This window comes from Pleurodeles waltl, chromosome 3_1 (assembly GCF_031143425.1).
Source record: "Pleurodeles waltl isolate 20211129_DDA chromosome 3_1, aPleWal1.hap1.20221129, whole genome shotgun sequence".
NCBI classification, from domain to species: domain Eukaryota; kingdom Metazoa; phylum Chordata; class Amphibia; order Caudata; family Salamandridae; genus Pleurodeles; species Pleurodeles waltl.
In genome coordinates this window covers 1,196,808,744-1,196,952,922 of record NC_090440.1, presented here as the reverse complement: position 1 = coordinate 1,196,952,922, position 144,179 = coordinate 1,196,808,744, and positions in this window count along the sequence as shown.

Here is a 144,179-nt window from a genome sequence, read left to right as displayed (position 1 = left end):
GGACTAGGGCTTCCGGGTACTCTTGCGTGTGAATGTTATCTGTTCCATGTCTTCTTCTTCTGATGTGTGTGTTGCCTGGTGTATCCTTGTTGTTGTTGGTTGTGAAGGGGCAACACACACCTCAGTGTTAGAAGACATGGAGGCAGACATCCCGGGGGCTGATCCCTGTAGAGTAATGAAGGGCGGTACTGCATCAAGGAGGGCCTGCTGGTTTTTCAGAATGGCAGCCACATCCCGATGGTAGGCAGCCAGGTCGGCCCTGAGGGGTTCTATGTTGCATTCGTGCACACGTTGACTGGCTTGCAGTTGGAGTTGTTGTGTCAACTGGATGACAGCTGTGCAGATTTCCTTCTGTGTTTTTAAAAGTTCCTCCAAGAGCGATGTTCTGGCTTGCATTGCAGCTGCCTGATCAGCAGTTGACAACATGCACGAACGCACCCCCTCAAGGCTGGCTGCCATAGTTTGCATCCCCACCCGAACCTCCTTGGCCAGCTCCCGCTGGACCCCAACGACTGTTCTTTCGAAGCTGGTGCCAGTGTCATCAGAGTCCTCAGCTGTGTTGGAGCTGGCAGGTCTTACAATTGGGTTGGCGGGTGGTTCTACTGTGGTGGCTGCTTCTTCTGTGCTCCTCCTTGTGACTGAAGGTGGGGTTTGGAGGCTTTCAAGGACCATGTCAATGGTCTCTTGTGGGAGGTTGATGGTCTCGTCATCCATGTCATCAGGGAACTCATGGACAGGCAGATCGGCAGGAGATCCGTGTTCCTCTGCAATGAAACAGGGTACAATTAGTGTGTCTGTGTTGTGACAATTTTGCACTAAGATACAAGCCTTTGGATGCCTTAACTTTGTACTCTGTGTTTGTCTTGGTATCTGCTGTCCGTCATAGGGCATTGTTGTAGGCCTATGGCCCACCTGTGTGTCACATGTCTGATATGGAGCTATCAGACATGTCTGCCAGGTCGCCTCTAGGTGTTGCTTTGTAATTATTTAGGAATAGGTGAGTTTTTGTCCTACTCCTCCCTCTGTGTTTCACTATTGTTATGGAGGGACATTTTGTTGGGTGGGCTCTCATTATCCTACATGTGATTCTTGGCTTTCTAGGCAGCAGGATAGCTAATGGTGTGGGGGACTAAGTTTGACCCACTTGTAAATAACTCTGTCACCCAGATATTCAATTTAGCTCAGACAGACTAGCAGTGCCTCTGGTCTCCCACATCAAAGGAATGTTTAGACATCCGAGCGCATGACATCTTTGGAACTTCTCAGGGAAGTGGTGGTCACTCAGATCCTACACAATTCGATCTTTTCCGGTATGTTCCCATACACAAATGACAAAGACAGTATTTGTTTAATATGAAGTTTCATTGTACAACTGAGTTGTAGAAATTTAGGTGTGAGCCCCAATAACCCAAACAATACACACTGTTAGAATTGAAATAGTCCGCAGGAGAGTAATACATTAGTACACAGCTATCATGGTGCCTAACAGTTTCTACTCTCCCTCTGCTTTTTCTATGTATAGCACAGCATGTTAAGTTTGGAGCTTGCCTGTCTGAATCACAGGGGAGACATCATCCCTCATATCAGAGGAATGGGCTGGGATCTGGATGTGCATCAGCAGCAAGGCAGGCAGCATCTAGCTGTGATTTTCTGTTTGGAAACTCCCCCATGCGTGTCTTGGGACGAGGAAGTGAATTTAAAAGACATATGTCAGGGTGATGACAAAGTTTCCCTACGCAGGAATGCCAAACCTTAACCCCTACCACAACTATCAGCAATGTACCAGACGGTATCCTTGACTGGGGCACAGAGTGAATATGTTCTGGCAAACTCCAGTGCAGAAGTAGGCAAAACAGTGTGATTTGACTAATTGACAACACCTTAGGACTGACTATTTGATACATTAACTGATAGGAAGGGCAATGAGATTAATTTAGTGCAAAGTGCTCTGAGGCTCTTAGATGTGAGCAAATGAGTATAAGTACATTCAGGGTAAGATGCACAAAGGCCTCCAGCCTGAGGCTAATGCGCAATGTATACGTTTCACTTGCCACACTACACTTTGACTGACTGTGGGTGTTGTGACTGCCCTGCCAGCACACTTGCCTCTCAGGCCCTGCCCCATACACTTTTTATTCACATTGCATGATCTGTACATGTTACGTGGCATTACCTATGCATGTCAATGTTAGGATGTGGTATGGATGTAAACATTGTTGATGTTTGAATATGATGGGGTATCATGTGTGTCTTACTGGATTGGCCTGTTTATCGTTTGAATGTCCTATTTGTTTGTCAGACTGTGCAGATGTGTTTCAGTGACCAGTTGCCTGTGTCCCCTCCTCAATGTTGTTGTCTGAGCAGTATGACATTAGTGATGTATCCTTGTTAGCCAGGCACATGAGGGACCCTGACGTATGCAGCATGTGTGTGTCGTTGGTGCTGTGTGGCTCCTATTGCTGTTTCCTTAGGCTTATGTATGTGTCAGTTATGGACATTCGGCATTTGAGTGTACTTGTACCTTTGTCTTATTTCTAGGAGTAGTTGCGGATGTCATCCTCACCCCCTAATTTAGGTATGTATGTTCCAGGGTGGGGTTCCTGCCATTTGGTACTATAGCTGCACAGAGATGAGAGGTGTTATTGTCAACTGTTGTGGCAGTTACGTTGCAGTTGTTGTATTTGCTACTGCATTACAGGTAGGGACCTAGTTGATGTAGAATAGATTTTGCAATACAAGTGCCTGGATGTGGATTTGAGGTAGTGTCCTTCCCACCTGTCACTGCTTTCCCTTGGCTCTCTTGTTGTAATTACAGGATGTCCCCGTGGGACTGTTGTTGTTGCTGTATTTTGTCGTGCCCCAGCTTCGGTCAGTACTGGGCATGCCCCCCTGCCGTGCCCCTTTCCCCATGCCACTTCATATATGTGCTAAGTTACATGCATTGTGTAGTAGGTATCCCCCCCCGCTTACAGTCCCCATTATTGCATTTTAATTCCCCATGCGACTTACCCTGCATGTGCGTTGTGTCGTGGTAGTCTGCGCTGTCCAGTCCTTGAATCCCTGTGACGATCTCCTCCAGGATGACGGCTGCGACCATCTCCTCTATGTGGTCCAGGGCCTCCTGTTGTGCTGGACTCCCCCCTCCAGTCTGCATTGCTGCCTTCCTGTTCCTGGCCATTTTCATTTTGGTCCTACGTTTGCAGTCATGCCAGCGTTTCTTCCACTCGGTGACTGTCCGGCGTTCTTCAGCCACACTGTTAATCTTGTCCACAATTTGTTTCCAGATGGCCTCTCTCCTACTGAGTGGCAATTTTGAGGAGATGAAAAGTTGGTGCTGGTGTTCCGTCACCTCTTTCACCAGGATTTCCTGCTCCTCTGCACTGAAGCGACACTTTTTTTTTTTTTTAAATGTCCTGGTTCCTGTATGGATCCTCCTGGCTGGTTCCTGGTCTGCTCTCATCCTCCTGGGGTCTGTTGGGGCATCTAGGATCCATTTTGGCTCTCCTCTGCTGACAGGGCAGTTTTCGCGCGAAAATTAAACGCAATAGCGTGAAAAAAAACGGCGTTTTCACGATTGCGCTGTCGTAAATCGACCCCCAGTGATGTGCGTCGCATTTACGTTGGTTTCCTTTACGACAGACGGACGCTGTGTGCGTCACAAAATAATGACTCCCACCTGTTGCTTACGCCACCGTACGTCAAAGTATAAATTTGACGCCCGCATGGCGCATCAAAATGGCGATAGACGGTGCAAATTTTTTTGCCGCAAAACTGCATTAGCGCAATTTTGCGTCAAAAAGTATAAATATGGCCCCTGGTCCGAGCCACACAAGTCACCCCATCTTGGATTCCCCTAGGTCTCTAGTTTTCAGAAATGCACAGGTTTGGTAGGTTTCCCTAGGTGGCGGCTGAGCTACAGGCCAAAATCTACAGGTAGGCACTTTGCAAAAAACACCTCTGTTTTCCTTCAAAAATTTGGCTGTGTCCACGTTGCGCTTTGGGGCGTTTACTGTCGCGGGCGCTAGGCCTACCCACACAAGTGAGGTATCATTTTCATCGGGAGACGTCGGGGAACGCTGGGTGGAAGGAAATTTGTTGCTCCTCTCAGATTCCAGAACTTTCTGCCACAGAAATGTGAGGAACATGTGTTTTTCTAGCCAAATTTTGAGCTTTGAAAAGGATTCTGGGTAACAAAACCTGGTCCGAGCCACACAAGTCACCCCATCTTGGATTCCCCTAGGTCTCTAGTTTTCAGAAATGCACAGGTTTGGTAGGCTTCCCTAGGTGGCGGCTGAGCTACAGGCCAAAATCTACAGGTAGGCACTTTGCAAAAAACAACTCTGTTTTCCTTCAAAAATTTGGCTGTGTCCACGTTGCGCTTTGGGGCGTTTCTTGTCGCCGGCGCTAGGCCTACCCACACAAGTGAGGTATCATTTTTATCGGGAGACGTGGGGGAACGCTGGGTGGAAGGAAATTTGTGGCTCCTCTCAGATTCCAGAACTTTCTGCCACAGAAATGTGAGGAACATGTGTTTTTTTAGCCAAATTTTGAGGTTTGCAAAGGATTCTGGGTAACAGAACCTGGTCCGAGCCACACAAGTCACCCCATCTTGGATTCCCCTAGGTCTCTAGTTTTCAGAAATGCACAGGTTTGGTAGGTTTCCCTAGGTGGCAGCTGAGCTACAGGCCAAAATCTACAGGTAGGCACTTTGCAAAAAACACCTCAGTTTTCCTTAAAAAATTTGGCTGTGTCCACGTTGCGCTTTGGGGCGTTTCCTGTCGCGGGCGCTAGGCCTACCCACACAAGTGAGGTATCATTTTTATCGGGAGACGTGGGGGAACGCTGGGTGGAAGGAAATGTGTGGCTCCTCTCAGACTCCAGAACTTTCTGCCACAGAAATGTGAGGAACATGTGTTTTTTTAGCCAAATTTTGAGGTTTGCAAAGGATTCTGGGTAACAGAACCTGGTCCGAGCCACACAAGTCACCCCATCTTGGATTCCCCTAGGTCTCTAGTTTTCAGAAATGTACAGGTTTGGTAGGTTTCCCTAGGTGGTGGCTGAGCTACAGGCCAAAATCTACAGGTAGGCACTTTGCAAAAAACACCTGTGTTTTCCTTCAAAAATTTGGCTGTGTCCACGTTGCGCTTTGGGGCGTTTCCTGTTGCGGGTGCTAGGCCTACCCACACAAGTGAGGTATCATTTTTATCGGGAGACTTGGGGGAACGCTGGGTGGAAGGAAATGTGTGGCTCCTCTCAGACTCCAGAACTTTCTGCCACAGAAATGTGAGGAACATGTGTTTTTTTAGCCAAATTTTGAGGTTTGCAAAGGATTCTGGGTAACAGAACCTGGTCCGAGCCACACAAGTCACCCCATCTTGGATTCCCCTAGGTCTCTAGTTTTCAGAAATGCACAGGTTTGGTAGGTTTCCCTAGGTGGCAGCTGAGCTACAGGCCAAAATCTACAGGTAGTCACTTTGCAAAAAACACCTCTGTTTTCCTTAAAAAATTTGGCTGTGTCCACGTTGCGCTTTGGGGCGTTTCCTGTCGCGGGCGCTAGGCCTACCCACACAAGTGAGGTATAATTTTTATCGGGAGACGTGGGAAAACGCTGGGTGGAAGAAATTGTGTGGCTCCTCTCAGATTCCAGAACTTTCTGCCACAGAAATGTGAGGAACATGTGTTTTTTTAGCCAAATTTTGAGGTTTGCAAAGGATTCTGGGTAACAGAACCTGGTCCGAGCCACACAAGTCACCCCATCTTGGATTCCCCTAGGTCTCTAGTTTTCAGAAATGCACAGGTTTGGTAGGTTTCCCTAGGTGGCGGCTGAGCTACAGGCCAAAATCTACAGGTAGGCACTTTGCAAAAAACATCTCTGTTTTCCTTCAAAAATTTGGCTGTGTCCACGTTGCGCTTTGGGGCGTTTCCTGTCGCGGGCGCTAGGCCTACCCACACAAGTGAGGTATCATTTTTATCGGGAGACGTGGGGGAACGCTGGGTGGGAGGAAATTTGTGGCTCCTCTCAGATTCCAGAACTTTCTGCCACAGAAATGTGAGGATCATGTGTTTTTTTAGCCAAATTTTGAGGTTTGCAAAGGATTCTGGGTAACAGAACCTGGTCCGAGCCACACAAGTCACCCCATCTTGGATTCCCCTAGGTCTCTAGTTTTCAGAAATGCACAGGTTTGGTAGGTTTCCCTAGGTGGCGGCTGAGCTACAGGCCAAAATCTACAGCTAGGCACTTTGCAAAAAACACCTCTGTTTTCCTTCAAAAATTTGGCTGTGTCCACGTTGCGCTTTGGGGAGTTTCCTGTCGCGGGCGATAGGCCTACCCACACAAGTGAGGTATCATTTTTATCGGGAGACGTGGGGGAACGCTGGGTGGAAGGAAATTTGTGGCTCCTCTCAGATTCCAGAACGTTCTGCCACAGAAATGTGAGGAACATGTGTTTTTTTAGCCAAATTTTGAGGTTTGCAAAGGATTCTGGGTAACAGAACCTGGTCCGAGCCACACAAGTCACCCCATCTTGGATTCCCCTAGGTCTCTAGTTTTCAGAGATGCACAGGTTTGGTAGGTTTCCCTAGGTGGCAGCTGAGCTACAGGCCAAAATCTACAGGTAGTCACTTTGCAAAAAACACTTCTGTTTTCCTTAAAAAATTTGGCTGTGTCCACGTTGCGCTTTGGGGCGTTTCCTGTCGCGGGCGCTAGGCCTACCCACACAAGTGAGGTATAATTTTTATCGGGAGACGTGGGGAAACGCTGGGTGGAAGAAATTGTGTGGCTCCTCTCAGATTCCAGAACTTTCTGCCACAGAAATGTGAGGAACATGTGTTTTTTTAGCCAAATTTTGAGGTTTGCAAAGGATTCTGGGTAACAGAACCTGGTCCGAGCCACACAAGTCACCCCATCTTGGATTCCCCTAGGTCTCTAGTTTTCAGAAATGCACAGGTTTGGTAGGTTTCCCTAGGTGGCGGCTGAGCTACAGGCCAAAATCTACAGGTAGGCACTTTGCAAAAAACACCTCTGTTTTCCTTCAAAAATTTGGCTGTGTCCACGTTGCGCTTTGGGGCGTTTCCTGTCGCGGGCGCTAGGCCTACCCACACAAGTGAGGTATCATTTTTATCGGGAGACGTGGGGGAACGCTGGGTGGGAGGAAATTTGTGGCTCCTCTCAGATTCCAGAACTTTCTGCCACAGAAATGTGAGGATCATGTGTTTTTTTAGCCAAATTTTGAGGTTTGCAAAGGATTCTGGGTAACAGAACCTGGTCCGAGCCACACAAGTCACCCCATCTTGGATTCCCCTAGGTCTCTAGTTTTCAGAAATGCACAGGTTTGGTAGGTTTCCCTAGGTGGCGGCTGAGCTACAGGCCAAAATCTACAGCTAGGCACTTTGCAAAAAACACCTCTGTTTTCCTTCAAAAATTTGGCTGTGTCCACGTTGCGCTTTGGGGAGTTTCCTGTCGCGGGCGATAGGCCTACCCACACAAGTGAGGTATCATTTTTATCGGGAGACGTGGGGGAACGCTGGGTGGAAGGAAATTTGTGGCTCCTCTCAGATTCCAGAACTTTCTGCCACAGAAATGTGAGGAACATGTGTTTTTTTAGCCAAATTTTGAGGTTTGCAAAGGATTCTGGGTAACAGAACCTGGTCCGAGCCACACAAGTCACCCCATCTTGGATTCCCCTAGGTCTCTAGTTTTCAGAAATGCACAGGTTTGGTAGGTTTCCCTAGGTGGCGGCTGAGCTACATGCCAAAATCTACAGGTAGTTACTTTGCAAAAATCACCTCTGTTTTCCTTCAAAAATTTGGCTGTGTCCACGTTGCGCTTTGGGGCGTTTCTTGTCGCGGGCGCTAGGCCTACCCACACAAGTGAGGTATCATTTTTATCGGGAGACGTGGGGGAACGCTGGGTGGAAGGAAATGTGTGGCTCCTCTCAGATTCCAGAACTTTCTGCCACAGAAATGTGAGGAACATGTGTTTTTTTAGCCAAATTTTGAGGTTTGCAAAGGATTCTGGGTAACAGAACCTGGTCCGAGCCACACAAGTCACCCCATCTTGGATTCCCCTAGGTCTCTAGTTTTCAGAAATGCACAGGTTTGGTAGGTTTCCCTAGGTTGCGGCTGAGCTACAGGCCAAAATCTACAGGTAGTCACTTTGCAAAAAACACCTCTGTTTTCCTTCAAAAATTTGGCTGTGTCCACGTTGCGCTTTGAGGCGTTTCCTGTCGCGGGCGCTAGGCCTACCCACACAAGTGAGGTATCATTTTTATCGGGAGACGTGGGGAAACGCTGGGTGGAAGAAATTTTGTGGCTCCTCTCAGATTCCAGAACTTTCTGCCACAGAAATGTGAGGAACATGTGTTTTTTTAGCCAAATTTTGAGGTTTGCAAAGGATTCTGGGTAACAGAACCTGGTCCGAGCCACACAAGTCACCCCATCTTGGATTCCCCTAGGTCTCTAGTTTTCAGAAATGCACAGGTTTGGTAGGTTTCCCTAGGTGGTGGCTGAGCTACAGGCCAAAATCTACAGGTAGGCACTTTGCAAAAAACACCTGTGTTTTCCTTCAAAAATTTGGCTGTGTCCACGTTGCGCTTTGGGGCGTTTCCTGTTGCGGGTGCTAGGCCTACCCACACAAGTGAGGTATCATTTTTATCGGGAGACTTGGGGGAACGCTGGGTGGAAGGAAATGTGTGGCTCCTCTCAGACTCCAGAACTTTCTGCCACAGAAATGTGAGGAACATGTGTTTTTTTAGCCAAATTTTGAGGTTTGCAAAGGATTCTGGGTAACAGAACCTGGTCCGAGCCACACAAGTCACCCCATCTTGGATTCCCCTAGGTCTCTAGTTTTCAGAAATGCACAGGTTTGGTAGGTTTCCCTAGGTGGCAGCTGAGCTACAGGCCAAAATCTACAGGTAGTCACTTTGCAAAAAACACCTCTGTTTTCCTTAAAAAATTTGGCTGTGTCCACGTTGCGCTTTGGGGCGTTTCCTGTCGCGGGCGCTAGGCCTACCCACACAAGTGAGGTATAATTTTTATCGGGAGACGTGGGGAAACGCTGGGTGGAAGAAATTGTGTGGCTCCTCTCAGATTCCAGAACTTTCTGCCACAGAAATGTGAGGAACATGTGTTTCTTTAGCCAAATTTTGAGGTTTGCAAAGGATTCTGGGTAACAGAACCTGGTCCGAGCCACACAAGTCACCCCATCTTGGATTCCCCTAGGTCTCTAGTTTTCAGAAATGCACAGGTTTGGTAGGTTTCCCTAGGTGGCGGCTGAGCTACAGGCCAAAATCTACAGGTAGGCACTTTGCAAAAAACACCTCTGTTTTCCTTCAAAAATTTGGCTGTGTCCACGTTGCGCTTTGGGGCGTTTCCTGTCGCGGGCGCTAGGCCTACCCACACAAGTGAGGTATCATTTTTATCGGGAGACGTGGGGGAACGCTGGGTGGGAGGAAATTTGTGGCTCCTCTCAGATTCCAGAACTTTCTGCCACAGAAATGTGAGGATCATGTGTTTTTTTAGCCAAATTTTGAGGTTTGCAAAGGATTCTGGGTAACAGAACCTGGTCCGAGCCACACAAGTCACCCCATCTTGGATTCCCCTAGGTCTCTAGTTTTCAGAAATGCACAGGTTTGGTAGGTTTCCCTAGGTGGCGGCTGAGCTACAGGCCAAAATCTACAGCTAGGCACTTTGCAAAAAACACCTCTGTTTTCCTTCAAAAATTTGGCTGTGTCCACGTTGCGCTTTGGGGAGTTTCCTGTCGCGGGCGATAGGCCTACCCACACAAGTGAGGTATCATTTTTATCGGGAGACGTGGGGGAACGCTGGGTGGAAGGAAATTTGTGGCTCCTCTCAGATTCCAGAACTTTCTGCCACAGAAATTTGAGGAACATGTGTTTTTTTAGCCAAATTTTGAGGTTTGCAAAGGATTCTGGGTAACAGAACCTGGTCCGAGCCACACAAGTCACCCCATCTTGGATTCCCCTAGGTCTCTAGTTTTCAGAAATGCACAGGTTTGGTAGATTTCCCTAGGTGGCGGCTGAGCTACAGGCCAAAATCTACAGGTAGTTACTTTGCAAAAATCACCTCTGTTTTCCTTCAAAAATTTGGCTGTGTCCACGTTGCGCTTTGGGGCGTTTCTTGTCGCGGGCGCTAGGCCTACCCACACAAGTGAGGTATCATTTTTATCGGGAGACGTGGGGGAACGCTGGGTGGAAGGAAATGTGTGGCTCCTCTCAGATTCCAGAACTTTCTGCCACAGAAATGTGAGGAACATGTGTTTTTTTAGCCAAATTTTGAGGTTTGCAAAGGATTCTGGGTAACAGAACCTGGTCCGAGCCACACAAGTCACCCCATCTTGGATTCCCCTAGGTCTCTAGTTTTCAGAAATGCACAGGTTTGGTAGGTTTCCCTAGGTGGCGGCTGAGCTACAGAACAAAATCTACAGGTAGTCACTTTGCAAAAAACACCTCTGTTTTCCTTAAAAAATTTGGCTGTGTCCACGTTGCGCTTTTGGGCGTTTCCTGTCGCGGGCGCTAGGCCTACCCACACAAGTGAGGTATCATTTTTTTCGGGAGACGTGGGGGAACGCTGGGTGGAAGGAATTTTGTGGCTCCTCTCAGATTACAGAACTTTCTGCCACAGAAATATGAGGAACATGTGTTTTTTAAGCCAAATTTTGAGGTTTGCAAAGGATTCTGGGTAACAGAATCTGGTCCGAGCCACACAAGTCACCCCATCTTGGATTCCCCTAGGTCTCTAGTTTTCAGAAATGCACAGGTTTGGAAGGTTTCCCTAGGTGGCGGCTGAGCTACAGGCCAAAATCTACAGGTAGGCACTTTGCAAAAAACACCTCTGTTTTCCTTCAAAAATTTGGCTGTGTCCACGTTGCGCTTTGGGGCGTTTCCTGTCGCGGGCGCTAAGCCTACCCACGCAAGTGAGGTATCATTTTTATCGGGAGACGTGGGGGAACGCTGGGTGGAAGGAAATTTGTGGCTCCTCTCAGATTCCAGAACTTTCTGCCACAGAAATGTGAGGAACATGTGTTTTTTTAGCCAAATTTTGAGGTTTGCAAAGGAACCTGGGTAACAGAACCTATTCTGAGCCACACAAGTCACCCCATCTTAGATTCCCCTAGGTCTCTAGTTTTCAGAAATGCACCGGTTTGGTTGGTTTCCCTAGGTGGCTGCTGAGCTACAGGCCAAAATCTACAGGTAGGCACTTTTCAAAAAACACCTCTGTTTTCCTTCAAAAATTTGGCTGTGTCCACGTTGCGCTTTGGGGCGTTTCCTGTCGCGGGCGCTAGGCCTACCCACACAAGTGAGGTATCATTTTTATCGGGAGACGTGGGGGAACGCTGGGTGGAAGGGAATTTGTGGCTCCTCTCAGATTCCATAACTTTCTGCCACAGAAATGTGAGGAACATGTGCTTTTTTAGCCAAATTTTGAGGTTTGCAAAGGATTCTGGGTAACAGAACCTGGTCCGAGCAACACAAGTCACCCCATCTTGGATTCCCCTAGGTCTCTAGTTTTCAGAAATGCACAGGTTTGGTAGGCTTCCCTAGGTGGCGGCTGAGCTACAGGCCAAAATCTACAGGTAGGCACTTTGCAAAAAACACCTCTGTTTTCCTTCAAAAATTTGGCTGTGTCCACGTTGCGCTTTGGGGCGTTTCTTGTCGCGGGCGCTAGGCCTACCCACACAAGTGAGGTATCATTTTTATCGGGAGACGTGGGGGAACGCTGGGTGGAAGGAAATTTGTGGCTCCTCTCAGATTCCAGAACTTTCTGCCACAGAAATGTGAGGATCATGTGTTTTTTTAGCCAAATTTTGAGGTTTGCAAAGGATTCTGGGTAACAGAACCTGGTCCGAGCCACACAAGTCACCCCATTTTGGATTCCCCTAGGTCTCTAGTTTTCAGAAATGCACAGGTTTGGTAGGTTTCCCTAGGTGGCGGCTGAGCTACAGGCCAAAATCTACAGGTAGGCACTTTGCAAAAAACACCTCCGTTTTCCTTCAAAAATTTGGCTGTGTCCACGTTGCGCTTTGGGGCGTTTCCTGTCGCGAGCGCTAGGCCTACCCACACAAGTGAGGTATCATTTTTATCGGGAGACGTGGGGGAACGCTGGGTGGAAGGAAATGTGTGGCTCCTCTCAGACTCCAGAACTTTCTGCCACAGAAATGTGAGGAACAGGTGTTTTTTTAGCCAAATTTTGAGGTTTGCAAAGGATTCTGGGTAACAGAACCTGGTCCGAGCCACACAAGTCACCCCATCTTGGATTTCCCTAGGTCTCTAGTTTTCAGAAATGCACAGGTTTTGTAGGTTTCCCTAGGTGGCGGCTGAGCTACAGGCCAAAATCTACAGGTAGTTACTTTGCAAAAATCACCTCTGTTTTCCTTCAAAAATTTGGCTGTGTCCACGTTGCGCTTTGGGGCGTTTCCTGTCGCGGGCGCTAGGCCTACCCACACAAGTGAGGTATCATTTTTATCGGGAGACGTGGGGGAACGCTGGGTGGAAGGAAATGTGTGGCTCCTCTCAGATTCCAGAACTTTCTGCCACAGAAATGTGAGGAACATGTGTTTTTTTAGCCAAATTTTGAGGTTTGCAAAGGATTCTGTGTAACAGAACCTGGTCCGAGCCACACAAGTCACCCCATCTTGGATTCCCCTAGGTCTCTAGTTTTCAGAAATGCACAGGTTTGGTAGGTTTCCCTAGGTGGCGGCTGAGCTACAGGCCAAAATCTACAGGTAGGCACTTTGCAAAAAACACCTCTGTTTTCCTTCAAAAATTTGGCTGTGTCCACGTTGCGCTTTTGGGCGTTTCCTGTCGCGGGCGCTAGGCCTACCCACACAAGTGAGGTATCATTTGTATCGGGAGACGTGGGGGAACGCTGGGTGGAAGGAATTTTGTGGCTTCTCTCAGATTCCAGAACTTTCTGCCACAGAAATATGAGGAACATGTGTTTTTTAAGCCAAATTTTGAGGTTTGCAAAGGATTCTGGGTAACAGAACCTGGTCCGAGCCACACAAGTCACCCCATCTTGGATTCCCCTAGGTCTCTAGTTTTCAGAAATGCACAGGTTTGGTAGGTTTCCCTAGGTGGCGGCTGAGCTACAGGCCAAAATCTACAGGTAGGCACTTTGCAAAAAACACCTCTGTTTTCCTTCAAAAATTTGGCTGTGTCCACGTTGCGCTTTGGGGCGTTTCCTGTCGCGGGCGCTAGGCCTACCCACACAAGTGAGGTATCATTTTTATCGGGAGACGTGGGGGAACGCTGGGTGGAAGGGAATTTGTGGCTCCTCTCAGATTCCATAACTTTCTGCCACAGAAATGTGAGGAACATATGTTTTTTTAGCCAAATTTTGAGGTTTGCAAAGGATTCTGGGTAACAGAACCTGGTCCGAGCCACACAAGTCACCCCATCCTGGATTCCCCTAGGTCTCTAGTTTTCAGAAATGCACAGGTTGGGTAGGTTTCCCTAGGTGGCGGCTGAGCTAGAGGCCAAAATCTACAGGTAGTCACTTTGCTAAAAACAGCTCTGTTTTCTGTGATGTGTCCACGTTGTGTTTTGGGGCATATCGTGTCGCGGGCGCTAGGCCTACCCACACAAGTGAGGTATCATTTTTATCGGGAGACTTGGGGGAACATAGAATAGCAAAGCAAGTGTTATTGCCCCTTGTCTTTCTCTACATTTTTCCCTTCCAAATGTAAGACAGTGTGTAAAAAAGACGTCTATTTGAGAAATGCACTGTACTTCACATGCTAGTATGGGCACCCCGGAATTCAGAGATGTGCAAATAACCACTGCTTCTCAACACCTTATCTTGTGCCCATTTTGGAAATACAAAGGTTTTCTTGATAGCTATTTTTTGCTCTTTATATTTCAGCAAATGAATCGATGTATACCCGGCACAGAATGAAAACCCACTGCAGGGTGCAGGTCATTTAATGGCTCTGGGTACCTAGAGTTCTTGATGAACCTACAAGCCCTATATATCCCCGCAACCAGAAGGGTCCAGCAGACGTAACAGTATATTGCTTTCGAAAATCTGACATTGCAAGAAAAATTGATGTTTTTTTCACCTCAATTTCAATATTTTTCTTTTTCAGTTGTTATTTTCTGTAGGAAACCCTTGTAGGATCTACACAAATTACCCCTTGCTGAATTCAGAATTTTGTCTACTTTTCAGAAATCTTGCGGTTTCTGGGATCCAGCGTTGGTTTCTTGCCCATTTCTGTCACTGACTGGAAGGAGGCTGAAAGCACAAAAAATCGTAAAAATGGGGTATGTCCCAGTAAAATGCCAAAATTGTGTTGAAAAATTGGGTTTTCTGATTCAAGTCTGCCTGTTCCTGAAAGCTGGGAAGCTGGTGATTTTAGCACCGCACACCCTTTGTTGATGCCCTTTTCAGGGGAAAAACCACAAGCCTTCTTCTGCAGCCCATTTTTCCAATTTTTTTTTAAAAAAACGAAATTTTCACTGTTTTTTGGTTAATTTCTTGGCCTCCTTCTGGGGAACCCACAAAGTCTGAGTACCTCTAGAATCCCTAGGATGTTGGAAAAAAAGGACGCTAATTTGGCGTGGGTAGCTTATGTGAACAAAAAGTTATGAGGGCCTAAGAGCGAACTGCTCTAATAGCCAAAAAAAGGCTCGGCACAGGAGGGGGAAAAGGCCTGGCAGCGAAGGGGTTAATCATATTGTAATACAAGCAAGAAATTGCTCCTGTTGAATGACAGGAACGAGGTCACTTTAAAATGATACTATACATACTGTGTGATGATGTCATTTTAAATTATATTATATATATCAAAATATCGAGATAGATATCTCATATAAGTACGGAATGTTACGGGTTATACAATCAACCATTAATAGATTTTGAATTCTCAGGAGTAAATTATGCACTTGCCACTTTATCTTGATCAATTTTGATATTCAATATACAAAATGGAGATCTGAAATCTATGTACACATTTTAATTAATAGATTGTATATTGAAGAAATTGCGAATGCAAGTTGCAATATAATAATGGGATATTTATTTAGATATGCTGGTACTTATATGTTTCTTATTAAGTAATATTTTGATAATAACAATGTGTATGTCATGGTTGATATATTTATTACAATGTGACTATTGGCAAGTAGGAGTCAAACATGAGATATGATGGTTACTAATAGGATGACATATACGTTACAAGATGGCCGCTCAAGTGTTCTGCACCATGTAGTAGCAAACATAAATGAGGGACTACTATGGTATTTGAGGAGGTTTTGTGTGTGGTGGAAATGTCCAGTAGAGGGCGTTAGCCTAAACGCGTAGACATTTCAGCTTTGTTCAGAAGTAGCACTGAATTTGAACCTTATCTGGAATAAATAGATGAGCATCAATGAATGGGAGGATTGTTCTTCTTCTTTTCATGCATTGGCAGCTACGAAATTCTTTCATGGTGCAGCCGTATGATGAGCAAAATCTCATCTTGGTGGAAGATATATATATATATATATATATATATATATATATATATATATATAAATAACCAAGAATTTTCACTGCACTCCACGAAGTCTCAATGATGTGTATTTAATTTAAGTAACAACCACCAACGCGTTTCAACTCCCCATGGTGTCTTGTTCACAGTGAATGAGTCCCTTTTGCTTTTTATACTCAATATCACTACATCATGCACAATGCATTCTGGATATCGTAGTTTACATTCATTACACATCAAATTAAAATTAGTGATTTTCTAAATTTAAAATTAACAATCCCATTTCAAACACATAGGGGCTCATTCTGAGCCGGCGGGCACCGCCCGCCGGGCGGAAACTGCCGAAAGACCGCACCGCGGTCAATAGACCGCGGGGGTCATTTTGACTTTCCCGTTGGGCCAGCGGGCGATCGCCAGAAGATAGCCCGCTGGCCCAGCGGGAAAGCCCCTGCAAAGAGGAAGCCGGCTCCGAATGGAGCCGGCGGAGTTGCAGGGGTGCGACGGGTGCAGTAGCACCCGTCGCGATTTTCACTGTCTGTATAGCAGACAGTGAAAATCTTTGTGGGGCCCTGTTAGGGGGCCCCTGCACTGCCCATGCCAGTGGCATGGGCAGTGCAGGGGCCCCCAGGGGCTCCACGACACCCGTTCCCGCCATCCTGTTCCTGGCGGGTTTTACCGCCAGGAACAGGGTGGCGGGAAGGGGGTCGGAATCCCCATGGCGGCGCTGGAGGATTCTCTCGCCCAGGGGAAATCCGGCGGGAAACCGCCGGATCCCCTTTTCTGACCGAGGCTTTACCGCCACGGTCAGAATGGGCCCTGAAGCACCGCCAGCCTGTTGGCGGTGCTTCCGTTGCCCGTTGCTCTGGCGGTTTAGGACCGCCAGGGTCAGAATGAGGGCCATAGTCTTATTCACTTTTGTGTTTCAACATTCTTCCAATCCTTTCTAATAATTTCACACTATTTGTATTTGCTTTTTTCTTTTTCCTTATCACTACTTCTACTGCACATATTACACTATTTCTCCTTTGACATTTGTTTCATTTGTCTCTTTTATGTACGGTATTGCTTCAATTTTGTGAAGTCATACTAGTCTGATGACTGCATTAATTTTTGGATTTTTAAAAAGTTTATTGCATTCATTCATTTTGATGTTTCTCTTTTATTGTATTTTATTCTATCAATTCCACCACAAATGTCAATAAAATCCTTTTTTCTCCAACTCAATGACTATCATTATTTGACTAGAATACCATATAATGTAATAGTGTTGATAAATGACCACCCTACATGCTATCCTTACCATCATTACCATATATCTTATCATGTTCCAAATTATAAATGTACATGTAATTCCTCATCCATGTTCAGCCCATACGGCATTTTGGTACGGAGCTGGATGATGTATCTACTCTCCATTTGTCATAGCTTTCGAATTCTATCACCCCCTCTCTCACTCTTTTTCATCTGCGCTATTCCCATAAATCTTAATGATCTCCAGTCATTGGTATGTGATCTTGCAAAGTGTTTCACCATTGTATAGCTCATGTCTTGGTTTGTGATGGCTCTAGTGTGTTCCAAGATCCTTTTCTTGAGCGGACATATTGTGCTGCCAATATATCTCAAACCACATTCACACTCAAGCATGTATACTACATATTGGCTATCACAAGTGATTCTCTGTAAAATGTGTATATCCTTACCTCTATAGTCCATGTATGTTTTCGTATTCCTTGCAATCTGACATACTTTACATTTATTACATTTATAGAAGCCAATTGCCTCGTTCTTCAACCAATTTCTTGTTATTGGTCCCACATAGTGGCTTTTCACGAGTATGTCTTTCAGTGAGCGTGACTTTCTATATGATATTTGTGGTTTGCAGCCTTTTCTCTTTGCCAAGTCTTGATCACTTCTCAATATTTTCCAATGTTTTCTAAATATTGATTCTATATCCTTGATTTCCTTACTATAAGTGAGAATTAGACGAGGACACACTTCCTCCTTGTCACTTCCTCTCTTTACACCTTTATCTATCAGTGTTTCCTGTTGAGATATCTTTTTAGCTCTCCTCTCACTAGAGTCAATATTTGCTCCTAAATACCCACGGCGCATAAATCGTTTTCGCACCTTACTGAATTGTTTCTCCATTTCTTTGTCATTGGAGCAGTTTCATCTCATTCTTAAAAATTCACCAAATGGAATGCTCTTTAACAATGGTTTTGGATGAAAACTGCTTCCATGTAAAATACTATTAGTAGATGTTGCTTTCCTAAATACAGTTTTATTGATTTGGTCATTCTCTATATAAACTCTGATATCTAGGAAATCAATGTGTTTGTCATTGATGTCAAAAGTAAAACTCAAACCACTTTCATTTTCATTCAAAATTTTGAAATATACATCAAATTCTTCCTTGGTACCGTTCCAAATCAAAAACAAGTCATCAATATAACGTAGCCATAAAACTACTTTATCCAGATGATCAGAATATCCATCCTGCCATGCTATTTCCCTATCCCACCAACCCAAGGTTAAGTTGGCATAACTTGGAGAGAAAGAAATACCCATGGCAGTTCCTCACACTTGCTTGTAGATATTTTTGTCAAAAACAAAGATATTATTGCTCAAACATAGCTTCACCATCTCCACAAGCGTTTCCGAATGGCTTTTTTCTTCAGTTTTTCTTTGTCGTAAGAAGAACTTCAATGCATTTAACCCTACTTCATGTCTAATTGATGTGTACAAAGATACTGCATCCACTGTCACTAGCTTATAACCCGCTTGCCATTGAATGCCATCTATCATTCGCAAGAAATCTCCTGTATCCTTAATATAGGAACTAAGAGAAGAAACCAGTGGAGCAATATAATAATCAACATATTTTGATATATTTTCAAACAAAGATCCACATCCAGAAATAATAGGTCTTGCTGGAGGCTTCTTTAGTGTTTTGTGGATCTTTGGAAGAAAATATATAGTAGACAAAATCGGATGACTTGGATTTAGATATTTAAATTCCTCTTCATTAATCTATGATTCATTCCGCCATTTTTCCAAATTTCTTGTAATCAACTCCTGTATTTGAATAGTAGGATCATTTCTAAATTTTTCATAGCTCTCTTTGTCATTCATTTGTCTCATTGCCTCTATGACATAGTCATTTCGATTGAGAATCACAATATTCCCTCCCTTGTCTGCAGGTTTAACAATAATATTTTCATTGTCCACAAGTTGTTGTAAAGCTTTCTGTTCAGTCATGGTTATATTTTCACCTCTTTTGGTGGATTTGGCATATTCTAATTTCTCCAAGTCATTAATAACCATTTCATAAAATAGATCTACTTTATTTCCTGGAGTTAAAATGGGACAGAATTTTGAGGCTGGTTTGAAATGGCTATTTTCATGAATATTTGTCGAGATTCCCATTGTTTCTAATATCTGATTGGATGTTATCTCATCATCTTCCAAATTATTCATTAAGTCGTAACAGACTTTCATATCTTCTATTTGATCAATTACTAAACCCACATCTTTCTGTGTATTTTGTATGTCTATAGATGGTGGTTGATGTTTGCTAAAATATTTTCCTAACTTGGGGCCAGATGTAGCAAACGATTGCGACTCACAAACGGGCCGAATCGCAATTTGCGACAGTGCAAAATCGGAAATGGGATGCAAAAGCCCATTTCCGACTCGCAAAAAGCGATGGGACCCGTTTGCGAGTCGCATCCGGTGCGACCCCATTTTGCGACCCGCAAATTGCAAGTCGCAATTTGCGAGTCGCAACCCATATGCAATTGCAAATCGCAAATTGCGACTAGTTGCAAAAAGCCCAGTTTGCATGTCCCATTTACCACTAACTCAGAAAAGGTGGTAACCATTACCAAAGTATAAAAGGGGACCCAGAAGGCATCTGGGTTACTCAAGGTGGCGGAGATATACCTGATAGCAGTGAGGAGGAGAGTCTACGCAGCCCAGCAGAGGAGGAGGGGCCACAGACAGGAGAAGATATATAGAACCAGGCAGACGCTTTTTCAGCAAACTGAAGAGGAGATCTATGACAAATACCGCCTTAGCAGCGCAGCCATTCTAGAATTAATAGATTTACTGAAACCACAGCTAGAACACAAGACTCTGCGTGGCTGCGCCATCCCTACGCATGTGCAAGTACTATGCGCACTGCACCTCTTGGCATCAGGGAGCTATCAGGGAGTCATTGCCGTGGCAAGTGGGGTATCCCAAAGTGCAGTGTCAAGGTTCCTCAGGGCATTCCTAGATGCCTTAGTCACGCACATGTCTCACTTCATATACTTACCAAGGAATGAGGCAGAAATTAACAGCACCAAGCTGGACTTTTACCGCATTGCCCACTTTCCTCATGTCATAGGGTGTGTAGATGGGACACACATTCAAATATGCCCCCCTGCTAATCTGGAACACATTTTCCGCAACAGGAAGTGTACCCACTCACTCAACATACAGGTTGTTTGTGATGCCCATTATGTCATCACAGACATCGTAGCTAAGTTTCCTGGCAGTACCCATGACTCATACATTTTTAGGCATAGTGGGATACATCAACGCCTGGAACGTGGGGAATTTGGAGACGGTTACCTCCTAGGTAGAGCCACAGACACTTGCAGACATACACACAGGTCACTGTGCACGACTATCTGGACTTCCTAACAGTGTACTTTTGTGCCCAACAGGTGACAGTGCATATGCTCTCAGGCCTTGGATCATGACTCCGTTTTTAACACCCAGAACTGAATCAGAGAGGCAATACAACAGTGCGCATAAGAGGACCAGGAACCTGATCGAGCGCACCTTCGGACTGCTGAAGGCAAGATTCAGATGCCTCCACCGCAGTGGAGGTGCCCTCCAATACACCCCCATTACCGCTTTCAAAATTGTGGTCGCATGCGCCATCCTCCACAACATAGCCACCCGACGTGGGCTACCTCTCACCCCTGCAGACCCAGATCCTGATGATGAAGAGCAAGAACAACCACATCGCCATCATGGGGATAGGAGTCTAGCTAATCAAGGCAGACTGAGACGGGACCACATTGCAACGCAATATTTTGGACGGTATGTGTCAACTCCCACCATACTCACCTATTAACCAAAAACTCCATTTGTTAAGTGGAACAAAAATAACTGTTTTATTAATGTCATGAAGAAACTATATACAAGTTGAAATTGTCCATGGGCAGGAAAATGCCAACCAGTCATGTGGCACATTAACGCCATGTGCCACATTAATCTGTCCTGGCTGTTATCTATGATCTCCTGCCCCTCCTGCCAGCCTGGCTGGTCCCTGCTGCGTCCATGGTGCTGTGCCTACCACTCCTCAGCACCCTACTGTCAGTGGCAGAGACACTGCTCACTGTTGAGCCCTCCTCACTGTCTTGGGGTGTTTCCCCGGTGGCCCTCGACATCTCCCGTGTCTCCATAAGTTCAACTATGTGGGTGAGACGTCCCAGGCCCCTGGCAACATCCCCAGCAAAATGGCCCATCTCTATTTGCAGGCCAACTGTCCTCCTCGACAGGCCTGTTGTATTGATGGCTAGCCTGCCGATCGATGTGGCCATCCAGTCCAGTCTTAGCATTATCTGGCGATCTCTGCGCCGGCCAGCCTCTGCCTGGCCCAGCAGTCCGGCCGCCAGTTCCCTGATGGCAAGGGCAATGTCCCCAGTGTTCTGGCACATCTGGTCCATGCGTCTGTTGAGGTGCTGCATGCTTGCATGGTTGTGTCTAACAAAGCGGTGCAGCACACCACTAATCCTGCCCAATGTCCTGTTCTGCAGGTGCTGAACCCGCAGCAGATGTGCCTCACTGCTGGTTGGAGGAAGTATCCCGGATCCAGATGGTCTTGCCCTGCGCCGCCTGCGCAGCGGTGGCTGCCCTGTGCTCACACCTGTATCCTCCCTGCCTGTTGCTGGGGCAGCTCCTGGCGTGATTGTTGCAGCAGGCGTTACCACTGCAGGAATGCTGCTGACTGTGCAGGTGGGGGTGCTGGCGGGTCCTGGGGTGTCCTCCTGGGCCTGGGTGGTTGGGGTGTTGGGGGTGTCTTGCTGGAGACCTGTGGGACATGTGGAACACACTGTCAGTGTCTAGTATCTATTGCACAATTCCTAATAAACATTTGCCTTTGAACTGCCTCTTTGACTACATTTCCCATAATGCATCATTCTGGCTTTTTCTACCCTGAAATGGAGCTAATTTGGTTGTGCATGCACCTGTGTACATGGTGGGTGGGGTATGACATTGATAGGGGTACAGGCTTATCACATGGTACTCACCGGTTGATGTGCTGGGCTCTGAGGTGTCCAGGTCCCCAAATCCACACACTGCCTCCTGCTCAAATGTTTCCTCAACCCTTTCTTCCAGGGGTGTGGGTGGTGGCACAGATGATGGTCCCCCTCCAGTGCCTCTCATCTCCCGGAGCCTTTCTGCCACCCTCTCCTTGGTCCGGGAGCGGAGGTCATACCACCGCTTCTTTATGTCCACTATTGTCCTGTGGCTCACACCCAGGGAATTAATTTTTTCTTGCATGTCCTGCCAGAGTTTCTTTTTGGTTGCCTCAGGAACAGTGAGGGCTGCTCTCCCAAAGAGCTCATCATGGTGCTGACAGCATTCCTCAGTCAGCACCTCCAGCTCCCTCTCAGAAAATTTGATTTTTCTTTTTCGTGGGGTTCCCTCCATGGCTGTTGCTGCTTGTTCAGTGTGAAGACTGGCAGTTATAAAAGGGTGTGGTCCTGCCTCCTCCCAGGTGTATTTGTTAACTTCCTGGCTGTGATGTCATCATCATGTGCCAGGAAGTGTTTCCAGAGTGTTCTGGTATGCTTTCTGGAGTTTTCTGCTGTACCTGCAAGCAATTTTGAAGGTAATCGCAATTTGCGACACCCACTCGCTAATTGCGAGTTCGTTTTTTGCACACTCGCAAACAGCGACCTCGCAAACTGCGGACTCGCACACAGCGTTGCGAGTCCGGCTGCGAGTCGCAAAATCGGATCGCTTTTTTTTCTGACATTCCAATTTGCGACTTGCATTTTGCGAGTCGCATCAACTCGCAAAATGCGAGTCGCAATTTTTTTTTTTGCTACATCTGGCCCTTGATTTTTCTAATGAACTTATTCATGTCTATTTTGGTCTCAACCCTATCAAAATGATGTTCAGTGCAAAAGGATAAGCCCTTATTTAATACATTCCCTTCTTCCTTTGCTTATATGTGATCAGATACATTTATCACCAATTTCTCTTCTTCAATCTTTTCCACACCCTCTATTGTTTCTAGTTCATCACGATGGAATTTCCTTTGTTTCCGCATTTCTATTTCAGATTCTTATTTATTGAGTCTATCTTCCATTTTTTCCTATATCTACTGAGTTCTTCCTGATTACTCATACTCTTGACTTTTTCCTCCAATATCTGTGCTTCCTTTGTCGCTTCTGCCACATCCATTTTGGCATATTTAATCAGAATTAACATCATATTTTGTGAGCAAGTCATATTATTTTCTCCCCATTCTGATAGTAGCTCAGGTTTCATATCTAAATGATTGGGAAGTGTAAAAATCCGCAATCTTCTTGGCACCCTGCCAACCTCTATATATTTTTCAAGAGCTAATATTTCCCAACTTTTGTTTATCGCCTTCCGATATTGCTTCTCCAGTTGGAAAAATGCATCTTGTATAGGCGTGACATTATCTGTTAATTTCACAGAATCCTCTGATATCTGAGCTCCTCGCACCGTTGAAAATAATGTTTCAGCTTGGAGAGCACGTTTTGCTACTCTCTCTTCCATTTTCCTTATTGTCCCACTATACACAACAGAGTAAAGGGACAAGAGAGAAGACGAGAGAAGAAAGGGGAGAAAGGAAAAAAGAAAGAGGAAGAAAGAAAAACAGAAGAAAAGAAACACATACACAGTGGGATGCTAAAAGGTTTTTTGAACTCATCAAGTTGTTACAATATGTCTTGTTTTTTCACACACATATCCTCGTGGCCTATATTTGTCAGGCTGCATGATATCCTTATAGAAGCATTGCATATTTCTTCACGTGTGGGCTTTGAACTTTGGGAAATGCGATAGTATTTGTTAGCAGCAAAGGCTTTTACCTGGAAAAACTCACTGTGTGTACTGGCATCCTCCGACTCCACACAGGCGGTGTTCAGTTTCCAGTCAATTGCCGTCAGCTGTTCGGTTCACCAGTTTTCTTTTTCTCTCCTTTCACCTCCGGATAGGAAATTACTCGCGTGTATTTAGTAATTGATCAAATAGAAGATATGAAAGTCTGTTACGACTTAATGAATAATTTGGAAGATGATGAGATGACATCCAATCAGATATTAGAAACAATGGGAATCTCAACAAATATTCATGAACATAGCCATTTCAAACCAGCCTCAAAATTCTGTCCCATTTTAACTCCAAGAAATAAAGTAGATCTATTTTATGAAATGGTTATTAATGACTTGGAGAAATTAGAATATGCCAAATCCACCAAAAGAGGTGAAAATGTAACCATGACTGAACGGAAAGCTTTACAACAACTTGCGGACAATGAAAATATTATCATAAAACCTGCAGACAAGGGAGGGAATATTGTGATTCTCTTCTCCACTGGTTCTGGAGGGGGCTTAGTGCCCAGAGTTCTTCATCCTGCCAAGGACTGGGGTAGTGGATGCTCTTCTCCACTGGTTCTGGAGAGGGCATGGTGACCAGAGTGCTGCACATGCTGGGTGGCAGGTCCCATTCTCTCACATGGGTGTGTATGCTATGAGATTGTCTGGGTACAGGTAGCATGATACTCCATGGAGTCAGAGACACACTCCACCCTGCTGCGACGTTGCCTGCCAATTGCTGGTACTAACAGTGCTGGTTGTGGTGCCTCTTGTACGCTGTGCAGGGTCCAGGATGTCTCCTGCAGCCTTGGATGGCTGTCCACTGGGAATGTTGTCCATGTCGGCTGTGGTGGCACTGTCTGTGCATGTCGAGGGGCTGTTGGCAGTGGCTGCGGCGGTGTCTGAGGCAGGGATGCTGCCGGTGGTGCGTGTCAGCACCTGTGGAGGGAGACAGCATGACGTCTCCTGCAGCCTCGGACGGCTGTCCACCGAGGATGATGCTGGGGACTGTGGCTGAGGCAGCAGACGTGCAGGTGGCAGTGCAGGTGGTTGGGCAGGTGGCGCTGCAGCTGGCGGGGCTGGTGGCGGTGCAGGTGGCGGGGCAGGTGGCGGTGGAGTTGGTGGTGTCCACCGCCGTACAGGTTGCTGCTCTGTTTGCCAGAAGGGGTGACACCAGTCCCTAAGCCGGGGGACCCCATGCCCTGTGCTGACTTTCCTTTAGCCTTTTGTCCCTTCCCCACCTTGGAAGTCGCTGCTGGGACCTTCGCATTGTCCCCTTTTGTATTGGAGGAGGCCTTGCTGGGTGGTTGGTGCGGCTTTTCCCTACGGCATGTGGGTACCTTCTTCACCTTGGCAGGTGGCGGAATGGGCTGATCCTTGGCCTGGCTAGGTGGCACACTGGCAGCCCTGATGGGTGCCGCCTTCGATGTTCCCAGACTTGCAGGGACCACAGTGCTGTAGGATTTGGTGGCTGGGGTGCTGGGCTGGGATCTGGACATCCTGACCCTAGGGGAAGGACGGAGGGGAGGTGTAGGGAAGAGGTCAATGTTAGCCAGGAAACGTTTTTAGACTGGGATGGGAAGATGGAAGGGGTTTGGGAGTGGAGGAAGAGGTAGTGTTTGTAGGAGGTGTACGTCTGCTGAATTTGGGTGAAGGTGCATGGGCTGGAGGCTGTTGTGAGGTGGATGGCTGTTGAGTGGGTGTGTGTCTACGTTTGTGTACTTTGGGAGGAGGGCTCACAGACACACTGGGAGAGGACACAGGGGACGTGTGCATGGTAGTGGAGGTGGTGATTGCACGTGAGTGGTGTGTGGTGATGGGCGTGCTGGTGATGGAGGTAGTGGCTGAGAATGTAGTGCATGCAGGTGTAAGTGTAGACGAGACTGGAAGGGAGGAGGAGGACGTGGAAGAGGGGGACACAGTGGAGGCAGTGGATGTTGGTGTGTCTGCATGGGAATGGTGCTTGTGTGAGTACATGTGAGATGTGTGGTGCTTAGGTGTGCCATATCCACTCTTTTGTGGTGATGAGTGTGCATGCTGGTCTGATGGTGTGCTTGGGATAGGCTGAGGTAGACTGGTTTGGGTCTGGGTAGTGGAATTTGGAGGGGGGAGGCTGGACACAGGGACAATGGCTGCCATCAGTGCTGAGGCCAGAACCTGAAATGCTCTCTGTTGGGCTGCCACGCCAGAATGAATGCCCTCCAGGAATGCATTTGTTTGTTGCAAATGCCTTGGGACACCCTGGATGGTATTCAAAATGGTTGAATGCCCAATAGTGAAGGATCTCAGGAGGTCAATAGCCTCCTCACTGAGGGCAGCAGGGCTGACTGGGACAGGTGCCTGGGGTGAAGGAGATACCCACCCTCCTGGGTGAGCGGGCACGGGAACCCGCTGAGGGGCTGCTGGGTGGGCGGTGCTGGTAGGGGGGGTGGCGGCTGTACCTGTTGATGCAGTGCCCGCCACCACAAGGGAGCTTCCATCAGAGGAGGAGTCACTGTCGCTGATTTCTCCTCCTGTCCCAGTCATGGAGCTCCCTTCGCCCTCCGTCCCACTGGTGCCTTCAGACTCTGTAAATTCACCCTCCAGGCCCATGTGGGTTGCAGCTCCCTCCTGCTCCTGTGCCAATGCTCCTCCGCCAGATGATGCTAATGCACGCAAGGACAGGGTGACAAAACAAAATGGGGGGGAGACAGAAGAGACACATGGTCAATGTCTGCAACACCACTACCTTTGGCGGACACAACACACAGGGAGCAGCCCTATGCACTAGCCCATGCACTAACAGTTTAGGGGAAAAGCATATGCCCATGGGGGACTCTGCCTAGACCCATTTGATGCACAGCTGGAACCCACCGGAGCCTGACTAGGTGTAGAGGGCCACTGCCACTTTTGGGGTTGCAGAGGCACTGAGCCTGCAAAACAATGGATCTACCTTGGCGCGTCTGCCCTGGCCTAGGAAAACCCACAGCCCACTTCCCCCACCTAGAAGCCTCATTAAGCACGCAGAGTCAGCTGAAAGAGACTGTACTCACCCCCCCTGTGGCTGCTGTGATGCCCTCAAGCGCCCATCCATCTCAGGATATGCCACCCCCAGGATCCGGTACATCAGGGGGTCATGGTGCGATGGGCACCCCTTCCACGTTGGGAGGCCATCCCCAGCTGGGCCTCCGCCGTCTTCTTGCTCCAGCAGCGCAGGTCCTCCTATCTTTTGTGGCAGTGAGTGCTCCGTCTATGGTAGACCCCCAGGGTCCGCACTTCCTTGGCGATGGCACAACAAATCCCCTTCTTCTGGTGGGCGCTGACCTAAAGGAATAGTGAAGTAAGAATGGATGTTACTCCCCCGTCCAGTTCTTCTTACTCATTGTCCACAAACCTCACACCCTGGCCCAGAAAAACATACACTCACCATCCTCACATGCTGGCCTCTGCCCACCCCTGTCTCTTCCATCCACGACACTCCATACATTCATGTGTCATGCATCATGCTCACAGTGTACACACCTGTTTGTCTGGAGGACCATAGAGTAGCGTGTACTGGGGGAGGACCCCATCCACCAGTTTCTCCAACTCCTCCGCATTGAAGGCAGGGGCACTTTCCCCAGACACTGTTGCCATTGTCGATTTCGGAATCAGGTCACAGCAGCACTTGCAGTATAGGTCCTCTCCTGTTGAAGGTCAGGTATCAAGTGAGTGAAAAGATAGAAAATGACGGTCACGTACCGTCACCGTCGGCGTACATCGTCATTGACTCCTGGAACCCATAGGGCCCAATGATAACCAATGCTGAATTGCGCTGCGGTCTTCGACCGCCTACCGCGACGCTGCACACCAGTGCAGATACCTCATTTCCCCTTGTCCCTCCTTACAGGTCAGGCAGCCACCATTTCAGGGGGGCACATGGCAGGGCAACTAACTGCGTCACAGCACTTTTGGCCAGGAATACGGACAGACAACCCCACACACCGATTACATCATTATTGTTCTAAACAGCCTTGTGAAACCTATGTGGTTCAAGACCCTCAGCTCACCCTTCTCCTCCATAGGGCACTTCAGCTGGGGCAGGTGATGAGATGGCGTCATCCTCCGGTATACAGACCCCTGGTGGACCTGTCGACAATGGAAGACAGACACATCATTATCACCTACAGACTTGATCGTGCCACAATCCATGAACTGTGTGCCCAGTTGGAGCCAGACCCGATGCCAGCTATCCGCCATCCCACAGGAATCCCCCCTCGAGTGCAGGTCCTGTCAGTACTCCATTTCCTGGTCAGTGGGTCCTTTCAAACAACAGTGGCCATGGCTTCAGGGATGTCACAGGCAATGTTCTCTAACGTGTTGCCCAGATTGTTGTCTGCCCTGCTGACACACATGCGCAGCTACATTGTTTTCCCTCAGGTGGAGGATTTGCCTACAGTGAAAGGTGACTTCTATGCCCTGGGACATATCCCCAACATCATTGGTGCCATTGATGGTACACATGTGGCATTTGTCCCCCCACACAGGAATGAACAGGTGTACAGAAACCGCAAAAGCTACCATTCTATGAATGTGCAGATGGGGTGTTTGGCAGACCAGTACATCTCCCATGGGAATACCAAGTATCCTGGATCAGTGCATGACGCTTACATTTTGAGGAATAGCATCATCCCTTATGTGATGGGGAAACTCCAGAGGCACCGGGTGTGGCTAATAGGTGAGCCGAAGGTCCCAATACAGATGACATAGGCGTCTTGGCATGGGAGAGTCCCTAAGGGTTGGAGGATGTCTAACAGTTATCCCTCGATATTTGCAGGTGACTCTGGTTACCCCAACCTGTCATGTCTACTGACCCCAGTGAGGAATGCTACAATGAGGCACATGGGCGAACTAGGAGGATAATAGAGCGCACCTTCGGACTCCTGAAGGCCAGATTCCGGTGCCTCCATCTGACAGGTGGCTCCCTATACTACTCACCGAAGAAGGTGTGCCATATCATCGTAGCATGCTGTATGTTGCACAAGCTGGCTTTGCGATGCCAGGTGCCTTTTCTGCATGAGGATGGGCCTGATGATGGCCTTGTGGCAGCTGTGGAGCCTGTAGACAGTGAAGAAGAGGATGCAGAAGAAGAAGATATAGACAACCGAGACAACATCATCGTGCAATAATTCCAGTTAGACACAGGTAAGAGAATGGCACTGCTTCTCTCATATCATACTACTGTAGGACATTGCATAAATCTGCCTTTTTTCCTCTGTGTATGGACTCTGACATGTCACTTTGGCTTTCCATTTCACAGATTTGGGTCCCACTTTGTGCCTTCTGCTATGTTTATTGCTGCCCAACAACTGTCTAATATTGGTATGTGAACATGAACATTGACATTGCTATATTTCTGAGAGGTTGCAATGTACACATTTGTGAAAGTACAGACTGACTCCACATTGATTTGTGATTCAATGGTGTTTATTTCTGTGAAAATAAGTGGAGGGGGCTGTGCAATGGGCTGGGGTGATGGTGGAGGAATGTCTGTGGTACAGTCCAGTCTCTTGCTCTCACAGGTGCATTGTCCAAGGGGGCATAGGAAGTGGAGTAATGGCAGTTCAAAGTTGTCAGGGTGACAAAGTGGAACAAAAGGGTGACAATCAGGAGAGTGTTATTTCCTGGTGGGGGTCTTGGCAATGTTCTCTGTCTTGTTCCTGGATCTCAGGGACCGTTTACGGGGTGGTTCTACTTTTGCAGGAGGTAGGGTGCTGGTGGCCTGTTGGTCCTGTGGCGGGCGGGACCTCCTATCCACTAGCGCCGGGAGCGGTGGAGGGCTGTTCATCGTTCAGGCTAGTGTTAGGGGCCCTTTTGTGTGCCACTGTGTCCCTCATAGTGTTGGCCAGATCTGCCAGCACCCCTGCAATGATGACCAGGGTGTTGTTGATGGACTTCAAGTCCTCCCTGATCTCCAGGTAGTGTTCCTCCTGCAGCCGCTGGGTCTCCTGAAACTTGGCCAGTACCGTGCCCATGGCCTCCTGGGAATGATGGTATGCTCCCATGATGTTGGAGAGTGCCTCGTGGAGAGTGGATTCCCTGGGTCTGTCCTCCCCCTGTCGCACAACAGTCCTCCCAGTTTCCCTGTTATCCTGTGCCTCTGTCCCCTGAACCATGTGCCCACTGCCAATGACCCCAGGTCCCTGATTGTCTTGGGTTGGTGGGTTTGCCTGGGATCCCTGTAGTGGTGGACTGTAGGAGGCTGACCTGGCTCATAGTGGGTGCCTACTGGTACTTACACCTTGTGCCAGGTCCAGTTATCCCTTATTAGTAGATTAGAAGTGTTCTAGCAGCTTAGGCTGACAGAGGTAGCTATAGCAGAGCAGCTTAGGCTGAACTAGGAGGCATGCAAAGCTCCTACCATACCACTTATATCATATAGCACTATATCATAAGAAAAAGGAATACTCAGAGTTACTAAAAATAAAGGTACTTTATTTTAGTGACAATATGCCAAAAGTATCTCAGAGGATATACACCCTTAGGAGGTAAGTAATATACACAGAATGTACACACAAACCAAAATCAGGTAAGTAAACATTTAGAAAAGTAGTGCAAACACAGTAGAACACAATAGAATGCAATAGGAGACAATAGGCCTAGGGCAACACAAACCATATACTCCAAAAGTGGAATGTGAACCACGAATGGACCCCAGGCCTAGTGTAGTGTGTAGAGGGTCACCGGGGGTATAAGAAAACACTAAGGGGCATATTTATACTCTGTTTGCACCGAATGTGCGTACAAATTTTTGAAGCACAATCGGCGCAAACCCTGTCCCATATTTATACTTTGACGTCCGACCCCGCAGGCGTCAAAATTCCACCATGTGCGTCATTTTTTGGAAGGGGGAACCAGCCTTGCGTTAATTATATGCAAGGTAGGCGTTCCCTTCCAAAAAATGACTTTAAGGCCTGTGCCCCATATTTATACTCTGATGTCATTTTGACGCACAGGAGGGGGTGGGCCTTAAAAAACGACGCACAGCCTGATGGGTGCCGTTTTTTAACGCCTGGGTCAGGGCAGGCGTTAAGGGACCTGTGGGCTCGGAAGGAGCCCAGAGGTGCCCTCCCCTGCCCCCAGGGACACCCCCTGCCACCCTTGCCCACCCCAGGAGGACACCCAAGGATGGAGGGACCCATCCCAGGGAAGTAAAGGTAAGTTCGGGTAAGTATTTTTTTCAGATTTTTTTTGTGGCATAGGGCGGCCTGATTTGGGCCCCCCTACATGCCACTATGCCCAATGACCATGCCCAGGGGACATAAGTCCCCTGGGCATGGCAATTGGGCAAGGGGGCATGACTCCTGTCTTTGCTAAGACAGGAGTCATGTCAATGGAGGTTGGGCGTCAAAACAAATGGCGCAAATCCTGTTTGAGGCCTGAATTTTGCCTCAGACCTGACTTGCCCCATTTTTTGACGCACAACCCCCATTTTCCCATACGCCGGCGCTGCCTGGTGTGAGTCATTTCTTTTTACGCACACCAGTCCGCAGCGCCGGCTAACGTCATTCCATAAGTAAGGCGCCCGCATGGCGCGTTGGAATGGCGTTAGCCGGCGGTAAACTTTTTGACGCACAACTGAGTTGGCGCAGTTGTGCGTCAAAAAGTATAAATATGGGCCTAAGGCTGTCCAAGATACCCCACCCCAAGACCCTGAAAAGTAGGAGTAAAGTTACCCTACTACTCCAGAAAGACAGTAAACTTGAGAGAGGGGATTCTGCAAAGACAACAACTGACTACAAAGCACTGAAGACGGATTCCTGGACCTGAGGACCTGCAAAGGAAGGGGACCAAGCCCAAGAGTCACGCAAGTGTCGAGGGAGGGCAGGAGCCCACTAAACCCCAGATGAAGGTGCAAAAGGCTGCCTCTGGGTGGAAGAAGCCAAAGATTCTGCAACAACAGAAGATGCCAGGAATTTCTCCTTTGGTCAGAAGATGTCCCACGGCGTGCTGGAGGATGCAGAGTGGTTTTCATGGAGAAAGACCGCAAACAAGCCTTGCTAGCTGCAAGAGTTGTAGTTTAGGATTGTGGATGCTGCCCGGGCCCAGGAAGGACCAGAAGGTCGCCCCTTGAAGGAGGAGAAAGAGGGGGCACTCAGCAACACAGAAAGCCCATGCAAAAGCAGGCAGCACTCACAGAAGCACCTGAACAGGTGTTCAGAAGATCTGAGCACAGCAGTTGTCTCAGCACAACAAAAGGGAGTCCCACGAAGTGGACCCAAACTCAGCGAGTTGGGCAATGCAGGATGGAGTGCTGGGGACCTGGGCTGTGCTGTGCACGAAGGAAGTCTTGCAAAAGTGCACAGAAGCCCTAGCAGCCGCAGTTCATGCAGTACAAAGGATTACTGTCTGACGTGGGGAGGCAAGGACTTACTTCCACCAAATTTGGACAGAAGGGCCACTGGACTGTCGGGGACACTTGGATCCAGCTCCTGTGTTCCAGGGACCACGCTCGTCAAGATGAGAGGGGACCCAGAGGACCGGTGATGCAGAAGTTTGGTGCCTGCGTTAGCAGGAGGAAAATTCCGTCGATCCACAGGAGATTTCTTCTTGGCTTCCTGTGCAGGGTGGGCTTCCAGTGCAGGGTGAAGGCAGGCAGCCCTCAGAGCATGCACCGCCACGAAACAGTTGAGAAAGCCGGCAGGAGGAGATGCTACAATGTTGCTGGTAGTCTTCCTGCTACTTTGTTGCAGTTTTGCAGGCGTCCTGGAGCAGTCAGCGGTAGATCCTTGGCAGAAGTTGAAGAGAGCAGTGCAGAGGAACTCTGGTGAGCTTTTGCATTCGCTATCTGAAGAGAAACCCACAGGAGAGACCCTAACTAGCCCTTAGAGGAGGATTGGTTACCTGACAAGGTAAGAGCCTATCAGGAAGGGTCTTTGATGTCACCTGCTGGTACTGGCCACTCAGAGGTCTCCATTATGCCCTCACTCCTCTGCATTCAAGATGGCTGAGGTCTGGGACACACTGGAGGAGCTCTGGGCACCACCCCTGGGGTGGTGATGGACAGGGGAGTGGTCACTTCCCTTTCCTTTGTCCAGTTTCGCACCAGGGCAGAGGCTGGGGCTCCCTGAACCGGTGTAGACTGGTTTATGCAAGGAGGGCACCATCTGTGCCCTTCAAAGCATTTCCAGAGGCTGGGGTAGGCTACTCCTCCCCAGCCCTTAACACCTATTTCCAAAGGGAGAGGGTGTAACACCCTCTCTCAGAGGAAATCCTTTGTTCTGCTTTGCTGGGACTGGGCTGCCCAGACCCCAGTAGGGCAGAAACCTGTCTGAGGGTTGGCAGCAGCGGTAGCTGCTGAGAAAACCCCAGAGAGCTAGTTTGGCAGAACCCAGGGTCCATGCTGGAGCCCCGGGGATTCATGGAATTGTCCCCCCAATACCAGAATGGTATTGGGGTGACAATTCCATGATCCTAGACATGTTACATGGCCATGTTCGAAGTTACCATTGTGTAGCTACACATATGTATTGACCTATATGTAGTTCACACGTGTAATGGTGTCCCGCACTCACAAAGTCTGTTGAATTTGCCCTGAACAATGTGGGGGCACCTTGGCTAGTGCCAGGGTGCCCTCACACTTAGTAACTTTGCACCTAACCTTTACTAAGTGAGGGTTAGACATATAGGTGACTTGTAAGTAACTTAAGTGCAGTGTAAAATGGCTGTGAAATAACGTGGACGTTATTTCACTCAGGCTGCAGTGGCAGTCCTGTGTAAGAATTGTCTGAGCTCCCTATGGGTGGCAAAAAAAATGCTGCAGCCCATAGAGATCTCCTGGAACCCCAATACCCTGGGTACCTAAGTACCATATACTAGGGAATTATAAGGGTGTTCCAGTGTGCCAATCATAATTGGTAAAATTAGTCACTAGCCTGCAGTGACAATTTTAAAAGCAGAGAGATAAACACTGAGGTTCTGGATAGCAGAGCCTCAGTGATACAGTTAGGCGCCACACAGGGAACACATACAGGGCACACTTCATGAGCACTGGGGTCCTGGCTAGCAGGATCCCATTGACACAGGCACAAACAAACATACACACAAGTAAAAATGGGGGTAACATGCCAGGCAAAATGGTACTTTCCTACATGGACACACTGCTGGTTGACGTGTCCTGGGGACAGATGGATGGGCCCGCGGGGTGGGTGCTGTGCTGGTGTTTTCTTAGGGGTGAGGGTCTGTGGTGGATTGTGACTGGTGCAGGGGAGTCGACTGTCCAGAGGTCCCTGATGGTCCGGGCTGGTCATCTTGATCCAGGCGTGCAGACATGCTGTCATCACTGTGCTACTTCAAGGCCCTCAGGATGCAGTATTGCCAAGACTTGCTCCTCCCATGTTGTGGGAGAGGAGATGGGGGTCTACCGCCAGTCCTCTGTACTGCTATCTGGTGTCTGGATACCACAAAATGCACCTTCCCCTGTAGGTCGTTCCACCTCTTCCTGATGCCATCCCTTGTTCTTGGATGCTGTCCCACTGCGTTGACCCTGCCGACGATTCTCCGCCATAGCTCTATCTTCCTAGCAAAGGAGGTGTGCTGCACCTGTGATCCGAAAAGCTGTGGCTCTACCCGGATGATTTCCTTCACCATTACCCTGAGCTCCTCCTCAGAACACCTGGGGTGTCTTTTAAGTGCCATGATGTGGTGTGGGTAATGTGTGAGGTGATGTTTGTTGTGCTGTGTGATGTTTTGTGTTGGGGTGTGTTGTTTGAGGTGCGTGGATGTTGTATGAGTGATGGTGTTGTGTGCCTGTTCATGCTGGTGTTCTGTTTGCTATTCTCTCTCTCAGCTTCTTAAAAAAAAATCATTGTAAGGGGTTGTGGGTAATGTGGGTGTGTGTTTTATAGTGGTGTGAGTGTGTGGGTGTGGTGTGTGTATGTGTATCAGGTGTGTTTATTTTGAATTGTCCAATGTAGTTGTGGTTTGTAAGTGTGTGTGTATTTTGAGTGAGGTGGTATGTATCACCAATGGATTACCGCGGTTGAATGACTGCCACGTTGATTTGTGGGTCGTGATAGTGTGGGCGTATTCCTGTTGGCGTGACAGTGTGGGTTTTGGTATTGCCAGTTTATCACTGACCTTTGGTGTGGCGGACTTGTGTGGGTGTCTGTATTGTGGTGGATTACGGGATGTGGGTCGTAATACCTGTAGCGGATTCCCGTCGTGGCCACAGTATGTTGGCGGCCTTCAAAACTGCGGTAAGCGGGATTTACCACCAGGGTTGTAATGAGGGCCTTAGTTATGCTATTGTGGTACCCCCTGCAGTGGACAGCAGTAAGGGGGCTAGTTGGAGTGGAGTAAGGCAGGTGGAAGGGAGGTAGAAGTAGAGGGGCAGAAGGGGAGTTATGGGGCTACAGCGGCCATGGGGGAGGAGAGGGTAAGAAACGGGGCAAGAGGAAAGGGAAGGAAGAAGGAGGCAGAGAGGGAGGATTAGTGGAGGAAAAGGAGGGAGGATGAGAGGTGGGATGAGCAGGAGTGGAAGGAAGGCAGGTGCCCACAAGGGCTAGGCTGAGGCCACAAGGTCAAGGAAGGCCAGCAGTAAAGTGTGCAGTCCATGTGTCATGGATCATGAACATCTAGGGCCCACCGCCCTGGAAGAAGGGTGTCCAAGTAAGAAGAAAGCTCTCTGCTTTGTCCTGCAGGTTGTAGATTACCTCCTTCTACAAGGTTGTCTGGTACATGGCAGAAATCCATTCAATGTGGGAGTGGGATAATGGGTGTGCACCAGGGGCAGAGGACGCAGTTCTTTGCCGTTGTGAGTGCCATGTGAAGTAGGCAGCTTTCACATTGCAAGATGTCCCGGGAGTTTAAAAAGTCATGCAACAGAGCCGGAGTACAATGTAGAGGCGTATTGACTAGAAGGGTCTCACTGAGGCCGATATTTATACTTTTAGCGCAAAATTATATTTTGTAAAGATGCAAATGAGGTGCTAAAAAAGGATATAAATACGGGCCTGAGAGTGGCACCAACGACCTCCTAGAAGGATCAGTCCAGGGGCAGTCATAAAGTATATGAACCAGGTCACGCTATCGACATCACAGCACCAGCAGTCTGCATGAGGTAGCAGGCCCGCTGCCCACATTTTATTCCGGGGCCCAGTGCCTCCATAAGCTCCACCCAGTCTTCCCATTCAATTTCCGTCTGGAGCCTTGCTTGCCTTTGATGAGAAGAATTTTCAGTAGGTGCAAAGAGAAGAGATGGCAACTCAGAAGTCTATAGAAGCCATACATCCCACCCGGGAACGACCCCACACCCAGAAGTAGGAAACCACAGGGGAGGTCTGAAGATACTAGGGCCCTGTGCCGAAGTAGGAAGTGAGGCAATGCTGCATCTAGAGATACCGCAGGGACTGATGGGATGGCAGGGCAAATTCCTCAAGAAGTATTGCAAAGGATTTGTGGGCACTGTGTTCAAACACTTGTTGGAGAGTGTGAATTCCTGCTTTACACCACACAACCCAGCTCATAGCTTTGCCACCAAAGTGGAGGCTGGAGTTATGCCACAGAGGCGGGTGTTCATGAAGATGAGGGTCCACCTCAAAGTGGCGGTGAGCTCTCTGCAATTATTTTGACATCTCGTAGAGCATCAGATTCTTGGGGTCCAGGGTAGGAGAAGCTCTAATTTATAAGGGGTATAGCCCCTCCTGGGAATTCAACGGGGTTCGTTCTACCATTACCCACAGTGGTGGGTCTGACGTCCTGAGATGCATGTGGGCAAGTTGAGCCTAGTACAGGGCCAGAGCATAATGTTCAACTGAAGGAAAACTTAGGCCACCACATGAGAGGTAGACCATGTGTCAGAGTGTAAAAATATGTGGACCATCATTTCTCCCATTCTGAAATTATCCTTGGTTTTATGTCCTCTAATAACTGTTATTTTCTAACATGCTTGTTCAAATAGAAACTTGTTCACAGAAATATGTATTTCTGTTGATCTTATTACATGAGGCAAGCAGGTGCAGAACGTGGGTTTGCGCTCATTCGGGAAAACATTTCCAGCCCTTGACTAATGAATGTAAGGAGTGGGGCACAGGGAAGGCTGCCTTGTATGTGGAATAAATAATAGGGGTTCTGGACCTTGAAGACTAAGAACAATAATTAGTTGTAAGCAATGAATATTCTGCCATGATGTTTAATTGTGGAATTTGAGCTTTTAAGTTTCTGGTAAAAGTGGAATTGCAGCTGGATGAGCACAATTATTCTGCCCTTTCAATGCATTATAACGTTACAATCCAACCATCAATCAATCAACTTTTTAGAGCGCACTTCTCACCTGTAGGCTCTCAAGGTGCTGTGGGGTATGTCCTGAGGGTTCAGTCAAAGAGCCAGGTCTTGAGGTCCCTCCTGAATTGAGGTAGCGATGGTGACTGTCTGAGGTGGAGAAGTAAAGTGTTCCAACATTTTGCAGAAAGGTAGATGAATGACCTCTCTCCAGTCAAATACTTCTTTATGCGGGTTACAGTGGCAAGCTAATGCTGGGAGGAGTTGAGAGGTCTGACAAGGTAGTCAAAGGTGATGCAGCAGTTCGGTCCAAGGTTGTGGATGGCCCTGTATGCATGTACGAGGACCTTGAAGTTGATCATCTTCTCAATGGGGAACCAGTGGAGATCTCTCTGGTGTCCTGTGATGTGTTCTCGATGGGAGACGTTCAGGACGAGTCTGATGGAGGTGTTCTCGATTTGTTGTAGTTCGCCCAGGTTCTTCTTGGTGGTTCCAGGATACATGGCATTGCCATAGTCAAGTCTGCTTGTGATCAGGGTGTGTGTCACGGTTTTACGGAAGTCACTTGGGATCTATCGGAAGATCATCCGTAGTAGTCTGAGGGTGTGGAAATAGGTGGAGGCGACGGAGTTAACCTATCTTGTCATGTTTGGCGCTGAGTCTAGGATGACTCAGAGGTTATATGTATGATCTGCATGGGTGCGTGGGGCTGCTAAGTGTTGAGGGTCACTACCTACTTGAGGATGCACTACCTCATGTATAAAAGAGTGGTTTAAATACAGTGTGCTCACACATTGGCAGATAGTCCCTGCCTTTAAGTCTCAGCTGAAATCAGAGCAATACATTTTGCTCTGTGTTTTTTATGCCACAACCATGTCCTGACTGTTTATTCTGTTACAGATAAATTACATTTTCTTAAATGCTGTTGCAACCAGGGATGCACTGTTTGGAAACCCAATGGAATTTTGTGCCACAAGGATGTGGGGAATTCCATCAGTTTCAGTAGCGTGCCTGCTTGATCTGACTGGTTTTTAGCAGCTTAGACAAGGGAGCTCCCAGAGAAGAAGCTCAGACACTAGATGTCATCAGCTGCATCCGAAAGATGATGTGGTTACACCACACAGTCACATGTGGCCATTGTGGGCAAGGTAAGGCACCAGGGTTGGGTCCGTGGTGCATGAAGGAAGCTGGGCTCCACTTTCAAATATTGTTGGGTCCATATTTATACATTTTTAGCGCCGCTTTTGCGCTGTTTTTTTACTCAAAAGCGGCGCAAACTTGCAAAATACAATTGTATTTTGTAAGTTTGCGTCATTTTTTCATCAAGAAGCGGCGCAAACGTGGCGCTAAAAAGGTTTAAATATGGGCCTTGGTTTGTTGGATCAAACTAATTTAACAGAAGAGATGGAGGGTTAGAGACCCCATCTGAGGAGGGTTAGAGTCATAATCTTGAATAGGGTTAAAGTCTCTATTCTTATCCCGGGAGGGGACTGGGTTCCTCAGAGGAAAGTTGTTTTTTTCCAGTTGAGGAGGTTGGCTCCTCCATGCGCAAACCAAATGTAGGCTCCTTTGAAACTGCAGAATAAAGTAATTTTTGGTACATTGCAATGGGTTGTCTATGTGAAATGTTTTGTTATATGTTTAGGTGTTGTAACAAAAACAAGCGGTTTGACTCTGGCCATTAAGAAATGGTTAAAAAGTCATTGGTTATAACAGTACTGATATGGATACTCTTCAACATGCAATTTTGTGCCTGCTACCTTGCTGTCACTCCTTCTCACTGCTTTCCCTGAGCTCTCAGCCTGGTTTTGTGTGAGCCTGATGCCTGCCTGTCCCTTCTCACTGCTTTCCCCAGACTCTTAACCTCTTTGTGTGCTTGACTACTGCCTGTTACAAATGATTCACTGCTTTCCCCAGGCTCTCAGCCCAGTTGTGTGCATGCCTGCTGCCCGACATTCTTGCATGAATGATTGACTGCTTTCCCTGGGCTCTCAGCCCTGTTGTGTGCATGCCTGCTGCCTGCCTTTCTGTTATGATTGATTCACTGAATTCCCCAAGCTCTCAGTTCCATTGTGTGCATCCCTGCTGCCTGCCTTTCTATTTTGAATGATTCACTGCTTTACTCAGGCTCACAGCCCCATAGTGTGCATGCCTGCTAGCTGCCTCTCACTCCACCTAACTACTTTCCCTGGCTCTCAGCCCCATCATGTGCATCTCTGCTGCCTGCCCCTACTTCTCACTGCTTCCCCAGGCTCCCAGCCCCATGGTGTGCGTGCCTCCTGCCTGCTTGTTACTCCTTCTCACTGCTTTCCCCTGGCTCTCAGTCCCACTGCATGCCTGCTGCCTGCCTTTCTTTTATGAATGATTCATTGCTGTCCTGAAGCTCTATTCTCCCATTGTGTGTATACCTACTGCCTGCCTGTCCTTCCTTCTGACTGGTTTTCCCAGGTACTAAGCCCTCTGGTGTGCATGTCTCCTTAATGCTTGTCCCTCCTCCTACTGCTTTTCCCTGGGCTCTCTGGCCCTTCATGCGCATACCTGCTGTCTGACTTTCTGTTATGAATGATTCACTGCTTTCTCTGGGCTCTTAGCCCTCCTGTGTGGTTGCCTATTGCCTGCCTGTCCCTCCATCTCAGAGCTTTCCCCGGGCTCTCAGCCCTGTTGTGTGCATTCCTGCTCCCAGCCTGTTTCTCCTTCTCACTGCTTTTGCTGGGCCCTCAACCCAATGTGTGCTTGCCTGCTGCCTGCCTGTTCTTCCTTCTCCCTACTTTCCCTACTGTGTGTGTGGTTGCTGCCTGCCTTTCTCTTATGAATGATTCACTGCTTTCCCCAGGGTTCCAGCCACATCGTATGTGTACCTGCTGCCTGCTGCCTGCCTGACCCTCCTTCTCACTGCTTTCCATGGGTTGTCAGTCCTGTTGTGTGTGTGCCTGCTGCCTGCCTGTCCTCTCCTTCTCACTGGTTTCCCCGTGTCTCAGCCCTGTGGTGTATGTGCCTGCTGACTGCTTGTCCCTTCTTCTCAATGCTCTCCCTGGGTCTCAGCCCTGTTGTGAGACTCCTTGCTGCCTGCTTTTCTGTTATAAATGATTTACTGATTTTAGTATATGTGCTGCCTGACTCTGCCTGGTGGGACTCCAAGTCCCAGGCATCTCCTTGCTCCCACACACCAGGGGAACATCGCGTGCGCTATTAAGTGCGCCGCACATCGTTGCTGGGTTCTGCCGACTGACTCTGCCTGGAGGGACTCCAAGTCCCAGGCACCTCCTTGCTCCCACACACCGGGGGAACATCGTGGGCACTATTAAGGGCGCCGCGCATCGTTGCTGGGTGCTGCCGCCTGACTCTGCCTGGTGGGACTCAAAGTCCCAGGCACCTCCTTGCTCACACACACCGGGGGAACATCGCAGGCGCTATTAAGCGTGCGGGCCGCGCACGGGCAAAGCCCAGGCCAAGGGCGGGCCCGTCTGTGCCCGTCACAGCCCATTGGAGGCTGGGCTGGGCCCCCCCTCTGGGCCCCAAGGTACGGCACTGACCCCCTTCTGTTTTGCAATTGTCTAATTACTATTTTGTGTGCTGAACATCCCTTCTCCAAAGAAGTCAAGCTATTTGGTCAACTTAGGGTGGCGACAAGGGTTCCTTTTAGTGATTGAGGCTGGACAAGTCATATACCTTCCCCTGCAAAAAGGACAAAGCGTGTAGGGCCATTTCCAATACCTTTGACTTTGTGACCTGTCTGCTGCCAGCACCAAGGAATGGGGACACGCAAAGCTATGGACGTCCCAACCCGCCGAAATGGTATTAAGAAATCTGAAAAAAACAATCTAAAAGTCCAGTGAGCCCCACAGTTAGCAAAGAAACCAACCCCCTGGATGAAATTGATTTATTGTTTAAGAAGGTCGAAGACATTTTGAACTATAACTCTCAAAAGCCCATAAAAAAGAGCAAAACCCTAGGGGTGGGGAAGATACCAGAAATCTTTGCAAAAAAGAAGAAGTCATTAATCACCCACTCTCCACCCTTAAATCCTTCTAGCAAGGTCCTTTCTGCTCCTAGAGGCAAATCCACGCACAAGACAGCAGCAATTTCTTGCAGCTTCGCCGATGCTATACCTAGCCAACCGGTTCTCCCTCTCGTGGGCTGTGAGAAAGTAGCCTCTTTCTAGCCTTGTAACCCCCACTTTTGGCCTGTTTGTGAGTATATGTCAGGGTGTTTTCACTGTCTCACTGGGGTCCTGCTAGCCAGGGCCCAGTGCTCATAGTGAAAACCCTATGTTGTCAGTATGTTTGTTATGTGTCACTGGGACCCTGCTAGCCAGGACCCCAGTGCTCATACGTTTGTTGCATAAATGTGTTCCCTGTGTGATGCCTAACTGTCTCACTGAGGCTCTGCTAACCAGAACCTCAGTGGTTATGCTCTCTCTGCTTTCCAAATTTGTCACTAACAGGCTAGTGACTAAATTTACCAATTCACATTGGCATGCTGGTACACCCATATAATTCCCTAGTATATGGTACTGAGGTACCCAGGGTATTGGGGTTCCAGGAGATCCCTAAGGGATGCAGCATTTCTTTTGCCACCCATAGGGAGCTCTGACAATTCTTACACAGGCCTGCCAGTGCAGCCTGCGTGAAATAACTTCCACGTTATTTCACAGCCATTTACCACTGCACTTAAGTAACTTAGAAGTCACCTATATGTCTAACCTTCACCTGGTGAAGGTTGGGTGCAAAGTTACTTAGTGTGTGGGCACCCTGGCACTAACCAAGGTGCCCCACATTGTTCAGGGCAAATTCCCCAGACTTTGTGAGTGCGGGGACACCATTACACGCGTGCACTGTACATAGGTCACTACCTATATATAGCGTCACAATGGTAACTCCGAACATAGCCATGTAACATGTCTAAGATCATGGAATTGTCCCCCCAATACCATTCTGGTATTGGGGGGACAATTCCATGATCCCTGGGTCTCTAGCACAGTACCCGGGTACTGCCAAACTGCCGCTCTGGGGTCTCCACTGCAGCTGCTGCCAACCCCTCAGACAGGTTTCTGCCCCCCTTGGGTCTAGGCAGCCCTGGCCCAGGAAGGCAGAACAAAGGACTTCCTCTGAGAGAGGGTGTAACACCCTCTCCCTTTGGAAATAGGTGTGAGGGCTCGGGAGGAGTAGCCTCCCCCAGCCTCTGGAAATGCTTTGATGGGCACAGATGGTGCCCATCTCTGCATAAGCCAGTCTACACCGGTTCAGGGATCCCCAGCCCTGCTCTGGCGCGAAAATGGACAAAGGAAAAGGGAGTGACCACTCCTGTGACCTGCACCTCCCAGGGGAGGTGCCCAGAGCTCCTCCAGTGTGTCCCAGACCTCTGCCATCTTGGAAACTGAGGTGTTGGGGGCACACTGGACTACTCTGAGTGGCCAGTGCCAGCAGGTGATGTCAGAGGTTCCTTCTGATAGGCTCTTACCTCTCTTGGTAGCCAATCCTCCTTCCTAGGTAGCCAAACCTCCTTTTCTGGCTATTTAGGGTCTCTGCTTTGGGGAATTCTTCAGATAACGAATGCAAGACCTCATCAGAGTTCCTCTGCATCTCCCTCTTCAACTTCTACCAAAGGATCGACCGCTGACTGCTCAGGACGCCTGCAAAACTGCAAAAAAGTAGCAAGACGACTACCAGCAACATTGCAGCGTCTCATCCTGCAGGCTTTCTCGACTGTTTCCAGGTGGTGCATGCTCTGGGAGTAGCCTGCCTTCACCCTGCACCAGAAGTTCCGAAGAAATCTCCCGTGGGTCGACGGAATCTTTCCCCTGCTAACGCAGGCACCAAAAGACTGCAACACTGGTCCTCTGGGTCCCCTCTCATCCTGACGAGTGTGGTCCCTGGAACTCAGCAACTCTGTCCAAGTGACTCCCACAGTCCAGTGACTCTTCAGTCCAAGTTTGATGGAGGTAAGTCCTTGCCTCCCCACGCTAGACTGCATTGCTGGGTACTGTGTGATTTGCAGCTGCTCCGGCTCCTGTGCACTCTTCCAGGATTTCCTTCATGCACAGCCAAGCCTGGGTCCCCAACACTCCTTCCTGCAGTGCACCACCTTCTGAGTTGTCCTCCGGCATCGCGGGACTCCCTTTTGTGACTTTGCATGTACTTCGGTTCACTCTTCTTCCACATGCATGTAAGGGTACTTCTGCGGGTGCTGCCTGCTTCTGTGAGGGCTCCCTGAGTTGCTGGGCGTCCCCTCTGTCTCCTCCTTCAAGTGGCGACATCCTGATCCCTCCTGGGCCACTGCAGCACCCAAAAACCTCTACCGCAAGCCTTGCAGCTAGCAACGCTTGTTTGCAGTCTTTCTGCGTGGGAACACCTCTGCAAGCTTCATCGCGACGTTGGACATCCGTCTTCTAAAGGAGAAGTCCCTAGTCCTCTTCTTTCTTGCACAATTCTGGACCTACAGCCATGAACAAGCTTGGATTATAATCAGTTGTTCCTCCCCCTATGGTTGCTATGAATCCCCTTCCGCTCAAATTACCCCTGACCCTTGCTAAACGCAACCAGCAAGATGGTGTTAGGCTGTGCCAGGAGCATACTGGGGCCCCCAACATAAGGGGTGCACGGGGGAGTTCCTACTGCGACATGTTCCCGTCCCCTGGAAGCTAGACTCGAGGGGGTAGTCACATCCCGAGGTTCAGGTGGGGCGGCTGGCTTTCTTGGGACCCCTAAAGGAGTAGATACACCCCTGGTTGACACATCACGACAGGCACGACAGACACAACACTTGGCCCAACCTAGTAAAGATTGCACTATTTGTATGATCAATCTCCCCAAATTGACGCATGGCTCGTTTGAGGACCACAAGTCTCTGACCAATGGCACTTTTATTTTGCACATTATGGGGGTCATTCCAACCCTGGCGGTCGGTGTTAAAGCGGCGGCCAACCCGCCAACAGGCAGGCGGTAAAAAAAATGGAATTCTGACCCTGGCGGGAACCGCCAACACACCCGCCACTTTAACACTCCGACCGCCACGGCGGGACAAACAAACAGCGCGGCGGTCACCGCCAACAGACAGGCGGCAGACAATGTACCGCCCACACTATCACGACCCACCAATCCGCCACCTTTTCCGGTGCGGGAGCCCCGCCGATAAAAACAAGGCGGAAACAGACTACGAACGGGAAAACACTCACCTCTATACACTCCACGAGGAATCTGGACAGCATGGAACCCGAATTAAACATCCTACCAGCTATTGTCTACCTGCTCCTCTACCAGGAGCACGAACGCCGGTGCAGACGACAACGGTGAGTACTGCACCTATGACATAGGGGAGGGGAGAGGGGGGAGGAGAAGAGGTTACGGGCACACACATACGCGACACACCCACCCCCCCCCCCCCCAAATCACTACACACCAATGCAGAGCAACAAGTCAGAGTGACACCCCCCAACCCCTCCGGAATAATGCAAAGACAAAATAAATTGATCCTTAAAATTGAAGTATATTATGGCATATTTGAAGTTAAGTGAAATATGAAATATCTAAATAAAATATATTACAACATGAGCAATATATACATAGCCCAAAAGTCCGGCACATATTGGCTACCTTCCATTGTTCGTGGGCCAATGTGCATAAACACACACGAGACCCGATTCCATTGGAGAGAACACTGCTGGGGCATCAGATAATAAAACTACAGGCACCTCAGGGGGAAGGGAAGGGGGGGCACCTCAGCCACATGAGTCCACGACGCCAGATCCACGAGGGGCCTCCATGCCCACTGTACCATCCTGGGGAGGGCAAAGCCACAGTCTCTCAAGTCTCTACAGTGGGTGGATTGGCCACTGTACCATCCTGGGGAGTGCAAAGCCACAGTCTCTCAAGTCTCTACAGTGGGTGGGTTGACCACTGTCACATCCTGGGAAGTGCAAAGCCACAGTCCATCAGGTGGATTACAGACTCCACTGGTTATGGAGGAGGCATGTTGGCCAGAGTGCTTTGTGAAGCCCTGCCCGACACAGATCCGGCACTGCCAATGGGCCAGCGGTGCTTGAGATGAAGGGCCCAGCGGAGCGGTGCTTGAGATGAAGGGCCCAGCGTAGCGGTGCTTGAGATGAAGGGCCCTGTTCAGCGGTGCTTGAGATGAAGGGCCCAGCGGAGCGGTGCTTGACAGGAAGGGCCCAGCGGAGCGGTGCTTGACAGGAAGGGCCCAGCGGAGCGGTGCTTGACAGGAAGGGCCCAGCGGAGCGGTGCTTGACAGGAAGGGCCCAGCAGAGCGGTGCTTGACAGGAAGGGCCCAGCGGAGCAGTTCAGAGACGGCGGTGCCCAGCAGAGCGGTGCTTGAGATGAAGGGCCCAGCAGAGCGGTGCTTGAGATGAAGGGCCCTGTTCAGCGGTGCTTGTCACGGCGGGCCCTGTTCAGCGGTGCTTGTCACGGCGGGGCCCTGTTCAGCGGTGCTTGTCACGGCGGGCCCTGTTCAGCGGTGCTTTTCTTGGCGGGGCCCTGTTCAGCGGTGCTTGTCACGCCGGGGCCCTGTTCAGCAGTGCTTGTCACGGCGGGGCCCTGTTCAGCGGTGCTTGTCTTGTGTTCCTGGGGAACCAGATCTGGCCAATAATTCCCGCTCAGTCGCCATCCGACCTTTCGCTAGCCGGCCCTCCTGTGCTGGAGTCCTGGGCCCCTGGGTGTCCTCCGTCACACCCGAAATGGGGCTGGTGGGGCCCTCCTGGGCAGCTCGCCTGCTGCCGGACTTGTCCGCCCTGCTGCCCTTGCCCTCCTTCGCCGAATCTCTGGGGCCCTTGCCTCCCTTTGTGGATGTGCCAGATGACGGTGCAAGGGTAGTGTCCTTGGGGGCAGCAGTCTCAGGCCTGTCGCGCCGGCCCCTCCCTTTTTTGGTTCTTTTCCCAGGGGGTGGGCTGGCTGTCCCCTTGCTGTTGGCCGATGTTCCGGCCCTAGGAGCTGGTGGACTCCAATAGACCTGAACTATGGTCCTAATAGGTGCAGGGCTTGTGGGGGCTGAGGTGCTGTTTGGACTCTTACGAGATGGAGGGGGTGAGTCAGGTGATGCAAAGAGGTTAATTTTGGAGAGGAAAAACATTTTAGGAGCAATGGGAAGGCTAGGTGCAGTGGGTATGGGAGTGGAGGAAGAGGATGTGGTTGTAGGAGAGTCAAGTGTGCTGTCTTTGGGTGCAGGTGCTGTGACGGAGGCTGTCGTGAGGTGGATGGCTGTTGGGTGCCTGCGTTTGTGTGGTTTGGAAGAGGGGGTGACAGACACACTGGGAGAGGACACAGGGGACGTGTAAATGGCAGTGGGGGTGGTGACTGCACGTGTGCGGAGTGCTCTGGTGGGTGTGCTGGTGATGGACGTACTGGCTGATGGTGGTGTGCATGCAGGTGTGAGTGGAGACGTCACAGGGAGGGAGGAGGGAGATGAGGAGGAGGGGGACACAGAGGAGGCAGTGGCTGTTGGCCTGTCTGCATGTGGATGTTGCTTGTGTGAATGCTTGTGTGATCTGTGGTGCTTATGTCTGGATGAGCTGCCCTTGGGTGTTGATGTGTGTGCAGGCTGGTCTGTAGGTGTGTCTGGGATAGGCAGAGGAACAGGGGAGTGGGACTGGGTGGAGGGAGTTGGAGGAGGGAGGCTGGAGACAGGGACAATGGCTGCCGTCAGTGCTGAGGCCAGAGCGTTGAACGATCGCTGATGGGCAGCCTGACCCGAATGAATGCCCTCCAGGTATGCATTGCTCCGATGCACCTCCCTTTCCACCTCCTGGATGGCATTCAAAAGGGTAGACTGCCCAACAATGAGCGTCCGGAGGTCAATGATCTCCGCACTGAGGGCAGCAGGGGTAACTGGGGCAGGGCCTGAGGTGCCTGGGGCGAAGGAGATGCCCGGCTTCCTGGCCGAGCGGGTACGGGGCGAACGCTGAGGGGCTGCTGGGAGGGCGGAGCTGGTGCACTGGGTGGCGGCTGTACCTGTTGTTGCGGTGGGAACGGATGTTGCCGCCACCACAAGGGAGCTCCCTTCCGAGGACGTGTCGGTGTCGCAGACGTCTCCACGGGTCCCCGTTGTGGTGCTCCCCTCGCCCTCCGTCTCACTGGTGAACTCGGAGTCAGTTGCAGGGCCCTCCGGGGCCATGTGAGATGCAGCTCCCTCGTGCGCCGATGCCACTTCTCCTCCGCCTGATGATGCTAATGCACACATGAACAGGAAAACCAAAAAAAAGGGGGGGGGAGAAGAAAGAAAGACATGTTGAGTGCATGCATTGGCGGCACCGTTGGCGGAGAGGACAGACACAGAAGCCCCCTGCACTACGCCGCGCACTCGGGGTACACTACTCAATTATTGTGACTTTGCCTACAAGTCTATGGAGGACAACTGCACACATAGGTGAGCCCGGGCCATGGATAGCTGTACTTAGCACCCTACAGAGGTGGGGGGCGGGGGCACAGGGCCATGCCTAACGGAGGGGCCTAGCCTGCAGAAACCACCCTGGCCTAGAGATAGCCACAGCCCTCCTCCCCCACCCAGACACCTCCACTGTGCGCTAATATAGCAGAATGTGCTGAGACTCACCCCCTTGTGTCTGCTGTGATGTCCTCACACGCCCATCCAAATCGGGGTAGGCCACCGCCAGGATCCGGGACATCAGGGGGGTCAATTGCCGTGTGGCAACCCTCCCAGGTTGGGAGGCCATCCCCAGCAGAGCCTCGGCGGTCTTTCTGCTCCCGCGGCGGATGTCCTCCCACCTCTTGCGGCAGTGGGTGCCCCGTCTGTTGTGGACCCCCAGGGCCCGGACGTCCTTGGCAATGGCACGCCAAATGTCGATCTTCTGATGGGCGCTGACCTATGTCACATGTACAGGGTGGGAAAAGAAATATCATCACTTTTCTGCATGGTCGATGTGAGTGCCCCCCCCTCCCCAACCTTGCCATGTGGCACATGCTCTCATCTGTCGTGCGTTGCATTCCTCATTCGCTCCCCTCCCCACCATCTTACATCCACCCCACTCAACACAGGCATAGCCCATACAACGTGCTCCCTGTGTACTTACCTGTTGGTCTGGAGGACCGTAGAGTAGCGCATACTGGGAGAGGACCCCATCAACAAGTTTCTCCAATTCCTCAGATGTGAAGGCAGGGGCCCTTTCCCCAGTCGCAGCAGCCATTGTCTCTTCCAGACCGAGGTCACAGCAGCACTTGAAGTATAGGTCCTCTCATGTGGATGATCAGGTCTCGAGTGATTAAGCAGATAGAAAATGGCGGTCACGCCCGCGGCGGTGCGTACCGCGGCGGTGCGTACCGCGACCGCCGGCGCACATCGTCATTGGCTCATGAGACCCATAGGGTTCAATGTTAACCAATGCCGCTTTGCGCCGCGGTCTTCGACCGCCTACCGCCACGGTGTGCCACGCCAGCGCATTGACCTCACATCCCATTGTCACACTTCACAGGTCAGGCAGCCGCCATTTCAAGGGCCCACATGGCTTACTTTCTACAGCATCACACAGGCCTAGGCCTTGCATTGCCAATCAAACAAGCCATTCAATGCATAGCGAATCGTGTACTGTGCAAGCTGTGGTTACGTACCTGTGGGTTGCTTGACTCTGTGCTCGATGTTGTCCTTCCTAGGCACCGTCCGCTGGGACTTGCGAGGAGATGGAGGAATCCTCCCGTGTACAGACCGCTGGTGGACCTGTCGACAATGGAAGAAAGACATGTCATACTGACATACAGACTTGACCGAGCCACTATACAGGAACTGTGTGCCCAGCTGGAGCCAGACCTGATGTCCCCCATTCGCCAACCCACAGGGATTCCCCCTCTGGTGCAGGTTCTGTCAGTACTCCATTTTTTGGCAAGTGGATCATTCCAAACAACAGTGGCCATATCATCAGGGATGTCTCAGCCTATGTTTTCTAAGGTTTTGGCCAGAGTGTTGTCTGCCCTGATGAAATACATTGTTTTCCCTGAGGTGGGCGATTTGCCTACAGTGAAGGGTGATTTCTATGCCCTTGGACATATCCCCAACATCATTGGTGCCTTTGACGGGACTCATGTGGCTTTGGTTCCCCGCAGTGAAAGTGAGCAGGTGTACAGGAACAGAAAAAGTTATCATTCGATGAATGTCCAGGTGGTCTGTTTGGCTGACCAGTACATCTCCCATGTAAATGCCAAGTTCCCTGGGTCAGTGCATGACTCGTACATCAAGCGAAATAGCAGCATCCCTTATGTGATGGAACAGCTACAGAGACACCGTGTGTGGCTAATAGGTGACTCTGGTTACCCCAACCTGTCGTGGCTACTTACCCCAGTGAGGAATCCCAGGACAAGGGCAGAGGAACGCTACAATGAGGCCCATGGGTGAACTAGGAGGATTATAGAAAGAACCTTCGGCCTCCTGAAGGCCAGGTTTAGGTGCTTGCATATGACAGGTGGATCCCTAATGTACTCACCAAAGAAGGTATGCTTCATAACCTGGCTTTGCGACGCCAGGTGCCTTTCCTGCAGGAGGATGGTCCAGATGGTGGTGTTGTAGCAGCTGTGGAGCCTGTGGAGAGTGAAGAGGAGGAAGACGACGGGGACGACACAGACAACAGGGACACAGTGATACAACAGTATTTTCAGTAGCACACAGGTACGAATCAACCACGCCATTTTACATTTACTTAAAGTCTCCTGCCTCTCTACTGTCTGAGTTTCCCCCCAGTTCCTGTTAACTGAGTTGCGACTTTCCCTTCCGTTTTCAGAGCTGTGGGCCCCACTGCGTGACCTCTGCTTTGTTTGCCCATGGACTACAGCTGTGTGACAGTGGTATGTTGTCATCACAATGTAACTGAACATTTTTGCACCGTTATGTCTAATACATTTGTTCAAAATACAAGCAGACTCCAGATTTTTTAAGTGCAATAAGTGATTTTATTAAAGTGCTACATTTAGGAACATGATTGTAAAACGGTGATGGGTGATGGTGGAGTAATGTCCATGGCAGAGTCCAGTTTTCAGTCTCACAGGTGCATTGTCCATATGCCTGTGGAAGGATGGAGCAGGGGCAGTTCAAGGTTGGACAGGGTGACAATGTGGGACAGTGGGATGACATCAGGGGGTATCCTTTGCTGGCGGGGGTCTTGGCATCCTACTCTGTCTTCTTGTGAGATCTCAGGGACCGCTTGCGGGGTGGTTCTCCTTCTGCAGGAGGTGGGGTTCTGGTGGCCTGTTGTTGTGTGGGGGCCTCCTGTCCACTAGCGCCGGCGGAGGTGGTAGGCTGTTCCTGGTCCAGGCTAGTGTCAGGGGCCCTTTGTGGTGCCACATGGTCCCGCAATGTGGTGACTATCTGGTTAAGGGCCACAACGATGGTCCCCATTGCGGAACTAATGTTCCTCAGTTCCTCTCTGAACCCCATGTACTGTTCCTCCTGCAGTACCTGGATCTCCTGGAACCTGGCCAGTACTGTAGCCATCGTCTCCTGGGAGCGGTGGTATGCTCCCATGATGGAGGAGAGGGCCTCTTGGAGAGTCGGTTCCCTGGGCCTGTCCCCCCCCTGTCGCACAGCAGCCCTCCCAGTTCCCCTGTTTCCCTGGGCCTCTGTCCCCTGGACGGTGTGCCCACTACCACTGCCCCCAGGTCCCTGTTGTTGTTGGGGTGGTGGGTCAACCTGGGTGCCCTGTAGTGGTTTACACACCGCTGATTGACGTGTCCTGGAGACAGAGGCATGGGCCCGCTGGGTGGGAGCTGTGCTGGTGTTCCCAGAGGGGGTTAGGTCTGGTGTAGCCTGTGGCTGTCTGTGGGGAACCGACTGTCCTGAGGTCCCTGATGGGCCGGGCTGGTCATCTGGGTCCAGGGAGACAGAGCTGCTGTCATCACTGGGGGCCTCTTCTGGGGGTGGGATGGACATCTCTGGACCCTCTGTGGCGGTGTGGTGGCGTTCGGGTCCTGCAGGGGTATAAGAGTATGGTTATTGCTTCTGTGTGTGGCATTTCATGTAATGGGTGGGTGGCCGTGTACCCCAGTGCTGGCATTCCCTTGTGGGGGCTTTTGTGATGGTGGCTTGTGGGGATGATGGGTGTGTGCAGTGGGCATGCTTTGGTGATGGGTGTCCATGCTTTGGGGACGCATGCAGGGCTAGGTTTTGGGATGGGTGGGTTGTGATGGTGAGCCATTTGCAAGGAGTTGGTGTGATGGGGGTATGATTTGGCATGCAGGTGGGGTGGGGGGAATGAAGTAGTGGAGATTTGACTTACCAGAGTCCATTCCTCCGCCTACTCCTGCGAGGCCCTCAGGATGCAGGATGTGCAAGACTTCCTCCTCCCATGCTGTGAATTCTGCGAGAGTAGGTGGGGGTCCGCCGCCAGTCCGCTGTACCGCAATGTTGTGCCTTGATACCATGGAACGCACCTTCCCCCGTAGGTCATTCCACTGCTTCCTGATGTCGTCCCGGATGCGTGTATGCTGTCCCACAGCGTTGACCCTGTCCACTATTCTGCTCCATAGCTCCATCTACCTGGCAATGGTGGTGTGCTGCACCTGTGCCCCGAAGAGCTGGGGCTCTACACAAACTATTTCCTCCACCATGACCCTGAGTTCTGCGTCAGAGAACCTGGGGTGTCTTTGGGGTGCCATGGGGTGGTGTGGATGAGGTGAGGTGTGGTGTATGTGTTGTAGAGTGTGGTGAGTGTGGTGGTGTATGGTGTTTTGTGCGTGGAAATTGTGTGGGTGATGTTGTGATTTGCCTCTGTGTGATGGTCTACTCTATGCTGTGCTGTCTCTCTCTGTCCTTCAGTCGCAATTGTGGTCGTAAGGGTTTGTGGGTGATGTGGGTGTGTGTTTTATATTTAATTGGGTGTGTGGGAGTGGTGTGTGTATGTGTCTCAGGTGTGTGTATTTTGATTTGTCCAATGTGGTAGTGTTTTGAAAAGGTGTGTGTATTTTGACCGCGGCGGTGTGTACCGCCAATGGAATACCGCGGATGAAAGACCGCTGCGGGGATTTGTGGGTCGGAACGGCATGGGCGTATTTCTGTTGGCGTGACGGTGGAGGTTTGGTCATCGCCAGTTTTGCGCTGGCCATTGGTGTGGCGGACTTTTGTTGATGTCAGGTTTTTGGCGGTTTGCCAGTTGCGGGTCAGAATGACCGTGGCGGTTAACCGCGGTGGTGTTATGGCGGTCTTCTGACCGGCGGTAAGCGCCTTTTACCGCCGAGGTCAGAATGACCCCCTATGTCACCTCAGGTTGGACACAGCTATATACAGAGTTAAATTATGATTACATCTCTTTTTTTTTCATTAAAAAAGACACAGTGGATCAACTTATGGAACTGGTAAACCGTACCAATGAGTTATGGGCCAACAAAAGGGTTGGTATTAATTTATCTACAAAACCACTGTCTGTTTACATAGGAGAGAATGGTAGTGAGTTAACCCTGTCCTTGGGACATGAACCTTTCGGGGATCATAACTCACCCCACTCCCTGAATGCCATTGATTGACTAAACAGTAATCGGGAAGTGGGGTCTGGGGCCACTACTGGAGTCAGCTGTATGGAAGAGGGATCGAGCCCCGCCCACAGCCATGATATAATTAACCCTGATCATCTAATTTTAACATGGAATGTAGCGGTCTTGGTACGAAGCTAGGGGATTCGGAGTGGGCCACCTTCATCAATGATTTCCACCTTTGCTTGTTTCAGGAAACCTGGGCTGTTGGGCAAATACATATCGATGTTTTTTTTTCGTATAATATCCCCGCCCAGATACCAGAGAAGGGCCGAGGCCACGCTATAGCGGGACTGTTAATGCTAATTAATACAAATTTGCAATGTGAGCATCTTTTGCTAAAAATAGACTCAGTGGATCTAATGGGAGTACAATTCACTTTTCACTGAGAAATTAAAATCATAGTTATCAATGTATACGCTAGATCTGGTCCAACGGGTACCGAGTCCCAAATTCTGATACAACTGTCAGAATTCCTTGACTCCCTATGTCCCCCATTCTATCTAATAATAGCAGGTGATTTAAACTGTACCTTCGAACCCTCTAATTTGGTTACTGGATTAACTGAAAAGGAAGATGAAATGTGGGGAATCCCGCAGCTTATTGATACTCATCCCTGTATCCAATCTTGCGTAGCCCTTCAGTTGGCTTCGCTATGCTTGAGGTATGGGCTGCGGGCTTGAAACGGTCGTACACCATCTGATTTAAATATGGAACCTACCTTCAAACGTGGGACGTCTTCAAGTGTAATTGACTATTTTCTACTTGACGTTAGATTGTGGCCTCTATTGAAAGACATGAAGGTGGAACTTCGTTGTGAAAGCGATCATAACCCCTTGTTACTATCAATGGATGGGGACGTTTTCTGGAGAACTCTGAACCTACAACGCACAGTGGTTCCTTCCACAGTGTTGAATAACAACCATACTAGGGTTTCATGGCCAAAGGTTTTGTCTAGCCCCCATGCAATTAGCAGGATTTACAAACTGTTTGTGGACAAGCTGGCAATCTACGCAGACTGTGAAGTTGATATCATCCCCATTCTTGATATCCAACAAGAAATGCTAAAGGGACTGCAGAGGTTCTTTTACAAAAAATCGTGTGTTAAATTAGGCATTGAATTTACTAACGGCGTGAAAGGGTAGTTTGACGAGGGCTGTAGCAGGGCCAAATCTGAACTAAAAGCTGCTATTAAGACAGGTTGCCCAGCAGAGATTCAACCAGCTAGGCGAATATATAAGAAGGCCCAAATGGTAGGTAAAAAGTCATGGGAAGATGCAATATGGCAAGGCTTGATCCTTGCTACAGTCAACTAAAACGATGTGGTGTTTTGGGACTTATTGTTCAGAGGGCAAGGAGGAAGTAGGAGGCCAATCAGGAATCACATCCAACCTGAGATTTGGGTAAATCACTTCACCCAACTTTATGCTACCCCCTATAACTCCTTGGCCGTCCATCCTCCAGCACACGATTCATTAACTCCACAGTCGACTAGCAAGGGGGATTGGTATGAACCACTTGTTATCTCTATAGAGTAAACTAAAGTTGCAATAAACTCTAAAACCAGGGAAAGCTCCAGGGCCAGATAAGATACCAGGTGATCTTTATAAATCTGAAATTTCCATCTGATCATGGTACATTAACCTGATTTCAAACAGAGTTGCCGCTGGCGGTGCAATTCCAAGCACCAGGAAGGGAGCAGAAATAATCCCCATTTTTAAAAAAGTTAACGCAAACTCCCCTGCCAATTACAGACCCATCAGCTTGATCGATAATCTGCAGAAATGTTTTGCTAAACAATTGCTAGAGAGGTTAACTACTTGGGTTCAAGACCACCAGGCCCTACAAGTGGGTTTTCGATCTAAAATTAGTACAGCTGACCAGGTTTTTAGACTGACACTTCTGTATTGGAAATACGTGGCTCTTGCTAAACAACCTTTATATGTCGTTTTCGTGGACCTTAGAGCTGCCTTCAATCTGGTCTCCAGAGAAAAGTTGTTGGAAACACTATTTCAGATGGGTGTCCCCAAAAATCTAGTTTTTCTCCTTCAGCGGCTACATGTTAAGACATACGCGCAAGTGAGGTGGGGTGGCCAGGGTGAACTGACAGACAAAATCCCCGTACGGAGGGGAGTCGGCCAGGGTTGTGTCTTGGCCCCCTTACTATTCACCTTATTCATTAATAAAGTGATCCAAATCCTATCCTCTTGTTCCAATGACGCTCTACTTTGAATGGACAGAAGCTTCCAATATTACTGTTTGCCGATGACTCACTTCTTATCTCTAAGACCCCCATGGGCCTCCAGATTTAAGTTTTTCTGTGACGACCACGGTTTGGAATTGAATGCCAATAAAACCAAGCTGATGGTGTCCACTTACGGCTTAGAGTTAAGACTATAGACTATTTGGGAGTGCGTTTATCAAACAACTTGCATTGGGAGGATCAAATCAATAAAAGCTTGGGGCTTCTTCAGCACAGAGAGGCTGCCATCCTGCACTGCTATAAGAACTCCTTATCTAAAGCTGTATCTCCAGCCATTAAAATCTATCTGGCAAAGGCGCAGGGTGCCGCCGCTTATGGTGCTGAAATGTGGGGATTCTCTGATTGCAAACGATTAACAGTAGGAGAAAACAACTTTGCCAAGGCTTTACTAGCATGTCCCCGTAGTACCCCCTTGATCCCTATGTTCTTGGACCTAGGCTTTAAACGTATAGCCGATCTGATAGCTCTAAGACCCTTGATATACTGGGTAAGGATTTGGACTGTCCCTGAGCTTTTTGTGTATAGAGATTCAGTACTCAATCTACTAAGGAGGCCGAAAGCGGACACTGTTCCATGGGTCAAGCACGTTTCCAAATGGTTTTGCATTCTTGGATTATGAAGGTTTTGGGACGAGCCACACAAGCTTGAAAGATCTGATAAAAATCTTTTGAAGATAGCATACTGGACCCATGTAAAAAACAACCTGGTCCACAGTTTATCCTATGGCCAGCTGACCAACTCATTCATCGATCTTAAGTGGTATCCCCAATTTGAACCATACCTTGATCTGATTCCCGATTTACTGGGGAAGGGTCTTTACGCACGTTTCCGTTTTGGAAGCCTCCCGTTGTTATCTTTTACCAAACGCTGGGGCACTTCTTCATCTATTGATCTTTGCCCTGCTTGTCTTGGCTGTCCCGAAACTATTGAACATTTTGGGGGTCATTCCAACACTGGCGGTCATCGACCGCCAGGGTGGAGGACCACGGAAGCACCGCCAACAGGCTGGCGGTGCTTCCCTGCCCATTCTGACCGCGGTCAGAAAAGGGGATCCGGCGGTTTCCCGCCGGATTTCCCCTGTCTGGGCTGAATCTCCATGGCGGCGCTGCAAGCAGCGCTGCCATGGAGATTCCGACCCCCTTCCCGCCACCCTGTTTCTGGCGTTTTTTACCGCCAGGAACAGGATGGCGGGAACGGGTGTCGTGGGGCCCCTGGGGCCCCTGCACTGCCCATGCCACTGGCATGGGCAGTGCAGGGGCCCCCTAACAGGGCCCCAGCATGATTTTCACTGTCTGCATAGCAGACACTGAAAATCGCGACGGGTGCAACTGCACCCGTCGCACCCCTGCAACACCGCCGGCTCCATTTGGAGCCGGCTTCTATGTTGCAGGGCCTTTCCCGCTGGGCCGGCAGGCGCTCCTCTGGCGGGCGCCCGCCGGCCCAGCGGGAAAGCCAGAATGGCCTCCGCGGTCTTTTGACCGCAGAGCGGCCAAATGGCGGTGATCGCATGGTGGGCGGCTACCGCCCGCCGCGGTCAGAATGACCGCCTTTATGTTTTTCTGCCCTGTATATACTGGTCCTAGATCAAAATGGTTACGTCCAATGTGTCGAGATTTGGGCTTGAGTCAGTGTTTTTTAGCTGTCATGATTTTAAAAAGTGACACTTCTGAATCTGTAATCCTCGCGGTTAGCAAGTTCCTTGGGATCACGTTCTGTATATGACATTCTTTATTGAACTAAATCCTTTTAACTCTGCTACCAACTACCAATTGAAGATACGACTACAGGGATATACCTTCATAGTTTTAATTATTGTGTATGTATTTATTAAGTTATTGAGCTAGTTTGTTCTTATCGCTTGTTTTAACTCTGTTATGTATGTATTTTATGCTTTGATGGCCTTTTAGACCGAATAAAGCCTTGCTATTTGATTTGATTTGATTCACTGATTTCCACGGGCTCTCAGGCCAGTTGTGTGAGTGACTGCTGCCTGCATGTTGCTACTTCTTACTGGCTTTCCTGGGTACTCAGCCCCATCATTTGCGTGTCTGTTGCCTGCTTTTCCCTCTGTCTCACAGTTTCACCTGGGCTTTCAGCCCCTTCAAATATGTGTCTGCTGCCTCCTTTTTTGTTATGAATGATTCACTGCTTTATCTGGGCACAGAGCCTGATTGTGTGGTCATCTCACTCTCTCAGCCCCATCATATCCATTCCTGCTGCCTGCCTGTCCCTCCTTCTCACTGCTTTGACAAGGCTCTCAGCCCCAGCCTGTGATTTACTGTTGCCTACCTGTCCCTTCTTCTCACTGCTTTGCCAGGACTCACAGGCCTGTTGTGTGTGCCTGCTACTTGTCTTTCTGTTATGAACAATTCACTGCTTTCCCCTGGCTCCAAGCCCCGATGTGTGTGTTTGCCCGCTGCTTGACTGTCCCTCCTTTTTACTGGTTTCCTCAGGGTCCCAGCCTTGTTGTGTGCATTCCTCCTCTGACTGTTGCTAGTTCTCAATGCTTTTCCCAGGATCTCAGCCCTGTGTATGCGTGCCTGTTGCCTGCCTGCCCCTCCATGTCACTGCTTTCTCCGGGCTCTCAGCCCCATTGTGTGTGTGCCTGCTGTCTGCATTTCTGTCCATCTCACTGCTTTCCTTGGGACCTCATCCCTGTTGTGTGCATGCCTGCTGCCTGTCTTTCCCTCCTTCTCACTGCTTTGTCAGGGCTCATAGCCCTGTTGTGTGTGTGCCTGCTAACTGCCTTACTGTTATGACTGATTCACTGCTTTCCCTGGGTTCCAAGCCCCTTTTTGAGTTTGCCTGCTACCTGCCTGTATCTCCTTCTTACTCGTTTCCTCAGGCTCTCAATCTTGTGTGCAAGCCTGCTGCCTGCCTATTCCTCCTTCTCACTGCTTTTCCTGGGCTCTCATCCCCATTGTGTGTGTGTCAGCTGCCTGTATGTCCCTCTTTCTCAATGCTTTCCCTGGGCTCTGAGCTCCACTGTATGCATGACTGCTGGCTGCCTATTTTCCTTCTCACTGATTTCTTAGGGCTCCCTGTTCCATTGTGTACATGTTTGCTGCCTGTTTGTCTCACTTTCTCTCTACTTTCCCAGGGTTCTCTACCCCGTTGTGCAAGTGCCTGTTGCCTGTCTGTCTCTCCTTATCTCTGCTTTCCCCCGGGGTCTCAGACCCATTGTGTGCTTGCTTGCTGCCGGATTGCCCCTCCTTGCAATTGCTTTCTCTGTGCTCTCAGCACCACTGTGTGCATGCTTGCTGCTTACCTTTCTGTTATCAATGATTCAATGCTTTCTCTGGGCTCTTCGTCCTGTTGTATGTATGCCTGCTTGCCGCCTATCCCTCCTTCCCACTGCTTTCCATGGACTCTCACACCCACTGTGTGCGTGCCTGCTGCCTGACTGACCCTCCTTCTCACTGCTTTCTGAGGGTTCACTGATCCCTTTGTGTGCATTCCTGCTGCTTGTCTTTCTGTTATGAATGATTCACTGTTTCCACAGGCACCAAGCCTTGTCGTTTGTGTGCCTGCTTCCTGTCTGTCCATCCTTCTAACTAGTTTCTTTGGACTCTCAGCCTTGTTGTGTGTGTGACTGTTGTCAGCCTGTTACTCCTTCTCACTGCTTTCCCTAGGCTCTCAGCTCTGTTGTGTGCATACCTGCTGCTTGCCTGTCCCTCCATGTTACTGCTTTCCATGGGCTTTCTGTTACAAATAATTTGCTTCTTTCCAAGGGCACTCAGTTCCGTCGTATGTATGCCTGCTGCCTGGCCATCCTTCTCACTCCCTTTTACTTCCTTGGGCTCTCAGCCTATTGTATTCATGCTTGCTGCCTTCCAGTTCCTTCTTCTGATTGCTTTCCCCAGGCTCTTAGCCCTTTTGTTTGTGTGCCTGCTACCTCATTCTGGCTGGTTTACCAGGCTTTCATCCTTGTTGTCTGCATGCCAGCTGCCTGCGTGTCCTTCCTTCTCACTGTTTTCTCAGGGCTTCCAGCCCCATTGTGTGCATGCCTCAAGACTGCCGGTCCCTCCTTCTCACTGCTTTCCCAGGGATCTCAACCCCATCATGTGCATGTGTGCTGCTTGCCTGTTCCTCTGTCTTATTCCTTTCTGTGGACTCTCAGCCCTGTTGTGTGCATGCCTGCTGCCTTCCTGTCTCTCCTCACTGCTTACCCCAGACTCTCACCCCCATTGTGTGCATGCCTGCCGCATGTAGTCCCTTCTTCTCACTGCTGTCCCCGGGCTCTCTGCCCCCTTGCGTGTGTGTGTGCCTGCTACCTACCTTGTCCTCCTTCATAGTGCTTTGCCCGGGTTCCCAGCCCCATCGTATGCATGCCTGCCTTTCTGTTTTGAAGGATTCACTGTTTTTCCTGGGCTCTCAGCCCTGTTGTGTGCGTGCCCGATGCCTGCCTTTCTCTTGTGAATGATTCACTGCTTTCCCCGGCTCTCAGCCACATCATGTGTATGCCTGCCTGCTGTTTGATTTTCAGTTAAGAATAGTTCACTGCATTCCCTGTAATCGTAGTCCTGTGTGTGCATGCCTGCTGCCTGACTTCATCTTATGAATGATTCACTGCTTTCTCCGGGCTCTCAGGCTCATCACGGGCATGCCTGCTGTTTGACTTTCTGTTAAAAATTGTTCACTGCATTCCCTGGGATCTTACTCCTGTTGTGTGCGGGTCTACTGCCTTCCTTTCTGTTATGAATATATGTGTGCCTACTGCCTGCCTGTCCCTCCTTCTCACTGCTTCCCCCAGGCTCTCACCCCATTGTGTGCATGCCTTCTGCATGCCTGTCCCTCCTTCTCACTGCATCTCCTGGGCTCTCACCCCATTGTGTGTGTGCCTGCTGCCAGCCGTTCTCTTATGAATGCTTCACTACTTTTCCTTGTCCCTCAGCCATGTTGTGTTAGCCTAACTTATTCCTAAAACTAACATCTTATTTCTACTTATTCTAAACATCTAACTTCACATTGGTGCCAGGTTGGTGCAGCCACAGTAGCAATCTGGGAACTTGTAGCTAGTGCACAGGTAGAAGGTCCTGCCCCAGGAGATGTGGCACTGCCTGTATCCACAGGCCTTGCTGCTGTGTGGATGGTGGTGGTACAGGGTTCTTTAGCTGGACCCTCTTGAGGGAAGGCTTTCTAGGCCCCGGATGAGTGCTCCCTGTCATATCGGTGCTGGTCATCCTCAGGTACCCCTTGGAAACCTGGCGAATGTGGTGGTACCTTTCCGCCCTTTTCTCAAATTGGCACCTCTGTGATGTAGTCATGTTAGCATCGGCAACATGAAGTGGACATGTCAGCCAAGTATTACATGTAAATCTTGAACCTGTGGTTCTTAAAATAAACTAAGAAAATATATGTTTCTATACAAAAACCTATTGGCCTGGAATTGTCTCTGAGTGTGTGTTCCTCATTTATTGCCTGTGTGTGTACAACAAATGCTTAACACTACTCCTTTGATAAGCCTACTGCTCGACCACACTACCACAAAATAGAGCATTAGAATTAACTCTTTTTGCCACTATCTTACCTCTAAGGGGAACCCTTGGACTCTGTGCATACTGTTCCTTACTTTGAAATAGTGCATACAGAGCCAACTTCCTACACTATGTTTGTAGTAGCATACATGCACTTGGTACATGGCATTTCATACAACATACAACAGCACACAAAACACTTGCATAACACATTACACATACAGATTGTGACTCACTAGTTGTATCAGGGTCATCAAAGCTTTCCACCTCTCCAAGAGTGTATGGTTTGAGTCCACCTGCAAAAGGGAACATGAGGCATGGGACTGTGAATGTTGTACAATAAAATCTATGGACAAATATCATACAGCAGGCATCATTTACCAGTGGCCCTAGCATACCTATGTGGATAAATACTCAATTAGGCCATTATACTGGTCTCAGTGAAATACATTGGTAGGCCAGGCTGACATCTACACATATGTGCTAAAACCTGATATGCATTTCACCGCTATATTGTTAAGTTGTTGCTGATGACTCCCTACTGCAACATTTTTCAAGCATTGCTAATTGTAATGTCACTCTGCACATACATGACTCACAGGACACACTGAGGCATGAAGCCCTTTACTCCTGTGTAATTTTGTAAGTCAAATGTACATGACTATGCAACATACAACAGTAGTTAGGCACTTAGTAGACATAGACATGTGTTTCTGGTAACCATGTACCATTCCACCATGGCTCAGTTGTGTTGGCATTGGTGTACATCAGATTTTGGTGGCAAAACCCAGGGGACAAGGACAGGATTAAGCCTTTTGTTTTCTTAATGGTACAGTGCTACTATTGTCATTGATGCTTTTTTTGCACCAGTACAATACTCACAGCCCTGCCCTTTGCCTCAACTCAGTAAACGAGGCCCTATGGCCAACTGACATGTACCTGTAATTGTTAAACAGGAGTCAACCACATAGATTGTGTACTCACCTACAGTTTCTTTGACCTCAATCCCAATGTGGTCCATAAGGTCCTGCTTTCTGCTCACAATGTCTGCCCAGCGATGCTTGAGTTGCTGGGCAGTCTGCTCAATCTTGAAGATCCTTGTCATTTGTGAGAGGACCTTCCCCACTGCATCTTCCTTTGTCTCTGTACAGTAGCTCTGAATTACTCGACCACCCATGGCCACAAAGTTGGGAAGGTAATAAAGTACCAGCCACAGGACTTTACCTAATTCCTCAGCACTGAGGTGACATGCCCTTCCCATTACTGACTTCACGTCACACACATCCACAGTACCCTTAAGAGAAAGAAATGCACCCAAACAACCCCCAACCCAACTTACAATACTACCCCAGAGACATAAACCAGACAGTACAATTATAACACAATACAAATGACAAATTAACAGGACAATATAGAAGTCAGGGATAATAACTGGGCAGAAGGCAACAAAAAAGACACCTCAAACACCACTCAAAGACACAGTTCGCAAATACACCTCTTCTCACCAAGACAGACAAAAAGACTGTGCCTGTAAGAGAAAGTGGAAATATTTTTGAAATTCTTGGTGTGCAGCATGGCAGATTCATTACCTCACTCCCTGTGATAATGTGGCATGTTTTTGACGATGCATAGTTTTTTTTACATTACGCACCTGTGTGTGATTTTTTAAATGACACATGACAACACAACATTAGCCAGTTCTGACACATCACATAATATGTATCATTTTTGGCAGAGGCAATGCCATCAGAAAGCACGCATAGCAGAAATGCATCAATTTGTATTGACGCAAATCATGTAATATGTCAAAAATGTATGGTGTCCTAAGTAAAATCTCTTTTCCATGTATTCTGTCATGTGTACTAGTATTGTGTTACAAGTGGATATTTTGGATCTACATACTCTTCTCTTTCCATGTGTTAATGGTATGTCTTGTAGGTCTACATGTGCGATGGTACATGCCTTAATAGGACCTGCCTCTGTAGCTTCATTCATTTTTATCGTATGGTGACACTAAACAGGCCCTCACCCTGTGCCATATTTGTAAACCCATTGCAACACATCATTCCTGCGTAAGGTATGATGCGTGCAAAGCCGGCATTCCTCCGCAGGGTGGCCGAGGAGCAATTTCACTGGGGAAGCTACAAGATGTCACTGCACCATACTAGCATCATTTTTCAAGGGCTGCCCATGGCAGGCTTTGGACTGACAATAGTGCTATGTCCTATGGGCCTTCCTGATCTTTATTGATATAGTGCAACTGTTTTTGGCACCAGACCAGCAAACCACCACAACTGCACCCACATTTTTGACCCAGTTGTGCAAACACACAGATGGACTTGCTGACAGTGTGACTGGGATGTTAAGTAGCCTACACAATGTGTGCGCTTATGTGTGTGGTCTTACATATGTACAATGTTGTATTGTGGATTGATATATTGAGATTGTGTACACATTCCCACCAGTAGAAGCCAGATAGTGTACTGTAGGCCTCAATTGCCACCTTGTTGCCATTGTTTAGACATTTGGTACTTGCTCCTCATCTTCATCATCCTCACTGTTCAGTCCTTCATGCATGTCACCGTATTTTGTCCATGTGATAATTGCTAAAGAACCTTGAGTTTGCTCCAGGACAAGCAGTATTTACCATAGCATATACTTTGTGTGCAGGATGAGTGACTGACATCCACACGTCTCCGGACTCCAGCTGCAGCACTTGTGTAGTCTGTGAGTCACCTCCACAAAGTGGCTGTGCCAGTTCAGTTCAGGAGTGTCTCAGCTGTCCTTCAATATGAGTGTGTTTAACGTGGGCACTCACACACATCTGCTGTCAACATCCTTTATCAGATGCACAATGATTGTGGTTGGATTGTATATGTACTCCTGACAGCTATGGTACACACATGCATGTCTAAATATGTCTGTGTCCTGATAGACACATGGATTTTGCCAAGGGATTGAGAGATGAAATGACATTGTTTCACAGACATGTGAGATGAGTACTTATTTGAGTGGGACAGGACTAGACATACTAGTTCAATGTCCTCTGTATGTCACACACTATTTGTCATGCATGTGGGTGTCGCTGAGGGATATGTTATGATTTTGTACCTGTGAGTGAGACATGAAGACATTGCTAGTCACATAGCTGACAATGACCTATTATTTTGGTACTGAGTGCTCTTGTCCTACTGAGGGCTGACATCTGGATAACAGTCCTTACATGGAGTAACAATGTGGCTGCTGTCAAATTTCAACCCAACAGACCTGTATGGTATATGTGTTGCTATGCAAAATGGATGTTAATAGGGAACACAAACATTACACCCTCACATTCCATTATCATAGCTTTGTGTGTAACTGTTTGGTGTTCCTGAGTATGTTCCTACATTTTTCCCACTGTTTTGGCCAAGTCTTGCTTTCCTAGATGTGTATGACTTGCTGTTGCATTTGCATGTGACAGTTACTCCAAGACACTTGTGTGATTCAGTGATTTATTTACAAGTTTATTCTAAGTGACATATTAATTGCAAGGTTTAAGTGAAGACATTTTCAGCAATGCCTGCACGTCTGCGTGCCCCAGGAGTAATATTTTGGCCTTCCCCATACTGAGGTGGTACATCATTGTCCACATCCTCCTCCATCTGTTCATCTCAGGGAACATTAGTTCACACACATATGTTGTGCAAAATTGCATACACAATGATCATTTTACATATACGTGGAGGTGAGTACAGAAGTCTCCCTCCCGATACATCTGAACACTGGAATTGCAACTTCCGGATGCTAAGTGCCAACTCCACTATGTTCTGGGTGTGGATGGGAGCCACAATGTAGTCCTTTTTGGTGTCACTCTGTGAAATGACAAAGGGTGTGATCACCCTCAGCTGGATGCCTTATCCTTGGCCAGCTTCAATGGAAGAGTCAAGACAGTGTCAGACTTCCCTTGTGGTTCTTTCCAATTGGCCTTGCACAGTATTTGTCTATGAAGTAGCAATTCAGATTTGCATCTGCCATTGTGTAGTGTCCTATTTGCATTCATGATTGTAGTTGTGTGTAATGGTACACCTTTCAGTCAATGGTACAGGCTTAGGGTCACGGTGATTGTGTGAATAGTGTGGCATGACAGTTCACCCATGTGGGATGTGTGTGATGTTCCAGATTATTGCACCTGTCAATAAGATGGGATCTGCCAATGAGCCATGTTGTGTGAGTTTTCTCCTAGTTTGGTGAAATCAAATATTTCTTCTGATTGCACCATGGTAATGCCACCCACAGGGTGGAGTTAAAGTTTTTGGTGCTGCATTAGGTTACCATTGTTCCATACATGTGGGGCTGTTCTAAAATGCAATTGGTTTTGTGGTGACACACCCATAGCAACACCCAATTCACACACCTTCCACACTAAGGGACATATTATAAGAAAGTGGCAGATTGGACCCAATGCACCAATCTTCTTGCATCCCCCTTGCCCCTCCTAACAACACCATGGTTGTGCTGTATTTATTATCCAGTGCATCATGGCTCTCATTACCACAACAGAGTCAGAAGTTATGAAGCTGTTGTGGTGCTTTACTGGACTAGTGTAAAAAAAATGCTGAAGCTAGTGCAGCAACGGTCAGGGAAACCCTTAGATTATTATGGGACATCACTTTTATGTCTGTCCTGAGCAGGCATTGGAAATGACAGAAAAAATTGCACAGTGAAATCTTGTAAAATGTACTATGCCATTTCTTCTGGAATCCCTGCATGAGAATGTCCCCCCTGCATACACTATGTCTGAGGTAGCCATGATATGACGCAAAGGTTTGCAAAGTGGCACAATGCATGCATATCGTCACTTTGTTACATGACACAGGTGAATGGCCGCCTTAAAGCCACCTTAGCATCGAAGAAATGACACAAAGGGGGCTCTAAGACAGCACAAGGGACATATAAATATATGCCCCTAAGTGAAGTGTGTGACGGTGCAGCATTTATAAGATGGCATGAAGATACAAAAAGTGGCTTGAAACTGCCACATAAATGTGGAGTGGGCATTTTTCCACCAGAGTATCAGTAAAAGTGATACTCTAGAGGTACAAGGGTCTTGTTCATAGGGCTGTATGTGAGTGTGTTGTGCATTGGATGTGTGGAGTGATGCATGTTGCTTATGTGCTGATGAGCAGTCATCCATGAGTTACTATCCATGTGTGCAGAGTGTGGCGTGTACATTGTTTGGCCCATATGTCTTATAGTTGTGTATGTTATGTAGTGTCTGCTAGCTTACCTTTGAGTAGACCATTTCCATATTGTCCATCCTGGAAACTTTCATTGATGATTTTGTGCTTCAAGATGAAGGCATGATGAAGCCTGCCAGGATATTTAGTGAGGACTTTTGTGAAGAGCCTCTGATGATCCACGATGGCCTACAAGCTGTTTGAATTTATGTGCTTCCTGTTGCAGTACAGGTGTTCAGTTGCAGCAGGAGGGATAAGCTACACATGCGTGCAATCCATGGCAACCAACACATGCAGAATTGCAGCGAGGGTGTAGAAGCTGTCTTTTATCTCCTTCTGCAGTTGCTAGGTTTTGGGGAAGAGGATGTGGAATGAAGTGAAAAGGATGGTGTCATCCAGTACGGTTGGCAGGAATCAGAGAAGGGCTGGGATATTCCACATACTCATGCTGCAATTGTTTGGAAGGAGCCAGAGGCCAGCATGTGCAGCAAAGCCAGGAGCTTTGTCAGGGGTGCTATGTTGGTTTGTCTGTCAGCTCTTGCTGTGATAGCGAGTGTTTCTTGTTGGAGTAGCTGGATGATAGACTCCCACTTCAAACAATAATATTGAATGAGGTCATCTATTTTGACCCCAATAATTGATGTTCTTCGGCAATAGATGTGCTCCCTCCTCCTGCGCTGCATTTGTGGTTGCTGTGGTGGTGTTGGTAGTGCTGGTGATACGTGGTGTCATCGCTGAGGTCGTCTTTGGGTGCCTAGTTGGAGAAGTAGCAAGTCCATGGTATCCTGGGGATTGCCAGAGTGTTTTGTGTATTTTCTCTAAATATACCTATGCCTGCACGACATTTTAATGCCTGGTCTGACCAGGCATTAACATTTTTACACAAATGAGAGCTAGTGTAATATGTCCTTGACACGTCTTTTTTTGACAAGCTTGTAAATATGATGTTAGCAGGCTAGCGTCATTCTTTAGGAGGAAATGCCTACCCTGCAATAAATAGTGCAACAGTGGCACAATCTTATTGTAAATATGCCCTTACATTTCTTCCATTTACAAAACATGGCTGCATGTTTGTGTTCTACATGTAATGGTGACACATATGGTGAAAGGTATGTCCTGTGCAACAAGGACATATGACACAGGCTCTCATACTTTCATAGAGATATCTGCCATTCAAAAACACACATGTTCATATATCATCAAAGACCACCATCTCACTGACATACATGGCAGTCCTGTCATAGACCCCCTAGTCAAAGATTTTGTTCAAACCACAGTATCTGGCTCTGTGGTCATTAGGCTTAAAGGCAATAAAGCTGGGCGTAGGTGTGTCTGGTAATATTATGCAAATGGCTCACAAAGATTTGTACTAATAAGAAGTAGGTCTCAATTCAAAAACAGTTGGATGCCCCTGCATTATTACTTATTCCTTCCTGTTAATGTATAGACCATCACATATTAATGTTAACTTTAAAAATGTCCTTCCTGATACAGTACTCAATGCCTGTCTGGAAAACCCAAACCTTTAAATTACAAGGAACTTCAGCATATGGTTCGACAAGAAGAATTGAACCACAACAACACGTACAAAAAACAACTTTGAAGTCTTCAATCTAACACAAATGATTTCTGGCCCAACTCACTGTGCAGGACTAATGCCAGATGTAATATTTGTACCCTTAGGACAAACCACAGTTATAGTCAAGTCCCTTGTAAACTAGAGCGACCACACCATTATCACTTTCAGTATCTACACACATATCAATCACGACACTTTGAAGAGAACAAAATACAGTAACAACAAATGCCCAAAAGACATTCACACATTTTAACTGAATCTCCCCAGTACACTGGACAAACAGATATCAACAAAAAGGATCCTGGGTTGACCACAAAAATAATGCCATATGAGTTGTGTTTTCATTTTTTTAATGTTGTCATTAACTCAACATTCTACAACACAAATGGAGAGAATCAGGAGATAAAACAGACAACAGCAAGCTTTACCACTATGACAGAGACTACAAAAGAGTCATGAAAACCATTAAAAGACACCACTATTCCACCCACATAACTGAATCTGACTGCCATTCTAAAGATTCCATAAAATGTTAACATACTTCCACAATCCAGAATGCCTAAATACAGAAACAACACAGTCACAATACTTCTGTAATAAAATCTCTACTGAACTGATCTCAGAACTTAAACAACATTGGAAATTACCTTAAGGAGAAGGCAATACCACAACAACGTATGACCTAACCACCACATAAAGACACCAATAACCGTCCATCAATGCATGCTTTTATCACCCTGTCACAAAAAGATTTCCCCTTTATTATCATTGCAGCCAGACCATCAGATCACCTTCAGACAGGGAACTGTCAAAAATCTTTAAAGATACCCTTCATTCAACTTGTGCAGTGAAGGTAGCCAGATGTCTACTCCACAAGTCCTTGGAACTAGGTACTTTTGCACCTAAGTTCAACATTTCCTACTTTAGACCCACTCCTCAAAAAGAAAAGCTTCTATCTGTCTGACCCAGCAAACTACAGGCCATTATCAGATGGACCACTCCGAGGATGAAACACAAGCAAACCCCAAATTAACCTATGTTTAACCCTGTGGTAGTTTGGCACAAAGCAATTAGGCTTAATTTAGAGGCAATGTGTAAACAATGTATGCAGCAGCAGCACTTCAAAGGGTAATAAAGTAAAAACACAGCACAAAAAAACTCCCACACCAATTCAGAAAAACAGAGTAAAATGTGATAAATCAGTTGACACCAAAACAGCAAGAATCCAATTAGAGAACCATAGATATGCAATTTTAAAGCTTTAGGTAAAAATAGTGCCAAAAGCACCCAGCACCGACTGTGGGTATCCGTTTGCACCGACTGAGATAGAAGGCAGACTGAATATGGGGACCAACCTAGGCCCATTGAAGAAAGTACATTTAAACCTGGCTGCACAGCATTTTAAGGTCCTGCTTCAAGGATGTGTAGCGCAGTGGTGATTCGGATCTGTGATGCAAGGTCCTAGACTGAGAATATGTCACGTAGCGGCAGGTTAGAGGAGTTGCAGGGCTGCGATGCAAGGTCCTGCATCAAGGATGCGTCACACAGCAACGGTTCCAGGGAGCTGCAAAGCTCCAATGCAAGATCCTGTGTTGAAAATGTGTCATGCAGTGGTGGTTCTGATGAACTTTGCATTTCTGCACTGAGAAAGCATTGTACAGGGGCAGTTTGAATGCAAGAATACAAGGTGATACATTACACTGTGTTGATTCTACCTGGACCACAGCTGGTTTGACAGAGAACCATCATGCCCAACTTCCAAGGGTCCATGACTGGAGTTGCACCACATGGAATGCAAGACTCACAGATAACAGAGTCTAGATGCTGGGTTCAAGGTGGCTGTAGCCTTTTAAATCCCTGTGGCTCTGATCAGGAGGCCAGGCAACTAACCCTTGAAATCGCTCTGGTGGTTCTGGGTTCAAGACACATGTCCAGTCCTTTTTACTTATGCAGCTGGGCAGAGGAGAAGCAGGGCAGCATAGTAGTGGTCCTTCTTGCAGCAGAGAAGCACAGGAGCCCTTCTGAGTCTTCCACAGGTCCAGAGGTATCTGAAAATTTGGGTCTGAGGGTCCACTATTTATACTTGATGCCGGCGTTAAAGTAGGAGAAGGTTCTGGAGGTTTCTACACCCTAAGGTGTTTGGAATTTTCAGCTTCCCTTATCTGGCCCCAGCTTGTTTGGTGGCACTTAAGACTAGTAAGAAACTGTTTCTGAGTGTGCTGAGACCGAGCCTTTGTGATGTGCAAGTGTAGTAGGTGACAGCTCCTTCCCCCTGTCAAGTCAGAGATGGTCTATCCTGCCAACAACTATTCCCTCTTTGGTTCACTGTCTGGGAGTAATACACAAATACCAACTGCCAGCTACTCCTAGTCATATGACCCAGGATACAGACTGTAAGCACCAAGTGTTTGGGACAATAAAATGCAAACTTTCTAAAAGTGGCATTTTCAGAATAGTGACTTAAAAACCAGCTTTACCATCAAAAAGGGTTTTAAATTACAAATATTTAGACACCAAACTCAACATTCTAACCTGCTCCCAATTGAAATGTATCACTTATTAAATGTAGAAGGTAACTCAATGTTATCCTAAGGGAGAGGTAGGCCTTGCAGTAGTGAAAAAACAAATGTAATAGTTTTTCACTACCAAATTATGTAAAAATTTAAAATACATGTCCAACATTTTAAATACACTGCATCCTGCCCTATGGCTCCATTAGGGAGTACCCTAGAGGTGACATATGTATTAAAAAGGTCACAATGGAAGTTTAAAAGTGCAAACAGAAGCTGAAATTGCAGGCATGAGACACGCATAAAGGGCCACTTAAGTTGGTGGCACAATGTGTGCTGCAAGCCCACTAGAGCATTTAATATAGAGACCCTGGGAACATGTGGTAACACTTTATTAAAGACTTACAAGTAAATTAACTTTGTCTATTGAGCATAAACCAGTGTCACCATGTTTTAATGAGAGAGCACAAACGTTTTAGCACTGGTTAGTAGTGATAATGTGTGCAGAGCTCTAAAGCCAACCAAAATAAATTCAGAAAAAACAGGAGTAAGTTGAAACATTTGACAAACAACTATACTAAGGCTGACAGGGTTATCAAGAACATCAAGATAGGTTAGTAACCTATGTGTAGCCATGGATTCAGACCTATCCTTGATACTGCATGCTAACATCCTCACAAAGAGTGCCTTCAACACAATAAAACACTATGGCCCTCATTACAACATTGACGGTAACTACGGCCTACCGCACAGTGACGGCCGCCAACATACCACCGCCGTGGCTACCAGCCGTCTACACGTATCATGACCGCAGACGGTATTCCGCCAGAATGCTGGCGGAACACCACCGACAGTCATGGCAGTGGACGGAGGTAAGATGGTGCTGCTGACAGCAGCACCACCACGCCAGGAAAACACAGCCAACAGTATCATGAGCAATGATACGGCCTTGTGGTGTTTTGCTGGCGGAGGCTGCCGTGGACTGTCTCCAGCTGGAGGACCCCCTGCAAGCAGGCAAGTCAGGTTCTCTGACAGGAGAGGGGGGTGGGGGTGGTGTGTGTATGTTGGGGTATGTGTGTATGTTTTGGAATGAGTGCGTGCGGGTGTGAATCGCGCTGAATGCATACGTGAATGAGTGATTGTGAGTGTTGTGTGTTGTGAATGCATGTGTTTGACAAGGTATGTTGGTGTGTGTTGTGGTGTGTGGGTATGTATGTGTGCATACGTGGTTGGTGGGTATGCATGTGTGCATGTGTGTATATGGGTGCGTGTGTGGCGTGTATATGTGCGGGGGCAGGAGTGGGGGTGGGGGGAGTACTTTGGGAAGCGGGAGGGGGCCAGGGCAGACCCCTATCAGTGCCAGGGAAGGGATCCCCTGGAACTGATAGTATCTAATGCCATGGTTTTCGTGGCAGTAAGTTTAGCACGAAAACCACGGCGGTAGGCCGGGTCGTAATCCCGAGGGTGGGATTGTGACAGCCGCCGGGCTGGAGACCGAAGTCTCCAGGCCAGCGGCCATTACCACCCATTAACATCTTTCATGGCGGTTACTGCCAGGGGCAAAATCCCATTCTTACTACCGCCGGCCTTTTGGCGGTATTAAAGCCGCTTTAACACCGACCGCCAGGGATGTAATGAGGGCCTATGTCACACATTCCCATATCTTGCACACCATTATAAACTACAAACCATCCTCACAATAGTCATTTTTAAGCTTGACTATGCAATCAGCCTATACCTTGGCATATGTACATTTATCATACAGAAAACAGAACTAATCCAAAAATGCTCCTACAGGGCTTCTCTAATTTCGCTCAAGAAAACACATGTCTCCAGTCCTGCAATCGCTCCACTAGCTGGCCATAGCTAGGAGGGCAGAGTTCAAGGCACTCTGTATTGTCTGCAGAGCCTCCCAAGGAAAAGGACCTCTGTACCTACACGTTAAACTCAAGCAATACAATCCATACAGAAAATTGCACTCCAGGCTACACTACTTATCATCACACCACTTTAACATGAGAAATCTGTAGGAGGCACTGCTTTTAAAGTACAAGCCGCCAATCTCTACAAGTCATTACCAGTGGGCCTTCAAAGCACCCAGGAGCATATGCATTTCAGAAGACAGTGGAAAACAAGGTTATTTCCCAAATAACTGTACCACTCACATACTGGCCAACAGAGCCAAGAAAACAGTCACTCCCTTAAGTGCTATCCTCAGCTTACAACTCAAGAGCAAACAACTTAACAAGCAAACAGTTTTTTATATACAGGTAAGTCAAGAGGGGCTGAACTTTGGTTTGCCATGATGATATAAAGTTGTATACTTACAAATATAAGAGTTATGGCTCACAATAATTATGAAATCATAATACGGGCAGTCAGGAACAAATTATAACCTCCTCCTCCTAAATTCCCATAAGACATATCTGGTATAAGGGCTGGCTATCACCAGCCCTGTACAGCCACTAAAACAGACATCGCCAAATGAGAAGGCATGGAATACCTGCAGAGATTTGTCACATACTGCTGGACAATTCAGAGGTCTTTAATATAGTCCATTACTGCAGATCCCAAATATATATGCAATCTGACCATTTCTTTACAACTCACAAAGGCACTCAGATGTGATATATGATAATGAAAGTGTCTATCTCAACACCTCAATACTTCACTCTCTCTAGCCATGTCAGTTTGGGACCACAACTATACACAGACTCTCTGAATGGGCAAATAGGTACAGTAACCAGTTAAGCAGACTATACCATGTAAAATACCATAAAGGACCTGTAAATCTGAACAAAGATGTCAGATTACTGAAAACTATAAATCTGTGTATCCGTCTCTCACATTTCATCATCCACCACATTGTCACATGCTATACCCCCTAACATGATAACCACACCTTGGTGGTCATCAGGCATGAAATGGAAAAACTTCCCACATAGGATCAAAACAAAGACAACATCCTTCCAACCACACAACAGCATATACTGTGTAGCATGCTACTCATGTAGGCAAGTGCTCTATCGCCCCACATAGGGGTAATAAGCTCTACATAAATGCTGCAATACAATACAATGCAATATCTATGACTTGAGCCCACTGGACAAGTGCTGGAAAGTTTCTAGCTCCCTTTTGCAATTAACTGATACCATGTAATGGAATAATCACATTTGTCTTCCAAGTGATTGGATAGGTTTGTTGGCGCACTGTTGCCAAAAAGATTTTCTCCCAGCTCCAGGTTCAATAACCACACCATCACTATCCTCATCTATTGAGGTCAACTAGATCTTTGGACTTGGTGAAGAGTGTAGTAGTGAGAATCATTCAATCATACATCCATGACGTTATACGATAAACAGTTTTAAACATTGTTAGAAATGGGGTTTCTAGTTGGCTAGGGTATGCTCCTAAGCCAGGCAGAACCCACCCACTCTAGTCAGGACGAGCGAGTTACATACCCAAGATAACCCCTGCTCACCCTCTTGTTAGCTTGGCATGAGCTATCAGGCCCATCCCAGAAGCAATGTGTAAAGCGTTTGCACAACGCACACAACACACATGAAGCACTATCCCCACCACAAAAGAAACACAAGTAAACAATATTGTACACAACATTGTTAGACCAAACACAACATGTCAATAATACCCTGTTACCCAAGAAGTTGTCAGAATGTTACACAGTATTGTTACCCTGCAGAAATCAGCAGTAGGCACATGTAACACACAGGTTACTCATTATTCTGCAACATAAGCAGTAGTCAAGAAAAACATTACTACAATAATGCACGTTACAAGATCCTCATAAATGCCCATACCAGGATCATTAGGAAATCCATAACAAGTCATAAAATCAGGTTAGCATAAGATTCCCAGGATGCCCAAAAAAGGAACATCAGAAAAATATATGGCAGGTCATGAAAACATATCATGATACATCTTATTGCATCAATGTGCACAGATTACCATCACAACAGTGTCAAACCTGTATCATATGAAGCACAGTTAGAATCAGCTGGCGCAGATGTTATTACCACACTTGAAATATACATTAATCCTGAAACATTTATCACCGGGTACTTGCCAAGTTCCAGGGTCCACTGACTGGAGCCCAAGTGCTCCTTCTGCATGGGGTGTAGTCTAAAACCAGCCTCACAGGGACGGGACCTTCACCAAAGGTCCCCTGTCACTCTGCGTGCTGCCCTATTAAATGCAGGGGGGTACCACCCCTCCTTCTTAGTGGGGAAGTCTCCCGCCCAACATCGCCCTAGGAGCTCCCGCTCTCCTAGAAAGGGGTCAAGGAGTTAAGCAGTGCTTTGGACGGGCAACCTCACTTCTCAATTGGGGGCAACCTAGTCTCAGTAACCCTGAGCCAGACGGGGATCTCTGATGAGAGTTCCCAAGGTGCTCATCCTGGAGCATGTACGGAGTCCTCTGGGGCTCCAGATGGGCATGGCCCTTCTACCTGGCCAAGGGAAGCCATCGGCAGACCTGCCCAATTGGGAGGCAACTTGCTTTTCTCCGCAGTCACGTTGGATGCCTGCCGGTGCCTCGGGGGCGCCTCTTGACGGCTTCCGACACCCCAGGAGCACCACCAGGACCGCTCGTGCTGCCACCTTCCTCTTTCTCATGCCTCAGGGGCACGTTGGACAGCACACTTTTGACACGATCATTGTTTTCCGAACGCCTGGGTCACAGTGGTAATTTTCCAACAGCAAGACTCACGAAGCGCATCCCAGAGCACTAGATAATGGCACAAATAGAGCAGAAGGGTCTCTCAAGGCACTCAGGGCAGCAGCTAGAGCGCTTCTCCCAACGCTAGACTTGATAAGAGGAAAGCGCTATCCAGGTGCTTCAGCAATAAAAAGGAAGCGCTCCTCATGCACTTCAAACAGGCAACTGCAGGTGCCAAGGGCCACAGCACCCAGCCCCTGGTGACACCAAAGTGGAGCATAGGGTGGTAGGGCCCACCAACAGGCCAGCACAAAGGGGATGCAGACAGTGGCAGCTCCTCCAAGTGACCAAGCAGGTCACAGATCAGCACAGCAGCAGCAGTCCAAGGCGGTTCCTGGTGAGTCCCTCCAACAGCATTCTGTGTCCAGTTCCAAGTATTTTACAAGTGTCTGGTGTCTCCTTTTTAGGGGAAAAATCCCCTCTACTTATACTCAGTTTTTTTCCACAAGGTTAACAAAGAGGGGGAGAGGAGGTTCCAACCACTTACAACTGGTTCCAGGAGTGTCTCTTCTCTTCTCCAGCACAGGCTCAAGACATCAGTAAGTGTAAACTGGCCCTTTGTGTACGGCCAGGGTACAGCCTTTACAGATGCAAGTGTGCCCACCTCAACTTCTCTCAGCCAAGGAAGAACATTCAAAATGTAGATGCATCTCTGTGACACCTCTATCCACCCTATGTACAGGCTCTCTGAAAAATATGCACAAAGCTTAACTGTCACTCTGCCCAGACGTGGATTGGAGTTAAGCTGCAAAACACCACAGTCATAAGCACAGAGAAATGTTCACTTTCTAGAAGTGGCATTTCTGTAATGATAATAGAAAATCCACCCATATCAGTCTCACTACCATCACAACCATACCAAACATGCCTATGCTACCCCTCATAAATCTGTCAATACCCCCCAGGCATAATGTATGCAAGTGGAGAGGGAGTCATTTGTGCGCTGAAGGCCAGCAAAAATGGCACAGTGAATTTGCAGATTTCAACACACCATTTTTGGCGTAATTTTTAATGTCTGCTCAGAGCAGGCATTAAAATGACAATCCCATAAAACCTATGGGCCTCCTTGCACTTTGATACACTAGTGTCATCATTTTTTTTGCTAGTGTAACAAAGTGCCACAATAGCGTAAAAAAAGTTGACGCTATCTTGCTAATGACCCCCATTATGGGGGTCATTACAACATTGGTGGTAAAAGCTGCTTACCGCGGTGCAGAAGACCACTAACACATCGCCGCGGAATTCCGCCACGGTCATTATGACCCAAAGCCCGGAATCCGCCAAAATCTAGACACCCACACAAGTCCGCCACACCAAAGGTCAGTGATAAACTGGCGATAACAAAACCTCCACCGTCACGCCAACAGGGATATGCCCATACTATCACGACCCATGAATCCATGCGGCGGTCTTTCAACCGTGGTATTCCATTGGCGGTACACACCGCAGCGCTCAAAATACACACACATTTACAAAGCACATCCACATTGGACAATTCGAAATACACACACCACTCCCACACATCCAATACAATATAAAACACCCACCCACATCACTGACAAACCCCTATGACCACAATTGTGACTGAAGGCCAGAGAGAGACACCACCATCTACAAACGAGCATCCACAGGCACTCAACACCATCACTCACATAACATCCACGCACCTCACACAACACACCTCTAAATATCACCCCACACATCACAACACACACCACCCCACACATCACCCACACCACCCCATGGCACCGCAAAGACACCCCAGGTTCTCTGAGGAGGAGTTCAGGGTCATGGTGGAGGAAATCATCCAGGTAGAGCCACAGCTATTCGGATCACAGGTACAGCACACCTCCATGGCTAGGAAGATGGAGCTATGGCGAACAATCGTGGACAGGGTCAACTCAGTGGGACAGCACTCAAGAACTAGGGATGACATCAGGCAGAGGTGGAACGACCTACGGGGGAAGGTGCGTTCTGTGGTCTCAAGATACCACATCGCGGTTCAGAGGACTAGCAGCGGACCCCCATCTCCTCCCACACAACTAACAACATGGGAGGAGCAGGTCTTGGCTATCCTGCATCCTGAGGGCATCGCAGGAGTAGCTGGAGGAATGGACTCTGGTAAGTCAAATCTTTACTTCTTCATCCCCCACCCAACCTGCATGCCATCATATACCACCACCCTCGCCCTCACCCCCATCACTCCAACTCCTCATACATGTCCCAATATCACAAACCACACATCCCAAACTCAAGCCCTGCATGCAACACCAAAGCATGGACACCCATCACCAAAGCATGGCCACTGCACATACCCATACACCCCCCTAACCCATCATCATACAAGGTCCCACACAGGAATGCAAGCACTGGGGTACACGGTCACCCACCCATTGCACACCATGAAACACACAGATGCAATAATCATGCTTTTTCACCCCTGCAGGACCCCTACCCAACGTCACCGGACAGGAGGGTCCAGACATGTCCACTCCACCCACAGAAGAGGCACACAGTGATGACAGCAGCTCTGTCCAACTGGATCCAGATGACCAGCCCGGCCCATCTGGGACCTCAGGACAGTCGGTTTCCCTCACACTGGCACAAGCCACTACAGAGCTTCCCCCCTCTGGAAACACCAGCAGAGCACCCACCCAGCGGGCCCATACCGCTGTCCCCAGGACATGTCAAGCAGCAGTGTGTCCACCACTACAGGGAACCCAGGCTAACCCACCACCCCAACAACACCAGGGACCTGGGGGCAGTGGGCACACGGTTCAGGGGACAGAGGCCCAGTAACACAGGGGAACTGGGAGGGCTGCTGTGCGACAGGGGCTGGACAGGCCCAGGAAACCCACTCTCCACGAGGCCCTCTCCAACATCATGGGAGCCTACCACCATTCCCAGGAGACTATGGCAACGGTACTGGCCAAGTTTCAGGAGGCCCAGCGGTTGCAGGAGGAACAGTATTTGGGCTTCAGGGAGGAACTCAAATCCATCAATTCCACCCTGGGCACCATTGTAGGGGTGCTGAAGGAACTCGTGAACACCAGGAGGGGCACTGTGGCACAACAAGGGGCCCCTGACACTAGCCTGGACGATGAACTGCCCACCCCCTATGCCGGCGCTAGTGGACAGGAGGCACTGCCACAGGACCACCACACCAGCACCCCACCCCCTGCAGAGGGGTCCCTGAGATCCAAGACAAAGACAGAGAACGATGCCAAGACCCCACCAAGAAATGAGACCACCCTGATTGTCTTCCTTTTGTCCAACCTTGTCACCCTGTCCATCCTTAAACTGCCCCAGCTCCACTTACTATGCCCCTTTGGACAATGCACCTGTGAGACTAATAGATTGGACTCTGCCATGGACATTCCTCCATCATCACCCTTCACCATTTTACAACCCCCTCCAATTTTGAGCACTTAAATAAACACCCTTAAAGCACAAAACAATCAGGAGTCTGTCTGTGATTTCGAAATAGTGTATTAGCAATTACAGTGGCAAAATGCTCTTTCAAATGTAATGTCAACATACCTATGTCACACAGCTCTAGTCCATGAGGAAACAAAGCAGATGTCACACAGTGGAACCCACATCTGTGAAATCGTAAGGGAAAGTGACAACTCAGTGACCATACACTGGGTGGAAATGACAGACAGTAGAGAGGTAGTAGATGTAAATCAGATGTAGCAGGCATGTAGTCTTCTTACCTGTGTCTCACTGAAAGTATTGCAGGAACACTGTGTTCCTGTTGTTGATGTCCTCTTCTTCTGCTTCCTCATCTTCACTGTCCACAGGCTCTGCAGCTGCCACAACACCTCCATCTGGACCATCCTCCTGCAGAAAAGGCACCTGTCATCGCAAAGCCAAGTTGTGAAGCATACAGCAGGCCACGATGATCTGGCATACCTTCTTTGGTGCTTGGAATAGGGAACCACCTGTCATATGGAGGCACTGGAACCTGGCCTTCAGGAGGCCGAAGATCCACTCTATAATCCTCCTAGTTCGCCCATGGGCCTCATTGTATCATTCCTCTGCCCTTGTCCTGGGATTCCTTACTGGGGTCAGTAGCCATGACAGGTTGGGGTAACCAGAGTCAACTGCAAATGGCGAGGGACAACTGTTAGTCACACACTAACTCATAGGGATATCCACAGACCCAGACAATTATTCCCACTGCATTGGGTCCATGTCCTTACCTAATAGCCACACCCGGTGCCTCTGGAGTTGCCCCATCACATAATGGATGCTGCTATTCCGCAGGATGTAAGCGTCATGCACTGAGCCAGGGAATATTGCATTAACATGGGAGATGTACTGGTCTGCCAAACACACCATCTGCACATTCATGGAATGTTAACTCTTCCGGTTTCGGTACATCTGTTCACTCCTGCGGGGGGTACCAAGGCCACATGCGTCCCATCAATGGCACCTATGATGTTGGGGATATGTCCCAGGGCATAGAAATCACCTTTCACTGTAGGCAAATCCTCCACCTGAGGGAAAACGATGTAGCTCCGCATGTGTTTCAGCAGGGCAGACAACACTCTGGACAACATGTTGGAAAACATAGGCTGGGACATCCCTGATGCTATGGCCACGGTTGTTTGAAAAGACCCACTTGCTAGGAAATGGAGTACTGACAGCAACTGCACTTGAGGGGAGATTCCTGTGGGATGGCGGATAGCTGACATCAGGTCTAGCTCCAACTGGGCACACAGTTCCTGGATTGTGGCACGATCAAGCCTGTAGGTGATGATCACATGTCGCTCCTCCATTGTCGACAGGTCCACCAGCGGTCTGTACATCAGAGGATGCCGCTATCTCCTCACATGCCCCAGCGGACGCTGCCTATGGAGGAGAGCAGTGAGCAGAGAGTCAACTAACTCTGAGGTACGTAAACACAGCTTACTCTGAAAATATTAGCAAAGCGAAATATGCCTGTATGAGTGTTTAGGCAAGGCCTAGATATCTGTGACGCAGTCCAAAATAATGCCATGTGGGCCCCTAAAATGGCAGCTGCCTGACCTGTAAAGTGGGACAGGGGGATTTGAGGTAACTGCGCTGGCGTTCTACACCATCGCGGTAGGCGGTCGAAGACCGCAGTGTAATCCTGCATTGGTTAACATTGGACCCTATGGGTCACAGGAGCCAATGAAGATGTACTCCGGCGGTGAGGGTATGCACCGCCGCGGACGTGACCACCATTTTCTATCTGCTCAATCATTTGATACCTGATCTTCGACAGGAGAGGACCTACACTGCAAGTGCTGCTGTGACCTCAGTCTGGAAGAGAGAATGGCTTGTGTGTCTGGGGAAAGGGCCCCTGCCCTCAGCACGGAGGAGTTGGAGAAACTCGTGGACGGGGTCCTCCCCCAGTACACACTACTCTACGGTCCTCCAGACAAACAGGTAAGTACACTGTGAGTATGCTGTATGGGCAATGCCTGTGTGGAGTGGGGTGGATGAAAGATGGGGGGGTGAGAATGAGGCGTGCATGAAACGACGGTGAGTGCATGTGCGTCATGGCAAGGGTAGGGATGCGGGCCAATGACTGTGATGGTGCAGATGGAAATTACTTCTCTTTTTTCCCTGTACAATTCCTGTAGGTCAGTGCCCACCAGAAGAAGGACATTTGGCGTGCCATCGCCAAGGAAGTCCGGACACTGGGGATCTACCACAGACGGAGCACCCACTGCTGGAAAAGATGGGAGGACATTCGCTGCTGGAGCAAGAAGATGGCGAGGCCCAGCTGAGGATGGTCTCCCATCATGGGAGGGGTGCCTGTCGCACCATGACCCCCCTGATGTTCAGGATCCTGGCGGTGGCGTACCCAGAGTTGGATGGGCGCTTGAGGGCATCACAGCAGACAGAAGTGGGTGAGTACACTCTCATTCTGCTGATTCAGTGCACATTGTAGGTGTCTGGGTGGGGGAGGTGGGCTATGGGTTCCCCTAGGCAGGGCGAGTTTAGTAGGCAAGGACCCTTATTGAGGCAGCCCCTGTGGCACCCCACCCCACCTGTGCACAGTGCCAACTACACCTAGTCAGGCTCCTGTGACATCCATGTGTGCAGAAATCGGGCAAAGCCTTGTAACCCATGTCCCTGGGATTGAATAGTGGACTCCAAGTGCGCGGCGTAGTGCAGGGGACGCTTCTGTGTCTGTCGTGTCCGCCAACTGTAGCGCTATTGCATGCACTCAACATGTCTTTCTTCTGTCTCCCCCCTCCTTTTAATGGTCTCCCTGTTCTTGTGTGTATTAGCATCATCAGGCGGAGGAGCAGTGGCACCGGAACAGGAGGGAGCTGCATCCCACATGGCCCTGTAGGGCGAGACTATGGAGTCTGAATTCACCAGTGGGACAGAGGGCGAGGGGAGCTCCACGGCGGGGACAGGAGCTGACACCAGTGATACGGACTCCTCCTCTGATGGAAGCTCCCTTGTGGTGGGAGGCCCATCTGTGTCCACCGCATCTACAGGTACAGCCGCCACCCCCCACCAGCGCCGGCCTCCCAGCAGCCCCTCAGCGTTTGCCCCGTGCCCGTTCACCCAGGAGAGTGGGCATCATCTTCGCCCCAGGCACCTCAGGCCTTGCCCCAGTCACCCCTGCTGCCCTCAGTGAGGAGGCCATTGACCTCCTCAGCTCCCTCACTGTTGGGCTGTCTACCATTTTGAATGCCATCCAGGGTGTAGAGAGGCAGTTGCAACAAACCAATGCATACCTAGAGGGCATTCACTCTGGTCAGGCAGCCCTTCAGCAAGCTTTTCAGACTCTGACCTCAGCAGTGATGGCAGTCATTGTCCCTGTCTCTAGCCTCCCCCCTCCAACTTCCTCCACCCAGACCCACACACCTGTACCTCAGCCTATCCCAAGCGCACCGTCAGACCAGCATGCTCACACCTCAAAACACAAGGGAAGCTCTGGCAAACATAAGCACCACACATCCCACAGGCACTCACGCAAGCATCACACACATGCACACACCAACATCCACTGCCTCCACTGTGTCCCCCTCCTCCTCGTCTCCCTCCTCCCTCCCTGTCTTGTCTCCACTCACACCTGCATGCACTACATCCTCAGCCACTACGTCCATCACCAGCACACCCACCATCACACCCCGCTCACGTGCAGTCACCACCCCCACTACCATTCACACGTCCCCTATGTCCTCTCCCAGTGTGTCTGTGAGGCCACCTCCAAAGGTACACAAACGCATCCACACACCCACCCAACAGCCATCAACCTCACGACAGCCTCCAGCCCATGCACCTTCACCCAAATTCAGCAAACGTACACCTCCTACAACCACTACCTCTTCCTCCACTCCCAAACACCCTCCAGCTACCCGTCCCAGTGTTCCTAAGAAACTTTTCCTGGCCAACCTTGACCTCTTTCACTCACCTGCCCCACCCCTTCAGTCTCCTAGGGCCCGACTCTCCAGGTCCCAACTTAACACCTCAGCCACAACATCGGCGGGACCAGTGGTGCCAGTAGTCACCAGATTCTGGAGTGCACCAGGCAGCAGGGCAGCCAGTGTGGCAAGGAGCCAGAGCACGGACAGTCCCCCACCTGTCAAGCATAAAAAGTTGGCCAGTGCCCGGCGGGAGAGGGGAAAGAAATCAGCCACCAAAGCCGCTCCCAGGGGTACAGTTGGGAGTGTGGAGACAGCTGTGACACCATCCAAGGTGGGGAAGGGGCACAGTAAAACCGGCAAGTCTGGTAAGATCAGCACGGCGGACAAGACCGCCAGCAGCAGCCCCGCTGCCCAGGAAAAGACCGCCATCAGCAGCCCCACTGCCCAGGACAAGACCGCCACCAGCAGCCCCACTGCCCAGGACAAGACCGCCAGCAGCCCCACTGCCCGGGACCAGACCGCCAGCACCACCGCAGGACAGTGAGCGCCAATGATTACAACGCTACTGAGGCCACCACGGGCAGGATGAAGCACTCTGGGCACCAAGCCCCCTCTAGAACCAGTGGAGAAAGGCATCCACTACCTCTGTCCTTGGCAGGATGAAGCACTCTGGGCACCAAGCCCCCTCCAGAACCAGTGGAGACTGTTATCCACTTGAGAGACTGTGGCTTTGCACTCCCCAGGATTGAACAGTGGGCAACCCACCCACTGTAGAGACTTGAGAGACTGTGGCTTTGCACTCCCCAGGATTGAACAGTGGGCATTGAGCCCCCTCGTGGATCTGGCGTCGTGCACTCATCCGGCTTAGGTGCCCCCCTTCCCTTCCCCCTGAGGTGCCTGTTTTATTTCTATCTGATGCCCCGGCAGTGTTCTCTCCGTCTTGTTCAGGTATTGAGTGTGGGCCTCGCCCATGCCTTTTGGGCCCAGTGGTCCACGGACTATGATGGTGGAATCCCTTGGACTTGTGTTCTTGGTGTATATAATTGTTTATAGTGTAAATGTATATATATATGTAAATATTTTTGATTAATGTAATTGAAAATATAACAATTATTCAACTCATTTCCTTTTGTCCTTGCATTCTTCCAGGGGGGGTTTGGGGGGTGTAACTGTAATGTATTATGCTGTATTAGTGTGTGTGTTGTCGTGGGTGAGGGTGGGGGTTGAGGTTTTGCGAGTTGCACATGTGTGTCACTGTTTTTTCCCTCCCCCCACCCCGTTTCGTAGGTGCAGTACTCACCGTGGTCTTCGCTGCCGGCGTTCGTGCTCCTGGTAGAGGAGCAGGAAGATAAAAGCTGGGAGTATCTGAAGTTCCGGTTCCATGGCGTCCTGGTTCCTCGTGGGGTGTGTAGAGGTGAGCGTTTTCCCTTCCAAGTCCTGTTTCCGCCGTGTTTTTGTTCGCGGGGATTCTGCCCCGGAAAAGGTGGCGGATTGGACTGTTGTAATTCTGTGGGCGGTACATTGTCCTCCGCCTGTCTGTTGGCGGTTACCGCTGCGGTGTTTGTTTGTACCGCCGTGGCGGTCAGAGTGTTAAAGTTGCTGTCTATGTTGGCGGTTTCCGCCACGGTCGTAATTCAATTTTTTTTACCGCCGGCTTGTTGCCGGTTTTACAGCCGCTTTAACACCGATTGCAGGGTTGTAATGAGGGCCTATGTGTCTTATTATAAATACAACACAACCATGGTGTTGTTAGGTACCATTAGGGGGGCGCAGAAAAAGTGGTGCATCAGCTCTGATGCACCACTTTTTCTTAAATATGGGCCATAACCTACAAAACATCAAAAATGTCAAGCACTCCAAAGAATAACAGATTAGTAACAACACAACATGCACATTATTGTGAGAATTCAGAAAAGATGATGGTGACATCAGTAAATCATCAAAATACAATTCAACACTCAATTTCCGGTTTCAAGTTTCTGAGCTGGGCCATTCCTATCACTAACACAAATTTAGACTTGCATGTGGGATTGTGTTATAGAAATTAAGGCCGAGTTTGCATTGGAAAAATTTGGAAAATCATCTAACTAGGAAAACTCACTGTAACAATACGCTGGTATAAGTACCTAAGTGAAAGGGAAACAAGAAATCACATTTAGTTTTACCTCTCCTCATGGGACAGCATACAAGAGTAGTTTGTCAGGCAGGACGGTCCCCTTCTGCAAGTGTAAGTAGACAGCAGCATCAGGACAGTGCAGAACATGGGCTACACATTGGACAAATCAGCAGTTCAGACTTCGTTGGCCATATTAGTACTGAACAGTTTAAAAGAATAGGGCAATTAGGTTAAGGTGAGTAAACTCATCTGGAGACTTAAAGAAAAGGAGGCTTTCAGCAGACGTAAACAGACTCCGATAGAGTTCTGAACAGCTTCGAAGCAGGGGAAAAGACGACTCAGTGACTGACTCCAAGAAGAACCACCCTCTATCTCCAATGTTCCGCACTAATTAGAAGTGTAAACGATCCATTCATTGGTCCTGCAGGTGGGAGCACTCCAAACGTCCTATTCAGAGTCCAGTGGATGCAGATGGCACTATAAAATTTGCAGCTAGTCTACATCTTCTCTGCAAAGTGCATTGTCATTTCCATGACTTCATACAATTTCAGCAAAATATTACATTCTCTAATAACGTGCAACATTGGGCTTTTCTCTCACGAAATTAAACTTGTTTCACATAGAAATCATTAATTTCCTGTCTTGTTGGACAGCTATAACAAATAATGCAGCATTGTTAATTCTGAAACATGTCCCTTGCCTTCAATACAATCAACATCACATTAACAGCCTAGGAAAAGAATTCAGGTCAGAGGGGACAGCTAAAAAAAAGGGATTTTCCATTTCTACTGCTAAATGAATCCTTCAGGCCTAGTCAAGCTAAGGAAGCCTGAATACACATTAATACATTAATAAACCTATTGCACACGTTACAATTCATATTAAATATGCAAAAAAATATGATTTACATACAAACATAATTTACTACGTCAGAGCAATTTTAAATGTGCATTTATTTTTCTGCACATATGTAACTCACGTTAATAGAATTAATTTAAACCAATATAAGTACATTTATTGCATATTAATTTAATATTTCCAATAACACTTTCAATATGAATTCACATTATGACTTATTTTACTATAAATTAAAAACTTTCATGTTAACGTATTGTGCTTAATACTAATGGTGGCCACATTCCCACCATGATTCAAACTTGCACATTTTATAACTCATGTTATTTTCTCTGTTAGACCTTTAAATGCAGGCTAATTTGTCACCATGTGCTACCTTCTCTGCCATTAACATAAAAATACAATTGGATCTATCTCAGTCCCTCCTCTGATGGCAATCTATGTCGTCACAAAATAACTGTTCTCATTTACAATAAGACAACTCAAAACTTTGTAGCTTTACAAAAATTGTCAATTCTCTTCCTTGTCCTGTTTCTCATATCCTCCATTTCCATTTCTTCCCTTCTCTGTTTATTTGTTACTCTTTATTTTCTCCAAAGATTGTATGTGTTGTAAAATCCGAGTGCACAAATTATGCACACTGTCACAACCAATAAAGGTTTCAGGATCATTATCACAAAACCATTTACCAAGTTTCCAAACCAAGATCCTACCTTTGAGAATCCTTCACCCATTGTCTCCCAAGCATTTGGCTCTTTTAAGTCATATAAGTCATTTTTCAGACTTTTCAAATTAGATAAATATCCACTTATCTCCCTGCTGTTATCAGGAATGTAAGTGCAGCAGTGCTATGACTTTAAAACACAGCAGACTCCATCTCCCTTTTGCAAAAAGGATGTCTAACGCAAGGTGACTATGGAGAATCATAGACCTTGCTGCAACCATTTCTTTTTTTCAGTAGGAACATTACACCTGTAAAATCAGTTGACATCTTATTTGCAATTGTTGATAACATCCTTATCTTTATGTCATTCAAGATCACTCCACTGATGGAATAAAAGCTCAAAAATATTGATAATCTCTGAACTACTTGCCCCTCTTTTAAATCTCATTTTAGGTCTCCCAATCCCTGCTGGATTGTCAATGTCATCCACTTGATTCATTTAAAAAAAATAAACACTCCTAAATAATGATGTTCCATACCAGCCTTTCGGCAACTTGTAATAAGTGTTTTTACCACAGATGTAACAAACACCAGGTACAGCGGGGTCTTGTCCATTTAACATAAAATCCTATACATTCTTAAACAAGAATACATGTCTGCTCTTGATCAGGCCTATATATGCAAAGCTTCCCTACATTGCCAATCTAAACCTAAGCATCCCTGTTTATCGGGTGTGTTGCAAACAGTTTTTTTCTTGCTACCTATACCCTTATGTATCTGTTCTTTCATTGCCTTTGTTTCATCATCTACTTGATTAATGAACTCTTTTTTTACCTGTGCAAGAAGACACTTTGGGGATCATTTTGACCCTGGCATTCTTCTGACCGCCAGGGTAATTGTGGCGGTCCCACCGCCAACAGTCTGCCGGTGAAGACCGCCACATTATGAGTGTGGCGGGTTGGCCTCTGCCAACCCGCTACATCTCCACTCATACCGCCATGGTGGTCTGAACCGCGGAGATGTTCATCTACGACACAGGCGGTCCACAGAAGACCGTTAGCAGTCTTAGGAGCCGGCCTTCTGACATGGTTTGCTCGGCAGTAACACTGCCACGAAAACCATGGCGGAAGGGTTACTGATGACAGGGAATTCCTTCTCTGTCACCAGTAGACAGCTCCTCCAGCCTCCACAGCAAGCACTAGACCCACCTCCACCCTCCATCCACACAGCCCCCACCTCCTTCAGCCACATCGCCCCTAGCCCCTTCAGCCACATCCTCACCAAATTACATAGTGCCCCCCTACTGACATAGCTCACAATTCCCCCACCCCGTACCTTCCTTCAGCCACATTGCCCCCTCCCACTACCCCCTGCATACATGCACGCAGACACCCACATACACCACGCATACACCCATTCAACTACCCTTCCATACACGCATCTGCTCACATGCATCCCTGCACGCATTCACAACACCTTCCATACATGCTTTCACAACACCTCCCACACACGCATTCATGCACGCATACTCACACGCAGACAAACACGCATTCACTGCAGCACTCACACTTGCATACTCACACGCATACACACTGGCTTGTGAATACGAACTCACTTCAACATTCAGACACGCATACACACATGCACACACACATTCATGCACACATACAGGTACCACACACTCATACACGCTCCCACACAACCCAACACCCTCCCCCCGTCGGAAAATCACCTTACCTGTTCTGGGGAGAAGTTCGTCTGGCAGGGAACGGGATGGGGCACTTCCACCGCTGGCAGTACCACGCCATGAGGACACCGCCAGCCATATTATATAACTACTGGGGGCGCTCTGTCTGCCAGCACAACTACTGCTGGACTTCTTCCCAAAGTGTGGCGGAAATCCAACAGTACCCGTGAAATGGCGGACGGGAGACCACCAGCATTGACGGTCTCCTTGCGCTCGTGGCTTTGGCTGTCTTGTAAAAAGACCACCAAACTTATAATGCGGGCCTTTATGTTATTCCGGTATGCTTTTGCTGTGCCAAAATTCAGTTAAGGTTCAAGTAAACCTCCTACTATATCTATGTTCCTAGCATTTGCAATGCTGCTCAAATGCTGATTAATGGGAACAAAAGAGTGCACTAAATCATAGTTAGAACAGAAGCACTTAATATACTCTTGACTATACAACCGTGTTAATAATAAACTGCACCTAATACATACGTTAATGGTAAGCTATGACAAGTGATGCCTTCTTGTACTGACGAAGGAATTTGTGTCCACACATAACAATCACGCACATTCATTGTGTCCGTGTACTCATACAGCAAATTAGAATATACATTGGAAGCTCAGTCTCCCTTTGTGTCATCTAAATGAAGCAATTCCTCATCCTCATAAATCTTACCCTTCTTGTATGTTGTAATTTTCAGTAGTGGAGTCGCTGTACTTTGCTCCTCTTCTTTCATTAAAACACTCATCCCTGCAATCAATAAAATGCATGCAATCCTATATACTATTATTAAACAAATGCACATATAGTTACATTTACTGTGTTTGCCCTGTCCGGGATTCGTTGCTTCTGTGGAATCAGAAGAGAAAAAGAAAAAGGAAAAATATGAAAGCATAAGCAAGCAAAAATAAAAAACAAGCGACTTACAAATCCTTTGCACTGTTTAAAGTAGTTCTCGATCTTCAAGAAAGTTCATAAAGATTCAACTAAAAGCTCTCAAAAGTAGTTCAAATGTTTGTTTTCAGTAGAACACAGTCTGATGATCGCTTATTGTTACTTCCAGAGTGTAATGTCTTTGTTGATCAATTGGCAAGGTTATTTCAAAACTCAGTTCAAATGCGATTTTAAGTTCCAGAATGTTTAGCTGAATTCTCCCATCAAAAAAAAGGCCATAAACCGTTCTCCCATTCATTTGTGACAAGGTAAATCCATACAGGTGAAGGATATCTCTGATTTAGCACTCTTTTCCTTTTTGTTCTTGTTACAGCACCATCTTCATTTTCACTCTGATTTGTCTCTTCAACTGCTTCTGTTATTGATAGGAGTTTATCAGTAACCAATTTATGTGCAGCTACAGGCCATTTATCTCCTTTCAAAGTTCTTTTTTCAGGTGCAACTGCTTTCACTGCATTTGCTGTACTGACAGGAATCCGTTGACTTTGACATTGTTTTTGCTCTCCTGCACCTTTGTCTGCACGAAGACTGCTTGCACCTTCACTACTTTGCATGATTTCTGCTTCAGCCACTGGTTCATTGCTCATAGCTTGGTCAAGCTGAACCCCTTCTTGCGGGCTCAGACTCTGTGTTTTCAAGAGGACACAGGACTTTGCGTATATGGCTTGCATGAATCCAGTTTGGGAGTCTAGCACACTTCACAGCTGCTGTTGTCACCTAGATGACTTGAAATGGTCCTTTCCACATTGGCTCTCGGCAAGCATTCCTCATGTGCTTTTTTATTAAAACCCAATCATCAGCTTTCAAACTGTGACACTATTCTTGGGCTTTTTGAACTGTTACTCTTTCAATCTGATGAGTCAAAGATCAAACCACACCAGCTAGACCTTTGCAATAATCCAAAACTTAGTCACCTGTTAAGTTCACAAGTACATTTGCAGGTACTTCTGGCAATCTCATTGCACGACCCATTAGAACCTCGTAGGGAGAAAGTCCTATCTTCCTGTCAGGGGTGCTATACATGCTTATCAGGACAAGTGGCAATGCATCTGGCCATTTCATTGCTGTAGAGGCACAAACCTTTGCCAATCGAGTTTTCAGTGTTCCATTCATTTGCTCCATCAATCCAGATGCCTCTGATCTGCAAATGCAGTGCAAATTTTGCTCAATGTTCCGTGCTGCACACAACAGCTTTATGACCTCGTTATTAAAATTAGACCTTCGATCTGATTCCAAAGAAGTCGGGATCACATACCATGGCATCAGTTCCCTGACCAGCAGCTTGAATATAGTGAGACCATCACTCCTATGTGTTAGATAAGCCTCAACCCACTGGGAAAACACACATACAATGACCAATGCATACTTTAATACATTACAGACAGGCATTTCAATAAAATAATGTTGTGTTCTGTTAAATGGACCTCCCGATCTGCCTATGTGGCTCAAATTAACCACTGTGCATTACTATACATTCATTTGTTGGCATCTAACACATCTGTGACAGACCAGTTCGGTAATCAATCTAAATCTGGGGTTGTACCATGTATGGTTGCATGTGCAAATCATTTAATCTCTGCAGAGATGAACTTGACCATGAAAATACCTAGCCATTGAGTTCAGCAAACTATCTGGCAACACAATGTTCCCTTAATTTGTAATCCAGTCATCTTCTCTCTCTCTTTGAACACAACCTGCTTTTATCCAACCTCTGTGTTCCTCCTCTGCTGCTTCCTCCTGCAACCTCTTGATCTCATCCCAAGTATCAACCACTGATATCAAGAAATTTTGGTTTGTCTCATTGGTGTCACTTTCACTATTCCACTCTTTATAGAAGGTGATGCAATGGAGTACACAATATCTGTCAATTTGGTCAGCATAGGCATTGCCCAACAATACATAATCATTTGAACTTTGGTGGGCTATACGCTTTACCAAAGTCTTCTCAGATAACTGAAAGGCATTCAACAAGTCATGAATTGTTCCACCATTTCCAATGGGTGGTCCTGACGAAGTCATGAATCCTTGCTGGTGCCATAACTGCCCGAAATCATGCACAATACCAAAACCGTATTGACTATCTGTGAATATTGTAACTTTGAGCCGTTCTGATATGCAGCATGCTATTGCAAGAGAAACCAATTTGGCTACTTGGGCAGAAACGACTCCTTGAAAGCCATGAGGCTTTGACCACTCCTGAGGGGGTGCAAACTACATAAACTGCTCTCAGAGTATCTTCACTGTCTCTTAAACAGGAACCACCAGCAAATACAACTTGGTCATTCTCCTCTAAAGGAGTCTCCTGAATATCAGGTCTGGGTTTAGTGCACAGTTCAGTGACATCGAGGTAGTCATTACCATTTCACTAACATCATTTTTTTTAATCATCAACTTTTACTGGCATTAATGTGGTGGGGTTATTTGCAGATCCAAGGATCAAAAGCTCACAATGGGTAAGACAGGCATTGGTCAAATATTGGTTTTAGACTGGGTCAGAAGTACTTTGACTGAATGTGGGACATAAACAGTTAAAGGGTGTCCCATCACTATGCCTTTGCATTGACCAGTGCTCACACCAGCGCTGGCCACAGCTTTCAAAAAGCCTGGCAAAGCAGCAGCCATTGGATCCAATGTGTCAGAAAAATATGCCACTGGCCTATTTGTTCCTCCATGTGACTGCATAAAAAACAGAAAGAGCAGAACCATCACGTCCATGACAAAACAGTACTAAACCTTTCGTGTAAACAGGCATTTCCAAAGCTGGAGCTCTGCACAAACTCTCTATCAACTCAGTGAAAATCTTCATGCATTATTCATTGAAGGGGTCTGGGTCTGTAACTTCTTGGTGTGCAACTTCTACAGGGGTTTGGAAATTACTGAAACATTTGGGATCCATTTGGCAACAGTAGCTCACCATTTCCCAAAATGTTCTGACATCTCTTTGTATGACTGAGGATTTATTTGCATAAATGCTGCAACTCTTTCTCAGGACACTTTCCTTGCACTTTTTCAATTTGGTGACCCAAACACGTTTCTTCTTTCTGACAATATTGTAACCTAGCAGGAGAAACCTTGTGTCTGTTCTCACCCAAATGATTCAATAACGCTATGGTATCTTGTCTGCAAGCTTCACATGTATCATACACAAATACCAGGTCATAAATGTACTGTACCAAAGCAAGCTAAAATGGCATGTTCAAAGCCTGTAAGTTCTTCTTCAAGATCTGATTAAAGATTGACAGAGATTCCGAAACCTCCTGTGGAGTACGGCACCATGAATACATGTGGTTGTCGATTTGAAATGAAAAAAGGGTTTGACTATTCGTGTGCAAGGGCACTAAAAAAAATTACTGTGACATCAATAGCTGAAAACCATTCTGATTCACATGGAATCTGAAATAAAATCACTGCTGGATTCGGCACTACGGGACAATAGAATACAACAATTTTGTTTACCTTTCTCAAATCCTGAACTATACGATATGTCCCACTTGGCTTTCTCAATCCCATAACTAGTGAAAGACATGGGCTGCCCATCACTTCCTTTAACACTCCCTGTTCAACAAAATCCTCCAATCACATATGGAGTCATGTTGTACTGTGGTGTTCTGGGGAAAAGTGCATTTGGCTTTTGCAGTCACTTTAACTGGTTCAACATCTCAAATGAGTCCAATATGTTTCTCAGAGAGATCCCAAACTCTTAGGGCCGTATTTATACTTTTTGGCGCACAACTGCGCCAACGCAGTTGTGCGTCAAAAAATTTAACGCCGGCTAACGCCATTCCAAAGTGCCATGCGGGTGCCTTATTTATGGAATGACGTTAGCCGGCGGACCTGACTGGTGTGCGTCAAAAAAAATTACCCACACCAGGCAGCGCCGGCGTAGGGGAAAATGGAGCTTGGGCGTCAAAGAATGGGGCAAGTCGGTCTGAGGCAAAAAATCTGCCTCAACCCGATTTGCGCCATTTTTTTTTTACTCCCACCCTCCATTGACATGACTCTTGTCTTAGCAAAGACAGGAGTCATGCCCCCTTGCCCAATGGCCATGCCCAGGGGACTTCTGTCCCCTGGGCATGGTCATTGGGCATAGTGGCATGTAGGGGGGCACAAATCAGGCCCCCCTATGCCACTAAAAAAAAAAAAAAAAACTTACCTGAACTTACCTTAAGTTCCCTGGGATGGGTCCCTCTATCCTTGGGCGTCCTCCTGGGGTGGACAAGGGTGGCAGGGGGTGTCCCTGGGGGCATGGGAGGGCACCTCTGGGCTCCTTCTGAACCCACAGGTCCCTTAACGCCTGCCCTGACCAGGCGCTAAAAAATGACGCTAAAGCGGCTGGACGTCATTTTTTTTGACCCGCCCACTGCCGGGCGTCATTTTTGCCCGGGAGTATAAATACGGCGCACATGCCTCGGAGTCATTTTTTAGACGGGAACGCCTACCTTGCATATCATTAACGCAAGGAAGGTGTCCACGCTAAAAAATGACGCAAACTCCAAGATCTTTGGCGCTAGACGGGTCTAACGCCAAAGTATAAATATGGAGTTAGTTTTGCGTCGGATTTGCGTCAAAGAAAACGACGCAATTCCGGCGCAAACAGAGTATAAATATGCCCCTTAGTGTTATTGTCTCTTGTAACTCATCAGGCAGGACTTTAACTGTCATGGCAGGAAACAATGTAATGAGAGGATACATTTAATCAGTTTTACTGAACGTTTCATCATTGCTATTGGTCTGAATTTCTGTCCTTTAATGTGTACAAGTAATGGAACATTTTAGTTTGCATAGCAAGTCTCTTCCTAACAGACTAACAGGAATGAATCACAAACTACAAATCACTGTAGACCCTCAATTGTTTCTATCTTAACTGGAATAGGCTCTGTAGTGGGATTTACCAAATGCTGGATTGCTGCTCGTAAAACCTGAACTGTTCTTCCTGAAAGATGCACATTTGGGACCTCTGCAGATCTGACTGTGGAACAAGTTGCTCTAGTGGCATCCAGGAATGAAACATTATAATTCATAACACTCCCATTCACATAAGGACCACGCTGATCTACCTCTAATGAGGCAGCTAACACACATTCCTCTTCATCTTGAACTCTCTCTCATGTATTCTTCACTCGTTTCATCATCACTGAAATCAATCAGTGAGTATTGTATGATTACCTGATTGACTTTTGCATTTGTTCTTAGGTTTGCGTTCTGCAGAGGAACCATTACTTGTTCCTGTATCATAGGAGCTTGTGGTATCTGCTTTTGCTGTGGGACATGAATTTGCTGTTGGGGACATTGTATTTGTTGCTGGGGAACCTGCATTTGTACTGCTCCAGTAAGAACATTCATGCTTTGATTTCAGAGCCTGTGGACTCTCTGATTTTGAAATTAACTGTTGACAACCATCTGCGCAACACCACCACCTTGCACCAAATTATTTATATTACTAAATGGATACTCCTGCTTCCAATGTCCGACGCTCCCACACGCATGACAAAGAAGCATTTTCTTCATGTTCTGAACATCAACCACATTTGCATTCAGATCTACTCAAATTCCACGACCTCTACCTCTACATTGAGGCACCATATTTCCTTGCTGCTGTGTTCCCTGCATTCCTCCTCTGCTCACATTCCTTTCCGACCTTGCATACCTGGTGCTTGGGCAGACTTGATTTGCATCACCATTGACTTTTCCCTCAACATTTTCTGCTTCAACTCAATTTTGTCACTACAGTATATTGCGTATTGCAATACTTCATCAATCAACTTTCCTTGGCAAAAAATCAAGTGATTCCAAATCATATTACTAACTTCAGGCTTCAATCCTTGAACAAATCTAAACACAAACTGAATCATGCCTCTGTGTCACTGTACTGCTTGGAGGCTTGCAACAATTGTTCATAATAAGCATTTAAAGACTCCTTTGACTCGTGGGATGTCCTGTTAATTCTTTGTCAATCAATATCTTTAGGGGACATTTTGTTTTCAGGAACTCAATCACCTTATAATAGCTCTTCATTACCTCTTCAGATGGCGCAACTGTTACTGCTTACCTTTGTGGCTTACATGTTGGCCAATCAACAGTCCTATTACACTCAACACACAAATCTGCTGAAACCACAGTCTCAAACAAAGTATTCAGAGCTTCCCACAAACACTTCACAAGCTTGACCAACATCTCTTTTTGTTTGGCACCATTCCACTGGTTTCTTCCTCAACTTCCTAATCATTTGTAAATTACAGTATGTCACTTCTGCTCCAAGGAACGTGACCAAAATTCCCTCCTGGAAATTCTTTCATTGGCATCATTTTTACAGCTCCCTCAGCCTCCTGTACATCATTTGAAGATGTATTCGACATTTTCTTCTGATCACTTTTCTTCGCCCATCTTCCTTCACATTTATTTAATGTTCCCTATGTTTGAATGTTGTGAATCAACTCTTCAATGTGAATTTTCATTCCATGTGATCTCATGTTTGCAATGTCTCATGAATTAAATTCTAACCTATCACTTTTCTTCAACTGTTTGGATTTATTAATTTAGATTTCATATTTCTCAGCCAAATTAGTTAATTTCTCATAAACCTGTCCCGCTCGAAGAGTAACATCCTTGAACATGAAGCACAATTCATTTTCATTGTAACAATCTAATCTGTCCAGTTCAAGGGTTCTCTCAATCATTTCATGTAATTCCAATTTTAACCTAGCCATGTTCAATGTATTTTCTCACTAAGGCATGTTTCCTGGAACCAAGGCTCTGCTCAAATTGTCTAACCATTCAGTCAATTGTTGTGCTGATAGCCCTTGTAAACTAATGTTATTAGCTTTATCTCAGGGCATAAACTCTGGTACATTGCATGGGGCTCTTACTGTCTGCTCTTGAGTCATCACAGATGATCCTATAGAGCATGGGGCACGTCACATCAATCAGTGGGCCAACTCCAATATGTGTCTAGTTTGAACCAAAATAATTCATAGGACGTATGGCTGGCACAGTAGTGCTCAGTCTCTCCATTTCTGCATTAGTTCCAAAAAGTGAATATTTTGCTGATACTGTCTTTGGAATCTGGCGACCACTCTTGTTATTCCCTTGGGCATACAACAGGACTTCTGGACCTATTGTTACAGGAACTGTTAATGCTTTTGGTCCTGACAGACTCGCCTGACTTTGAGGGAACGTTAATCCTTTACTTTGGCCAGATAATACTGTACCAAAAGTGTGATCTGACTGATTCAGGGCAACATTCTGTGTTGTCATACTTGGGGAATACACAGGCATTGTCTGCATCTGGTTCATAAATTGTGCAAGTGTCTATGCATTAGGTTTGGACTCCAACTGAGTCATTCCTTCACTCTGAATTGCTTGTGGCATAACTGGAACTGGGACATTCTGAACTGTATCAACGTTTAGAACTGTTGGATAAACTGTGGGCACCTGTGCAACATCAGCAGTAGGCACATTTGGAATTATCTGAACCTGACTTTGTGCAACTGGGGATGTAGCAACATTCTGGCCTACTGATGTGACTGCATTATATCGCGGGGGTGATTCTGCAGCAACTGAGTTAGAAATTCATCAACTGAATCAGTCTCAACATCTGCTACATTTTTATTCTTCACCCAATTTCTGTTCTGTATCTTCTCTCAGATTTCCTTTTGGCTTTAGTTTTAACACTTCCATTGCCTTCCTGTGTAATTGCTGGAAATGGTGTCACTGTGTGTAATATATTTTCTCTCCTCATTCTCTGCTCTGCATCCCATCTAGCTTCTGCTAGTGTGTTTTCTGATTTCCCCATTCTCCTTTCAAATGTCTGAACCTCCTTTTGTCTCACAACTAATTCCTAAATACCAAGTGCTTTAAATTGTGCAGGTCAAGGAAGGGGCTTTGATTCATACAACACCCTCCTCAAATTCTTTAATATTCTTAAGTTAAAAGTTCCATAACTAGGAAAAGCTAAGGCACCTTCCTGCTCAGTTATTTTGCACCATTGATTTACCAAAAGGCATGCTGAAACTCCTCTCTCCTCCATTACCTCAAATGCTGGTGTACCCTCAGGTGGAGTAGGCTCACCCTCCATAACTGGAATGAAAACATCTCCTCTTAACTTGCTCCTCAAAGCTTTGAAAAACATGATTATTACACAAATCTAATTCGCAAACACAAAATCTATGATACCAAAAATAATTTTCAATCCCACAATCCTTTTCACGAGCTGTTCTCAGCCAATTGCAGCATAGTCTTGTCCACCAATCCGTGTGCATCTTTTCTCACCAACCGACCTATCCTAGCGCAGACCAAATGGCATCACACTCACTTTGCTCACCAGCTGCGACTCACTTCAGAGCCATCTCATACATGTCTCATGCAAAAGCTAAATGCAAATATTGCGAGTACAAAAAAAAATGTTTCTGCTCACTACAGGTGGGACTCAAATGCTTTGAAAGCTATAGGGAGCTTTCGACTTTGGCCTTTCGCAGAAATAGCTACTCTTCTGGCTATGGCTTCCTCTCAACCGCAAGTAAGATTTGACTTGCAATCCTCACTCTGAGTGGTATGAATTCTCCCTGTCCACTCAGGATTCACCTAATACCAACCACCAACACACACACTCAAGGAAATCTACTGGTATTGTTGACATTGCTCAATAAACTAATACCTTACCTGCAGTCAATAATCAAGTGTCTCCATACACACATACAATACTCTGGAGTTTTAGGCCTTACAGGGACCCATCAGCAACAACAACCACATGGGCAATTTTTGGCACAAAGAGCAGCATTCACTTGGGGTATGTCAACTCCTCACTCTCTCACTTGGAGTATGAAAACTCCCTATTCAATTACGTATTCATTTCATACATCAAACTTCACCACGATTAAGCCAAAGCATTGCAAGTGTAAACCCTATTGAAAACACATACCGTACACTTGTAGCACAACACTGATATTTCTTAAACCCTTACACTACACCAAAAACAACTCACAATGCGAGCAAGCTCTGGCTCTCCTCCTCAGAAGTCAAAACCATAACTCTGCTACCAAAAACTCCTGGCATGCTCTGCCGGGAAGTTATTCCCTCTACTCGGGGTACAATAACCACACACGCGCAGGTGTGACACCATCAGTATCCTCCCCTATTGAATGGCATTATACCATAAACAGTTTTAAACACCATAATCAATTTAACATTGAATCAAACTCCAAACAGAATACATTTCAAAGATTAATTACAATCCCACAATCAACGTCACATATATGGTGGGCAAAACTGAGTTATAGACATACATGAAAACTATAGACTGACCATAATGTCTGAAAATATTTAACCTACTAAACATCAACACTGTTAAACACTCCAACTGAATAATATAGATTAACAACAGCACAAGATGCACATTATTGTTAGGATTCAAAGCAGATGATGGTGACATTAGTAAATAAGCAAGATGCAATTTAACATTCAATTTCGGGATTCAAGTTCCAGAGCTGGGCCATCCCTATCACTAACAAGAGAATAGACCTGCACTTGTGGGAATGGGCTAACGTGTGGGCAAAAGGGAAAATAAAAGTTAAGGCAAAAAAAAATGGAAAATCACCTAACTAGGACTACTCACTATGAAAATACGCTGGTGTAAGTGCCTAACTGAAAGGGAAACAAGAAACCACATTTAGTTATACCTCTCCTCCTGACAGCGGCATCAGGCCAGTGCAGAACACATGCTGCACATAGGACAAATTAGCAGTTCAGAATTAGTTGGCCATATTTGCACTGAACAGCTTAACAGAATAGGGCTGTTAGGCTAAGACAAGTAAACTCATCTGGATACTTAAAGAACAGGAGTATGACAGCAGGCTTAAACAGGCTCCAATAAAATTCTGGACAGCATCGAAGCAGTGGAAAAGATGACTCAGTGACTGACACCAACAAGAACTACCCTCTATTTCCAAAGTTCCTCACTAATTACAAGCAAGCACAATCCATTCATTGGTCCTTCAGGTGGGTGCACTCCAAACATCAGATTCAGTGTCCAACGACTACAGAGGACACCATCAAATTTGCAGCTATTCTGAATCTTCTCAGCAAAAGTGCGGTCATTTCTATTACTGCATACAATTTCAACAAAATATTACTTTCTCTAAAAACTTGCAACATTGGCTTTTTCTCTCATGAAACTTAACCTGTCTCATCTGGAAATCACGATCTTTCTGTCTTGTTCAACAGTTAGAACAAATAATGTAAAATTTTTAATTTTGAAACACGTTTCTTGACTTTAATACAGTAGGACATTCAAAATCACATTACCAGCCTACGAAAAGAATTCAGGTCAGAGGGGACAGAATAAACAAGTGCTTTTCCATTGCGACTGCAAAGTAAATCCTTCAGGCCTAGTAAAGCTAAGAAAGCCGTAATGCGCATTAAAACATTAATAAATCTATTGCACACATTACAATTCATATTGAATATGCAAAACAAATTATATTAATGCAAACATCCTTTACTAGATGTGAGAGCAATTTTAAATGTCCATTTATTTTCTGCACACATGTAACTCACGTTAATAGAATTAAATAATTCAGCTTAAGTACGTTTAACTCATTTTCATTTAATATTTTCAATAACACTTTCAATAAGCATTCACATTAATACTTTATTTAACAGAAATGTAAAGCTTTCATGTTAAAACGTTGTGCCTAATACGAATGGTGGTCACATGGACCACCAAATTTCAAACATGCACATTTTACAACTCATGTTCTTTTTTCTGTCAGGCCTTTAAATGCAGATTAATTTGTCACTTTATACTAACTTCTATGCCACTAACATATTATAAACATTTGATCTCTCTCAGGTTTAAACCACATCTCGGTTAAAATGTAATTTAGAAAGCTGAAACTATATTATTATCCATGCATCATTTATAGTTGTTTTATCTTTGAGTTGCAAAAGTGATTTTCGCCTATCCGACTAGCACTGTTTAAAGGTTTTGTGGTAATCCTGAATACTTTTTTTTCAAATGTATTTTTATTCTTGCCTTAAATTTTTCTTCGTGGGTAAAAAACGCAAGCGCATCCCATGATGTGCCATCCATTATTTACCAACTGTTGTAATTTGCATATGTCCCACTGACTTGAGACCTTTGGCTTATCAGCAGGTTCCCATGTGTGTTCCTCATAAGAGAGACAGCATAATTTTCTCTGGGATACCTGCGTTTCTTCAGCCGTTAACAGAATGAATACAGTTAATCAGAGAATGTGCTGCTGAAGCTGCCAGGAGAGAAAATATGAATTTATCTGTAGCACAATCCACATCAAATGTCAGTATCAATATGGCACTCAGGGAGTGGGCTTGTCAATCTGTCTCAGGCAAGCTAAATGAGACCGAAAACAGGGAGGCGGAAGGAAAGGCATACCTTTACTTCAGCTTTTTGTGCTGCTCAGAATGGTGCTTCTCTGCGAGAGCCCGGCTGCTCATCTCATGCCCTGGGGGGGGGGGGGGGGGGGGCTAACGTGGGGAAAGCTAACCCTTTCCCCATTACTGTGTTGTAGGAGTTTCTATGCACGGTGGCTTTACTGGAATAAATGCATGTCTTAGCAGCTGCCTCAGTTGCTAATTGACAATTACAGCTACTGGAGGACGAGAAACCCTGGGGAAGTTCGATAGCATCACCATTAATTACTCAACTTTTACAGCCGCACACAAGCAGACTTGCAGTAGGAAATAGAAATGTAGTTATGGATTAAATAGGAGTTTTCATTCCAATAGGGCCTGCACCTGCTTTACGCTATGCCCACGATTAGAAGTTCCCCGGAAAAAAAAAACATATTTCCCCACCGTGGAATTAGTGTTTGATAGAAATTTACAGGCCACTATCACATTTGATGACTTTATGCATTCCCACATCTAGCACCTAGCAATGAATACCCAATGCTTTTGCTGTTACGGGTCACCAATGCCTCCTGGAGCATCGAAATTATATTTTTACAAACCGCGCTTTGGAAGTTAAACAAGCATTGGCACGTCCACTAGGTTTCGCCTTTATTTTTACTTTTGCATTCTATCTTACTTTCTAACTGGGTTATAAATATTAGACAAAGGTTATAATAAAGTTTGCTTTAATCCCTTGGATGCGGTGGATGTAACAGTTACATCCTCGGAAGCACTCTCTTGGATGCAGAGGATGTAACCATTGCAACCTGCACCCGGTCCATGGGGGGAGAGCTAGCACTCCCTGTGTGCCTTCCACCCACCTCCCCTGGGCAGGGATGGAAGGTTTCCCCATCCACTCCCACTCCCCAGAGACATCTGATGACGCCATTGCACGATCGTGCGCTGACCTCATCAGAGGCCGCCCCATCGCGCTGGAAGCTCAACTGGGAGCTTCAGAAATGCCCACTAGACACCAGGCAGTTTGTTGTTTTATTATAAACAATAAATGGGAGTGACCCCTTTGGCAAGGGTCACTCCCCTGGGGGGCATTTTTTAAGGCCTTTTCTGCCTCCCCCCTGGGGCAGATTGGCCTAATTAAATTAGGCAGATGTGCCTCAGGGGGCAGAAGCCACTAGACACCAGGGATTTTTATTTTCTTTATTTACAAAGATAAGGGGAGTGACCCTAATGCCTCTTCTATTAGGCATTTTCTGACCCCCCCCCCCCGGAGCAGATCACCCTATAATAATTAGGCCAATCTGTCCCCAAGGGGGGGGCAGAAGCCACTAGACACCAGGGATGTATTTATCTTTTTACAATGATTAGGGGAGTAACCCCTTAGCAAGGGTCGCTCTGCAGGGGCCAATTTGTTTAGTAGGCCTTTTCTGCCCCTGGGGGGGGGAGAGTCGAAGCCACTAGACACCAGGTATTTTTTTTTTGCGACAATTTCAAAAAAGCAGAGCGACTCCTTAGACAAGGGTAGCTCCCCTAGGGGGGAAATTTATTTTAGGACTTTTTAGACTGGCCTATTTTTGTAAGGCTCATTTGCCCCCCAGGGGGGCAGAAAGCCCACCCAACACCAGGGAAGAATTTGTTTAAAAAAAAGAGGGTGGGGTTATGGCCATACCCCCACCCCAATAAATGGAGACAAAGTTGTTCTGCCCAACGTTGGGCAAACAGGGCAATTACCCATGATCCACACCCAGGGAGCGGGGGTTGGGGGGCAGAAAGCCTTCTAGATGCCAGGGAATGTTTTTAAAAAAATAGTGGGATGTTGGCTACCAACCAGTATGCGCATGGTTATGCCCCCACCCCAAATGAAGGGGGTAACAGTGTTTCAGCCCTACCCATGCACACTAAAAGGCCTTATCCCAATGGCAAGCAAGAGGACATTTGATTATTTGGGGTTTTGGTTTTACATTAGGGCCATGAGAGCTTGTCTAAATCTCAAAATCTTCAAACTTGGAATGGTGAGGGCTACACTTTTTGGACTTTGGGACTCTACCATGTAGAAAAATCCATGAGACCTAGACACATCTGAAAACTAACCATCTGGGTGAGTCCAGGGTGGTGTGCTTCACATGCACACTACACGATTTATTCCCACAATGCCCTGCAAACCTCCAACTTTGCTTGAGATCACACATTTTCCCCACTTTTTTTTATGAAACCCTCCAGAATCTGCAGGAATCTAAAAAATTCCTACCACTCAGCATTGTCGCATCTATATTGATAAAAATTTGGCCTAAAAACGATTTTTTTTCCAAACTGCCCTTTTGGATCCGCTTTGGTTCCCCCTCAATTTCAGCATGTTTTTGTCTCTTCTCTGTCACAGGTACTTGGCCCACCTATACAAGTGAGATATCATTTTTATTGAGAGACTGAGGGGAACATTGAGTGGTAGGAAATTTGTGCCGGTGTGGTGATCCCACACAGAAATATGGGAAAAATTTGATTTTTTTTAGCTACATTTGAGGTTTGCTGAGGATTCTGGGTGAGAAAACACTGGGGATCCACGCAAGTCACACCTCCCTGGACTCCCTCGGGAGTCTAGTTTTTAGAAATATCTGGGTTTGGTAGGTTTCCCTAGATGGCTGCTGAGCCCAGGTCCAAAAACGTAGGTCCCTTCCCCACAAAAAGAGGTTGTTTTGTATTTGATCATTTTGATGTGTCCACATAGTGTTTTGGGGCATTTCCTGTCACAGGCACTAGGCCTAACCACACAAGTGAGGTACCATTGATGTGGGGGAATACTGGGTAGAAGGAAGTTTGTTGCTCCCCTCAGATTCCAGAACTTTGCAGCACCGAAATGTGAGGAATTTCTTTTTTTTTTTGCCAACTTTTGAGGTTTGCTAATGATTCTGGGTGACACAACCTGGTTAGAACGCCACAAGTTACCCCATCCTGGGTTCCCCTAGGTGTCTAGTTTTCAGAAATGTCCAGGTTTGCTAGGTTTTCCTAGATGCCAGATGAGCTAGAGGTCAAAATCCACAGCTAGACACTTTGCAAAAAACAGACCAGTTTTCCATGGGAGAATGTGATGTGTCCATGTTGTGTTGTGGGGCATTTTCTGTTGCAGGAACTAGGCCTACCCACACAAGTAGGGTACCATTTTAATCGGGAGACTTGGGGAGTGCTGGGTGGAAGGAAATGTTTGGCTCCACTCAGATTACAGAACTTTCTATCACCGAAATGTGAGGGAAAAGTGTTATTTTTTGCCAAATTTTGAAGTTTACAAAGGATTCTGGGTAACAGAACCTTGTGAGAGTGCCACAAGTAACTCCATCCTGGGTTCCCATAGGTGTCTTCTTTTGAAAAATGCACAAGTTTGGCAGATTTTCCTACCTGCCGGCTGAGCTAGAGACCAATATCCACAGCTAGGCACTTTCCAAAAAACATGTCAGTTGTCAATGTAAAAATGTGATGTGTCCATGTTGCGTTTTGGGGCATTTCTTGTCATGGGCACCAGGCCTACACACACAAGTATGGCACCATTTTTATCAAGAGACTTGGGGGAATGCTGAGTGGAAGGAAATTTGTGGCTCCTCTCAGATTCCAGAACTTTCTGTTTTCGAAATGCGAGGATAAAGTGTTTTCTTGCCACATTTTGAGGTTTTCAAAGCATTCTGGGTAAGAGAACCTGGTGAGAGACCCACAAGTCACCCCATCCTGGATTCCCCTAAGTGTCTTCTTTTCAGAAATGCAAAAGCTTGATAGGTTTCCCTAGGTGGCGGCTGAGCTATTGGCCAAAATCCACAGCTAGGCACTTTCCAAAAAACATGTCAGATTTCAATGAAAAAATGTGATGTGTCCATGTTGCGTTTCCTGTCGCGAGCATTAGGCCTACCCACGCAAGTGCGGTGCCATTATTATTTGGAGACTTGGGGAATACAGAATAGAAGAACAGGTGTTATTGCCCCTTGTCTTTCTCTACATTTTGTCCTTCCAAATGCAAGAGAGTGTGTAAAAAAGATGTTTATTTCAGAAATGCCTTGTAATTCACATGCTAGTATGGGGACCCGGGAATTCAGAGATGTGCAAAAAAACACTGCTTCTGAACACCTTATCTTGTGCCCATATCGGAAATACAAAGGTTTCCTTGATACCTATTTTTCATTCTTTATATTTCACCAAATGAATTGCTGTATACCTGGTATACAATGAAAACCCATTGCAAGGTGCAGCTCATTTATTGGCTCTGGATACCTAGGGTTCTTGATGAACCTACAAGCACTATATATCACCACAATGAGAAAAGTCAAGCAGACGTAACGCTATATTGCTTTCAAACATCTGCCATAGGTGGATAAAGATATAGAAGAAAACATGGACAGAAATGGCTCTTTTTTCACCTCAATTTCAATATTTTGTTTTATTTTAGCTGTTCATTTCTGTATGAAAACCTTGAAGGATCTACACAAATGCCCACCTGCTGAATTCAGAATTTTGTTTACTATTCAGAAATGTTCAGCTGTCTGGGATCCAATATTGGTTTTACACCCATTTCTGTCACTAACTAGAAGGAGGCTTAAAGCACATGAAATAGTAATAATGGAGTATGTCCCAGTAAAATGCCAAAATTGCATTGAAAAATGTGGTTTTCTAATTCAAGTCTGCCTGTTCCTGAAAGCTGGGAAGATGGTGATTGTAGCACCACAAACCCTTTGTTGATGCCATTTCAGGGAAAAAAACACAGAATTTTGGCTGTTTTTTGGCTAATTTCTTGGTCTCCTCCAGGGGAACACACAAACTCTCGGTACCTCTAGAATCACTAGGATGTTGGACAAAAAAACACAAATTTGGCGTGGGTGGCTTATGTGGACAAAACGTTATGAGGGCGAACTGGCACCTGAGGGGGAAAGGCCTGGCAGCGAAGGTGTTAAATGTCATAAATCATTAATAGTTGTTTGTGTTGTGTTATGTTGTAATTCTTGTTTAGTGCAGTATTCCTTTGTCACTCAAAACGTAAAACTGAAAAGGTCAGGCGAGGCATTGTACAGCAGAGGGCATCAAAGCCAAATCTAGAGCGTTTGCAACCTCAGTCAAACCTGCAAAGCTTCTCTGCGGCTTCAAAATGACAACACTCCTTACCCTCTATGAAGCTAGTCAACAGTGCAGAGAGTTAGACACTTGTTGCTGTTTTACAGCCAATTATGTGTTAGTTTCTAGCAGTGCACACCGTTGAACTTAATAAGGAGGCTTGATATATATTGCTGTGAATGCCTTTACACTTTTCACTGTTCAATTTGCGATTTTGAATGAAGACAGCAAGGGGCATATTTATACTCCGTTTGCGCCGAATTTGAGTCGTTTTTTTCGACGCAAATTCGACGCAAAACTAACTCCATATTTATACTTTGGCGTTAGACGCGTCTAGCGCCAAAGTTCATGGAGTTAGCGTCATTTTTTTGCGTGAACACCTTCCTTGCGTTAATGATATGCAAGGTAGGCGTTCCCGTCTTAAAAAATGACTCCGATGCATATGCGTCGTATTTATACTCCCGGGCAAAAATGACGCCCGGGAGTGGGTGGGTCTAAAAAACCCGCATTAGCGCAGAATTTTAGCGCCTGGGTCAGGGCAGGCGTTAAGGGACCTGTGGGCTCAGAATGAGCCCAGAGGTGCCCTCCCCTGCCCCCAGGGACACCCCCTGCCACCCTTGCCCACCCCAGGAGGACACCCAAGGATGGAGGGACCCACCCCAGGGACATTAAGGTAAGTTCAGGTAAGTAATTTTTTGTAAAAAAAAATTGTGGCATAGGGGGGCCTGATTTGTGCCCCCCTACATGCTACTATGCCCAATGACCATGCCCAGGGGACATAAGTCCCCTGGGCATGGCCATTGGGCAAGGGGGCATGACTCCTGTCTTTGCTAAGACAGGAGTCATTTCAATGGGGGTTGGGCGTCGTAAAAAAATGTCGCAAATCGGGTTGAGGCGATTTTTTTGCCTCAGCCTGACTTGCACCATTTGTGGACACCCATACGCCATTTTCCCCCTACGCCGGCGCTGCCTGGTGTACGTCGTTTTTTTTAACGCACACCAGACAGCGCCGGCGGCTAACGCCGGCTAACGTCATTCAATAAATACGGCGCCCGCATGGCGCTTCAGAATGGCGTTAGCCGGCGCTAATTGTTTTGGCACAAAACTGCGTTGGCGCAGTTTCACGTCAAAAAGTATAAATATGGCCCCAAATGTTTAACATTATTATATACATCAGGCACTAACCAAACACCAACACAGAGAGTGATTGAAAGCAAAACAGACAACTGCGTGATTTATTAATCATCTGGAATGGACCAGAGGGAATATTACACTATTTTCTGGGTTGGCTATCTAATAATGACTTTAATTTGAGCTTCACATACAAGAGTGATAGATCTGTTATGGAATGTTTGTATCTGTTAGTGACAGTGTAAGGGTAGACCCTCCATACTAGTCTCTTTAGAAAAAGGACTGCAGGTAATAGCATTTTGCATGAGCAAAGTCATCACCCACCTAATTTAAAGTGGAGTATTCCATATGGGGAATTACTCAGAGCCAAGGGAAATTGTAGTATGGCTAAAATTTTTCAAAAAGGACAAATGAATATGGTGTGGAGATTCCGATCCAGGGGGTATCCGGTGAAAACTATTAAAGATGCTTGTGGTAAGGTTTCTAATGTGCAACAAGATGGTCTCCTCATTCCAAAAAACAGAAAAGACAAGAAAATATTGTGAGATATCTCACTACCTACAATTCATAATCAGATCAGGTGATGAGGATTTTGAAACAGTACTGGCATTTGAGAATAACAAAGTGATAGGTCAGTTAGTGAGTCCCCATCCTAGAATGATACACAGGAAAATTAGTTCACTGGGGGACATGCTGGTACGTAGTTACATGACTAAGAAGGAGGGCACTTTCTTTGGAAGTCAGCAAGGTTTTTATAGGTGTGCCAAATGCAAGGCCTGCACAAACAGTGTTAATTGTAGGATATATGACTTACCCACAGTTAAAGAACTTAAGATTAAAAAAGTCATCAATTGTAACTCTGATTTTTCTGTTTATGTGGTATCCTGCCCAGGCGGACTATATGGGAAGCACAATTTTTCCAGTACAAAAAACAAATTTTAGAATATTGGTGTGCCATCAAAAACAATTATGTGAACTATCAGGTGGCTCAACACAGTAGACAAGCACATGACGGAAAGATTGATAGCATGTCTTTTTTTGGAATTTACAGGGTGTTGCAGACTCCGAGAGGAGGAGACAGGGAACTCATTCTCAGGAAGATGGAATCCAAATACATAGTCAGATTGAACAGCAGGCATCCGTGGGGATTTATTCAGGATGAAGAACTTTTTGTACATGTGGGCTAAGAAATTGGATAGGCTAAGTTTTGATGAGATTTAATTAAGGATGGTGGCCATTTGTATACGTCTAATATAATTTGGGTTCTTTCATTTGATGTTTTGGTTTTGTAAATTGGCTGTTTTGTATTGTTATGCTCACATCCCTTTAGGAATTGTCTTTATATTGTTGTATGAGGAAGATTATAATTGTAGAAATATTTTTTACATATAGAAATTAACGATACAACAAGCAGCCACTTGGCAAGATGTAATTTATGTTAAGAATTTTAATGTATTCTTTTGTATGAATATTGTATACATATTATGAAATTATGGGTGGTGATCCGATTAAGTATTGAATGATGTAGAGAAAACAAATGTTTTGCTTCGTGAAAGGAATGCAGGTAGTATTTTCTTTATGTTTATTAAAGCACCCAACCTTGCACACCTTCACCCATGCTCAGCAGAGGTTGCCCGCAAGACCTGGCCTGCAGCCAGACCCTGCAGCCAACCCCCATAGCCACCCAACCCCATGCTGTGCATGGCCCTTTGGCCCTACATGGCGGGATTTGACCACAGCCTCTCTGGATGTGAGATTAGATGTGAGAGCGTGTATCTTGGAGTGAGAGTGGCTATGAGAGTGTCTGTCTGGGTGTAAGAGTGCATACATCCGTTGTTTTGTGGGTGCATCAGTGTGTCCGTGGGTCTGTGAGTGGGTGCATGAGTTTGTCAGTGGGTCTGTGTGTGGGTTTGAGTGTCTGAGTGCATCTGTGAGTGGGTGCATAACTATGTGTGTGAGTGTCTGAATGGCGTTGTGATTGAGTGCACAAGGGTCTGAGTGGGACTTTGAGTGGGTGGGTGAATGTCTAAGTGGGTCTGTGAGTGGGTGCATAAGTATCTGAGTGGGTGTGTGAGTGGGAGACAGATTGAAAGATAGAAAGTGAGTAAAAGGGAGAGAGATGGAGTGTTTTCAGGCTTTTATATGTGATATACTCAGAATGAGATGTTTCTGGACAACTTAACAAGAAAAATGTATTTGTCATTTAAAAAGAGTAAGATCACTATTCTGTATGAGCCTTAAACATTTTTAGTTAAAAAAAAAAGGAAAACGAGTCCAGTTGGACTCGAACCCTCGATGCTCAGTGTGAAGGTCTGTGACCTTCACACTGAGCTATTCTTTTTTTTTAACTGAAGGGCTCCCGCGGTCCCTACATGTTGTTTGTTTTTTTATTTATTTTATAAAATGTCCTTTTAGGCTATCTGGAACCATAGTAGATACCTCAAGGCCTCCCCCACTGTCCCATTGCTTCCGCAACCAAGGACCTGGTTAAAGCAGCAGCTCCATAGTTGCTGAAGCAAACCTTTCAGCTCTGTTCCCTGCACGTGTACCTGCATGAAGGGAACAGAGATGAAAGCTCCAATTTCTGACAGCGGGACCTGCTTGATAGGTCTTGCTGTCAGAAACCAGAGTGTTTGCTTTGGTTTGGCGTCAGCTTCAAAGCTGCAAGCAAACAACAGCAAACAGCTTTGTCCCGGGGGTAGGCCCTGGGACATAGCAGAAGCCAGCCCTGGGGTATGGAGGTCCCCAGGGCCATTACTGGCTCTGTGAGGGGGGCCGCATTGTCCCCCTCCTACAAGCTTAGCCCCGGGGAGGTGGTGGTCCCCAGGACTGCAGGAAGTCCAAAATAGCCCCCTTCACATTTTGATTATAGCCCCAGGGAGGTGGTGGTCCACAGGGCTGCGTGACGGCCTTGTGGTACCCCGCACACAATATCATTAAGGCCCCAGAGAGTTAGTGGTCCCTGGGGCTGAGGGGGGTCATGCTGCCCTCCTGCATTGATTTTGAATAAAGCCCTGGGGAGGAAGTGGTACCCGGAACAGAGGGGGCAGGCTGCCCCCCTTCATCACAATAGGTTTAAGCCCTGGGGAGGTCATGGTCCATGGAGCTATGGGGAAGGCCGACGAGTCTCCCACATTCTAATTAATCATTTTCCACAAGGAGGTGGTGGTCCACAGGGGGCTGGCACCCCCCTTACATTGAATCAACGCCCCTGCGATTTGGCCCACCTGGGAGGTTCAAAATGACAAGGCACAGAAGCACGCACTTCAATTCTGTAGACAGCTATCCATGCACAAGGGAGGACATCAGGAAGAGGTGACACAACCTCAGGGGAAATGCTCAATGACATCCAGCTGGAGGTACTCAAGACTGGTGGTGGGCCCCTACCTCCTCCCCCTACTTTCACATCTTGAGAGGAGAAGGTCTTGGACATGCCGCCTCCTGAGGGCCTGACAGGAATATCTGGGGGAGTGGAGTCGGTAAGTCCCCACAAAAACCATCTCACCCAATTGTCATGTTCTGCATGCTCCCTCACTACCTAAACTCACTCCAATTCACATACCACCCACTACACCTCAGTCCAAATGTTCCAATCCCCCTCTCTGGCATACCACATGGCCACTAAATTCACCTGGCTCCATAGCCCTTGGAAATGGCATGTGAAGTACTGGCAACTCATTGCAATACAATTCCCAGAATGCAATACCCCGCCATTGTGAAAATCAGTACAGTGCACCAAATGTAAGATGTCATGCATGTGAAACTAATTACCAATACAAGCCATCTTGATTGTGTAAGTGTGAAACAGTGAAAGGCAATGGCCCACTCCCAATATCATCACAAGCAAAACACAGCTAAAGCATTACAATGCCCTTAGAATAAAGATTCCTAGGATTGATATGTACCCACATGGGGTAGAAATCTAGATGCCAAAGTGGATGCACATGCAGCACATCCAATTACAGGTCAATGTCTATTGCTTACTACTATGCTGTGTCACTATTCTGGCACTATTGAGCATTGTACACCTCTTTTTTGTGCCATGAATTATGTCACACACTTCGGTAGGCAACAAAGATGAATACATTTGTCACTAATCAGACAACAAAAGATGGCATCATCAGTCCAATCACTACCAACATAGTTTAAAAGCTATAAGCATGGTGTATGGTATTGAAATTACAGAGGCTCCTGTTGTACAAAGCATGATTGTGCAGCAGCTGTCATCGTCATTTCTGGTTATCATGTTAAGGCACTGCCTGCATCTCACACAACATAAATAATACCCTAAATGTACCAGCAACTCTGTTTTCTACTTTTCCCACAGGTAACCTTGCCAGTGTCACCAGTGACAGGATATCAGAGACTGCCACAAACTTCTGGATGAGGGCCCAAGTGAGGACAATACCCTTGGATGTGTTGGTGCTGAAGAGGAAGCTGGCCCATCAGGGATACCTGGTCAGACAACAACTGCCCCCAAACCGGTGTCCCAAGGACTGTATCATCCATTGTATGCCCACAGTACAGGTACCTGAGTCTCTTCTTGTCACCTCTGACAATGATGATCCTGCCATCACTGGGAGTGGGCACACTGTGCAAGGCTCACAGGCATGTGGGGGTAGGGTGCATGGTATGCATGGTGTGGGTCAGAGAATGGGAACTCAAAGTGACAATACTGACCACAAATCCATATTCCAAGTCTTGGGAGCATACCAAAATTGAAAAGGCATGAAAGGCCAGGTTAGCACCATGATGGGGGAAATCCATCAGCTGCAGAGGGACCACTATCAGGAAGTCATGCAGAATTGGCAGGCACAAAATGCCTGCCTGGCTTTCATTGCTGGGGTGCTGAGGGACATCAACATCACCCTGAGTAGGACTGCAGCACAACATCAGGCTTCTTCCACTATTAATGAGTCTTCAGACACTTCAACAGCTTTGGCTGCTAGTGGAATTGAGACCCTGCCAGGGGAAGGACATGACTTAGACACCCCAACCTCTTTAGCAGAGGACCCCCCTTCGCAAACGTGAAAGTCCACCCAGACATCCAGGAGGAGCAGATGCCAAAACCAAACCCACTGCCAGGAAGTGAAACTCTCCTGACTTGTTTCCCTTGTGTGTCACAGATACAATCTATTGACTGTTCTGAAACCAATATCCATTTCCCCATGGTACAAGGACACTGGATTTGTGTGTCCTAATGGTGGAGCAGCTACCCTTATGATTCCAAACACCATGACTGAACCCTTCACTGTTTATATTGTGTTTTTGTTAATTACTTGTCACACATATTGTTTTACTGTTCACAATACATCACACTTCAACACAGGTCTTATATGGTGTATGTGTCATTTATCAACCATGTACAACTGTTATGCATGGCAACTCTGCTATCAATATGTCTCTTTGTATTGTACAACCTATGTTGTAGACATCACTTTTGGACTCTATCATCAGGAAACTCATTACATTAGGATTTGAACATAGACAGATTAAAAAACTGCAGTATGCTACATCTACACACATTTATTGGTAGATATGCAAACAGCATATAGAGTATAACTGCTAGTAACATTGAGATGTTTGGTAAGGTGTCAGACACTGCAAATCCACATGATACAGAAGTTAGGGACATGTCAGTCTTCCTATAAGCCAGAAGGCATGCAGATTGGTCCTTTGTATCACCTGGTAAAGCTTTGTCACATAACCATACCTTTGCTTTCTAATGTACATATCGCATGGTACAGAGAGATATCAGTATTGATGTCCCCAGTACAGGGATCTTTCACTTACATTGGTCACATATCTGCAAATATGCCACTCGCCTATGTCATTCCACAGAAACATGCACATTGGTCTGCAAAGTAGGAACACACTGACACTTAGGTCCAAGGTAGGTTACATACAACAAAAACCATTGTGATGGTAGAGGCTATGGTTCAACATTTTCACATCCGTCAGGCACATAGAGACATACAAATTACACCATTTGACCACCTCCAGTACTCTACAGGTTATCTTGATGGGTAAAAACAATTCCACACTGGTGCCCTGGCAGTCTGGCCATGTTACTTACACTCCATGTACTCATTGCAATCATTACCTGGTTTTAGCCATGTCACCTTCTCATGTGTGGCTGCAATTCCCAAATGCTTTTCAAACTGTCTGGCACTTGCCACGGATGGGGAGCCAAACTGGAACTTGGCAAATCTGTGAGTGACATAGACAGGAGATAGGAAATAGCAGAATACATTTCTCAATTCAGACAAGTCATGTTCACAAGAGTGACTTTGCTTGTGTATTAACAAAACATGACACTGAAGACCACTCTGTTCTGTCCACAATAGCATTTTACAGTCTGCATACACAACTCACTCATTGCCATTGGAGCTATCTTATACCTTATAGCTGATGGTAAAAAGGAGGTGACATGCTACCCATCATCCCTAGGTTACTAATTTATATCACTGCATCAAGAATACATCAAATACCTTGAGTCAGTTAAAGTACTGACTGATGAGATCTTCCCTGGAGTCTCCTACTTCATCTTTATCTGGCTTATCATCACTAGGAAAATCTGCATTTCCACTCACTGGTTCTGCTGGCTCTCCCTCATCTGGCAGTAATGGTATCTGATGCCTCAGGGCAAGATTGAGGAGAATGTAAGAGGCAACAAATATTTGACATTCATTGTTAGGTGAGTAGAGGAGGGCTTCTCCTGATCTGTCCAGGCAGAGGAATCTTGCCTTCAGGAGCCCAAAAGTCTGCTCCACCACACGCCTTGTCCTTCCGTGGGCCTCATTGTAGTGGACTTCCCCTTGTGTGGTTGGGTACCTCACTGGTGTCAACAGCCTAAGATGGTTATGATAGCCACACTACCCTGTAACCAAATAGGTAGCACACATGTATCGAGGACATGCACTATTGTGATAGCAGGAGATAAACTTTGCAAACACACATGTCAAATCTGACTTACCAACCAGCCAGACCCCCTCTGTGTTGAGTCGTGTCATCAGCAGTGGGATATTGCTGTTCCGCATGATGAAGGAATCATGGACTGATCCTGGAAACTTTGCACTGACTTGTGAAATGTACTGGTCTGCCAAACACACAACTTGAACGTTGATGGAGTGGTAGTTTTTCTTGTTCCTATATACCTGTTCATTGGCACTGGGGGAACCAAGTTTACATGGGTGCCATCTATGGATCCAACAACATGTGGAATGTGTCTCATTGCTTAAAACTCTGCCTTCACATAGGCCAAATCCACACGTTGGGGAAAACTGATGTAGCTATCCTGGTGTTTTAACAATGCTGAAGGTATATCCTTCAAAACCAGACTGCACCTGAGCTGAGACATCCCTGCAGTTAGGGCCACTGTATTGTGAAAGAACCCAGTGGCCAGGAACTGTATTAACAATGGGAGGTATGCTATAGGAATTGTGAATGTCAGGCATCAGATCAGGCTCCAACTGATCACAAAGATTCATGATTGTATGCCTATTCAGCCAATATGTCTGGATAGAATGTTTCTCTTCCATGGTCTGCAGGTCTACCAGTGGGCGGAGCACTGGAAGATGTCTTCCTATCCCCGTGCCAGGGTAACTTTGTGGAAACATATAAAATGAGTATGTAACATGCACATTGCACACATAGGGGGTCATTCCAACTTTGGCGGGCGGCGGAGGCCGCCCGGCAAAGTTCCGCCGCCAGAAGACCGCACCGCGGTCAAAAGACCACGGCGGTTATTCTGGCTTCCCCCCGGTGGGCTGGCGGGCGACCGCCAAAAGGCCGCCCGCCCGCCCAGCGGGAAAGCACCAGCAACGAGGATGCTGGCTCCGAATGGAGCCGGCGGAGTTGCTGGTGTGCGACGGGTGCAGTTGCACCCGTCGCGATTTTCAGTGTCTGCCAAGCAGACACTGAAAATCATTGTGGGGCCCTGTTAAGGGGCCCCTGCAGTGCCCATGCCAGTGGCATGGGCACTGCAGGGGCCCCCAGGGGCCCCACGACACCCGTTCCCGCCAGCCAGGTTCTGCAGCGCCGCCGTGGAGGATTCCCTGGGGCAGTGGGAAACCGGCGGGACACCGCCGGTTTCCCGTTTCTGACCGCGGCTGTACCACCGCGGTCAGAATGCCCATGGAAGCACCGCCAGCCTTTTGGTCCATGACCGCCAGGGTCAGAATGACCCCCATAATGTACATATACAACTCACAAATATCTGCAATCAAGGTTGGTTACAACATCTGACATCTACAGGACTGCAAATTGCTGTGCATCCCATGACACTACCCTTAGTACACGTGCCCTCAATTATCTTATGTACTATACATGCATATTAATCTGTGACTGTCAGTGTTTGTTAGTCCTACCAACTTTACATGTGAAACACATTTTTAGCACAGTATCTACATTACCAACGCACATAGTATGTTGAGAATAGGTGTCCATTTATATCAGCACAAATCCCTCTGTTACACTGATTTAACTACTCACATGCAAATAGACTAATAAACCTTAAGCTAGTACTTCCTTATAATTAGCACAATATAGGGATTTGTGAATGTGGCAGATTCTAAAACTTTTCCATACATCAAATGTGCTCAAAATGTTAGCCGCCTGCCCTACTGTACTGGACATGTAGAAGTGACCTAACTCTGCTGGCGGATGTCGTCATAGTGGTAGGCATCACAACCACTGTATAAATTGTCATTGGAACACATTGCTGCCTTTTGCAGACTTGGGCTAATGGTGATGTCCGCTGGCGGTGATGGGCCTTTACGTGGCAGACGTGACCGCCTTCTTCTACAGTATTGCTTGCTTGACTCCTGACACTGCTGCCAGAAAGACCTCCACTAACTGAGCTGCTGTTTACTACCTCTGGGAGCTATCATGCCACATCCTGCAGGTGATAGGGCCCCAGCCTTCACCACAGAAGAGCTGGACAAGTTTGTGGAGGAGATCCTACCCCTGTATGAACAGGTATATAGTGCACCAGAGGAGCAGGTGAGTCCAATGGTATACCAATGAGTGAAAGTTGGGGTGCATGAGGGTGTACTTGAAATGTGAAGTTGTGAAGGTGTTGATGCATGGAGATGATCAATTGTACATGAGTGTGACTGAGAGAATTGTAATTTTTGCCCACTTTCTGTCACTTAAATTTTCTGTCCACTTTTGTTGGTATGGTGCATGTGGACATGACTTTTTGCTTTTGTCTGTGTCATCCATGCAGGTCAACCCCTATCAAAAAAGGAAATCTGGCGTGCCATTGCCAAGCAAGTGCGGACCCTTGGGGTCCACAGCCAGTGGATCGCCCACTGTAGGAAGTGGTGGGAGGACCTGAGAAGCTGGGCTTGGAAGACCGCAGAGGCCCAGCTGAGGATGTCCTCCCAACCAGGGAGGGATGCCCGTTGGACACCCTTATAATTCCCTTGTTTATGGTACTTAGTTACCCAGGGTATTGGGGTTCCAGGAGATCCCTATGGGCTGCAGCATTTCTTTTGCCACCCCTTGGAAATAGGTGTGAAGGGCTGGGGAGGCTCCCCCAGCCTCTGGAAATGCTTTAATGGGCACAGATGGTGCCCATCTCTGCATAAGCCAGTCTACACCGGTTCAGGGATCCCCAACCCTGCTCTGGCGCGAAACTGGACAAAGGAAAGGGGAGTGACCACTCCCCTGACCTGCACTGCCCAGAGCTCCTCTAGTGTGTCCCAGACCTCTCCCATCTCGGATCCTGAGGTGTTGGGGCACAATGGACAGCTCTGAGTGGCCAGTGCCAGCAGGTGACATCAGAGACCCCTCCTGATAGGTGCTTACCTCTTTCAGTAGCCAAGCCTCCTTTCTTAGTAGCCAAACCTCCTTTTTTGGCTATTTAGGGTCTCTCCTCTGGGCTATTCCTCAGATAACGAATGCAAGAGCTCACCAGAGTTCCTCTGCACTTCCCTGTTCGACTTCTGTCAAGGATCGACCGCTGACTGCTCCAGGATGCCAGCAAAACCGCAACAAAGTAGGAAGACGACTACCAGCAACATTGTAGCGCCTCATCCTGCAGGCTTTCTCTACTGTTTCCTGGTGGTGCATGCTCTGAGGGCTGTTTGCCTTCACCCTGCACTGGAAGCCAAGAAGAAATCTCCCGTGGGTTGACGGAATCTTCCCCCTGGCAACACAGGCACCAAACTTCTGCGTCATCGGTCCTCCGGGTCCCCTCTCATCCTGATGTGCGTGGTCCCTGGAACACAAGAGCTGGGTCCAAGTGTCTCCCACAGTCCAGTGGCCCTTCTGTCCAAAGTTGGTGGAAGTAAGTCCTTGCCTCCCCCGCCAGACAGCAAACCTGTGTACTTTGTGATCTGCAGCTGCTCCGGCTTCTGTGCACTTCTCCAAGGATTCCTTTGTGCACAGCCTAGCCTGGGTCCCCAGCACTCCGTCCTGCATTGCCCAACTCGCTGAGTTGGACTCCGACGTCGTGGAACCCTCCTTTGTGAGTCGACCACTGTCCTCAGATCTTCTAAGTGCCTGCTCTGGTACTTCTGCGGGTGCTGCCTACTTCTGCGGGGGGTCTCTGAGTTGCTGAATATCCCTTCTGTCTACTCCTCCAAGGGGCGACATCCTGGTCCTTCCTGGTCCCCAGCAGCACCCAAAAACCTCCACCGCAACTCTTGCAGCTAGCAAGGCTTGTTTGCAGTATTTCTATGTGGAAACACTTCTGCAACCTTCAGAACGCCGTGGGACATCTTCTCACCAAAGTAAAAGCTCCTGGCTCCTTTTGTTGTTGCAGAATCTTTGGCTTCTTCCACCTAAAGGCAGTCCTTTTGCACCTTCATCCGGGGTTTAGTGGGCTCCTGCCCCCCTGGACACTTTCGTGACTCTTGGACTTGGTCCCCTTCCTTTACAGGTCCTCAGGTCCAGGAATACATCTTCAGTGTTTTGCTGGTGCTTGTGGTTCTTGCTGAATCCCCTATCACAACTATTCTGTCTTTCTGGGGTAGTAGGGTAACTTTACTCCTACTTTTCAGGGTCTTGGGGTGGGGTATTTTGGACACCCTTACTGTTTTCTTACAGACCCAGTGACCCTCTACAACTTCCCATAAGCCTGGGGTCCATTCGTGATTTGCATTCCACTTTTGGAGTATATGGTTTGTGTTGCCCCTAGGCCTACGTCTACCTATTGCATTCTATTGTGATTCTACATTCTACTTTTCTGACTGTTACTTACCTGTTTTGGGTTTGTGTACATATTATATGTGTATATTACTTACCTCCTAAGTGAGGGCATCCTCTGAGATACTTTTGGCATATTGTCACTAAAATAAAGTACCTTTATTTTTAGTAACTCTGAGTATTGTGTTTTGTTATGATATTGTGCTATATGATATACGTGGTATAGTAGGAGCTTTGCATGTCTCCTAGTTCAGCCTAAGCTGCTTTGCTATAGCTTCCTTCTATCAGCCTAAGCTGCTAGAAACACCTCTATTCTACTAATAAGGGATAACTGGACCTGCCACACGGTGTAAGTACCACAAGGTACACACTATAAGCCAGGCCAGCCTCCTACAGGTGTATGATGTCTTAGTATCTCAGCTGTGACAATGTGGTAAGTGGTACAAGTACTAGAGTTGCCGATTTTGATACACAGATGTGGGCATAGTATTGTGTATAGGTACATATTACTCACCAATGTCAACCACATAGTATTACAGAATGTGGTGATGCACATGTGACAGTGTCATATGTGTACCCCTACACTGCTGTACATATCTGTAGCCTGCAGTGTAATCCTTCCCACTTACTGTTCCACAGTCCATATACCCAATTGGTAAACTGTCCAGCTCTTTGATCTGCAACCAGTCCTATTTCTACTGGATCTAGATCAATGTGCAACATAGGGTTGATAGATGAGTAACAGATCCAAGTCATCCTGTGTCCTGAAATCATTGGGAACTTCATGTGAGGCGGTCATCCTAAACAGGAATGTGACAGGGCTTACTTACTACACTCCCTCTGAGGTGTAACGAGGTGTCCCCATTGGTATGCCTAAACTATACATTGACAATTGTGATTTTTATCAAGATGGACATCACACATTGTGAAAAGCATGGTGGTGATAAAGTCTTAACAGTATTAGACATATCAACAACAAACGTTATTGCATGATTACTTAAAATCTTTGCAAAATAAACACATAATGTACCAAGTTACAAACATCAGCTAAAAATACAAATAGTGTGCCACTGTTCAAACTATAATCGCACTTCTTGGTTTGTAAAATCATTAAAATTGAGGCCTAATAAAGTTAAAAGAAAATAAGAGGTGCAGCAGTAGATATCAAGGATTGGTATATTCCTTGCGTCATACTTTAAAATAAGATATTAGTTTATATCAGTTAAATAGTTTAAAAGGTATATCAGTTTGACGTGCAGTTTTCATTAAATTTTGCTTGCATTTGTAAAACATATTTCCCAAATTTAGCCAGCTCTACTGGCTCTTTTAGAGTAAATACCAAAGTTCTAGCCTCAGAGCAAGATCTTATGCTGTAGCGGAGGAAGATAGGTCTTAGTAAAGTGCGTCGTGCATTCAACAGCGCCGGACAGCAGCATAATAAATGGATAAATGTCTCTGTTTTAAAGTCACAAAGTCTGCAACAGTTTATACTGGTAAAGCAGCGCCAGTTCAGATTCAGTTCCTTTATTTTTAGGCCAAGCAGTCTGGCAAATGCAATTTTTGTCACGCAGGCCTTCCTGCTTGTGCAAGTTAAGTAGGGCTGGGGTGCCAGATGCTGTGTATCATTCTTATAAGATGCCACAACCACTCTTTGTACTGCTGTGTTATTCAGTTTTCCCAGATCAAATACTCGGGAAAGGATTTTTGTCTGTCTTTTCAGGATCGCCTTAATGGATATTTGTGACTGTGCTAGTTTTGTCAGCACGGGGTGATCAATTTGTAGCCCTGATAATGCTGTGGTTAAGTATTGTGACCATGGGTTTGACTTTGTTTCAAAGATGTAACGAAGAAATGATTTCAGAGTATTAGTAGGTGCCATAATTAATTTGTGGTAGTACTTCAGGAAAGCCCCCGTTATGTGCCCAGTTTTGACCTTCCAGCCCAAATTCTAATATTATCAGGTTACTCCTTAGATACTGAGGGAGTTTGAATATTCTTTTATAGATTTTCACTTGAAGCTTTTCTATCAGTGCAGTAAGGTGACCTGGGTATGCTTCATGGCCATAATTTAATGCTGGTAAGAAAGAAGCTTTCAGTACTTAAAGGATCAGTTTGGCTGTCGGGCTTCGTTTACTGGCAGAGTCTAGTTATTATGAAATAAGCTTTTGCCGTCAAGTGATGAAGATGAGCTTTGGGCTTTCCATTGGCCGATAGTCAGACACCCAGATAGTTGTAGGTGTCTGTGCTGCAGATGTTAAGTTGCCCCATTTTCCAGTTGAGTTGAAGATGTTTCTGCGGACCACCAAATATTATTACTTTAGTTTTTGAAGGATTCGCCGTCATTTTATTTGCGATGTTATAGTCATACAGAGCTGTGAGTGCTTTTTGTAAGCCAGTTTTTGAGATGTCCACCAAAATGATGTCATCTGCATATTGCAGGAGGGTGAGTCTGAGGTTCCCGATTTTTGGGAGTATCAGGTTTGCATGTTTTGGTGTTTGTGACATATCTTCTGTGTAGAGATTGCGGCCCGTATTTATACTCCGTTTGCGCCGAATTAGCGTCGTTTTTTTCGACGCAAATTCGGCGCAAAACTAACGCCATATTTATACTTTGCCGTTAGACGCGTCTAGCGCCAAAGTATGGGCAAATAGCGTCATTTTTTTGCGTGAACGCCTTCCTTGCGTTAATGAGATGCAAGGAAGGCGTTCCCGTCTAAAAAAATGACGGGGACGCAAATGCGTCGTATTTATACTCCCGGGCAAAAATCACGCCCGGGAGTTGGCGGGTAAAAAAACCCCGCATTTGCGCCACTATTTAACGCCTGGGTCAGGGTAGGCGTTAAGGGGCCTGTGGGCTCAAAATGAGCCCACAGGTGCCCTCCCCTGCCCCCAGGGACCCCCCCTGCCACCCCTGCCCACCCCAGGAGGACACCCAAGGATGGAGGGACCCACCCCAGGGACATTCAGGTAAGTTCAGGTAAGTATAATTTTTTATATTTTTAATTTATTTTGGTGGCATAGGGGGGCCTTATTTGTGCCCCCCTACATGCCACTATGCCCAATGACCATGCCCAGGGGACATAAGTCCCCTGGGCATGGCCATTGGGCAAGGGGGCATGACTCCTGTCTTTACTAAGACAGGAGTCATTTAAATGGCGTCTGGGCGTCGAAAAAAAACGGCGCAAATCGGGTTGAGGCGATTTTTTTGCCTCAACCTGACTTGCCCCATTTTAAGACGCCCATACGCCATTTTCCCCCTACGCCGGCGCTGCCTGGTCTACGTGGTTTTTTTCCACGCACACCAGGCAGCGCCGGTCTGCTAGCGCCGGCTAACGCCATTCCATAAATACGGCGCCCGCATGGCGCTTCAGAATGGCGTTAGACGGCGCTAAATTTTTTGACGCTAAACTGCGTTAGCGCAGTTTAGTGTCAAAAAGTATAAATATGGGCCTAAATAGAAGATGCACGAGCACACAGCCTTGCTTTAGCTCTCTGGTGGTGGTGGAGATCTTCTTACTAATGGCAGTGTTCAATAGCTTAATTCTTACCCAGGTTGATGAGTATAGTAGAATTATTGCCCTTAGTAGTTTTCTAGGAACTCCCCAGTTTTGAAGCTTTCTCCAAAGCCGGATCCAATCCACAGCGTCAAATGCTGCAGAATAATCTACAAAGCACACAAATAATGGAAGAGTCTTTTTGGTAGTTGCTTCGTGTATCAGAAATGAGAGAGCCAATGAGTTATCTAAAGCCAGTTTGGCAGAGAGGTACTAGCCCAGTGTCCTCTGCCCAGTGTTGTAGTTTATCCAAGAGGACAGAGGCAAAGCCTTTTGATTTAATGTTTAATACGGCGATAAGGCGAAAGTTAGCAGGGTCATGTCTGTCCCCTTTATTAAAAATTGGATGCAGTATGGAGCCTCTCCAGGCTTGGGGTATTTCCTCTTATTCCAGACACGAACAGTAGAGCGCCGACAAAACCGTGGACCAAAGCTCTTTGTTTTCCTTGAAGATTTGTGTGGGGATGCCATTTGGACCAGGGGCCCCTGATGATCTCATATTTAGCAAGATGTTGGAAACTTCCCTTGATGCAGGTGCAAAGTCCTGTGCCATTGGGGTATCATATGTGCCTGGTTTAAGCAGTTGATGATCGGAAATCGGTGAGTGACTGTGTAAAATATCTTGACATGTTATATCCATTCTGTTTTGTTTATTGCATTAATTCGAGGATTGCGCTGTCCCACCTTGTTTTTAATGTACCTCCATAAATCAGCATGATTGTGCTTTCCTATCAAGGAGTAGATATGAACAGCCTCTTTTTCTGCATGTTTATGTTTTAACAGCCGGATCAGCTGTTTACCTTGTTTAACATGTTTCTGTAGTTTTATGGTTAGTGACATAGGGGGTCATTCCGACCCTGGCGGTCCATGACCGCCAGGGCCGGGGACCGCGGAAGCACCGCCAACAGGCTGGCGGTGCTTCCTGGGCCATTCTGACCGCGGCGGTAAAGCCGCGGTCAGAAATGGGCAACCGGCGGTTTCCCGACGGTTTACCCCTGGCCCAGGGAATCCTCCATGGCGGCGCTGCTTGCAGCGCCGCCATGGGGATTCCGACCCCCTTCCCGCCATCCTGTTCCTGGCGGTTTTTACCGCCAGGAACAGGATGGCGGGAACGGGTGTCGTGGGGCCCCTGGGGGCCCATGCGCTGCCCATGCCACTGGCATGGGCAGTGCAGGGGCCCCCTAACAGGGCCCCATGAAGATTTTCAGTTTCTGCTTTGCAGACACTGAAAATTGCGACGGGTGCCACTGCACCCGTCGCACCCCGACAACTCCGCCGGCTCCATTCGGAGCCGGCTTCATTGTTGAGGGGGGTTTCCCGCTGGGCCGGCGGGCGGCCTTCTGGCGGTCGCCCGCCGGCCCAGTGGGAAAGCCAGAATGCCCGCCGCGGTCTTTTGACCGCGGTGCGGTTATTCGGCGGTTCCCTCCAGGCGGAATGACCCCCATATTCTCTACAGTTTTCCTAGTTTTGTTGCATTGTGCTCTCAATCTACCAATCTACCAATTCTCAAGTCTCCATTTGCTTTCCATTATGGGCGGTTGGAGGAGGGTTTTACTAAGGGTCTGTTGTGGAATAAGTGATGGTCCTGCATGTTGCAAGAGATTGTCGGTGATGTCTGACCAATTAGCCTGAAGTGTATCACCAGCCGTTGTCAGCATTTGGGGCCATTTAGTTTCATCCACGAGCTGTATAACCGGGTTGCCACTGGACCCCATTTTGTCCGCCTGATTAGTTGTGATTCTTCCTTTCCTCGTGAAGTTCCTACTAACCTTTGTGTTTCCATGCATTTTATATCCGTTTTGATGTTCGTTATGAGTGGGAGATGACTGCTGGCGTTTACTTGTAAAATTTCAAAAGAGACCAGGTGGTTAATGGTTGCCTCTGATATAATCCAAGGTGCTTTTATCCTGAAAGGTTTTTGGGAATGGCTCACTATGCCAGACCCAGGACCTCCTCACCTTCAGGAGACTCCTCAAGACAAGGCTCTTCGAACGATAGCAGCACCCCCCCTCCCCCCCCCCTAGCGCCTCGAAACCCTAACGGGTACATAGCGCGCTTTATAAATTATTGATTGATTGTGTGTGAAAGGATGGATTTTTTTAGGTGCATGTAATGACATGAAAATGAACCAATCATAGGGGGTCATCACAACCCTGGCGGATGGTGTTAAAGCGGTGGTAATACCGCAAACAGGCTGGCGGAGAAAAAAATGGAATCATGACCCTGGCGGAAACCGCCAACAAAGACAGACACTTTAACACACCGCCCGCCACGGCGGTACAGACAAGCAGCGCGGCGGTCACCGGCAACAGACAGGCGGAAGACAATGTACCGCCCATAGTATCACAACCCGCCAATCCGCCACCTTTTCCGGGGCGGATTCACCGTGGATAAAACCCCGGCGGAAACAGCTTTTGCAATGGGAAAATGCTCACCTGAACACATCCCACGAGGAAGGAGGACTCCATGTAGCCGGAACTCCAAATCCTACCGGCCCTTGTATTCCTACTCATCTACGAAGGGCAACGCCTGCGCCAGCGACGACAACAGTGAGTACTGCACCTATGACATAGGGAAGGGGGGAGGCAAAAGTTAGGGGGACACACAAGCAACACCCCCACCCCCACCCCACCCTCGCATATTACAACACACACACCAATGCATTCACAAAAATCACAGTAACAACCCACAACCCCCCCGGAAGAATGCAAAGACAAAACAAAATCAGTCCAAACATTGTAATGTAGCAATATAAATGTCTCAAAAATATACAGATATTTTAGAAAATCATACAAAAGTATATACATTACGAGAAGTAGTGCAGATATGCACATATCAATGTCCGTGCACACTAGTCCAAAAATGCATGGGCGAGGCCCACAAAAGATACCTGTCCACACACGGAGAGAACACTGCCGGGGCATCAGATAGAAATACGACAGGCACCTCAGGGGGAAGGGAAGGGGGGGCACCTCAGCCGGAGGATTGCAAAGCCTGATCCACGACAGGGCTCCATGTCCCATTGATGTATCCTGGGGAGTGCAAAGCCACAGTCTCTCAAGTCTCTACAGTGGGTGGTTTGCCCACTGGACCATCCTGGGGAGTGCAAAGCCACAGTCTCTCAAGTCTCTACAGTGGTTGGCTTGCCCACTGGACCATCCTGGGGAGTGCAAAGCCACAGTCTCTTAAGTCTCTACAGTGGGTGGTTTGCCCACTGGACCATCCTGGGGAGTGCAAAGCCACAGTCTCTCAAGTCTCTACAGTGGGTGGCTTGCCCACTGGACCATCCTGGGGAGTGCAAAGCCACAGTCTCTCAAGTCTCTACAGTGGGTGGGTTGCCCACTGTTGAATCCTGGGAGTGCAAAGCCACAGTCTCTCAAGTCTCTAAGTGGGTGGGTTGCCATGGCGGTCCCGGACTGTTCAGCGGTGCTTTGCCATGGCGGTTCTGGACTGTTCAGCGGTGCTTTGCCATGGCGGTTCTGGACTGATCAGCGGTGCTTTGCCATGGCGGTTCTGGACTGTTCAGCGGTGCTTTGCCATGGAGGTCCCGGACTGTTCAGCGGTGCTTTGCCATGGCAGTCTCTGGACTGTTCAGCCGTGCTTTGCTATGGTGGTTCTGGACTGTTCAGTGGTGCTTTGCCATGGCGGTTCTGGACTGTTCAGTGGTGCTTTGCCATGGCGGTTCTGGACTGTTCAGCAGTGCTTTGCCATGGCGGTTCTGGACTGGGAATTGGTGTGTGGCATGACGTTCTCTAGACTGGGCATTGGTGTGTGGCATGACGGTCTCTGGACTGGGCATTGGTGTGTGGCATGACGTTCTCTGGACTGGGCATTGGTGTGTGGCATGATGTTCCCTCATTGCACAGCAGGGCTGTGGCAGCCGGGGCCCTCCTGGGCACTGCCTCCGGCCGTGGCGGTGGTCTCCTGACCAGTGACGATACTTGGGCCCTCCTGGGCACTGACTCCGGCCGTGGCGGTGGTCTCCTGACCAGTGACGATACTTGGGCCCTCCTGGGCACTGACTCCGGCCGTGGCGGTGGTCTCCAGACCAGTGACGATACTTGGGCCCTCCTGGGCTATGACTCCGGCCGTGGCGGTGGTCTCCTAACCATTGACGATACATGGGCCCTCCTGGGCTATGGCTGTGGCGGTGGTCTCCTGACCAGTGACGATACTTGGGCCCTCCTGGGCTATGACTCTGGCGGTGGTCTCCGACCAGTGACGATACTTGGGCCCTCCTGGGCTATGACTCTGGCGGTGGTCTCCGGACCAGTAACGACGGTGCTGGCGGTGGCGTCCCGACTGCCGGGAATGATGCCGTCCTTCTCCGCCGTGATGCTCACAGCAGGCTGTGCAGACTTCCTCTGCCCCTTCCCCACCTTTCGAGGAGTCACAGCTGACTCTGCAATCCCCCTGGAACCCCTGTGAGTTGTTTTGCCTCCAGAAGTCTTCACAGGGTCCCGTCGGCCACTTTCCAATTTCAGAGCCTTTTCAAGGGGTGGGCTGCCAGTGCCTTGGCTCCGGGTCACACTGCCTGCCCTGGTGGCCAGTGCACTCCACACACCTTGAACAGGCACCACTGGTACTGGAGGCTTTTTGGCTGAGGCGCTACGACAGGACTGCTGAATTGGTGGGGGTGGGGGCAAAAAGGTTAATTTTGCAGAGGGACAGTTTCTGACGGACACCGGGATGGGTAGTTGGAGGGGGTCTGGGAGTGGAGGAAGAGGAGGTGGTTGTAGGAGGTGTCACTTTAGGTGTTTTGGGTGCAGGTGCAGGTACTGGAGGCTGTCGTGAGGTGGATGGATGTTGGGTGTGTGGTTACCGGTGTTTGTGTACTTTGGGTGGGGGCGTCACAGACACACTGGGAGAGGACACAGGGGACGTGTAAATGGGAATGGAGGTGGTGAGTGCAGGTGAGCGGCTTGTGGTGCTGGGTGTCCTGGTGCGATTTCTGGTGCCTGTAGATGTATTGCATGCAGGTGAGAGTGTAGACAAAACTGGGAGGGAGGAGGCAGACGACGAGGAGGGGGACACAGTGGAGGCAGTGTGTTTTGGTGTGTCTCCATGTGGGTGATGCTTGTTTGAGTGCCTGTGGGTTGTGTGGTGCCTATGTTTGCCAGAGCTTCCCTTGGGTGTTGACGTGTGTGCATGCTGGTCTGTAGGTGTGCTTGGGATGGGCTGGGGTACAGGGGATTGGGTCTGGGTGGAGGAGGTTGGAGGGGGGAGGCTAGACACAGGAACAATGGCTGCCATCAGTGCTGAGGCCACAGATTGCAGGGTTCGCTGAAGGGCAGCCTGACCAGAATGAATGCCCTCCAGGAATGCATTACCGTGTTGCAACTCTCTTTCTACACCCTGGATGGCATTCACAATGGTAGACTGCCCAACAGTGAGTGACCTGAGGAGGTCAATGGCCTCCTCACTGAGGGCAGCAGGGGTGACTGGGGCAGGGCCTGAGGTGCCTGGGGCGAAGGTGATGCCCACCCTCCTGGGTGAGCGGGCACGGGCGAACGCTGAGGGGCTGCTGGGACGGCGGTGCTGGTAGGGGAGGTGGCGGCTGTACCTGTAGAAGTGGGGCGCACAGATGGTGCCGCCACCACAAGGGAGCTCCCAACGGCGGATGAGTCCGTGTCGCTGGTTGGTGATCTGGTGGCCGACGTGAAGCTCCCCTCGCCCTCTGTCCCACTGGTGCATTCTGAGTCCGTGGTGTGGCCCTCCATGGCCATGTGGGATGCAGCTCCCTCGTGCTCCGGTGCCACTGTACCTCCGCCTGATGATGCTGATGCACAAAAGAACAGGGAGAGCACAAAAAGGGGGGGGGGGAGACAGAAGAAGAACAGGTTGAGTGCATGGCATACCGCTACCGTTGGCGGACAATACAGACACAGCAGCCCCCTGCACTATGCCGTGCTCCTGGCCTCTGCAGATGCAATTCCTGGGATGTGGCCTACATGGCTATGGTGGACATCTGCACACATGGATGTCACAGGGGCATCTATACCTGTACTTGGCACTATGCTGCAGTGGGGTAGAGTGCCACATGGCCTGCATTACAGAGGGGCCTAGTGTACGTATTTCTGCCTGGCCTAGGTACACCCAGAGGCCTCCTCCCCCACCCAGACCCCTCCACTGCGCGCAAAGTCCGCAGAATGAGGTTGTACTCACCCCCTTGTGTCTGCTGTGATGTCCTCAAGCGCCCATCCAACTCAGGGTAGGCCACCGCCAGGATCCGGAACATCAGGGGGGTCATGGTGCGACGGGCACCCCTCCCACATTGGGAGGCCATCCCCAGCTGAGCCTCCGCCGTCTTCTTGCTGCAGCGGCGAATGTCCTCCCATCTCTTCCGGCAGTGGGTGCCCCGTCTCTGGTGGGCCCCCAGGGTCCGGACGTCCTTGAAGATGGCACGCCAAATGTCCTTCTTCTGGTGGGCACTGACCTACATGACATGCACAAGGGAAGAAGAGAAGCCATTACCAACTGCACCGTAGATGTAAGTGTCCCCCCTCCCTACCCTTGCCATTTGGCACATGCATTCATGTTCCCTGAATTCTGCCCCCTTCCCTCTTACAACCAGCCCTCTCGAGCTAGGCCTAGCCCATACAACCTGCTCCCTGTGTACTTACCTGTTGGTCTGGAGGACCGTAGAGTAGCGTGTACTGGGGGAGGACCACGTCTACTAGTTTCTCCAACTCCTGAGCAGTGAAGGCAGGGGCCCTTTCCCCAGACGCAGCAGCTATCGTCGCTTCCAGACCGAGGTCACAGCAGCACTTGCAGTGTAGGTCCTCTCCTGTCGAAGGTCAGGTATCTAGTGATTGAACAGATAGAAAATGGCGGTGACGTCCGCGGCGGTGACGTCCACGGCGGTGCGTATCATCACGGCCGGCGCACTTGTTCATTGGCTCCTGGGACCCATAGGGTCCGATGTTAACCAATCCAGCATTGCGCCGCGGTCTATGACCGCCTCCCGCGACGGTGTGCAACGCCAACGCAGTTACCCCACAATCCCATTGTCCCAGTGTAGAGGTCAGGCAGCCGCCATTTCAGGGGCCCACATGGCTTCCTTTACTTCTGCGCCACACATAGCTAGGCCTACACTCAACACACATGCAGGAAGGTTTTTGTGTTTGGTGTCGTCTTTTGTGTAACTGTGGGTACATACCTTGCAAAAAATTGACTCTGTGGTCGCTGTTGTCCTTCCTTGGCGCCGTCAGCTGGGACATTTGAGAAGATGGCAGAATCCTCCGGTGTACCGACCGCTGGTGGACCTGTTGACAATGGAGGAGTGACATGTAATCGTCACCTACCGGTTTGAACGTGCCACAATCCAGGAACTATGTACCCAGTTGGAGCCAGACCTGATGTCACCAATCCGCCATCCCACAGGAATCCCCCCTGACGTACAGGTACTGTCAGTGCTCCATTTCCTTGCAAGTGGGTCTTTTCAGACAACATTGGCCATGGCATCAGGGATGTCCCAGCCTATGTTTTCCAACGTGCTGTCCAGAGTGCTGGCTGCCCTGCTGAAACAAGTAAGGAGATACATCATTTTCCCTGAGTTGGAGGATTTGCCTACAGTGAAAGGTGACTTCTATGCCCTTGGACATATCCCCAACATCATAGGTGCTATTGATGGGACCCATGTAGCTCTGGTCCCCCCCCCCCACAGGAGTGAACAGGTGTACAGGAACAGGAAGAGTTATCATTCTATGAATGTACAGATGGTCTGTTTGGCAGACCAGTACATCTCCCAGGTTAATGCTATGTTCCCTGGCTCAGTGCATGACGCCTACATCCTGCGGAATAGCAGCATCCCTGATATGATGGGTCAACTCCAGAGGCACCGGGTGTGGCTATTAGGGGACTCTGGTTACCCCAACCTGTCCTGGCTATTGAACCCAGTGAGGAATCCCAGGACCAGGGCAGAGGAACGGTACAATGAGGCCCATGGGCGGACTAGGAGGGTGATCGAACGCACCTTCGGCCTCCTGAAGGCCAGGTTCAGGTGCCTCCATATGACAGGTGGTTCCCTATTCTACTCACCGAAGAAGGTGTGCCAGATCATCATCACCTGCTCGATGCTTCACAATCTTGCATTGCGACGCCAGGTGCCTTTTCTGCAGGAGGATGGTCCAGATGACGGTGTTGTGGCAGCTGTGGAGCCTGTGGACAGTGATGAGGATGAAGCTGAGGAAGAAGACAACGACAACAGGGAGTCAGTCATACAGCAATATTTCCAGTGACACACAGGTGAGAACAATTTTATTTTTCCCCATTACATTCACTGTCACATGTCTTCCTCTATCCTGTGTGTAATTTAATGGCATTATTTGGTAAATGAGTTGTTCCTTTCCATTACGGTTTCACAGGTGTGGTTACCAACGTGTGTCATCTGCATGCATCCTTCAAGGACTTGTGGTGTGTGACATAGGTATGTTGGCTTTACAAGTTGACACACATTTTGACACTGCCATTGATAATACACATTACCAAAACATAGACTGACTCCAGATTGTTTTGTGGTTCAAGGGTGTTTATTGAAGTGCTCAAAAATGGAGGGGGGTTGTAAAATGGTGAGGGGTGATGGTGGAGGAATGTCCATGGCAAGTCCAGTCTATTAGTCTCACAGGTGCACTGCCCATCTGGGCATAGGAAGTGGAGCTGGGGCAGTTTAAGTATGGACAGGGTAACAAAATGGGACAGTGGGAGGACAATCAGGGTGGCATCATTTCCTGGCGGGGGTCTTGCCATCTTGCTCTGTTCTGTTCCTGGATCTCAGGGCCCGCTTGCGTGGTGGTTGTCTGTCTGCAGGGGGTGGGGTGCTGGTGTGGTGGTCCTATGGTGGGGCGTCCTGTCCACTAGCGCCGGCGGAGGTGGTGGGCAGTTCATCGTCCTGGCTAGTGTCAGGGGCCCCTTGGAGTGCCACGGTGTCCCTCAAGGTCTGCTGTATGTCCTTCAGCACCCCTACGATGGTGCCCAAGGCGGAGCTGATGGTCCTGAGCTCCTCCCTGAACCCCAAATACTGTTCCTCCTGCAGGCGCTGGGTCTCCTGAAACTTGACCAGGACCGTCGCCATCGTCTCCTGGGAGTGGTGGTATGCTCCCATGATGGAGGAGAGGGCCTCGTGGAGAGTGGGTTCCCTTGGCCTGTCCGCCCCCTGTCGCACAGCAGCCCTCCCAGTTTCCCTGTGTTCCTGTGCCTCCGTCCCCTGGACTGTGTGCCCACTACCACTGCCCCCAGGTCCCTGTTGTTGTTGGGGTGGTGGGTTTTCCTGGGTTCCCTGTAGTGGTGGACACTCCGCTGATTGACCTGTCCTGGGTACGGAGGTTTGGGCCCGCTGGGTGGGTGCTGTGCTGGTGTTACCAGAGGGTGGAAGGTCAGTGTTGGGCTGTGCCTGTGCAAGGGGAACCGACTGTCCCGAGGCCCACGATGGTCCGGGCTGGTCATCAGGATCCAGTAGGGCAGAGCTGCTATCGTCACTGTGGGCCTCTTCTGTGGGTGGAGTGGAGTTGTCTGGACCCTCCGGGGTGGTGACGGTCCTTCGTGATCCTGCAGGTGCATAAGGGCATGATTATTGCATGTGTGTGTGTCATGGTGTGCAATTGGTGGCTCACCGTGTACCCCAGTGCAAGCATTCCTGTATGGCAGCTCGTGTGATGATGGTTAGGCGTTGCTATGGGTATGTGCAGCGGGCATGCTTTAGTGATGGGTGTCCATGCATTGTTTTGTCATGCAGGGCTTGGTGTTGGGATGTGTGGTTTGTGTTATTACTACATTAGTGAGGAGTTGGAGTGATAGGGGAGGGGGTGAGGGTGGGGGGGTGTGATGGCATGCAGGTAGGGTGGGGGATATGAAAGTTAAGATTTGACTTACCAGTGTCCATTCCTCCACCGACTCCTCCGAGGCATGATGGTCAAGACTTGCTCCTCCCATGTTGTTAGTTGTGGGGGAGGAGGTGGGGGTCCGCCGCCAGTCCGCTGAACCGCAATGTTGTGCCTGGAGACCGTTGAACGTACCTTCCCCCGTAGGTCATTCCTTCCTGATGTCCTCCCGATTTCTTGGATGCTGTCCCACAGCGTTGACCCTGTCGACTATTCTGCGCCATAGCTCAATCTTCCTGGCTATGGATGTGTGCTGCACCTGTGAGCCAAATAGCTGTGGCTCTACCCGGAGGATTTCCTCCACCATGACCCGGAGCTCATCCTCGGGAAAGCGGGGGGTGTCTTTGGCGTGACATGGGGTGGTGTGGGTGATGTGTGGGGTGGAGTATGTGGTGATAAGTGTGGTGATATGTAGTGGTGTGTGGTGTTTTCTGCGTGGAAGTTGTGTGGGTGATGGTGTTGTGTGCCTGTGGATGCTGTTGTTCTTGCTGGTGCTCTCTCTCTGTGCTTCTTTCGGAATTTCTGGTCGTAGGGGGTTTGTGGGTGATGTGGGTGTGTGTTTTATATTGTACTGGGTGTGTGGGAGTGGTGTTTCTATGTGTATCAGGTGTGTGTATTTGGAATAGTCCAATGTGGCGGTGTTTTGGAGATGTGTGTGTATTTTGAGTGCAGCGGTGTGTACCACCAATGGAATACCGCGGTTGAAAGACCGCTGCGTGGATTCGTGGGTCGTAATAGCATGGGCGTGTTTCTGTTGGCGTGGAGGTGGAGGTTTTGTTTTCGCCAGTTTAACACTGACCTTTGGTGTGGCGGACTTGTGTGGGTGTCTGAATTTCGGCAGATTCCGAGATGTGTGTCATAATAGCTGAGGCGGAATTCCACGGTCCCGGCGGTGTATTGGCGGTCTTCTGCACGGCGGTAAGCGCCTTTTACCGCCAATGTTGTAATGACTACCATAGTGTTTTTCTTGGAGCATGTCTTTCCTCTTGCAGACCTCCTGCAATACCTTGTGAATGTTTCTCAGTAATGTGAAACAATATTATTATATGTGTCTAATGATGGAATACATAATTCATTTTTGCTAGTTTTACAAAATCAGTAGTGTCAGTTCATTGACAATTACAATAAAACACTATTTTCAACAAACCTTCAAATATACGATCATGCAAGCCGTCGACGAGAACCAAACAGGAAGTACAACCTCCTCGGACTCCAGGCAGGGGATTGTGTTCTTGACTGCTGTGAGTCACTCGAAGGACTCACTTATGAATAAAAATATTAAATGAAATATAATATTCATTTTTAAATGACTATCTTAGTATATACTAGTATTAAAAACTATGGGCCTGATTAACTTTGGCGGATGGATTGTTCCATCACAAACGTGACGGATATCCCCTCTCCCATATTACAATCTCAATAGGCTATTATGGGATTGTATTACAGCAGACAGGATAGCCGTCATGTTTGTGACAAAGTAACCCCCTCCACCAAACTGATACACTATAATATAAAATTTATGATTGTACGCTATAGTGAGTGTCCTACAAGCTGCTCATGATACTCTCACCAAAGTAATGACACACCCATAAAAATAGATTTATATGCTTAATACTAAAGAAACCAAAATTTGTTTTAAGAGAGATACCCCCTAAAACGAAATAAAGGGACGGCGTTAAGTTAGAATGCACATATAGAGGATTCCCTTTATCAATATATTAATATCAAACCCAAAAATATATTGCTTGAGCAACACTCCTCAATTTTAATTTTAGTGATTATGTTCTATGTTTATTTCTGCACAAGAAATTCTTAAAATGTATGTTTTTCATGGAAGCTCGCATCCTTTCCAATTCTATGGGCTTCATTCTCAAAATAAGAGGACCTTGTATTTTAAGGTATATGGGGCATTTCTTACTTTTAATTTCACCATGTCCCTTCTCAATGTGTGCACAGTTTCTCAAAAATGTCCATATTTTATATTAAAACCAGATCTTTCCATTATTTTGTTAAACACTGTTTATTAATTTAAACCCCCCTAAGCTCACAATTTTTTGCTTATTGATAATGTATTGGTACCATAACCTCAAGATGACTCAGGTATTTCCATAAAAATGATGATTTAACCATCAATATCTGTTACCTTTGTCTTGACTAAAGTTGAAGAAAATTTCTTACGAGTACATACTATCGATATAACGAGAAGATGGTCAGTGTGCATGTATGATTGGAAGGACAGGTTCTAACCTGGAAAGAACATAGGGCCAGATGTATGAATCTGGCCCATTGCGATTCGGTAATTGCGATTTTTAAGAAATCGCAATTACCGACTCGCAAAGGGCCATGTATCACATTTGCGAGTCGGTAATTGTGATTTCTTAAAAATCGCAAATGCAATTACCGAATCGCAAATTGCGATACTGGCCCCATTCGCAGCTATGGGCCTGTTGGCCCATAGGTGCGAATTTTTTGCATTTCCTAAACTGCGATTTCTGAAACAGAAATCGCAATTTGGGAAAAACAAAGGGCCTGGGTGCTGGGGGCCTAAGGCCCCCTCTCCTGCACCCCATTTTTTTTTTTTTGCACATGTAAAGTACACACAAGCCAAAAGGGCATGTGTGCTTTACATATCTAATTTAAAAATACAGTTGTACTGCATTTTTAAATTTTGCACCAGGTTACCACCTGGTTGCAGGTCATGGTATTTTGCAAGTGCAAAATAGCATTTTGCGAAAAATCGAAATTTGGGATTTTTTGCAGAATTGCTTTGCGACCTGGATTTTGCGAATCGCAAATTGTGATTCGCAAAATCCAGGTCGCAACGCAGAAAATCGAAATTTTTGCGATTTTCATTTTTTGGTCTGCGAATGCATTTGATGCATTGCAGACCCCGATTTTGCACTCGCAAACGGCCAATTTCGCAGTTTGCTAGTGCAAAATCAGTTGATACATCTGGCCCATAATCACTCAAATTAAAATTGAGGAGCGGTGCACCAGCAATGTATTTCTAGGCTTGATATTAACATATTGTTAATACTAATGATATACATTATAAAAAGTAGTGATCACACTTGTTTTCTGATTTACCGCTCTGATATAAAATCACCTATACAGACCTAGAACAGTTTTCTCTTAAATTATTATTGAACTTTGTGAGAAGATGTCAATGTGACACTGACAAGGACTGAGGACCTTGATAACCTCAAATTAAATATTGTATTAACACACCTTAACTCATACATCATTCATTGCAGAGATTTCACCAAATAGTGAACTCTTTTCCCTTATGTCACAATACAAAGCCATTTTCTTTGGAAATGATTGATATATCGTTAGTCATCCTACCACATATACAATGACGATGAAAAGTTAATTTACTTTAAAAAAAGCCTTAAACCAGGTGTCTCCAACCAGTCACGGCCTTGAAGTCATTTTTAAATAAGCACAGGGTCACATTTTGCTTTAAAATTTAAGGGAAGTCTGTGCTTATTTTTACATTATTTCTTCAGGCTGCAGATAGCATGGCCTGATAACAAGCAGTGCTGGAGTCAGATTTATGACCCAGGGCACAGAAGTGAAGAAACAAAACACTGGGGTATGTACATCTTAAATAAAGGCCCTTGTCAACTCAATATTGTATTATGAGCACAAAATTATATTTATGAATGCTTTTAAAGGGGGGGGAATTAACACAGACACTGTACCACATTTATAACTGAAAGATTCTGTCACTTTTTTCAAAATATGGGAAATTTAAAGTGAGTAAAATGATTTATATGGGACATTAAGTTAATGTTTTTCTCCACTTTCAATTGAGCCAAATGTGTCTTAATATTTTCTAAAGCATGTATCTTCACTTTAAATTCCTCCAATCTAAACAAAAGGCTGTATTTTTCTGTTATGAATATGGCACTGTGATTACAGCTCACTCAGCGCAAGATTCCTGCTAATTGTAAATGCAACATTTTGAGATGGGAGAACATTTAAATGATGAGTTTTATGGAATTCAGATATACATAAAGTTAACTTTTCAGTTGAATATTTTTCACATTTCAAAGTAACGCATTTATACAAAGAATGCATCTTGCTCCCAGTGGCTTGCAGACACAGTTTCATATTTATAACTGAAATATACAGCCATTTATTTTAGTGGGGGAGATTCAAAGTGCAGAAAAATGTTCCACATTTTAAACATTTTGCGCAGAATTTTGTTCTGCAATTTTAATTTCTTCCATTAAAAAAATGATTTAATGTTTGTGTTATGCATGTAATAGTGCCGCACATGGTGAAAGGTGTGTCCTGTGCCATACATACAAATGACACAGGATCTCAAGCACCCATACGCATATCTCCCATTCACACGGATGCTTGTTCATACATCCCCACAGGTCATGCTCTCTCTGACACCCGTGGTAGCCCTGTCATAGTGCCCCAAGTCAAATATCTTTTTTTTCAAACCATAGTCTTTGGCTCTAGGGACATTAGTCTTAAAGTCAATTTAAATGTGTCTGGTCACATTGTATGAGTGGCTTGACCTTTAATAGCTCACAATTATTTTCACTGATCAGAAGTAGCTCTCACTACAGAAAAGGTTGGAGACCCCTGCCTTTGACATTCAGTGAAAAAAAAGGATAATGTAACATTATATTTAGGTGTAATAAAAAGATCTGTTTTTGTTTAAAAAAAACTCTAAAAATTAACTGAAAAAAAAGGTTAAAGTAATATTATAGTTAGGTGAATATGTCAGTGACAACAGTAGCATTTTGAATTAAAAACAACAAAGAAATTCATGAGTTATAGTTAGCAGCGCAAATTATAATGTGCATCCTAGGCACATCGCAGACACAACTCCCCTAGGTGTAGCAAGCATGTGTTGTGTGTAACATTACCCTATGCCATACACTTCACTGGTAGCCCAGTTTACAGTAACAATCAACCACAGATATATGAAAAAAATCCTCATTGCACCGTATTCAACATGTAAATAACTTTCCAGACAAAGCCAAGTTCCTCAAGTTTGTCAATGTCTGTTTCAAAATTAATGCCCTACAATGGACAGCTTGTACCTGTATCAAACCCCGAACAGTCATCAGTTGATATGAGTAGATAAGAAGGTACTGTAAACAGTGTTTATTCTTTGGGGAGAGTTTACTCTGTACCACACTGTTTGCAGATGGTGTAATTTTCATGAAAAATACACCAAAGCATATTCAAAAGTATCTACTAAGAACAATGTCCGCTCTATGCAACACTTATGAAAAAAGACACTATGGCCCTCATTATGACACTGGCGGTAAATCCCGCTTACCGCCATGCTGATGGCTGCCAACTTACCGCCACAGTGGCAGATATCTGTCCCCCATATTATGAGACACACGCACCAATCCAACAGAATACAGGCTAATACACAAATCTGCCAGACCAAAGGTCAGTGATAAACTGGCGGCCCCAAAACCCACACAGTTACGCCAACAGAACAACACCCATCACATTATGACCCACGAATCACCACAGCAGACATTCAACGGCGGCAAAGCATTGGCAGTACAAACAGCCATGCTCACAATGGACACACACAGACAAAACAACACCACATTGGACAATTCAAACAAAACACACCTGACACCCATGCACACACCACACCCACACACCCACGCCACTATAAAACACACACCCACAACCCCTTACAAATACAAAACATTGGCACGAGACTGACACCGAGACCACTGCAACAACTTGACAAACACATCACTCACACCCATACACCCCTCACGCACTCCACATCACACAACCCATTCACATTACTCAGCACACCCTCACCAACACACATCACACAACGCCCATGGCACCACAAAGGCACCCCTGTTTCACTGAGGAGAAGTTAAGGGTCATGGTAAAGGAAATAGTTAGGGTAGAGCCACAGCTCTTTGGAGCACAGGTGCAGCAAATATCAAAAGCTAGGAGGATGGAGCTATAGCAGAGAATCGTGGACAGGGTCAACGCCATGAGACAGCACCCCAGAACAAGGGAAGACATCAGGAAGAGGTGGAAAGACCTATGGGGGAAGGAACATTCCATAGCAGCAACACACCAACTCACTATACAGAGGACTGGCGGTTGACCCCCCTCCCCCTCCCCCACAACTCACAGCATGGGAGGAGCAAGTCTTGGCAATAGTGCATCCTGAGGGCCTGGCCAGAGTTGGAGGAATACTGGACTCTGGTAAGTAAAGTTAAAAAAATTATCACCCCTCATACCTGCATGCCATCACATACCCTCACCCTCAGACTCATCCCTCGACTCCATCCCACACACTCCACCATCACATCTTACTTATCCCAATGCCAAGAACTGCTTGCTGTACCAATGCATGGACACCCCTCACAGCCCTGCATGGACACTCATCACTAAAGCATGCACAGCATAGGGAAACTAACAATCCCACCATACACCAACATACACAAGTAAAAGCTGGCAGGGCAACACCAACCATAGAGGGGAAGCCAGAGATGTACAATATGTCATACACATGAAGCATAATACATAATTTACATCCCCACAGGTACCCCTGCCAATGTCACTGGAGAGGAGGTGCCATCACTATCCAGGCCCCCAACAGAAGAGGGCCACAGTGTTGACAGTAACTCTGGTCTTCAGGATCTGGATGATCTACCTGGCCCATCAGGGACCACTGGACAGCTGGTCCCCCACGCCCAGTCACAGACCACCACAGAGTCTCCCCCATCAAACCATTCTCACAGCACCCACCCAGCATCCCAAAACCTCGGTCCCCAGGACACGTCAATCAGCAGCGTGCCCACCTGTAGAGGGACCCCAGGCTACACCTCACAAACAAGACAATCAGGGACCTGGGGTCAGTGGCAGTGGGCACACTATTCAGGGGACAGAGGCACAGGCCACCAGGGGCACTGGGAGGACTGCTGGGTGCCAGGGGAAGACAGGGCCAGGCCACCGACTCTCCAGGAGGGACTCTCCGAGATCCTGGGAGCCTATCAGCATTCCCAGGTCACGATGGGCCAGATCCTAGACAACGTGCAGGAGAACAGGTGGCTGCAGGAGGGACAGTATCAGGCAATCAGGGAGGACTTGCAGGCCATAAATACCCTGATCTCCATAGCAGGGGTGATGGAAGACATGGCCAACATTATGAGGGAGGCAGTGTCACACCAGCAGGCCACTGCCACTAGCCAGTCATCTCCAATTCCACTGCCGCTAGTGGCCACGAGGCCCTGCCACAGGACCAACAGGCCACCAGCACCCCTCCCCCTGCAGAAGGTGAACCACCCTGCAAACGTCCCCTGCGATCCTGATAGAAGCCAGAGACAGCTGCTAAGGCCACCACCAGGAAATGAGACTCTCCTGATTGTCCCCCTTGTGTCCCACTCAGTCACCTTGTCCACCTTGAACTTCCATTGCTCCTCTTCCTATGCCCCCTTGGACAATGCACCTGGGCTACGAACAGACTGGAACCATACCCTGGACTTTCCTCCATCATCACCCCATCCCATTGCACTTTCCCCTCTATATATTAGCACAACAATAAACACCCCTTGATAAAAATGTACTTTGGGTATGTCATGTATTTCATATATGTATTGATTGAAACTGCTACAACCATTGCAACTGAACTGTACATAGAATGAGCATAGAATTAATGACCTGTAGCTGGCTGTTGTGATCACACCAGGAGTATTTGTCGAATCACCAACATCTGCAAAATGAATATCCAGAGGTAACAGTAAGTGAGCAAATAAGTGGGAAATGGCAGCAAGCCATTGCCACAGAGATTACAACCAAAGTCATTGAAATGTAAAGTTGCACTGTCTCACCTGTGTGTCATTGGAAGTAATAACGGATCACGGATGTTCTGTTGTCCATATCCGCATCCTCTGCCACCTCATCCTCACTGTCCACAGGGTCCACTGCTGCCACAGTGGCTTCTCCAGCCTCCTCCTCCTGCAGAAAAAGTACATGGCGTCTGAGGGCCATGTTGTCCAACATGCAGCATTCCACTACTATCTGACAGACTTTCTTGGGTGAGTAGCTCAAGGATCCACCAGTCAGATGGAGGCACCCAAAACTGGCCTTCAGGATGCCAAAGGTCCTTTCAATGATCCTTCTGGTTCGACCGTGTGCCTCATTATAACGTTCTTCTGCCCTTGTCCTGGCATTCCTCACAGGGGTCAGCAGCCACGATGGGCTTAGGTAACCAGAGTCACCTGCAAATATTGAGGGACAACATTTAGCCACACATCCTATATGGCCAACGCCATAGGCATACACCAACATATACTGGGTGGAAACCACACCCTGTGCCTCTGTAGGTCCAGACATCACATTTGGGATGCTGCTATTCCTCAGGACAAAGGCATCATGCATCGACCCAGGATACTTAGCATTGACGTGGGAGATGTACTGGTCCACCAAGCACACCATCTGCATATTCATGGATTGGAAACTGTTACCATTCCTGAACACCTGTTCATTCTGTTGAGGGGGGGGGACAAATGCAATATGTGTTCCATCAATCGCATCAATTATATTGGATATATGTCCCATTGCATAGAATCTGGCCTTCACAGTGGCGAAATCCTCAACCTGGGGGAATGCAATGTAGCTGGACATGTATTTTATCAGGGCAAACAACAATCTTGTCAGCACTATTGAGAACCTTGGCAGTGACATTCCTGCTGCCAAGCCCACTGTCACTTCGAATGAACCAGTTAACAGGAAATGGAGAACTGATAGCACTTGCACAAGAGGGGGGATCCCAGTGGGCTGACGGATAGTAGATATCAGGTCAGACTCCAATTGGGCACACAGCTCTGTGATTTTGGCCCTGTCCAGTCTATGAGTGAGGAAAATGTGCCTGTCCTCCAGTGTAACCAAATACACCAGGGGTCTGTACACCGGGGTATGTCTCCATCTCCTATTCATCTGCAGCAGTAGGTAACTAAGGGACAAAAGAGTGAGGAGGCTGTCACAAACTGAACAATGAAGCCACAACAGTAGTCCGCAATCTGCAAACATTTTATGGGACAGTGTAATTTGTGAAGTATGTGCCTATTTATCCTGTGACGCAGCAATAATCCATAGGCCTGTTCCCCCCCAAATGGAGTCCGCCTGTCCTATGTAGAGTGACAGGAGGAAGTGAGGTAATGCCGCTTACATTGTGCACCATGGCTGTAGGCCGTTGGGAACCGCAGTGCAATTCCTCATTGGTTATATTTGGGCCTTATGGGGTTCTGTGGTCAATGATGATCTACGCTGGCGGTGACGTTATTCACCCCCGCGGACGTGACCACCATTTTCTATCATATTCATCACTTCTTTCCTGATCTTCCATAGGAGAGGACCTACACTGCATGTGGTTCTGTGACCTGTGTCTGGAACCTACCATGGCCCGTGTAACCGGGGAAGGGGCCCCAGCCTTCACTTCTGAGGAGTTGGAGCGACTGGTGGATGGGGTCCTACCCCAATACGGACTGCTGTATGGGCCTCCAGACCAACAGGTGAGTATACTGTGGGCATGATGCATGTAGCATGAATGCATGGAGTTGTGTGTGTGAAGGCCTCTTCTAAGGGGGCATTGGTGGATGTCCTTTTGGCGGTGTACATGTTGTGTGCTGGGCTATGTGTGTGCCAATGGTGATGGAAAAGGGTATGGTGGGCCATTTGTGCTACTGGCTGGACAGTTTGCCTAATGGTGTTCTCCTGTCAGTATTGCCTCTGCAGCGCCCATCAAAAGAAGGGTATATGGCGTGCCATCGCCAAGTATGTGCGGACCCGGGGGGTCTATAGCAGGCGGGGCACCCACTGTTGGAAACAGTGGGAGGACCTGAGATGCTGGGCATGGAAGACCGCAGAGGCCCAGCTGAGGATGACCTCCCAATGAGGAAGGGGTGCCCGTCGGACACTGACCCCTTGATGGCCTGCATACTGGTGGTGGCCCATCCTGAACTGAATGGGTGTTTGAGGGTATCACAGCAGCCACAAGGGGGTGAGTACAGTGGCCACCATTGAAGCTCACGACTGGAGGGGTGGAATCCGGGTGGTGGTTGGATGTCAGTGGGTACCCCTAGGTCAGGCCAGACATACCAGCGTGGGTCCTCTTGTGGCTAAGGGTCTGAAGGGAAAATACAGCTTACATAGATTGTTAGTATTCACTACTGGTCAGGGCTGCGTGGGTTCCTGGTGTGCTGCAGTTGGTGGTGTGTACCCCTCGTCATACCTTGTTGAGTAGCCATTTCACTGGTAGTGCAATGCATACTGCGTAGGCCTGTTCCCTGTGTGTGAGGGTGCTGTGTACGCCAACCGTGGTGTTGGTGCAGTCATTGACTCAGTGTGTCCTTTGTCTCTCTCCCCCTTTTTTGTTTTGACATCCTTTCCTGATGTGCATTAGCATCATCTGGCGAGAAGCAGAGGCACCGGCGACAGAGGGAGCTGCATCCCACAGGACCCTGGAGACAGAGTCCACTGACGGTGAGGGCACCAGTGGGACAGAGGGCGAGGGGAGTACCACGGCAGAGACTGGAGGGGACAACACAGACTCTGATACCTCCTCCGATAGGAGCTCTGTGGTGATGGTGGACATCTCTGTGACCACCCAAGCTGTAGGTCCAACCTCCACCTCCCGTACCAGCACCGCCCTCCCAGTAGCCCCTCAGCGAGTTGCCCGAGCCCGCTCAGCCAGGAGGGTAGCAAATCTCCTTAGCCCCTGGCACCTCAAGCCCTTCCCCAGTGAGACCTGCTGCCCTGCGTGTGGAGGCTATTGACCTCCTGAGATCCATCTCTGTAGGGCAGTGAACCATTGTGAATGTCATCCAGAGGGATGGCAGCCCAGATACGACAATCTAATACATTCCTGGAGGGCATTCACGTGGATTGGTGGCCCAACAGAGATCGATTCAGGCTCTGGCCTCCTCTCATGGCAGCCATTGTCTCTGTTTCAACCGTCCTCCCTCTAACTTCCACTTCCCAGCACTATTCTCCTCAACTCCAACCCATCCCAAGCAACCAGCCAGACGAACATCCACACAAGACAACAGTCACAGGCAAACACAAGCACCACACTTCATCCCACAGGCACTCACACAAACACCATTCATTTGCAGACACAACAACATCCACATTTTCTACTGAATCCCACTCCTCCTCCTCCTCCTCCACCTCCCACCCAGTTACGTCCATTCTCACACCTGCATGCACTACATCATCATCCACTACCAGCATCATAACCACACCAAGCAGAACACACATCTCACTGGTAGACACCTCCACAACATCCATGCCCACGTCCCCTGTGTACTCTCCCACTGTGTCTGTCCCTCCCCCCTAAAGTACAAAAACGCATGCAGTCAGACACCAAACAGCCATCCACCTCACAACAGCATACAGCCCTTGTACCTGCACCCAAATACAGCAGATTCACACCTCCAACAACCACTCCCTCATCCTCCACTCCCATTACTCCTCCCTCTTCCTGCCCCAATGTCTCCAAAAAGCTTTTCCTTTCCCAGATTGACCTCTTCCCGCCCCTTCCACCCCCTGTCCTGCATGTATGGGCAGGGTAGCAAAGACCCAGCCAAGTACCTCAGCCAAACAGTCCACGGGCCCAATGGTAGCAGCACTTACTTATGGTGGAAAAAATTCCAGGCCACAAATACTGAAGGGGAAAGAGCCTGCACCAGCCACAAGGAAGGGGAAGGAGCCTGCACCAGCCACAAAGAAGGGGACGGAGCCTGAACCAGCAGCTGTCATGGAGCCCCCACTGCCAGCCGTGGTTGTGCAGCCATCAGAGAGTGCAGTGGCTGAGTAGGAGCCTCCCACATCAGGGCTGCCAGGGCCCCATCAGGGCTGCCAGTGTGCCACCTAGTGAGGCCAAGGAGCAGGTCATTCCACCACCTGCCAAGGTGAAGAAGGTGCCCACATACCGGAGGGAGAAGCCACACCTACCAGCAAGCAAGGGCTCCTCCAAGCCAAATGGGGACAGTGGCAAGGCACCAGCAGCGACATCAAAGGTGAGGAAGGGACGCAAGCCGAAGAGCAGGTCAAGACAGGGCACGGAAGCTCTGGCTGAGGGACCAGAGTCACCCCTACCGTCAACCACAACATCAACCAGTACGGTGGTGGACACCGCCAGCTGCACCACCACCAGCATCACGACCTGCACGTCTGATGTCTCACCAACAGTCCCCAGCATCATCCCCAGTGGGCAGCCATCCGAGGCTGCAGGAGACGGCCTACTGTGTCCCTTAACAAGTGCAGACACATGCACCACTGCCAGCACCTCCGCCACCGACACCGCCACAACCACCGCCACCACATCTGACATGGCAATCATCCCCAGTGGCCAGCCGTCCGAGGCTGCAGGAGACATCCTGGGCCCTGCCCAGCGTACATGAGGCATGACTCCCGGCACTGCTTTTATCAGCAGGTGGCAGGTGAAGTCGCAGCAGGGTGGAGTGTGTCTCTGCCTCCATGGAGTATCATGCTACCCGTTTCCAGGCAATCTCGTGGCACACACACCCAGGTGAGGTAATGGGACCTGCCACACTGCATGTGAAACACTCTGGGCACAAAGTCCCTTCCAGAACCAGTGGAGATTCACATCCACTTCCTCAGTCTTTGGCAGGATGAAGCACTCTGGGCACAAAGCCCCCTCCAGAACCAGTGGTGATTCATATCCACTACCTCAGTCCTTGGCAGGATGAAGCTCTCTGGGCACAAAGCCCCCTCCAGGACTAGTGGAGACTGTTATCCACTTGTGAGACTGTGGCTTAGCACTCCCCAGGATAAAGCAGTGGGCAACCTACCCACTCGAGAGACTTGGGAGACTATGGCTTTACACTCCACAAGATAAAGGAGTGGGAAAACCACCCACTGGATAGACTTGAGAGACTGTGGCTTAGCACTCCCCAGGATAAAGCAGTGGCCAAACCAGCCACTGGACAGACTTGAGAGACTGTGGCTTTGCACTCCCCAGGATAAAGCAGTGGGCAAACCACCCACTGGAAAGACTTGAGAGACTGTGGCTTTACACTCCCCAGGATAAAGCAATGGTCAACCCACCCACTGGAAAGACTTGAGAGACTGTGGCTTTGCACTCCCCAGGATAAAGCAGTGGGCAAACCACCCACTGGAAAGACTTGAGAGACTGTGGCTTTGCACTCCCAAGGATAAAGCAGTGGGCAACCCACCCACTGGAGAGACTTGAGAGACTGTGGCTTTGCACTCCCCAGGACCAATCAGTGGGCATGGAGCCCCCTCATGGAGCAGTGGCGTCATCCGTTCATCCGGCTGAGGTGCCCCCTCTCTACTCCCCCTGAGGTGCCTGTTTATTTTCCATCTGATGCCCCTGTAGTGTTCTCTCCGTTTTGAGTCAGGTATCTTGTGTGGGCTTCGCCCATGCATTTTGGGACACTGATCCACGGACAATGATTTAATTAATATCTGAACTTTTATAGTTGGTGTGCTTATTTGTATATACTGATATTTGAATTTGGCCTATCTGATCTTTAATTGATTACACTTGTTACAATCATTTCCTTTTGTCCTTTTTCTTGCAGGGGGTGACGGGTGTATATGAAATGTTGCTGCATGTATTTGTGTGTATGGTGTTGTGGGTGAGGGGTGGGGGTGTTGCGGGTTGCATGTGTGTGTCACTCTCTTTTCCCTCCCCCCTCCCCTGTGTGCTAGGTGCAGTACTCACCGTTGTCATCGCCGGCGTCTTTGCTGCTCCTGATACAAGAGGAGGTAGACCAGCATGGGCAGTACCTGTAGTTCGGGCTCCATGGCATCCTGGTTGTTCATAAAGTGTTGAAAGGTGAGTGGTTTCCGTTCCACGTCCTGTTTCTGCCTTGCTTTTCATGCCGTTGGTACCGCCCCGGAAAAGGTGGCGGATAGGCGTGTTGTAATACAGTAGGTGGAACCTTGTGTTCCACCTGTCTGGTGGCGGTTACCGCTGTGGTGTTTGTTTCTACTGCCGTGGCATTCGGAGTGTTAAAGTGGCTGTCTATGTTGGCGGTTTCCGCCATGGTCGTGATTCCATTTATTTTTTTCCGCAGGCCTGTTGGCGGTATTGCCGCTGCTTTAACACCGACCGCCAGGGTTGTAATGAGGGCCTATGTTTACTGAGAAAATTATGGCAATATTGAGTAGCCCTGCATACCGGTTGTTCAGTAGC